At 43.5% G+C, this 143670-nt stretch overlaps 6 protein-coding genes across 16 annotated transcripts; 1 reads left to right on the forward strand and 5 right to left on the reverse strand.

Annotated features, from left to right (window-relative positions):
* Positions 1-2015: 2015 nt before the first annotated feature.
* arcn1b (archain 1b) lies at positions 2016-18426 on the reverse strand. The gene is made up of 10 exons (XM_041995675.1): positions 18262-18426; positions 17175-17438; positions 13501-13680; positions 10374-10564; positions 10128-10289; positions 9672-9837; positions 9214-9361; positions 4838-4946; positions 4531-4735; positions 2016-3203 (listed from the first exon to the last, which is right to left on the reverse strand). The coding sequence occupies exons 1-10, from the start codon at positions 18262-18264 to the stop codon at positions 3114-3116; spliced, it is 1518 nt and encodes a 505-aa protein (XP_041851609.1). The 5' UTR covers positions 18265-18426; the 3' UTR covers positions 2016-3113.
* An 8396-nt stretch (positions 18427-26822) lies between these two features.
* Positions 26823-35709, forward strand: LOC121646595 (porphobilinogen deaminase-like). Of its 5 annotated transcripts, none has more exons than XM_041995685.1 (15): positions 26823-27019; positions 27860-28210; positions 28305-28358; positions 28479-28551; positions 28747-28796; positions 28923-28978; positions 29186-29263; positions 30841-30918; positions 30993-31068; positions 32233-32346; positions 32433-32471; positions 32547-32666; positions 32739-32792; positions 34635-34721; positions 34787-35709. In XM_041995685.1, the coding sequence occupies exons 2-15, from the start codon at positions 28181-28183 to the stop codon at positions 34961-34963; spliced, it is 1086 nt and encodes a 361-aa protein (XP_041851619.1). In that variant the 5' UTR covers positions 26823-27019; positions 27860-28180; the 3' UTR covers positions 34964-35709. The 5 variants fall into 5 exon arrangements, with proteins under 5 accessions (XP_041851619.1, XP_041851622.1, XP_041851621.1 ...); XM_041995687.1 differs by lacking the exon at positions 26823-27019 and adding an exon at positions 27171-27404 and having other exon boundaries at positions 34790-35709; XM_041995686.1 differs by lacking the exon at positions 26823-27019 and adding an exon at positions 27175-27437.
* A 12482-nt stretch (positions 35710-48191) lies between these two features.
* On the reverse strand, positions 48192-55761 carry LOC121646592. Of its 4 annotated transcripts, none has more exons than XM_041995678.1 (5): positions 55695-55761; positions 51322-51867; positions 51108-51235; positions 50962-51021; positions 48192-49926 (listed from the first exon to the last, which is right to left on the reverse strand). In XM_041995678.1, exons 2-5 carry the CDS (start codon positions 51831-51833, stop codon positions 49190-49192), a joined length of 1437 nt encoding a protein of 478 aa, XP_041851612.1. In that variant the 5' UTR covers positions 51834-51867; positions 55695-55761; the 3' UTR covers positions 48192-49189. The 4 variants fall into 4 exon arrangements, with proteins under 4 accessions (XP_041851612.1, XP_041851611.1, XP_041851613.1 ...); XM_041995677.1 differs by lacking the exon at positions 55695-55761 and adding an exon at positions 52773-52800 and having other exon boundaries at positions 51322-51893; XM_041995679.1 differs by lacking the exon at positions 55695-55761 and adding an exon at positions 52773-52792.
* A 14324-nt stretch (positions 55762-70085) lies between these two features.
* Positions 70086-103054, reverse strand: LOC121646587 (glucuronokinase with putative uridyl pyrophosphorylase). 4 transcript variants are annotated; one of them, XR_006011662.1, is made up of 23 exons: positions 102868-103054; positions 100511-100617; positions 100386-100430; positions 100157-100310; positions 99996-100067; positions 93724-93812; positions 93498-93654; positions 93337-93414; positions 91944-92035; positions 91749-91854; positions 91585-91664; positions 91441-91509; positions 86618-86678; positions 86504-86520; positions 86363-86420; positions 84087-84179; positions 83939-83999; positions 82123-82236; positions 72798-72855; positions 72637-72723; positions 71850-71909; positions 71695-71766; positions 70086-70372 (listed from the first exon to the last, which is right to left on the reverse strand). XR_006011662.1 is itself a non-coding variant. In XM_041995669.1 (23 exons), the coding sequence occupies exons 1-23, from the start codon at positions 102922-102924 to the stop codon at positions 70277-70279; spliced, it is 1869 nt and encodes a 622-aa protein (XP_041851603.1). In that variant the 5' UTR covers positions 102925-103053; the 3' UTR covers positions 70086-70276. The 4 variants fall into 4 exon arrangements, 3 of the variants coding, with proteins under 3 accessions (XP_041851603.1, XP_041851602.1, XP_041851604.1); XM_041995669.1 differs by having other exon boundaries at positions 71846-71909; positions 72637-72705; positions 102868-103053; XM_041995668.1 differs by having other exon boundaries at positions 71846-71909; positions 102868-103053.
* On the reverse strand, positions 97851-99873 carry LOC121646596 (extensin-like). The gene is made up of 2 exons (XM_041995689.1): positions 99612-99873; positions 97851-99506 (listed from the first exon to the last, which is right to left on the reverse strand). The coding sequence occupies exon 2, from the start codon at positions 99489-99491 to the stop codon at positions 98574-98576; it is 918 nt and encodes a 305-aa protein (XP_041851623.1). The 5' UTR covers positions 99492-99506; positions 99612-99873; the 3' UTR covers positions 97851-98573.
* An 82-nt stretch (positions 103055-103136) lies between the features above and the next one.
* Positions 103137-116874, reverse strand: usf1 (upstream transcription factor 1). Its single transcript, XM_041995692.1, has 11 exons — positions 116819-116874; positions 116141-116193; positions 115988-116037; positions 115712-115824; positions 110057-110170; positions 106210-106363; positions 105982-106069; positions 105847-105905; positions 105681-105775; positions 105474-105602; positions 103137-103799 (listed from the first exon to the last, which is right to left on the reverse strand). The coding sequence occupies exons 2-11, from the start codon at positions 116146-116148 to the stop codon at positions 103710-103712; spliced, it is 900 nt and encodes a 299-aa protein (XP_041851626.1). The 5' UTR covers positions 116149-116193; positions 116819-116874; the 3' UTR covers positions 103137-103709.
* Between the last annotated feature and the right edge of the window lie 26796 nt (positions 116875-143670).

Genomic DNA, 143670 nt, shown 5'->3' on the forward strand with positions numbered 1-143670 from the left:
TGCAGGGATGCATGCAAAACCTGCAGAATTGTGGCTCTCGAGGACCATTGTTGGCCACCCCTGGTTTAGGTGCTGCATCGCAAAGGCCCGGTCCCCTCTGAGCTTCCGGCTGGTCCTGGGCCCAATCACGACCTGCTGGTCAGCCGACCCGAGGGCCTGAGGAGGTACATGGGGATGGAGGAGAGAACGGGGCTGCACCCCGAGGTGTCCCCTTACGTCATCCTCGTGTCCATGGGATTCCCCCCTCTCCACTCTCCCCATAATAAAGTACAGGCTTCACTGTTATAATCACTGACACTTATTGTGGGTTTCACATGAAATTCTTCCGACTGACCTGAAATCCTCAACAGTGGCCTGTTTTCAGGAGAAACAACAGAAGGATTAAGTATTTAAACTGTGACTTTGAGCCAAACAACAATGAAAAAGTTGAGAACAACAGAGCCTCGGACTGTGCTTTTTCTTTTTTTTTTTACTGTCGGTGTTACCGGTAGGTTTTACTCAGGACACTGTTGTCAACGCCGCGTCTTAGGGAAGACACGCCAGAGAGGAGGATCAGCTCATTTATTCCTTTGTTTTCATGAGGAAAATGAACATGTACAGATACATCTGAGATATTTACATTTCTTTCTAGTTCCTGGTGCTCCAACTGGGTGGGTGGTGCTGCAGCTGTGATTGGACAGGGCGAGGCCAGACTCCTGCAGGTGCAGAGGGACACCATCACATGATATTAACCAGGTGGACAAGGAGCTGCAGGAGATAAAGACCATCTGGAGGGAAACTGGGACACCATTAAAAAGCTTTGTGGAAAAATAAAAACTCCCCTCCGTGTTTCCTAAGCGTTGCATCACTTCTAGACCTCCAGCCTCCAGTCTGGTCCCGCTCTGCTGGGTCTTAGAAGGACTGCGGTGAAACCAGTTTTAGGGTGGATAGTGCAGTCAAAATAATCGCGTCGACGGCGGTAACTAATCTATGTAATTATTTGCCTTATTTTTAACACAATTCATGCACGGCATAACAAGCCCTCTACATCCATCATTTCTATGTTATGATGAGAATTTACGTTTTATAAAAATCTGCTCATTTGTTGATTGTCCCTAACTCAGGCCTGGTAGCTCCAGCGTGAATATCTGTTAAATATCCACCCTAAAACTGGTTTCACCGGGGTCCTACAACGAATGAATCATGGTGGACTCAGACCAGCCGGTGGCCAGAAAACCCACTTAGCACCTGCAGAAGGACTGGCATGCCCTGGTTCCTCCCGACATGTTCTGGTTCCTCCTGGTACGACCTGGTTCTTCCCGATATGACCCAGTTCCTCCCAGCCCGGTCTGGTTCCTCCTGGTGGTCTCTGTAACGCCGGGCCCAAACCATCGCAGAGGTCTGGGACCATCACAGCACATGGCAGTCGGAACTCGTTCCTGATCCAGGCATTAAGTCTTGCTGGTCTCTGAAAACCTGCTCCCTCCGGAGCCTGGCTCCATGTGGTCCAGCAGAGTCAGATCAGCTGTTGTAGGTCTTTACGCTCTGGGGAGCCGTTTAATATCCCACCATCCATGTTCTGAACAGCTACAGGAGGAAACACCTGATTGTAGCCTGACTGAAGACCACGTTTCCATGGTGACCATGTTATTGTAGTAGTAATAGCAAATGTCTCACATCATCTCTGGTTTTATTCTGGACTGCTGGTGTGGCAGCTTCCCGTTTCTCCAGATGTGTGTACGACAGGTCAAAGTAGCCGTGGAGGGAGGGACGTTCTCCTGCAGAGTTTGGGTTGTATAAATCCCAGAAGGTGACTAGAACTGGCCTATGCCGGTTTCTGTTCCTATGCCAGCTTTAGAAATGAGGCCCCTGGACTGGTGGTAACTAAAAAGGGTCTCAGCCAATCATGTGGAACCTGGTGGAGCCAGCATGCAACATGCAGCCTCATGATTGGCTCAGCAGCAAGTAAAATCACCACAGCATGAGAAACTAGATGGAATAACTGCAGCTACATGGAAACAAAGCCACAGAACTCTGTTTCAATAATACACTTTATTCCATTACAGTCTTCTAGTTGTACACTGGAATGTTAAGATTCCCCTTCAGCCGGTAAAAATGCTCCAACTAGCTTCAACCCACATCCACACAATCACTGCTCACCTGAAATCTGGGGAGTACAAACGAAAAAAAAAGATAAATGTTACGTAGAACAATGCTGACGGACTGAGATTGTAAGTAAAGGAGGACTGGGTGAGTGAGGGCTCCGGGGCGCCCCCTGCTGGCGGTAACAGAGCCTGGCAGCCTGGTTCCTGCCTGGTGACATCCTCACTTCTGGACCCCGTTCAGTCGTTTCTGCTATCAGGACTCATCTCTGGATAGAAATGGACCAGAGTGAGACACGGCGTCCCTTTTTAAATAAAACAAGGCCAGAGTGGTTTATCGTGGTGTTCCAAGACCATGAAAGCCTGAACAGATGTTAATAGTGGACTGGTTTTACTGGTGGGAGGGTTTACCCTGCAGCCAGAAACCCCCACAGTCTCCTGACATGCAGATGAGTGGTAAACGATAATTATACAGATAAAAATAAAACGTGATAACTGCAGGCGCTTTGCTGAGCACAGATCCACAAACAGAAGTCTACGAAGTCTCAAAAACCCAGAAAAACTTCACAAAACAAAAAAAAGTTAGATATCGATCAAATGAGAGAAATAAACGATTACTGAATGATTGACAGCTACAGACCTGAAAAGAAAAAAGTCCCATTCATTAAGCTGAACAGAGGGGGGGGGCTCAGGTCCTGGTCTTCCAATGAGGCCGCTCCTTCATCTCAACGGTCATCCTCTACGTAGTCCTCGTTACAGTCCTGCTCGCCACAGCATCAGTCTTGGTTGTTTTTCCTGTTCAGTTAACTCTATATATAGATGAGCCTCTGTCATACAAACATATAAATACACCAGTGCTGCTCCATCGGGGGGTGGTGGGAGGGCTTCGCCACGTGGCTGACGGAGTCCATGTACAGTCTAATAGTTTATGGGGCGGCAGACAGAAATCTTTCTCTGTAGCATAGATTTGGACTTTTTCTTGGTGATTTTTTTTTTCTCTCTTTAAATTTACTGATTTTCTTCAAATAATCTTTACTCGATTACGTATTTGTCAACAACAAAGGAGGTTTCTGAAGAGAATCTAACGGAGCCGTCGCCGTCTACATGAGTCACTTTGGTAACCTGGAGAGAAAGAAAGAGAAGCTTTTGTTACTTATAAATGTGTTAACTTAAATCTACAAGACCAGTATTACCCTCCCTTTCCATTGGGTGCATGTGCGCCACGTTATGGCTGCGCCACAGTTTTGTTCCGACCTGCGTGGCGCAGCGTTTTATACCGGAAGGGTGTCAGGTGTGGAGCGCGGTCCACCTAGCAGGAGCCGCGAGATCATGAAATGACAGGAGAAGTGGAGACTCTTGTGATTCACTACTTCTGGGATAAACGTCTCATCGTCTGCGATGACAAAAAAACAAAAAAAAAAAAACAAAACAAAAAAAAAACACTGAGGCCCCCTGACTGGTTAAACACGTGCTTTCATGGTTCAGCAGTGCACAGCTGCACTGGGGCTTTTATTTTGAAAAATTCCGGAAGCTTTTACTCTGCTCGTGTCTAATTCCCTGTCTGCTCCTATCTGAACTGCAGAAATTAATGCAATCTTGCATTAATGGCTAGCATAGGAGCCCACAAGCTGTAGCATTAGCTGCTAGCATAGGAGCCCACGGTTATAGCATTAGCGGCTAGCATAGGAGCCCACGGTTATAGCATTAGCAGCTAGCATAGGAGCCCACGGTTATAGCATTAGCGGCTAGCATAGGAGCTCACGGTTGAAGCATTAGCTGCTAACGTAGGACCCCACGGTTGTAGCATTAGGGGCTAACGCAGGAGCCCACGGTTGTAGCGTTAGCTGCTAACGTAGGAGCCCACGGTTGAAGCGTTAGCTGCTAACGTAGGAGCCCACGGTTGTAGCGTTAGCTGCTAACGTAGGAGCCCACGGTTGAAGCGTTAGCTGCTAACGTAGGAGCCCACGGTTGAAGCGTTAGCTGCTAACGTAGGAGCCCACGGTTGTAGCGTTAGCTGCTAACGTAGAAGCCCACGGTTGTAGCGTTAGCTGCTTACGTAGGAGCCCACGGTTGTAGCGTTAGCTGCTAACATAGGAGCCCACGGTTGAAGCGTTAGCTGCTAACGTAGGAGCCCACGGTTGAAGCGTTAGCTGCTTACGTAGGAGCCCACGGTTGTAGCGTTAGCTGCTTACGTAGGAGCCCACGGTTGTAGCGTTAGCTGCTTACGTAGGAGCCCACGGTTGTAGCGTTAGCTGCTTACGTAGGAGCCCACGGTTGTAGCGTTAGCTGCTAACGTAGGAGCCCACGGTTGTAGCGTTAGCTGCTTATGTAGGAGCCCACGGTTGTAGTGTTAGCTGCTAACGTAGGAGCTTACGGTTGTAGCGTTAGCTGCTAATGTATGAGCCCAGTGGTTTTCTACCTGCAGGGCATCGGATTCTCCGTGACCTACCTGAATGTCACAGTAGTTGCGCTTGGACACAAAGGACACACTGATGGGGAAGAAATCATTCGGCTGCCCGGCGATGCTGAACTCCAGGCTGCCGCTCTTGTTGTTGGCATCGATGACAGGTAGGCACCACTCCAAGATGTTCCTCTTGCTGTCGTGTTTGTACTCTCCATCCAGATCACCAATCACTGGAGCTCCCACACCAGACCTGAACAGGTTAGAACAGATAAATGGGAAACATGGCAGGAATGTTAAGGAGTTTCTGGGTTTCGTGTCTCAGACTGGGTGCAGCGAGCATGTGCGTACGTACGGTACGGGGATGCTGATGACCACGTCGTTCAGCTCCAGGCTCTCCTCTTGCAGCTCGTACTCGATGTTGACGTCGCAGCCGGCGCCGCTGTCTGAAGGCCAGCAGTTAACTGAGGACAGAACATCTGGCTGAGTCAGTTCTGGTTCTACCGTTACAGAAGTACACAGCGGAGGGCTGCTTCTAAACATCATCTGGTTTTAATTGATCTATTCTGGATCCTTTCCATTGATCTATCAGCTATTTTTTCTAGAATAGATTAAACATTTGGTTAATTTACCAATAAATAAAATAATCTTTATCGTTTACTTCAGTGGCTTCCAATATAAATACTTAAAATTAGAAGCAAACACGAACAAACAAAAACATACATTACATGTAAATTCAAAAATAAAAAAATCTAAATGATTTAATGAATAAAAGTAGACAATTAAAAAAAATAAAACATGAATAGAAAGAAATAAAAACAAAATTAAATTAAATTATATATATATATATATATATATATATATATATATATATATATATATATATATATATATATATATATATATATATATATATATGTGTGTGTGTTAGTGCTGGGCACGTTATTGTATTAATCGCGCATGAAGAAAAAGAAGGACCGACGTTTCTCTTTGTCTAAACTCATACAGATTGGCAGAACATTGTGATTTTTGGACGGGAAACAGCTCCCAAAAGACAATGAGAAACTTTTTATTTATTTATTTATTTATTAGTATTTTTTCATAAATACGGTTTATGCCAGACAGCAAAGGTAAGACATGTTTTCTGACTTTTACAAATGTAAAGCATAAATCGGGTCTTCTTCTGCCTCTGGTTCGGTGAATCTTGGTCATATTGTTCGTGTTCATCTGTGTTTACATACTTTGTGTACCAGAGGGGTATTGCACGAAACCAGAATAAAGAAATCCAGGATAATTAAGCAAGCCCAGCTTGACCTAGCTTGCGTGGCCTATCCTGGCTTAATTGGTTGCACGTTTGCTGAGCCAGGATGAGAAGGTGCGGCTAGGTTAAGCCAGGTGAAGATAGTTGGGATAAGTGCGTGTGCACGGCATACTGAAGCAGACCTCGCGATCGCTCACAGAATCACCGATGGGGAAATGGATAAAAGTCGCGCGTCCTACGTCACGGCCGCTGAACAACAGCTCCTGACGGAGTTCTCTGACGAAGTTAAGGATATTATAAGGAAAAAAGGCAATACCAATGCCATAAGTAAAGAACGCGAGAGAGCCTGGCAGACAATAGCCGACCGGCTCAATGCGTAAGTAGTCAAAAACTGTACAATTAATAAACAGTGCTCCACTGGAACTGTCATAATTAGGCTACAATTAAAGGATTACTTTTCAAATCCACTAACTGTTGTATACTTTAAGAGTGACAAGCAGGTGCATGTTACTCAGGAAATGTAGAGCAAACAATTATCCACAATGTGTCATTTAATCTATTTTCCTCATGTTACGTTTTTATCTATTTTATCTTTCTGTCCTTCATAAAGGACAAACCTGTCTGGCCATAAAAGGACCTGGCAGCAAGAAAAAATTAAATATAAGAACATTTTGCAGGCTGGCAAGTGACTCCCAAGTAGATAACCGTGAACAAATGAGGTGAATAGATGAGGTGTCTGCTGACATGTTCAATGTCTGTATGATTGTAGCAGTTAAAAAAAGGCCTATAGAACTGGCACAGGGGGCGTCCCACCAAGCCAGGATGTGACTCCAGCAGAGGAACTGGCCTCCATTTAAATAAAGGGAGGCCAGTGATGGAGGGGATCCAGGGAGGGACAATAACTGACTCTGTCCCAGCCACAGAAACTGTCCGCTTCATACAAGGTTCATCACGTACTGCAATTCTACTGCACATGGAACACAATCAAATATAATATAGTGTCTGACTTTGGATAACCTTGCAGTGTCTGGAACACAATTACACTTTTGGAGCCACCAGAAGATGATCTGGTTAGTACAGTGTCTCGAAATCACAGGCTTAGTATGTTCTGTGAAATCTTAATCCGAGTCCTCTCGCTGCATGTATACGGCAGGGGGAAGGCACATCTGCAGCTGCAGAATGCACGTCTGCAGATGAGGAGACTGTGTCAGTGGAGTCCAGAAGGCTTGAGACATGTCAGTTTTATGGGATTGGCCTGCTTATTTATTCCATGAAGGATATGAAGTCAGTGATGTGGTGCTAATAGAAAATGTGTAGCAGGACCCGGATGCTGCACAGTCTCCTAAGCGGCCTGGTAACATTGTGAGTATTGGCTAAAGTACATCTACATTATGCACAAATCCTGCTGTGCTAACTGACATTTCCTTTACAGACTTCACAAACTGTCAGAACGCTTTATTCAGGGCACCTGGAGAGAGAGATAGAGCTGGCAGATGTTAAAAGCTGACTCAAAAAGAGCAAGCTCCAAGGAATGGAGCTGGACCTTGAGATTAAACGCCGGACACTCAGAAAACTGGACCTGGAAATCCAGTAACCGAAAATCTGTATCTCTCAATGACATAGTCATCTCCAAAGGCCAGGGGATGTGAGCTGTCCCTGAAGACTCGTTCACGTCTGAATGCTCTTCTGAGGATGCGGGCTTCCTCGTCCAGCACATCCTCCAAAAAAGGGCAAGCCATTATGAAGAGGGAACAGGTGAAGGGGAGTTGGACCTGAATATTCTACATTGTCTTCGTCACGGATTTCTTTGAATACACCTTTGTAACCTCATCCGCTGTGTTTTGTAATCTCAATTAATGCAATAAAACACATATTTATAAAACCTCTGACAGCAATTTGACGAGCAGTCTTCATTAGCATAGCAATATAACACTTGGCCTGAGTAATACTGCAACTCGAATCCATATAAAAAGGCTGTTGCGATTACGAACAGATTTGGATTAAATGTACAGTAACTGTATATGTACTATTTTAATACTGGATGATTAAAATGACGCGCCATACTTAGGAAGACCATGGACATGCTGTAAAACACATTCATTCCTCACAGAATTGACGTTGGACATGCAGGTGACTCGCTAGGATTAATCTTCCGGCAGTTAGCCTGGTCTGGAGCAGGCTAGCTGCAGCGGATAAATCACCACAGTAACTTGGCCGGGTTTAGTTTGAGCTGCTTTCATGCAACCGACTTAGGGCTAAATTCAGCCAAGATAACCAACATATCCCGGCTTAATCCCTTATCTTGGTTTCGTGCAATACCCTTCTGGTCTTGTAATTATTGTTGTCTTAACTGTGTTTGTTGGTGATAGAAATGGTTTTACTGAGCTGGTAGCTGAGATTCTGGACTTTCTGTGGATACCACACATGTTCATAGTTACATCTACAGACCTGATGCTACACCCGGAAACCAGATGTTAACCCTTAACTCCCGGTAGTGGAGGCTGCAGGTGCAGAGGTGAAGCTAAACAGTCAAGCTAAGAATGAAAGTTTAGAGAATTTATATCCAGAAATGTGGATAATGAAGCAGTGAAGGTGCATGGATGGAAGTTATTGTGCATATTGTGAATATTTCTCTCTCCTCACCATCTAGAAGCTGTGAGATTCTCATCCTGCTTTCTGTCTGTTCACCTGATGCTGATATTCATCACATATTGTTCCTTCTGTGTTTAGAAGGAAGCAGCTTCACAGCTTTAAATTCATCCTGCTGACTTTTTACCTTTTAGTTAGTAAATCCTGAACATTTCATCCTTCTTTCTCATGAATATTTGATTTTATATATGAAGAAATATTTTAACTGTTGGTGTTTAAAGAGAAAACTGCTGCTAAACCTGTTTATGTGTTTAGTGCAGGGGTCTGCAGCCTTTCCAATCCAAAGAGCCATTTTTCCCTCAGCCAGCTAAATAAAACTCCTTTAGAGACGCAGATGTTACCAGACTTTTCAAAAAGGAAACTTAACATATATTTTAATGAAGAGCCACCGTAGGATGTTTGTTATTTTTGAAGAACCACATTTTTATTTGTTTTTGGGTTTTAAAATAAAGAAAAACATAAAACTTTTATAAAAAGAGGATAAACAGACTTTCTTCTAAGGAATGTAGATATTTGTGGAAAATGATGTAAAGTAAAAAAAAAAAAAAAGTCCCTGGTAACCTAATAACAAGAAAGATTTAAAAAATATTTTAGCCACGTATTTAGAGACATTGTGGAAGGTCCAGAGCCGCGGGTTGGACACCCCTGATGTCGTGTTTATAAACCAAAAGTTACTGATTTTACGAAAGCAAACAGGAAGCATTATGTTTCACATCCAGTAGCAGACTGGAGGAAATCTAACATGCTGGGTGTCTTGGTGGCCTACCAGTATAAATAAAGGTGTAAGAAAGAAAGACTAGGCGGAGTCTGTGTGGACGTACTGGTTAGAGGGATGAGGGACTCGTCTGTGGTCTGCAGCCTCCACTTCAGCACTCCCACGTCGTTATTGAGCGGGAAGGACTTCTCCGGGTTCTTCAGGCCGATCACCGACTCTGTGGTGAATAACTTCTTGTCCACGTTAGGATGCGTCTGACAACAAAAACACACAGTTACCAACAACCCGAAACAACTTGACTCCAACACGTTCTACTGGTTTTCCTCTCTTCAGCGGGTCCGCGCCGGTTTCCTGTTTAACATAACTGAGCAGAGCTTCACCTCCAACACGCAGAGCACCGACAGCCGGCTGCTTACAGAAATAACCTGGAACTATCAGGAAAGTTTGCATCAGGAGTCTCAGCGCCTCCCCGACTCCACCGAAACGGCTTCAAAACGCTGAGAATTAAATCGTTTCACTTGGACGTCAGATTTCTTAACTGAACTCTCCGTGAGGCCGACGTACCTGCAGCTGCAAACCTTTATTGTCATTGTTGTTGATGATGAGGCGGATGCGTCCGCTCTTCTCATCGGAGACTCGGAGCGTCACCATGCCCAGCACCTCCATGTTCTGTAGGCCGCCGTCACGGCCGCAGGCCAGCGAGATCTTCTCCTCCACACGCAGATGTACGCTGAAACACACCCACAAACTCGGTAAATACTCCAAGACTGGCTCCTTACAGCTCGTCACACAGCTTCCAACATGTCAAACCTAGAGAGAATATGTGTGTGTGTGTGTGTGTGTATATATATATATATAGTCGTATCGTCGATGTATCTCCATCCTTCTGGGACTGTTGACAGTCTGAATAACTGGCTAAGAGATCTCTTCCTTCCAGAGAAAAACTGATGAGAAGTGGAAGCAGGAAGTGAGCGCTCCATAAAGCAGACTTAAAAACGTCACGTTCTTTTAAACGTGTACCTCTCCACGTTGACGGGTGGTGGCAGAACTTTAGAAACATCGGAGCCTCTCTTCCCTGTGGTGGGAACGATGGTTTCTCCCTCAGACTTGAGCTGGTCGACAAAGTTGTCTGCCTCCTTCCCTTTAGCACCGAGTTTCAGAGCTCTACTTGGTCCACTGGACCTGCACCGAAGAAAAAGACAGAGTTCAGTTCAGAAATCACTCCGTCTGGAAGAGATATGAGCCAGAGGTTTCTGGGCTCTGTACCGGACTGGAACTGGTGTGGTTTTGGGTTTCTCTGGCTCCACGATGGTGTCTGTGATGATGGACCCCGAGGACATGCTACCGAAACCACCGAAAGCTGGCACCTTCTTCCCAGAGCGCTCGGCATCCCTCCTCGCCTGCTGCAGCTCCTTGGCCTTCCTCCTCATCTCTGCTTTGGCCTCACGTTCCTGAGTCTGTTGGAAAAACAACCAGATTTAGCCCATTTGAATTATTGTTCTTTTATTAAATATCAGGGTCATTGGTGGTGATTAGAGTCAAAGATTAGCAGTGAATTGGCTTGATTGTATTTTTTATGTAGTATCAGATTCTCCCTCTGTGGATCTTCACGTCCCAAAACGTCCCACTGACTTCCTTTTAGGGCTGCCACGATTATTCGACGTAATCGACGACGTCGACGCTAAAAATTCGTCGACATTAATATTTGTAATCGACGCGTCATTTAATTTTATTTTACTGTGCTTTCTTAATAAACGCTTTGACTAAGGCCACAGCTGTTTCCCTCCGCACCACTAGTACGCGCAACTCGTGTGACGACAGCTTCACTCAGCCCCGGTCAAAGCTTCTCATCTCATTCAGTTTTCAAACTCATGGCGGCTAGAGGAGATGAGTCGTGTTCTGCATCAAACGAGTGCGCTAGTAAATGTTTTCAAAGACCGAAGAGTTCTAAAGTGTGGCAGTATTTCAGGTTAGGTGATGATAAAAAAAGTGGTTTGCACTCTCTGTAAGGTGTCGCTAGCATACCACAGCAGTACAACCGCAATGCTCGAGCACCTGAAGAGGAGACACACGGGAGCTACCCTGGATGATGAGCCGCCTGAAAAAGCAAAGTCAACGTAAGTGTTTTGACTCACCTTTACTAGTTAAATCCGCTATCCTTTAGGCGGCAAGAAGCTGTTCTGTCTGCTGGCTTTTCAAGTGAATACATGTAGAAAACATTTAGGCTAGAATCTATGATCACGTTAGATTGACGTTGTAGCTGTGTGTTACTGCATAGGATTGACGAGCCCAGTGTCTCTGGTTATGTTACTTCTGCCTGTTCTAAAGACATTTCATTATGTTAATAACAGCATAAATAGCACAAGGAATAACATTTAAATAATCGAAATTCATATTGCATACAATTAACAAATTCATGTATACTATGAAAAGAGTCGATTTTTGAATGGTTGATTGAATAATAATAATTAAAACAATTTTTAAAAATTACATGTTAAGTAATTTTTTTTTCCTCTTTCTCTCAGTTTTAGGCAAAGCCATGTAACAACCTTCCTCCAACAAAAGTACTGCTCACCACAGTTGGCTACAGTGCTAACTGATAGTGTCCTGAAGATGATCATAAAAGACATGAGGCCGCTTTCAATAGTAGAAGACGAGGGCTTCGGTGCTATGGTTAACATTCCAACCTGGCTACATTCTCCCTAAAAGAACATGCTTCACCAGCATGATGGAGAAGAGGTATGGTGATGAATTATGTGATTTGGAGCATGAGTTGGACACTGTTGTCCTTTGCACTCTAAATATGTTGCACTGTTGTGCACTTTTTCCTCATGCTGAAGTTTCTTTAAATCTGTTTACACATTTCTAAGAGAACTTGCACTTGAATACTTGATTCCAATGCACTCCAAAGTGTTGCAATTGTTTAATGTGAAAACCCATTTGTTCCAGTTTTAACATTTAACATGTGTTAAATAAAATGAACAAAATTAAATGTCTTGTTTTTTTGTGTGGAAAATTAATCGTTTAGATTAGTTGATTAATCGATAAATTAGTTGATAGATTAATCGATTTAAAAATAATCGTTAGTGGCAGCCCTACTTCCTTTAAACTACATATTTTAATCTCCCAGTCATTCCAGTTAAAATCCATTTATTCCTTAATGGCAGGATCTTGTTTGGAAGTTGTAAATTTGATGGATTCCACCAGATTCAGCTGGTTTTCCCATCGCAGGCGGGTGCGGAACAACTACCGAAGACCAATCCCTTTAATATTTATTACATAAAAATAATTCATGTTTTATGTGTGTGTGCTGTAAAAACATCCATTCTCAGACACTTTCTGAACTATTCTGAAATTCAGTATCTACGGGTGTCAATACCTAAAGGCCATTTTGGCATCTGCTGCTTCACAGAAGGACCAGCTGTTTCTACCCCTTTAAACAGGCACTGCAGCGGGCAGCCCCGCCCCTACAGTATCTCCCTGAAGGACCCACTGCTTACTGTGTTGCTAACTTAGCAACTTGTCACTATAATTAGCGAGTTTTAAACCTCTCTAGCGATGTTTTTTCCTTTTCTTATGCAACTATCAGCAAATTTAGAGCCTCTTTCTGGCGGACTGGAGACTTTGAGGCTGACATGAAAAAGTCTCGTTTACTTGTCTAATTGCGTCGTGGATGCTATCCGTCCAGAAGTGGTAATAGGGGGCTCGTGGTGCAGAAGGAGCCCAGCTCGGAGGAGGCGGAGTGGCTAAAGCTGCAACTGGCTGGCCCCGCTCTGGCTTCCAGGCAGATTTTAACGCCTTTTAATGTCAACGGTAGACAAAAACATGTAAAAAGCTCATCTGTGTGAATGAATCTAGTTTTAAAAGTAGATATTAACTAGTTTGTTCTATTGTTTTCTTGATCTCGTATCATGTATGCTGAAGAAAAGGAAACTTATGTAAATACGTACAGGACTGGTTGAAGGTTTTGGTACTTGTTGCACCACAGTGAGCAAACAGAGTGCGAACACGGTACGAGACTGTATCTGTACCAACTAACAGCTGGAAAGTTATTGTCAGTTATTGTCTTTTCTTATAGTTATTAATATATTTTTGCAGCATTGTTTGGATGGTGTTGTTATTTTTGTCTTGTTCTGGCTCTAAGTGTTAGGCAGTGGACACCACGATGTTTTCGGACACGAGTTTTCTCTAACGCTTGGATCTGTGACCAGCACTTCACCGAAGACTGCTGGACGAATGAGGGCCGCTAACATGCCCAGGACGGCTACTATGGTTAACATACGCCAAAACTTTTAATGGTGTAAACTTAATTAAAATGGACATGTAACTCACATTTCCACTGATTTCATAACATTTTCCCTTTTCACCCACCCTCCCACCCGAGCGACCTTACCTCTCTGACAGCTCGGAAAACCTTCTCCTCGTGGGAGTCCATCTCTGTGAAGGTACGGATCTGAGCCAAGTTGACGTTCTCTCTGTAGCCGAGCGCCACGATCTCGTCGAAGGCAAAGATAAGGTCGAAACAGTGCTCTGAAATTTCGCTCTCCTCCAGCACGCGGCAGTATTCTGGGATCTGCAACAGTTCAGCAAAGAGATTCATTGCAGACGATGAAAATGAAGCTGATCTTTTCAGATGCCCCCTGAGGAAGGCCTGTAAAAAAGCTTAAAAAATAAACCACACTGACCCTGAAACATACTGACATCATTTAAAGGAACAATTCCAACTCCCGTCTACAAGAACCACTGTCCTGCAGACTTCCCATTAGAGCTGCTCGATTATGGGAAACATGATAATCACCATTATTGTGACTGAAATAGATTATTTAACACAATTAGAGACAGAGAGATGGGGGCAGCCAGTGTGTCGGTGGTAATCCAGACCAGCATCTTTCCTCCAGGTCCCAGTAGCTCTAGTTTGTCTCAGACCAGCAGCTTTGTTCTGCCCGGTGTAATCTGGAAAAAATGAGTCTGGAGACATTTCGTTTTCAGCTTGAAATCTGCGTCATATCCGGCTCTATGGTGCGGCTTGACCACAGGTCCGTAGCGGTGGCGAAACGTTGTACTGTAGCCACGTCCTTCATCCAGGACAGGGAGACACTCCAGCAACATGGAGACCAGACGGCAGTGATACGTTTGTCCAGAGTGGTGATGAGGTTCCCAAATCCGGCTCGTTCACTGTGTTAACTGAGCGCTGGTCTTCAGAGAGAAAAACTTCTGTTTGTTTATTATGTTTGTCTCCCTGTGTCTCTGGGAGCTGCTGGATTATTTAGTCACAACTCACAAAAATGGAACATTTTTCTATTTTCTTGTGTCGCTTCACAAGCCCTCGTGTGCACGTCGTCAAGAACGAGCGCAACATTTCACATGCATGGATGTCGCTTGGCTGGAGGAGCAACGACGTTTCCGTGTGTCCGGTGTAACTTGAGGTGTTTGCAACTTGAGTTGAATCAGAGTAAAGCAGGTGGGGAGGTGGGAGGAGTCTACGGCAGAGCGCTGCGGGCTGTGGGAGGAGTTTACGACAGAGCGCTGCGGGTTGTGGGAGGAGTTTACGGCAGAGCGCTGCGGGCTGTGGGAGGAGTTTACGGCAGAGCGCTGCGGGCTGTGGGAGGAGTTTACGGCAGAGCGCTGCGGGCTGTGGGAGGAGTTTACGGCAGAGCGCTGCGGGCTGTGGGAGGAGTTTACGGCAGAGCGCTGCAGGCTGTGGGAGGAGTTTACGGCAGAGCGCTGCGGGTTGTGGGAGGAGTTTACGGCAGAGAGCTGCGGGTTGTGGGAGGAGTTCACGGCAGAGCGCTGCGGGCTGTGGGAGGAGTTCACGGCAGAGCGCTGCGGGCTGTGGGAGGAGTTCACGGCAGAGCGCTGCGGGCTGTGGGAGGAGTTTACGGCAGAGCGCTGCGGGTTGTGGGAGGAGTTTACGGCAGAGAGCTGCGGGTTGTGGGAGGAGTTTACGGCAGAGCGCTGCGGGTTGTGGGAGGAGTTTACGGCAGAGCGCTGCGGGCTGTGGGAGGAGTTTACGGCAGTTGTGCCCACTGCGGGGTGTGGCATCCTCTGTGGAGGTGCGGCGTCCACCAGGGAGGCGTCCTATCTACTAGGGCTGCAACTATTGACTATTCTGATGGTCGATTAGTCACCGACTATTAAAACGGCTAGTCGACCAATCGGATTATGTATCTCATAATTATTAAATGGATCTTATTTCTCTTTAAATGTTTGAGCGTTCAGACGTACTTCTGTGGTACACAAGGTCCGCTTTACAAACCTCATGTATGTATTTTATTTTGTAAGTTTAACATGAAGGTATTCCAGACTTTTGACGTCCTCTGCCACCGTTTTGTTCGCTGCCATATTTTTCCCCTGACTGCGCATGTGCAACTCTCAGCAGAGATAGGAAAAGAAGACGATGTCTCACTCTGTACGTTTTTTTTTTTTTTTTTTTTACTGACAATAGAATTCGTTGTCGAGTATTTTTATTGTTGACAACATCGACTAATCGTTGAAGCCCTTTTGTCTACCAGGGAGATGCAGCTCATCAAGCTGAATCTACGTCATTGTAGGAATTTCTGACTCGTTTACGGGTTTAAATGGATCCAATATTCTTTGTAGGTTTTATTACCATCAACATGTTATCTGAGATGTGGACTTTAATATTTACTCCACTCAGTAAAACCGGCTCATCGACACATTTGAAAAGCTGGGCTTTTTGTGTCACAGTATTTCGGTCATTTATAGAAAGTTGGTCCGTGATGAGGTTTGAAGATGCTTTATCATGTGTCATATTCCCCCTGAGATGCTGTAAGAAGCAGGTTACCTGTTACAGGTCGTGAACATATGGTTCAGCAGAGCTGATTATAAACTTGATTTACATGCAGGTTATTAAACCTGTTCGTTTCACATTAAAGCAACACTGAGGGAAAAATCAAAGATGCTGTTGTTTGGCCGTGCTGCCCAGCCCCAGAAGATGGGCCGATAATGTAAAGAAGACTCAGTGTCATGTTTTATAATAGTTTAAAGGGAGAGGACTTGTTTTTGTATTTTAAACCTGACTCTGCAAAAAGCAAAAATGTGTGAATTTCTTACTAAATTCTAGTAAAATGGCTGTAAAAAAATGTGTATATTTCTTTCTAAAACAGCGTGTAATGAAATTTGCAATAATAGGGTTAAAATGACTTGAATATTTACATTTTTGGGAAAAGTGTAAGAACGTGAAAGGCTTTTCTAGCAGAGTTTGGGAGGACTACTTTTCCTCTGATGACATGAAAGGGTAAAAACTCGCTTCAGAGATTCCCCAACAAACATGAAATATTTGGATTCAAGCAGAAATATAAAATACACATAAATGTCATTTTCTGTGTTACACCTGTAAGTGAGGCTGGGAAATAAATTATAAACGATGTTCAGAACCAGTGATCGATGTAATCTTGCTCATGTAAATAATTTAAATGATCTCCTAAATATATTTAAACATATTAAATGACCACATTTAGTTAAACCAGTATCTGCTCTTCTACTGTGAAGATATCTGCAACTAAAACTTTCAGTTAGCTAAGAGTTGTAGAAACAAAACGACACTAAAATCACTGCTTATTAATCGTAATCGCGGTAACGTGTTCAGTTAATAGTGATACTGATCTGAGGCCATATGGCCCAGCCCTACCTCTGTTTACTCGGCAGGTTTGGCTGCTGATCAGATTAAATGTTCATTCCTACGAGACCCCGCTTAGCAAACTAAAAAATGACTTGTAAAAGGTAAGTTTATTGTGTTTAGCTGGTTTTAAGCTGTACACACACTGTCTTCAGCTTTAACATTTACCACTGATACACTGAAATTCCACTGATATGAACGGTTATGATAAGACTTTCCTTGAGTTATGTTCTACAAAGTCTCCGTGTAAGCTGGAATATTAAACAAAAGTACACGTCTTCATCTTTACCAGTGTAAGAGGCAAACCAAGAGATTACAGGGCTGGAAGCTGAAGTTCCTCTGCAGTCCCTCCAATAAACACGTCATTTATTCGTCACAAACTTTGGTACGATTCAGTTTAACTAGCGAGGGCTCCGGGTTGTCCTTACCACGCGGGAGAAAAGTCTGAGCGTCTCCAGGTCCTCCAGGATGTTGCTGTTCTTGGTGGTGATGAGGACCATGTAGAGTTTCTCTAGCGGCTGGTACACATAGCGAACACTGTCTGTTTCCACAAAGGTATGCTGCTTGCCCGTGTTCATCAGTTTAGGAAAGGCAGCCAGCAGCCCCTCGATCCGTGTCCGGGTCATTTCCACAAACTGCCGTGAAACGATGGCCTTGCCGGCCTTGGTGCACACCGCCGCTGCCAACAGCACCTGCAGGGGGACGAGACAACAGGACGGATATGATGACCTCAAAATCAAAATTTCACCAGTAAATCAGTACCTAAAACGTCCAAAAATGGCCGTGTGTTTGAGGACGGGCAGTATTACCTGCATTCATCCACAAATGGTTTATTATCCGCTGCTTCAGTAAAAACAGGATGTTTCACTAAATACCATCACACCTACCCCACGTTTATACCCCACGGTACAATGACAGGTTTATATTTATATTAGCGTCATATGAAAACGTGACAGAAATTAATTTTTTATCATTTGGTGAATTCATCAAAGGAGCTACATCCATTCCACGTTGACATCTTAAGTCACGACCGCTACTATTCCACATTAAATAACAGCTGTGCTTAACAAATCCGGAACTACAAGTTAAACGAAATAATCCACATATATAACTACGATAGAAATTTACGTGAACGCTGCATAAGTGTTCCCTGGGTGAGGACAACCTGTCACCAGGTACGGTTAGCACAGATCCGGCTAGTGACAGGAGACAACTAGCGCTAGCATGTTAAGCTAAGTAACGTCAGCAGTGTCTCCGCGCTCAATGTCCCGAATTTATGTTCATTTCCACCTTATAAAGCAGGTTTGTGGTCCATTCACGTTATATGTGCAGTTGAACAGCGTGTTAACAATCAATATCCAGTGAAAAGCAATGTCTGGTTTTCGTCTTATTTCAGTCTTGGAGAAGTGAAGCTAATTTTAGCTGCTTAGTAGTTAGCCAGTGTTATGATTATAACCACGCTCGCTAAAAAATAAAAAAGCAGGAAAAATATCTTGATTTCCTTCTGTCGCTCACCATTTCTTTCTTTGCTGTACGACGGTCTTCGGCCTCTCGTGTTTCTCGCTTTTGGGAATTTCTTGTCACGCTGGAATGGCTAGATGAGTCCAGCTGACTCTAAGTTGAGTGATTGTTAGCTAGCTAGCGTCAATATGGCAGCGGCAGAGAGCCACGTATCCACCGGAAGTGCAGCGCGGGACCAACCCACCGCGGAAACCTGTGACGTGGGCCCCAAAATGTTGGCAGAAAGTTTGGCTGCATTAACAGAGTTAACAGGATGGGACTACTTTCACTTCCACAGGCATTTTTTTCTCCAAAATATTTCCGAAAGTATTTAACGTGGCAGCTTTCAACTGTTTACACTTAATCTTTGGTTCCTTCTTTAATTCCCGCAGCAGCTGCGCTTTTTAACCCTCAGCAACTTCTGTTCATTTTAAGCTCATTGTAAATAATTATGTTAAACAAAAGTTTTACTTCTACGCTCAGAATAACATTCTACAAAATGTTCTTAAGAAGTTGGAAGCTGTGGAAAATATAAATGCGAACAAAATACAATGATTTATAAATCTCATCAGACCATATGTAATTCCCAGTAGAAGATGAACAACATATCAGATAATTTTACTGTGTGATGGAAAATAGGAGCTGATATGAGCCCTACTTACTTGGGATTGTATTATAAATCTGACCAACTCTGCTGTACATGCAATATGTCGAGGTTTGGCCGTTAGAGACAACACACACTAACTCAAAATATTATATAAACATGATTTCAGATATTATTCACATATTTCAACTTCTAGATATGTCCAGTATGAACTTTACAGTTGTGAATAAAGCAAAGCTCAAAATAAATAAAGGAAGCATAAATGTCTTGTTTAACATTTCATGAAAGGAAACCACCTGGAAAAGGTTCCAGTGTGAGGAAATGAATAAGTTCATTCAGGGAGTTAATTTAAATAAAAACGTAGCACACTATATTGTTCTGTAACACACTGGCACATAAAACCAACACTGATATTAAACGGTTTTATTCCTAATGTTACTTTTTGTCATGATGAAGTTCTAGATATGTGAACATGTTTATATCCTGTACAAACTCACCCTGTCACACCAGATACTGGACATATTATTACTTGTGTGTGTGTTCCTGTTTACACCACCTGTGTGCTTCTGCTTCCTACACCTGTACTGATGCAACAAAGCAGGTTCCCCACTGAGGGACTAATAAAGGTTTTAATTCTTATTGTTCTTAAATTTTTGCACATAAAGTGTCAACATATAACAAGCTAAATGAAGCCAACAGTCTTCATTTTTAGAATGGACCTTTATGTGACAGATGCATGTCCAAAGAAATTCTGTTTACCGTTTCACTTCTTTGTATTTGGGAAATGTCTATTTTTCTACAGAGCATGTCCTGGATGTTCCGTTTGCCTGGAACATCCAGGACATGCTCTGATCTAGAGACAGAAGCCAGCTGATGACGTCTCATGTGAGACGGACTTGGAGTCAAATAAAAAAATATGCTGGTTTTCTACACCACGTTGTCTCCGTGGTATCTGTGTGCTTAGACTTCTGTCAGCAGAGCAGAAACATGACATGGTGTCAGTTACAGATGGCGCTGCAGCGACCCAGCGATGGACGATGGAGAAGACAGGCGTGCCGGTACCGTGGATGGATTCCTCCAGCTTTCCTGACACGTGGAGAAGATTCAGCACATAGAGCTGATGTTTTCCGGCCTGCTGCGAACTAAGTGGCAGGACTTGCAGTTATCCTGTGGATCAGGGACTCACAGCAGATAAAAGGTAGTACAAACCCACTTTGACAAGTTTGAGGAAAATGTCTAAAGCAAACCCAGTCTTTGCACGCTATAAATTCTAAGAGAAAAATACAGGGAGACAGTGAAAGTTTTGATCAGTTCCTGACCGAGTTGAGGCTCCTAGTTAAAGACTATCCCAACAGCAAGGAGGTGATCAGGGGGAAAAGTCAGAGCCCTGACCTGACACTGGAAAAAGTCATGGACATTGTGAGATCACACGAGCTATCACAGCAGCAGTTAAAGGTAATGGCTTGCCCCACTCAGTCTTCATGCAATAAGCAAAAGATCCTCCAGGCCAGCCTCATCTCACCGTGGAAGTAACTTTACCAGCCACAACGGTGACACCAGCACTACTCCGGACAAAGGATGTGGACCATGTGGGAGACAGCACGGCCACATGGAGGACTGTCCAGCAAAGCGACGGCAGTGCAACAAGTTTACTCAGATGCGTAACACACTGATGCAACATAAACAGGTCAAATACAAAGCCAGAAAAGGGCATGTGGTCATGGACACTGACATGCAGCAGTCAGAGGACCTGTTAATTAATTCCGTTGCTGAATGCAGGAACAAGCAGAAGAAAATCCCACTGGATTTTAATATAATCAGAGCAAAGCCCCCTGTTCTGGGTAAGCATGCATGTCTGGACCTTGTCATAGTACGACTACATGTCAGTGCTCAGCCCAAAAGACACATCAACATTCTGGAAGAGTTTGCTGATGCATTTGAGGACTTTGGTCTACTTTCAGGAGAGGAATACACTGAAAACACCAGTTTCATTTATATATATATATATTATATATATTTTTTTGTATATCCCTTTCCCATGTGGGAAACCAGATTTTGGATCCCACAGGGGACGAATCTTAACACATTCCAGTTGAGTCTTTAGGCAAGCCCATTGGAAGTCACCTTGGATAAAAGCGTCTGCAAAAGCGATAGTAAAATATCTTTAGAGGAGATTTGTTTTGTTTTGTTTTGGAAAGATAATATAGGGTCATCAAATATCTTTCTAATAGTTTTGTTTGGAATTTTAATACTTTCAAAGTCACAGCTTCCAACAAGTAGACATGGAAAATTAAGAGTGATGTGAGTGGAACTTGTAGCAAACCCAAGGAGGATGAGGGATGGATTTTATTATGGATACAAAGGAATTACAACTGACATCTCGATCATATTTAAAGTAAAGCTGTCATAAGTCATCGCTCGCCCCTCATCATCCACCGAGGGAATTATCGACCAGATAGTTTGATCCATCCAGCCTGTTATACGACTTCGTTTTAGCTGGGATGTATTGATTGTTCCACACTGGCGTGTTGTGCAAAGTGAAATTATGATTGTACAAAAGGTTCCAGTGTCAAAGGACTCACTGGTGAAACCCAGATAATTTAACAGGAAGTCTGAATATTGAAATCCCATCTTAACAAAAGCTCAATCCCTGCCATTTTTGTATCCCCCGGTCGTCTCTGTTCTTTTAATATAGTGCATCCTTTTCTTCCAGATATAATGTAAATTGATTTGGTTGACCGTGTTCTGGCCCTGTTAGGGACGGCCAAAGAAAACGCTGGATAGATCGATCTAAGGCCTTTCAATAACCAGGAGTTTAGTTTAGTTTGACATTCAGCTATCATTCAGCTATCACCCCCCCCTATATTTTCTCTTCCAGCTAGGTTTTTAGTTAAATGTATTCCTAACTATTTAACAAGGGATTTTACAGGAATGTTATATGCTTCTGTTAATTCACTGTGATGAACTGGCATTAACTCACATTTAAGCTGAGTTTCAGCCCTGAATCATTAGAAAATGTCTTAATGTTGTGTTAGCTTGGGTACCTCGGTTAGGTGCTTCATAAAAATGGTTGTGTCGTCTGCTAGCCTTCATGATTCCTGGTTTATTTTCCTTGGTTTACTGTCATGTTGTTTCATGTTCTTGGTTTATGTTCTGGGTTTTTGGTGTACTTCCTGCTTCCGTTCCTTGCTGATGCTGTGCTGCTTCGCTCTCTCCTCTGCTTGTATTTTTCTGCCAATATTCTTATTTTTCTGCCTGAAGTCTCACTGAGCGGAAATGGCGGAAAAATAAACTTCAAATTCACGCTGAGCTGTACAAACAAAGCCTGTGTAACTATAACAATGAGCTGTGAAGGCCAGAGAGCTGCATTTATCTAGAATGATTAACAGGAACGTCAATAATTCTCTCTCTCTGTTTGCTATGATTGAAAAACTTACAAATCCTCCTATACAGATAAGCCCAGAGCTCCTTTCCACTGAGAAATGCAACCAATTTGCAAAATTTTTTAACCAAAGAATTAAAACCATTAGAAAGAATATTAATTCCACACAGTCAAACAAGAAAACTAGTCTGTGTCTAAAACCCGGAAATAATTCTGATGTTATGTCGCAATTTAAAATGGTGAATTTAAAAGTCTTACAAGAAACAGTTTGACATTTGAAATCAGCAACATGCACTTTGGACATGATTCCATCCGACTTTTAAAACCAGTTTTTACCTCAGTAGAAACTGGTCTCCTACTGATAGTTAACAGCTCACTGGCATCAGGCTCTAAAGATGGCTGCCATTAGGCCCCTCCCCTAGACGCCTCTAACATGAACACCTATAGACCGTCTCTGACCTCCTTCACATCCAGACTACTGAGAAAGTTGTATTTCACCAGTTTCATGACTTTTTAAATGAACGTGGAAATCTGGAAAAATTTCAGTCCAACTTCCAACCTCATCACAGCCCTGAAACAGCTCTGGTCACAGTGGTAAAAGACTGGTTCTGGTCTAGAATCAGTCCTGGTTCTGGTCTGGTATCAGTCCTGGTTCTGGTCTAGTATCAGTCCTGATTCTGGTCTGGTATCAGTCCTGGTTCTGGTCTAGTATCAGTCCTGGTTTTGGTCTGGTATCAGTCCTGGTTTTGGTCTAGTATCAGTCCTGGTTCTGGTCTACTGTCAGTCCTAGTTCTGGTCTACTGTCAGTCCTGGTTCTGGTCTAGTGTCAGTCCTGGTTCTGGTCTGATATCAGTCCTGGTTCTGGTCTAGTATTAGTCCTGGTTCTGGTCTAGCATCAGTCCTGGTTCTGGTCTGGTATTAGTCCTGGTTTTGGTCTGGTATCAGTCCTGGTTCTGGTCTAGTATCAGTCCTGGTTCTGGTCTGGTATAAGTCCTGGTTCTGGTCTGGTATCAGTCCTGGTTTTTCTGGTTCTCAGTGCTGCGTTTGATACTGTAGATCACAGAATCCTTTTTTCAGGCTGGAAAACTGGGTTGGACTTTCTGTAGCGGTTCTTTACTGGTCCAGGTCCTGTTTAGAAGGCCGGAGTTATTTTGTTACAATCGGCAGCTATGAATCCGAGCGAGTGGCCATGACTTGTGGAGTCCCCCTGGGGTCAGTCCTTGGACTTCTTCTGTTCAACTTGTATATGCTCCCTTTGGCTGGAATATGACAGAACTATAGCATTAATTATCAAGTTATGCAGATGATACACAACTTTATGTGTCTATGTCTCCAGATGACTGCAGTCCAGCAGACTTATTGTGTCAGTGTCTGGAGCAAATAAACACCTGGATGAGAAACTGAGATTATTCTGTTTGGTAGAAAGAGAAGAGGGTCAGCATTGGTAAACACCTGGAGACTCAGGCTAAGAGATCTGAACACATCACACCAGTTTTAAAATTTTTACACTGGTTTCCAGTCAGTCCCAGAACAGATTTAATCCCTTCTGATGGTTTACATCCCAGAACGGTTCAGGACCAGAATCCATCTGTGATTCGTTCAAAGAATAAACCTGGCAGAGCTCTGAGGTCCAGAGACTCTGGTCAACTAGTCCAGACCAGAGTCCAGGCCAGAATCCAGACCAGAGTCCAGACCAGAGTCCAGACCAGGGTCAAGACCATGGTCCAGAGTAAACCTGGAGCAGCAGCATGTAGGTGGAGATCCAGGTGAAACGTTTCTGTTCTCATCGTCTCTGCAGGAATCTGCTGCTGACGTTTAACTTTTAATCATTTAATGTAGTTCATGCTTTTATTGTGATTTCTGCTCTTTGTTGCTGTTTTACTGCTTCTGAATGCTTTATTTGCACCATCTGTGATGCTGTCAATGTTTTTTGTGAAGCACTTTGAACCGTCCTGGACATGAAATGTGATGTAGAAATAAACTGTCTAGCCTTATATTAGGCTTCTTCAGCCTGCTGCCATCAGGAAGGAGACTGTGGAGCCTGCGGGCCAGGACCAGGACTAGGACTAGCAGAGTGAGGGACAGCTTAGTCCACCAGACTGTCAGGATGCTGAAATCTCTCCCCCCTTCCACACACCCTGGACTTTGATGCCCCCCATCAACACCTGAACTTTTTACCCCCTCAGAAACAAGAACAACCATTTTAACCAGTTTAACCAGCTCAGACTGTTGTTGCTCTATAACCATAAAGAGATACTACACTGACTGTAACTACCATCCATTCATTCTCTGTACCGCTTAGTCCATTACGGGTCGTGGGTAAGCTCAAGCTTATCCCAGTATTTAGCAGGTGAGAGGCAGGTACACCTGCACAGGTAGCCATCCATTGCAGGGTCAACACAGAGACAAACAACCACTCACACTCACTCCTAGGAAGGATTAAGAGAGACCAGGTAACCCAACATCATGTCTTTGGATGGTGGGAGGAAGCCGGAGAACCCGGAGAGAACCCACGCATACATGGGGAGAACATGCAGACTCCACACAGAAAGACCCCGCCCCCCCAGCCAAGGATCGAACCAGCAACCAAACTGCCACACCACCAGGTTAGGGTGTCAGGATTAGGTATAAAATCAGCATCTTTCCCAGCAAGGTTGGGTTGTGGCTTATCACTTTGAACCAAACTCATCCAGAAAATAGGAGATAGTTTAAAAACTATATTTGTCAAAACAAAAACAAGAAACTTGTGTGTGTTGTGTAAAGGGTTACCTGCTGTGTTCCACAGGAACCAATGAGAAGGCTTGTTATTGAGATGTGCCGAGAGTTGTTGCTGTCTGCATACAGAAGTGAAGAACCCAGTTAAATGGTCTTCTCTGCGTGGTTGTTGCCTTAACAACGTCACATTATGCGTCGGCATCTACAGAGAAGAATGCTGTGGAAAGGTCCAGGACGGAGAGCTTCCAGGCCTCAGGCAGCACTGCAGGGGAAGAAGTCAGCCGTGATCAAATAGTGTCCATATGTGTGAAGGTGCCATTGATCCAGAGGTGGATGCTGGAATTTGGTGACATATGCTAGCCATCAGGAGGAAATCTTTTCCCAGGACATATGTGTTAGTTTCAGCAGGATTTTATCAGACTCGTTCTACAAGCCTTTCAACAAAAATGTGAATATTTACCACCAAAAATCTGCATAAGCAATTTTAGTTTCACATTTCTGAAATAAAGTCACCACAGCTGCTATAAGCCAAAAGGAATCTGGGCTATAATCTACCAGCTAATGGTGCTGGAGCAGAATTAAATACAACAAACTGTTCACCAATAAATTTACTTTAATGTTTCCACAGCACAGTCTTCCCCTTACCAGCTCCGTAACTTTATGACCTTAAACTCTGCATTCCGGGCTGGTTTGATGCACAGTGACGTCTGTTCTGTGCATCTCTGAAGCAGCGTCCCAGAAACCACACTATGCAGCCTTTTCACCCAGGACGCTGCGTGACGTTGCAGCTTCGTGTCACAAACCAACTGTTTTGAACGCACACCATGGCTGATTCAGCAAAGAAATGTTAGAAAACATTACTGAAAGAAGAGAGGAAACAAGAGCCAGAGCAACAGAAGACATTTTTTACTGTCTGGAGAGATCTGATAGTGCAGGTAGGATGAAGATGGATTAGCGGTCGACAGCGGGCGCACCACTGAAACGTTTAGTGCACCTTTAAAGCTGCAGCATGGAACAAGATCAAAGATCAATGACAGAAGAACTTAATATATCATTAAAAACGGTGTTTCTATTGGTCTCTAATGACTTTACTAAACCAACTGTTATGTTTTTATTCTCTTAAAATCCATGTACATGCAGTTGCCGCCCTTTTTACTACGGTGTCCCTGAATGGAAAAACACGCTTTAAAACAGCAGCAGCAGATTTGGTAGGAGCTAGAGCTGCCTTAAAAAACCTTAAAGCACCACAGAAGAAGACAGGACACCTGTAGTTACCTGTAGTTCAGTCATCGCTGCAACTGAGGCCCCTGGATCCACTCGTCTTTATGTCTGGAAGAAGTTTGGCTGCTGACAGCCACCATACATTCATTGTGTGCTCTACCCATCTTTACCACTGGGCAGTAAATCTCTCACCCTGGAGCTTTAAGGTCAGGAAACATTATAACTCAATAAATTTGACCAAAAGTCAAATGAATGACGTAAAAAGAGTGATATAGTGACTGTAAGATATATTCTTTCACACTGAACCTGTGTTAGACTTTTGAATAGTGACTTGGGTGGGATAATGGCTTAGAGACCTGGGGTTGTAACGGAGGAGAAAAGCTCTGATGATCTGATTTTCTTGTGAACAAATTGATTCTGTAGGATAAACATGTGACACAAATTGTTAATATTTATAAATCAAGCTCAGATGCACACCAAAAGTTGGAAAAATAATTCAAGATACTCATTTCTTTGACTAAACTAAAATTATGGATCCTCAGTGTTTGATTACCCCACAAATGTTTCATGTCTGATTTATTTATGTTTGTAGCTGCTTTAATAGACTGTTTGGGACGTGAATAGACACGTAGCTGACAGACGGAAGACGGAAATGACCTTTCGCCGGTCCAATGACATCAGAGGATCACGTACATACACGTGGGAGGTTGAAAGACCGGACTGCTCTTGAGTCCTTCCAGGATTTCATGGACTCTAATGGACTCTGTGTTCAGTAACATAGACGCGTTGACTTTTACAACGTAGACAGAGAAGAACCGATCAACGACATGTCGGAAGAAAATAGCTCTGCGGTAAGTTTTGATCAAACGTCTCGATGGCTTCCTGTCATTTATACACAGAGGTTCAGCCGGAGTTCCGCATACGTCATAATTCTGTGGGCGGTGATTGGCTGATGTTTCTATCGGTCTCTGGGCTCTGCTCCTCATTGGACAAGAGAAAGGAGCGAAACGGTCTGTCAAAGCTGAGCCTGAAGAAGCTAAGGCTAAGCTAGTTCATGAACTTAACACGGAGAGCCAGTTTTCTGGCTAATGATAAAGTTTCTAAGTATAAATGGTCTGAAGTGTGGAGGGTGTTAGACACACCAGCAGCGCGTGTCCTTGTCCTTTCTGTTTAAGGTCACATGTTTATTCCGCTTGTCTCTGCTGATGTACCACCTGAAACATTTCATTTATTCAGGTTTAAAGTTTACTTCTGTCCAAGCTCAACCTTGTAATAACAGTAGAAACCAAAAGTCTAATTCTACTATAAACATGTAATCAGTTTTCTATAATTACTAAGATTTTCACTTTATCCCTGAAAGATTCATGTAAGATATTAAATCAGGGAAAATTATAAGTTTTATGATGGTTTATAGCACATGTTAGTGTTTTACTGTTTTTAATCGTCACTTTTTAAAATTATACTTATGTGATTAATATTTTCTTGAATATTTAATTTATTTAAACTCTGTTAAGAAAACATAATTGAAATAATTAAATACATTCATTATTTATTTATTAATCTGTATTTTTGGATTAATTTATTGATTATTATCAACGTTTTAAATAAACAGTACAATTACTATAATATTGTTTTCATTAGTTTTTTTTTTAATCATGGATCTTAATGTATTTATTTTAAACATGTGTCAGGTAAAATCAGAGGGACCTTAATTAAATAGATTTCTGAACATGTACACCGTGGCCACACCTCATAGCCGGACCCTCCCTAGTCGCCCATCCCTGCCCTAGTAACGGACTCAGTGAGCTGGCACGCTTATCTCTGGCCCCAGAGACACGTTGGGGTGGAGGGTAGGCGGTGCGCTTCAGTTAGAAACAGCTCCGTCTGTGCTGCAGAGGCTGTAGGACCTCAGTCAGCTTGGCTTCTTACACCAGGCAGCAGCCAGTCCCAGACACAGCAGCGTTAGCAGTTAGCCTCCACAGAGCAGCATCTCAGGCCAGGGAGTCGGGATCATGGAGGAAGGACCTTACAAATGCATCAGGGTGAGGCCGAAGAGAACGTCCTTGTGTTGGATGAGTCGGGCGTATTTGGCAGATTCATATTCACGAGGCTGCTTTGGTCTTCTTTGTCCTGCAGGATGGAAGCGGTAGAGTCAGCCGGGTCATCAGGATCGGGACCCGGAAGAGCCAGGTACAGTACGTTGTTCTGTAGGTCTGGCAGGCAGTCTGGAGCTCCTGCTGGCAGAGACAACGCCGTCTCGCAGCCTCCATTTTCTCACTGTTTCAGTAAAACTCCGTCAATCTGTTGCAGCTGGCTCGCATCCAGACGGACAGCGTGGCCGACAAGCTGAGACAACTCTACCCGGACGTCCACTTAGACATCGGTGAGAAGCATCAGGCTTTATTCCTGAGAACTTCAAGCAGACGTGTCCCTGGAGACACGACCTTCCTGATTACTTCGCTCATATTAGATACGATGTGTTTTGCTCACTGATGTCGATAATCTAAAGCTTTACATAATGTCAAGAGCAAGTGATTATTTCCTAAATGATTATTCAGCCTAATTTCTCTGTTTTCAGTTGCCATGTCAACAACAGGAGATAAAATCCTCGACACGGCTTTATCCAAGGTGACGTTTCTCATACTGTCAAGTTATCCATCCGTCTACTTGTTATTAAATCATTTAAATGAGGATTAAAGCGGAAACATCCAGGATCTAAAAGATGGAGAGAAAATCTCTTTTATTTTAATGCAGATTGGTGAGAAGAGTTTGTTCACCAAAGAGCTGGAGAACGCTCTGGAGAGGAACGAGTGAGTGTTGGAGCACCATCACATTTCCACCTTCATCCGTCAGCGTTGTTTACTGTGAATGATCAGGCTGTTGATGTGAGGATGAGGAGGAACCGCCTGAGCGATGAAGATCTGTGTGTTGATGTGAAAAGGCTGCAGAGAAAGCTTTGATTTCCTGCAGCTGAATGGTGGCTTTATCCCAGTCACCTCCTTCTGTGTGACCCACAGGGTCGACCTGGTGGTCCACTCGCTCAAAGACCTTCCCACCACCCTGCCTCCCGGATTCACCATCGGAGCCGTGCTGAAGTGAGTCCTCACAAACTCTGTAGCCTCTAAAGGCTCCTCCTGTGGAGATCAAACACACTGAGGTTAAAACGTGGAGGAAATGTCAGTTTTCATTCTTTTTACTCCACTTGGAGCAGGATAGCTCACAGCTGTGGTCATCTACTGGAGCCTGGAAGATGCTGCATGATGCTTCCTGCAGGGTCCACCAGAGCCCATTACAGCATTCCTAGAGCTGCAACCGGCAGCAAAACCTGAAGCTAAAAGCTTTCATTTCTACTTCTAAAGATCTTCTTACCTGCAGTTGTGTTCTATTAAATCTGAGGACATCACGTTTTCCTGGTACCATGTTAAGTCCTTTCCATCACACGAGCTCTGCTCACCTTCGCTTGTAAAGAGCTTTAATGCAACACGTTAAAACAAAGTTCTGAACACGAAACAAATTTAAATTTACAACATTTCCATCATTTGATGCAGCAGAACAAAATAATAAGAACCAGTAAATGCATGCGTGCAGCTGATCTATCAGAAACTTTAAAAGATAGATGGATTAATGCAGAAAAAATACCCATTAGTGAGGTCAGAACCAAATCGGGCTAAAACCGACCGCAGCAAGCGGCACCAAAGTTTTTATTCATCCCATAAAATATCTGAACCATCTCGATGAGAGATTCATGTTTTGTCACAGCGGGTAACCAAATCCACTTTCCTAACCCAAAATCCACTTTCCTAAACCCAAAAACCACTTTCCTAACCCAAAAACCACTTTCCTAAACCCAAAAACCACTTTCCTAACCCAAAAACCACTTTCCTAAACCCAAAAACCACTTTTCTAACCCTAAAACCACTTTCCTAAACCCAAAACCCACTTTCTTAACCCAAAAACCACTTTCCTTAACCCAAAATCCACTTTCCTAAACCCAAAATCCACTTTCCTAAACCCAGAACCACTTTCCTAACCCAAAAACCACTTTCCCTAAACCCAAAAACCACTTTCCTAACCCTAAAACCACTTTCCTAAACCCAAAACCCACTTTCCTAAACCTAAAATCCACTTTCCTAAACCCAGAACCACTTTCCTAACCCTAAAACCACTTTCCTAAACCCAGAACCACTTTCCTAACCCAAAATCCACTTTCCTAAACCCAGAACCACTTTCCTAACCCAAAAACCACTTTCCCTAAACCCAGAACCACTTTCCTAACCCAAAAACCACTTTCCCTAAACCCAAAAACCACTTTCCTAACCCTAAAGCCACTTTCCTAAACCCAAAACCCACTTTCCTAAACCCAAAACCACCTTATATTCCTTAATTCTGAAGTTTCTGACCGTTTTCCAGCCTTACATATAGAGGATACTTCAGGATGACCCATGTGTGTGTGTGTGTGTGTGTAGATAAATATGTAGATATGAACCTGTTTTGGTTGATTATAGAGCCACTCGGACACGGATGACCTGGTTTTAGTTTCAGCCTGGTGAGACCACATCGGCAGGTTTTTATTGAAGCTGCTGTGGCAGGTGGAGGACCAGGATTCTTTCCTCTCCAGTCTGACTGCAGCTGGCGTCTGATTGGCTGTTAACACTCGACTCCTTGGTTTCAGGAGGGACAGCCCCTACGACGCTGTGGTCCTACATCCCAGCAACGCAGGGAAAACTCTGGACACTCTGCCAGAAAACAGGTACGGGTTTGTTTTTCCGCCCGTCCCACATGATGGACGCCGCCGCTTCAGAGTGTGTTTGTGTGTGTCGGCAGTGTGATTGGCACCAGTTCGCTTCGTCGCGCTGCCCAGCTGAAGAAGAGGTTCCCCCACCTGGACTTCAAAGATATCGTATCCTTTCAGCTTTTAACACATTAACACAAACCTCCACAGGTGTAAGTCTGCAGGTAAAGAGAGTTTGATGGCTGCAACCAGAGAGAATTTACACATCCGTCCGGAGATGCTCCGTCAGCCGCCTCCAACATTCAGAGCCAGAGCAAACAAACTGGGAAGGTTGGGAAAGGAAAACGTGGCGGTGGACTGAGGAAAAACTCCACGCAGCATGACGGAGAACAGCAAATGTCCCGGAAAAGACACGAAGGACAGAAACAGGAGTCGATGTGAGTGAGTGGTCAGAAACCAGAAGAAGCAGCTTCCAGTGAAGCTGAAGAGGCTTGTGATGATGGGGATGATGATGATGATGATGATGATGCAGCTCTCCACAGAGCAAAGAGAAGTCCGACTTCAAAAGAAACAAGTCAGACAGAAAACCATCTGAGTTTGGATTTATGGAGGAAGCACAGAGGAGATCATTTCATTTGGTTTCATTTATTTAATTAGATTTAATTTAGTTTAATTTGCAGTCGTTTGATTTGGTTTTATTTAATTTTATATGGTTTATTTTACTTTAATTACATTTGGTTTAATTTTATTTAATTAAGTTTAATTACATTTGATATAATTTACTCTTATTTGGTTTAATTTAATTACATTTTTTCCGTCCATCCAGTTTCCATTTGGTTGCAGGGAAGCTGGAGTCCATCCTAGCAACAACAGGTGAGAGGCAGGTACACCTGGACAGGTAGCCAGTCCATCGCAGGGCCAACACAGAGACACAAACAACCACTTACACTCACTCCTAGGGAGGATTTAGAGAGACCAGGTAACCTAACGCCATGTCTTTGGACGGTGAGAGGAAGGCGGAGAACCCGGAGAGAACATGCAAACTCCACACAGAAAGACCACAGGTGTGAGCAAGAATGGTTGTATTACTCTCTGTTGGTCCTGTGATGGACAGGTGGGCCTGTCCAGGTGCCTCTCACCTGTTGTTGCTGGGATGGACTCCAGCTCCCCTGAACTGGACCCAGTGGGTCCAGAAGATGGATAGATCTGTGGATAAAGGGACGGCTGATGCTTGTGAGGATGAGTGAAATGTGCTGGAACGAGGCGTCTGAGCTCGAAGCTTCTCTAACTCATCCAGACGAGCTTTGCTTTTTCCTCAACGTCCTTCTTCAGCGCGGAAACCTGAACACGCGGCTGAAAAAGCTGGATGAGAAGGACGACTTTGCTGCCATCATCCTGGCTGCTGCTGGGCTCAGCAGGATGGGTTGGGAGAACCGGATCAGCACGGTGAGAGCATTTGTTCACCACACCTTCAGCCCAGCTCTACTTTATCCTGCTGCTCATCTAATAGTCTGATCCTGTCCCGCTGCTAGATCCTGGAGCCTGAGGACTGCATGTACGCTGTCGGACAGGTAGGTAGGAAACCAGGAAACTAAACGTGTATGTGATGCTAACGGGGAAATGATTGACTGTGTGTGTGTTTTCAGGGGGCGTTGGCAGTGGAGGTTCGAGCCAGAGATGCAGACATCCTGGAGATGGTGTCCGTCCTCCATGACCCCGACACGGTGCTGCGCTGCATCGCTGAGAGAGCCTTCCTCAAACAGCTGGTACATAACACACTCTGTACGTCATCTCACAGGCTGGAGTCCGTGCTTATCCAGGTTATCTTTCCTCTGCAGGAGGGTGGCTGCAGCGTTCCGGTGGCCGTGCACACCCAGGTGAAAGATTCCCAGGTAAGGACGAAGTCTGACTCACCTGTACTATCAGGGCAGCAGATTTCAGACGCTGAAACAGTGTCAGACTTTTTCAGGCCACAAGTACACAGAGTGCAGGCCGTTTCCCCAGGACACCACCTAGGCATACATTTCCCACAATGCTGGGAACGTCTGGCAGAGTTCCTGTCAGAACGAGTTTCAACTCCCATCTCTGGCAGAGCTTCAACCATGTCCCAGGCGAGGCGGAGGACATTGAGTCTGTGTTCGTTCCTCCACTGTTGAGGCGGCCAGCCGCAGCTGCAGCCGTTAGGTCGTCGGTGCCTGTCGTGGCGGTAAACTCGTTGGTGGACACCAGCAGTGAGGGATGCCGTCAGGCTGAAGAAGGAGTCCTGTCAGGTTTTTGGCCTGTGGGACTCCAGAGGCAGCTGACGGGTACTGGCAGGTGGTTGCTTTGGTGGTCACTGAGGCAAAAACTCGGGCATGGGAGGAGTTTGGAGAGGCCATGGAGAATGACTTCCAGATGGCTTCAAGGGTGGTGTGGATGGCATCTGGGTTCCTTAGACTAATTTCAAGTTCAGGCTCATTTATTCTAATATGTGAGTCCACAAGGGCAGGAATCAATCCAGCATTTTCCACAAAGCCCTTTATTTATTTATGGATCCTCTCGGTAGGCCCTCAGATCGGCCTCTGCTAGAAACAAGCAGAACGAGACTCTTCTGACCTGAGCCCCGCCCCCGATGCAGGCTCCTCTGATTGGCCAACTGCCGGAAGTAGCTGTCGGAAGCACGCACTGTTATCGTCATAAAAACGCCGGCAAAAGACGTCCAGCTCGGAGGCTGAAGCTGCTATTGGCTGGTCCCGCCCTGGCATCAACGGTAGACAAAAACATGTAAAAAGCTCATCTGTGTGAATGAATCTAGTTTTAAAAGTAGATATTAACTAGTTTGTTCTATTGTTTTCTTGATCTCGTATCATGTATGCTGAAGAAAAGGACACTTATGTAAATACGTACAGGACTGGTTGAAGGTTTTGGTACTTGTTGCACCACAGTGAGCAAACAGAGTGCGAACACGGTACGAGACTGTATCTGTACCAACTAACAGCTGGAAAGTTATTGTCAGTTATTGTCTTTTCTTATAGTTATTAATATATTTTGTAGTATTGTTTGGATTGTGTTGTTATTTTTGTCTTGTCCTGGCTTTAATTAAAAGAATAATAAAAAAAATTCCCTCTTTGGTATCAAAAATAGTATTGAGTATCATCCTTAGTATCCGTGGCAACCCTAGTGTGTATCTTTGTTAGAGGGAATCTATTATGCTAAAAGTTCTGGACAGAATTTCTAGGAGCAGCCGAGGTGTTGAGGGGATCTGGTTCGGTGGCCTCAGGATTGGGTCTCTGCTCTTTGTGGATGATGTGGTTCTGTTGGCTTCATCGGGCCGTGATCTTCAGCTCTTTCTGCATCGGTCTGTCATGGTGAAGAAGGAGCTGAGCCAAACGGCAAAGCTCTCGATTTACCGGTCGATCTACGTTCCCACCCTCACCTATGGTCATGAGCTGTGGGTAGTGACCGAAAGAACAAGATCGCGAATACAAGCAGCTGAAATGAGGATGGCCAGGCTCTCCCTTAGAGATAGGGTGAGAAGCTCGGTGATCGGGGAGGGGCTCAGAGTAGAGTCGCTGCTCCTCCACATCGAGAGGGGCCAGATGAGGTGGCTCGGGCATCTGGTTAGGATGCCTCCTGGACGCCTCCCTGGTGAGGGGACGGTCCTCCACCTCCTGGTGGTTTACTGGAAATGTAACCAGACGCTGTAACTGTGAACATGTTTGGTGTGAAAGCTGAAGATGAAACTGTTTTGGCAGCTCTACCTGACCGGGGCTGTGTACAGTCTGGATGGCTCAGACAGTCTGAAGGAGACCATGCAGACCAGCATCGCTGCTGGAGACCAGGTGAGTGCACACAGATGATTTCCTTAGCTAATGTTTCTGATGGATGCTAACACGTTGATGTGCAGCAGAGCTCGGAGCCGGTGGACGAGCAGGTGCAGCGAGTGGGAGTCACAGCCTGCAGTATCCCAGGAGATTCCCAGGACCGAGCTGAGCGGCTGGGCGTGGACCTGGCCAACTTACTGCTGAGCAAGGGAGCCAAGAACATCCTGACGGTGGCCAGGCAGCTCAACGATGCCAGATAATCCTGCTCGGGACGAGCGGTCACACACAACCTTGATTCAAGAAGAAACACGAACTCCGTCTTCCTGATGCTGATGGTGTCCTTGTGCAGCATCGGGGAGGGTTTCAGACACTCCTTGAACCAAAGCTGTGCTCAGATGTGACTACTCCTGTGACTCAGTCTTGGTTCCAGCCTTTTCTTAAACTCAGTACCTCAAGTAGCCACCTGAGCCACAGAAAAGCCCGACTGGCCCATTAAACAGCCTTCAGATGTGCTCAGAACGAGAAGCTGAACTTAGTTAACTTAAAGAGAAGGAAAGTGGATTTAGTCTGTGCTCTGGAATCTGTTTAAGCTCAAACAGCAGAAAAATGTTCACGTAAAAAGTGGAGTCATTCGAGTCGTAATGAGTTTGTGTTTTCCTGCCAGCTGCAGGAGGTGTGTGTGGGTGGCTTCTTAGCTGCCCGCCTGCTCGTGGTGCATGTTGAGCTTCGTTCTCATGCTTCATACGTGGCGCTACGGGCAGGCGTGACGCTCGTCTGCTGCGTCTCATCCTGTTGCTTTCCACACTTCTAACTTCCATCTCTGCAAATGCCGGAATAATCGGCAGCTTCCTGCCTTTAACCTTAATGTTTCTCATTCAGCTTTAATTTCTGTATGAACTGAAGTTGTTTACGTTCACTTGTCATAATATGTTCATCACAAACATGTACATGTTTATTTTCTACATATGTGAGCATCATACGTCAGTAAAGTTCAGTTAAATGTTCAGTTTGTGTTATTTTTTGTCTTCAGACACTGAATGAAAAACATTGTTTTGTCTTTTTTTGGGAAATATGAAAATTTTAATCAATATTTAGGAGTAATTATTGTAGTTAAAGAATGCAGCGACCACCGGGCAGGGCGGTAGTAAGAAAATGCAAAGAAATCTCAGATATTACACTAAATTAATTATTTAAACAGCTGAACTTTCTAGCTTTACCACCATCAGCTAATAATTAAGGCATCAAAAAGGGCCAAAAAGTCTGACAAGGCACACAGATCTTGAGAAATTATTATTATGCCCCATGTCTTGTCTTATTATCCTTCTTTTTTGTAGTTGGGTTGGTTCCTGTTTTAATTTGAAGTTTCTGTTGGTACTTTGAAGACCCATTTATATACTTTTTTAAAATATTTTGTTACTCCTAAGTGCTGTATTTTATGTTTAAACCGTGTATGGTTGGATCCACCAAATCTCACTCCAAGAATTATTAAAAAGTTGGCAGGCAAGCAATATCAACCAGTGGAACCCGATATTAACAGATTTTATTGATTCTAATCATTCCAATGATATATGGAGAGAGAAAACCCCTGGAAGCACTCCATTTTTTGGGATCAAACCAAATGGAAATACTAGGTCCAGATTAGATCTGTGGTTAGGTTCAGCTGTGTTTAACATGTTTTAATCTCCACCGCTCCTTTAACAGATCACAGTGTTATAATTCTAAACTTAACCCTGAAAATAATACAAAAATGTCTAAAGCTGATTGGACAAAAGTGTTATCATTATCCTTCGGTTAATGAAAGAAAAACTCACAATGGTCACAGAAATAACTTGAATCTGACAAAAGTAATAATAAATAAAAATTCTATTAAATTTAACCAGTGAAAGTCAGACGTTGCTTTTCAACCATGTTTCTACAGAATTATTAAAAAAATAAACTCTTGAAACAGGCCTGGACAAACATGATGGTTCCCCTAGAAAAGACTGAAAATAATGTGACCAAAGGGACGTGTTAATCCAAGGTGTGTCCACTAATTAGCATCACAGGTGTTTACAAGCTTGTAACCAGTCAGTGGGTCTATATATAGGCTACAGGTGGTCACTGTGCTGTTTGGTGACATGGTGTGTACCACACTCAACATGGACCAGAGGAAGCAAAGGAAAGAGTTGTCTCAGGAGATTAGAAAGAAAATTATAGACCAGCATGTTAAAGGTAAAGGCTATAAGACCATCTCCAAGCAGCTTGATGTTCCTGTGTCTACAGCTGCTCATATTATTCAGAAATGTAAGATCCATGGGACTGTAGCCAACCTCCCTGGACGTGGCCGCAGGAGGAAAACTGATGACAAACCAAAGAGACGGATAATACGAACGGTAACAAAAGAGCCCAGAAAAACTTCTAAAGAGATTAAAGGTGAACTTCAAGCTGAAGGAACATCAGTGTCAGATCACACCATCCGTCCTTGTTTGAGCCAAAGTGGACTTAATGGGAGACGACCAAGAAGGAACCATTGTTAAAAACAAACCATAAAAAAACCAAACTACATGCTGACAAACCACAAAGCTTCTGGGAGAATGTCCTATGGACAGATGAGACACAAATGGAACTTTTTACCATCAGCTCTGTGTTTCCAGATGGAAAAATGAAGCATATGAAGAAAAGAACACCGTCCCTACTGTGGAACATGGAGGTTCTGTTATGTTCTGGGCTGCTTTGCTGCATCTGGTACAGGGTGTCTTGAATCTGTGCAGGTACAAGAGAGAAATGTGCTGCCAGTGTCAGAAAGCTTGGTCTCAGTTGCAGGTCATGGGTCTTACAACAGGACAAAGACCCAAAACACAGCTAAAAACACCAAGAATGGCTAAGAGGAAAACATGGACTATTCTAAAGTGGCTTCTATGAGCCCTGACCTAAATCCTATTGAGCATCTTTGGAAGGAGCTGAAACATGGCGTCTGGAAAAGGCTCCTTCAAAGCTGAGACAACTGGAGCAGTTTGCTTATGAGAAGTGGATCAAAATACCTGCTGAGAGGTGCAGAAGTCTCATCGACAGTTACAGGAATCGTTGGATTGCAGTGGTTTCCTCAAAAGGTTGTTCAGCAAAATATTAAGTTAAGGGAACCATCATTTTTATCCAGGCCTGTTTCATGAGTTTATTTTTTAAATAATTCTGTAGAAACATGGTTGAAAAGCAACGTCTGACTTTCATTGGTTAAATTTCATAGAATTTTTATTTATTATTATTTTTGTCAGATTCAAGTTATTTCTGTGAACATTGTGAGTTTTTCTTTCATTAACCGAAGGGAACCGACACTTTTATCCATGTGTATTATTATTAAAGACAAAGAGATGGAAACGGAATAATAAGCAGAAGAAGAAGAGCACCGCTTTGGCTGCATGTGGGTCCAGGGCATGTTACTGCTGTTGCTAGGCAACACCAATCAGGTCTACAATTCTATGGTGATATCATGTAGAGGGCGGAGCCAAAGTTCCTGCTTTGATGCGTTGATGTCCTTGTGACATCATCATGACAAATCTGTTCTTAAATACCCAGTCAATATTTTTCAGACTTCAGAGCTAGAGAAACGATCTCAGTGTTCAGTCCCCTCATTAGAGAGCGCAGCACGAATCAGTCGTAACGTCAGAGTAACACACATTGGAAACCAAGAGTAGAAATACATCTTTTCACAATGGCAAGAAGATCTCAGACTTACAGCACACTCACTAAGAAAGGCAAATATTCATCTTTTTGGCCTACATTTGAAGAACCAATGGACCAAGATCACAATGATTTCCAGGATTATATTTCATCGGAACAAGATCACGATGATTTCCAGGATTATATTCCATTGGACCAAGATGATTTCTTCGATAATAGTCCAGCGGACCAAGATCACTATGATAATTTCTTGGATTATGATGAGTGTGTCTCTAGCTATTTGTTCAGAGATAAGGATTATCCTGAACACGATGAAAACCAAACTATGGAGAAGGTGAGACCGACTTTTCCAGTCACAGCTGAAATTCCAGCAGCTCAAATTGAGAAACTGCCTTGTTTGAAAGTCATGGCACTTCCACGTTTTGAACCTAGCTGGAGGATTCAACGTGAGACTGTGAAGAAAACGGAACAAGAACACGCTGGAGAGCCTGCACCAGCCCCTTCACAGCTGACAGTAAGTTTCTGCAACGTAATGTCAGATCAGCTTCCTGCTAAATCTGCGATCCCGGACACCTCAGATGAGCCTTCATCTGAACCTGCTGCAGAAATTTCTGTGGAAACCCAGAAAATAGAACCTGTAACATCTTCATCTCAGCCTGATACTGGGTGTGAAATGTCGGCTAAAATTTCAGCAGTCAAGCCACAAATTCAGAGACGACGTCGTATGAAAGCCAAGAAGCTTTCATGTATGGAGCCTAGCTGGAAGATTCCCCATGAATCAAAGGATGAGAAAGAACCAGCGAATCCAGAGACACAATCTCCGAGAGTAGAAACCCTTGTTGGACTCCCTGTTGAACCTGTGGTTCCTGCCTCTACAACAGATGAAGAAACATCAAAGACCTCCAACAATCCTGAACTCCAATCAGATAAGAATTTATCTGAAGATACGGCAGAAAGGTCTGCAGAAAGCCAGGAAGCAGAGATGGAAACATCCCCTTTTCAGCAGAGTATGGAGGTATGTGAGAAACGTAAGATGGTAAAACCGACGTTTAGAGTCACAAAGACAGGGTCTTCTTGGGCTATCCAGCGCTTCGTCAAACTTGAAGACACCTCAGCTGAGGATTTATCCGAAGATACGGGAGAAAGTTCTGCAGAAAGCCAGAAAATAGAGGCTGCAGATTCCCCGTCTCACCCTGATCCTGGATGTGACATGCCCGATGAAATTACAGCAGCCGAGGCTCAAATTGAGAAACTGCCTTGTTTGAAAGTGATGAAACTTTCACGTTTTGAACCTAGCTGGAGGCCTCAGTGTGAATCTGTGAAGAAAACGGAACAAGAACATGTTGGAGAGCCTGCACCAGCCCCTTCACAGCCGAGAGCTGCATCTGTAATGTCAGATCAGCTTCCTGCTAAATCTGCGATCCCGGACACCTCAGATGAGTCTTCATCTAAACGTGCTGCAGAAATTTCTGTGGAAACCCAGAAAATAGAGGCTGTAACATCTTCATCTCAGCCTGATACTGGGTGTGAAATGTCGGCTCAAATTCCGTCAGAATCTGTAATTCCAGACATGGAGAAAATATCAGAGAGTCCGGTGATCTCAAGACCATCAACTCCACGGACAGAAACATCAGTCGGGCTCCTTGTTGGACCTGTGGTTCCTGCTACAACAGCAGATGTAGAGCCACCAGAGGCCACCAACAATCTTAAAGACACATCTGTAGATTTATATGAAAATGCTGCCAAACTTTCATCTGAAATCCAGAAAGCAAAGCCTGCAGCAGCCCCGCTATCTGCCATGCTGGCTCCACTCCCTCCACTGAGGAAACATGAACATGCCCCACATGAACAGTATGCTGCAGTCCCACATCCAGATCTGAAAACTCTGCTCTTCAAATCAGCTACAGAGCAGTCTGCTGACCCAATCAGAGTTAACCCCACCCAGAATTTACTCATCATCCCAGAGAAGCAGTTCCATCAAACTTTGGATTCTCAGGACCAGCAGATCTCAGCACTTGAACATCAGAATAAGGAGCTACTGATTCAGATGAAGAGGCTGTCTGGTCTGGTTGACCTGAACAGAATCAAGCAATTAGTGGCTTCCAAGAAGAGGCAAAACCTAAAAAAAGCCACTGTAGAAGAGCAGATAAGAAGAGACGTAGCTGAGAGTTCCTTAGCTCAGCTACAGGAGGAAGCAGCCCAGGTCCAGACGAAGCTGACTCAAGCTCGAGTTCAGCTTCAAGACTCACAAAGAGACACTAACAGTGCTCTGCTGACGGAGCTGGAGAATCTGAGAGAGCAGATGAGCCTCCAAAAATCTGCATCTGAGAAGGACACGGCTGTTCTGTATGCCGAAATACGGAAACAAAACCAGCAACACGCAGACGTCTCTGGTAGAGTCAGTCAGCTGGAAGCAGCTCTCAGAGAAGAGAGGACCACGGCAACCAGAGCTGAGGCCTGCTTGGCCCAGCAAGTGGAAGAAACAGCAGAGCTAAAAGCTTCACTACAGAGAGTCCAGCAGGACATTAAAGACCAGCAGCAGCGGTGGAAGCAGGAGGAATGTGATCTCCTCGCTGAGCAGAACGAAGCTAAATCCATCATGAAAACAGCTGTGATGGAGAAACAAGGACATCTTGAGAAGCAGAGGCAGAAGTGGGAAAAGGAGAAGTCCTCCCTTCTGGAAACGATATCCACGCTGACAGAGACGCTCGCAGAGGAAGAAGCAGAAGAAGAACGTTTTAAAGACATCCTGATGGACAGGATAGCAAATCTGGAGAAGTTCCTAAAGAAAAAACAAACACAACAGACCTCTTCCAGAAAAACACTCCTCGAGGTAGGTAGAAGATCTGAAAAGACTCCACCTAAATCCATCCACCTAACCTCTGAGAACTAAAACTCAGTGTGAGATTTTCTCACTGAAATTTCCTTCACCCTTCATAAAAAAAAAAAAAATATATATATATATATATATATATATATAATATAATAATATAATAATATAATAATATAATAGTATAATAATTATAATTATAATAATAATAATAATAATAATAATAATAATAATAATAAATAAACAATAAAAATAATCAATAAAAATGAAAAATATCTGTTTAATGTCATCATTTTAATTGCAAATTTCTTATATAGATTAAAGTGTAACTCCACCCCCACTTTTGCATAACTCCACCCTCTGCCACATTTTAAAGAAGGTCAGAAACTGCAAAGGTTGGTGTGGGAGGTGTGGAGGGATCAGGGGGCGGAGAGTGGGCGGGTCGGGATGCACAGGCAGAAATGATTGACGGTAGCAGCTGAGTTCACTGGTGTACGTCAATTTAACGGGTTACCTATCAAGGGATTACTCAGGTGTGCTACTTATTTCATTTATATTTTACTCTATTATCCATATTAAATATCTATAAGCTCATGTACTTACTAACAGTGTGTTGTGAAAGCTTGTGAAACAATGAGATTCTTCATACGAGGCAAGTGAGAAGAACATGTGAGGAGGTTGAATAATTGTGTCTGCCAGTAAACAACTTGTGGGATGTTACACTTAAGGGAAATAAATAAATGGGAACGGGCCTACGATATCATCTAAGTATCTGAGAAGAATAAATGGTACTGATGTGCGGCTCAATAGTGAACTATCTGTTCATCCTATACCAGCATTTATATAACTGAACTTGCAGGATAGGTAGGAACTACATCTTCTTCTGCCTTTAGGCATTGTGTGGAAAAGATGCAGCGTTGCGTCGCAGCAGTGGTTCATCTGCTGCTCAGCGATCAGTCCGACACACAGCAATGAGTGGAGATATTTCAGCTCCACAAACAGCAACGATGCAGTTTGATGTGTGAAGCCAACAAACATTAAACATCAGAGAATCTGCCATAACACACAAGCAGAGGTGATGAGGCGAACTAGAGAGGAGGACAGGTGCTGCTAGGGTGGAGACAGGCGGTGCTCCTTTAGCTGCAGGCGGGTACTATCAGGTAGGGCTGAGCGATTTATTGAATTTTAATCTCAATTACAATCTGGGTTTTCAACGATCATAAAAATGAAATGATCCGATTCTTTGCTCAGCTGAAAATTGAGCACCACTGGCATCGCAGCACTCTGCTGCAGACTCCTCCTACTGCTGAAGACTCCTCCTACTGCTGTAGACTCCTCCCACTGCTGCAGACTCCTCCTACTGCTGAAGACTCCTCCCACTGCTGCAGACTCCTCCTACTGCTGCAGACTCCTCCCACTGCTGCAGACTCCTCCTACTGCTGAAGACTCCTCCTACTGCTGAAGACTCCTCCCACTGCTGCAGACTCCTACTGCTGTAGACTCCTCCCACTGCTGCAGACTCCTCCTACTGCTGTAGACTCCTCCCACTGCTGCAGACTCCTCCTACTGCTGCAGACTCCTCCCACTGCTGCAGACTCCTCCTACTGCTGAAGACTCCTCCTACTGCTGAAGACTCCTCCCACTGCTGCAGACTCCTACTGCTGTAGACTCCTCCCACTGCTGCAGACTCCTCCTACTGCTGAAGACTCCTCCCACTGCTGCAGACTCCTCCCACTGCTGCAGACTCCTCTTACTGCTGAAGACTCCTCCCACTGCTGCAGACTCCTCCTACTGCTGCAGACTCCTCCCACTGCTGCAGACTCCTACTGCTGCAGACTCCTCCTACTGCTGCAGACTCCTCCCACTGCTGCAGACTCCTACTGCTGCAGACTCCTCCTACTGCTGCAGACTCCTCCCACTGCTGCAGACTCCTCCCATTGCTGCACAGTCCTCCCACAGCCCCACCCACTTTGGTTTTCATTAGCACGAGCTGCCAAAACACCTCGCAAATGTTAGACCGAAGCATCTCCACTAAATAATCCACCAGCTCCCAGAGATACGAAGAGATAACAAACATTATAAACAAACAAACATTCTCGCTAAAGACCAGCGCTCAATGAACACAGTAAACAATCCGGGATTTAAGAAACTCATCAACACTTTGGACAAACAGCATCACTGCCATGACGTCCAGCGTTTCCTCACCACTATGGACCTGTGGTCAAGCTGCACCGTAGAGCCGAATATAAATCTCACGCTACATTTCATTGACGTAGATTTCAACATGAAAACGAAATGTCTCCAGACTAATTTCTTCCAGATCCAGATAGCTACGTGGGACCTGAGTGGAAAGAAACTAGTCTGGATTTCCACATACCATACTTCAAATGTCACACTGGATCTCTGTCTCTCTCTTTATATATATATATATATATATATTTATATATATGTATATAGCTAACGGGGTTAATTAATATTTAAGGAAAAGCTAGTTGAGTTGTTTCTTGTTTTATTTTGAAGTTTCTGTTTGTACTTTTAATAAACTATTTGTAAAACTTTTTGACATGTTGTTCCTCCTGAGAGCTGTATTCATGATTAAACCTGCACACAATGAGATTAAATGAGTCTCATTTCTTGCTGCCATGTAGGCGGTGAAATCTCGGTGGGTTCCAGCCAATCTCACTCCGAGGATTAGTGAAAAGTTGATAGCCCTGGACAAAGGCTGCTTTTCGACACCTGGTGGACGAGTCAGTCAAAACTATCACCCGACAACAAACTGCTACACCTGTATTGCTACACCTATAGTGAAGTCAATTTCTATAATGGTGGGAAGTCAGTTAACACTGTCACTGGTTCATCTCACAATATAAAACGAAGAATTTTTATATTGCTTTTACTCTTGCTATCAGGCAACGTACAACCAAATCCAGGCCCTGCTTTAAATAACATTAGTACTCCTGATGAATTCAGAGCCAGGACAGGCCTAGGATTACTTCATTTAAACATTAGGAGCTTGCTCCCCAAACTAGATGCCGTCAAGATCTGGATTCAAATAACTAATGCAGATATCCTTATTTTATCAGAAACGTGGCTAAGTAAAGCTGTCTCTGACTGGGATATTGCTATCAGTGGGTATATTGTCTTCCGGTGTGATTGCCCACGAAAAGGTGGAGGGGTGGCTATATACATAAAAAATAAATTTCACGTTACCTTGCTATCTTCTCTCTCCATCACCAAACATTTTGAACTCCTTGCCCTGAGGCTTGAATTCTCCCATGGCCAAGCTCTCACAATTATAGGTTGTTACAGACCTCCTTCTGCCTCCCCTGAAGCCCTCGACTCTCTTGCATCTTGCGTGACTGGGCTCAATCCCAGTGAGCTTCTTTTGATGGGTGATTTAAATCTTGACTGGTTCACTGCCTCGTCTGATAATCTTAAAGCTTTTTGTGACTCACTAAATTTAACTCAATTGATCAATGCCTCAACTAGGCCCAATATTAAAAACCCATCAAAATCTTCCTTACTTGACCTTATCTTAACAAATGCTCCCCATAAATACACGGATACAGCTGTATTTGCAAATGACCTGAGTGATCATTGTACCATTGCAGCTATAAGAAATTCTAAGCTTCCAAGGTCTAAACCCAATATTATATGTAAAAGAGATGTCAAAAACTTTTGCATCTTGGCTTTTATGCACGACATAGCTGCCTTTGAGTGGAGTAGAGTTTCTCTTTTTGACGATGTAGAGTCGGCTCTGAAATACTTTTATGACGAATTCCAACGAATAGTCAATAAACATGCTCCTTTTAGAAAATTTAGGGTGAAGGGACGAAATAATCCATGGTTTTCCTCTGAAATTGGAAACTTCCTCAAAGAGAGAGACATTGCTTGGGCCAGGGCCCGGAAAACAAAGTTGGAAGTAGACTGGCTCAGCTTTCACCAGCTTAGAAATAAACGTACTTCGCTTATTAAACGTGCTAAGTCTGATTTTTATCTGAATGAATCCATAAGGAATATAAATGACCCTAAAAAGTTTTGGAAAGTCATAAAATCTTCTATAAATCATGTGACAACTAATGACTTGCCAAGTTTTTTAATTACTCAATCTGGTACACTGACCGACAAGACAGCTATTCTTAATTGTTTTAATGATCATTTTATTTCTGCGGGGTCTTTGTTCGAGTCACTACACCCTGAATTGAAAAATACTGGTCTACCCAATGTAAATACACCCTTGACTCCACATGCAGTGAGTGGTCCCATCACTTGTCCTTTCGAGTTCATGTCTATATCTGCCTCTGAGGTAAAAAATGCACTAAAGAGGCTGGATACAAATAAAGCAGCGGGGCCTGATAAAATTGAATCCCTTTACTTAAAGTTGGCTGCTGATTTTATTGCTGAGCCTCTCTCACATATTTTTAACCTGAGTCTTGTGAGCAATAAAATTCCGAAAATTTGGAAGTCAGCCTTCGTTCTCCCCCTGCTGAAAGGGGGCGAACCTACAAATGTAAACAACTACAGACCAATATCCAAATTATGTATTTTAGCCAAATTGTTTGAGAGGATAATCAGTGACCAGTTAAAAGAATTTTTAGAATCGCATAATATTTTATCTCCATTCCAATCTGGTTTTAGAAAACAGCACAGCACTGTTACAGCTACTCTGAAGGTCCTAAATGACTTAACTGAGGCTCTGGACAGCAAAAAATATTGTATAGCTCTTTTTATTGATTTATCAAAAGCATTTGATACAGTCGACCACAGATTGTTGGTACAAGCATTACATCACACTGGCTTATCTACACATGCAGCTGCCTGGCTTGCCAACTACCTATCAAATAGAACACAATGTGTTCAGGTGGCGGGAACCACCTCTTCTTTTCTGGACATTACCAAAGGGGTACCTCAAGGCTCAGTGCTGGGACCCATTTTATTTTCAATCTATATAAACAATCTCTGTAATAACTTATCAAATGCAATGTACCATTTTTATGCAGACGATACCATTATTTATTGCTGTTCTACCTCTCTCACTCAGGCTTTTGAGTTTTTACAATCTGCTTTTAACATTGTCCAGTCTCGTTTACATGATCTTAAATTGGTTTTAAATACAGACAAAACCAAGCTCATGGTCTTCCATCATTCAAAGATACTACAGCAGAATATTCCAAATATCACAACATCAAATGGAAAACCTATAGAGCAGGTCTCACATTACAAGTACTTGGGTTTTATCATAGATCAACAGCTCTCCTTTAAAACTCATATAAATAATCTGGTCTCTAAACTTAGGGCGAAGCTTGGTTTCCTTTTCAGAAATAGAACCTGCTTCTCTCTCAGGGTCAGAAAGAAATTAGTGACAGCGACCTTCTTGCCCATTCTCGACTATGGGGACGTGCTTTATTTGAGTGCTTCGTCCAAATGTCTCCAGTCCTTGGACACTGTATTTCATGCGGCACTGAGATTTGTCACAGGCTGCAGTTATCTCACCCATCACTGTGAACTATATGCAAAATCAACCTTGCCTTCTCTGAGTGCCCGTAGGTATGCACACTGGCTGACCCTAATTTATAAGGCTCTCTTAAGCTTGAGTCCTTATTTGTCCACTTTACTGCAGAAAACAAGCAGCTGCTATGCTTTGCGATCTTGTTCTACACTTGTTTTATCTGTTCCACGAGTAAGGTCTGAATTTGGAAAAAGAGCATTTAGCTTTGCTGCCCCCACAGCATGGAACACTCTACAGGCCAAACTGAAACTTCTTGAAATTATTCCTCTTGGAGCTTTCCGCTCTATATTAAAGGACAGACAGATTGAGACTATTGGACAGTGTCTGTGTTATAAATCTTAATTTGTTGTCTGTTGTAAAATTGCTTGGATAGTACACGCACTCTATGTTGAAAATGCTATTGCTCTGGTGATATTGTATGTTTAATTTTGTTTTGTTTCTTTGTTTTGGTTCCCATACTGTTTTGTTTGTCTGTTGACGTGCTGCAGACCTCTTGGCCAGGTCATCCTTGTGAAAGAGATCATGATCTCAATGGGATTTTTATCTGGTTAAATAAAGGTTTAAAAAAGAAAAAAAAAAACACCTGAACATGAACACACCAGCAAATTTCCTACAACTTTTACTGAAAAACAGAGCTGCTAGTTATTAAGAGTTTTTAATTAATAACCAAATCAAAAAGACATATCACAACAACAACCAGATACTAACTCACAGGATAAAAAAAGAGAGAAGAATTATCTCTTAGTATAAAAACCCACTGGACAACTCAGTGACTGTCAGCATGCAGAGCATGAGGAAGAGGAGTAATCAGTGATGAAGAGTGGTGAGTGAGATCGTGCAAATGAGACCACGCCTCCACGGAGGTCAGAGACAGACCAGGGCCCTCAACGCCAACCCAAGCTACCCCACCCCGAAGACGACCCAGCCCCACCCAGAGGGTGGCAGAGGAGAACCCCAGCCAGAGCCCCCCCGCGGTCTTGGGGCACAGGTCCCAGTGGGCCAAGATCAGCAGCCGCCGGCCTAAGGGCCCAGGGCCCCAGGAGCAAAGAGTGTGTGTGTGTGTGTGTGTGTGTGAGAGAGAGAGAGAGAGAGAGCAGGAAAGAAGAGGGTTCTGTGGATGTGAGTCCAGAGGAAAGTCCTGTGTTGTGGTGTCCTGTAAATAAAGAAACTTTCCCTAACGTTTGGCCATGCAAGCACAACTCTTATGTTACAAACTGGGGGGTGAACACACACTACAATTCTTTATGGTTTTTAAAAGAGTTAAAGTCCTGGAAGCTGAGGAAACACTAATGCTTGTTGTATGAACTCCACCTTCCCCTGGTGTCCACATCCTCCTCTTTTCCTCGGTATAACAGACCAGGTAGAAACGTGAATACAGAGAATTGCTGTATAATGAATGAATGAAACTTTATTGTCATTGCAAAATTTTTTTCCAGTACAAACCCGTCCAAGAGTAGACAAGAACATATTAACATAAACAGGATCAGGCAGACTCAGCATTCATTCATTCATAAAGACCATTTACCGTTTGTTTGTGTGATGTTTATATTGACTAGTTTTTTGTGCTGTGAAACAGGTAAACAGGACTCTGATGCAGAGCTGCTGGAACACCTGGAGAGGAGGACGAGGAGAAAGTTTCCCTCTCACTGGCTGCCAAGCCTGAAAACACATGAGGACAGCAGCAGAACAATGATGGAGACATGGTGTCCATAATGGAGACTAGAAAAAAAGGATATTTTTTCTAGTAAAGCCTTTTAAATACTCCCCTGGTTTGGAAGGACCAGAGCAGGACAGTAAACTCTATGTTAATCTTTGCCTGAGCGCCTCCTTCCTTCTCCTCAAGGCGGCGTTTTAGATGATGCAGCACCGACTTGGCTCCATCTGTGGAAAACCGATCAGGTTGGCTGGAAGCTCCAGCTCTAGACCAGCTGGTGGAAAAGGGGCTGCCCTAACCCAAAATAAAAATTTAACCAGTCATCAGGACCTACAGCAGGATCTGGATCCACAATCACAAAGAGACTGACTCCTGAGCTCCCAGATCTTCAAAAGGGGCGGGCACACCAGACAGCCAATCAAAAGTGAGGAAAGACAAGGCCCTGTCTTCTGAGGACAACTTAGAGGACAGAGACAGATGGCGAGCTGGAAAAAGGAAAAATAAGAGACTCTAAAGAGATTTAATGTTAATTTAATGTTCCTCTGATAAACGATTTATCATTCAGACTTTGTCTTTTATCTATTTGACTTGTTTTCTGTGGTTCAGGTTCCGTCACACATTTAAAGGTTTGATTAGAATATTAAAGCTAAACTAGAAGCTCCGAGTGAAGCTGAATGAATAGGGCTGTCCTGCTTTATATGATGTATATTAACAGAAATGCTATAAAACAAATAAAGATAGAGGATTATCTTTTTATTACAGCAATGTTTGGAAACCCAACATGTTGTCCAGAAAAAGCTCCAGACTGACTGGGAGGAAGAACATCAGCTTCCTGTTTATCTACAGTTCGGTTTTCTGGTGATTCTCAGCCTCTTTTCCTCCTCAGATCCTCTCATCCACTCAGACTCCAGCCGTCCATGGCCAGTCTTCCCTTGGAGTTGGGAGGTGAAGAAGCTGAGCTGAGGGTCCATGGGGATTATATGATGGGAGTAAGGTGGAGCCGGCTCCGTGGGGTCTGTCATCCGCATGCTTTGGACCACCCTCTGATGAGCTGCTGCTGAGCCAGGCTGGAGTTGCTCGATGCGTCCTGGAGCTCGTTTTGCACCAGAAGATTTCAACGAATGCTCTGCAGCAAACGCCTGAGCTGCCTGCTGAGACCGGAAACCGTGCTGAGCGATGAGTTGGTACAGGTTCTTCCTCCACTCAGGCATCAGGACGTTATCTGGTATCTGAGGAGGCTCGTGTCCACTCAGCCCTCCTGAGTCCGCCTCAGCTGTGGACCAGGAGCAACTAAGTCCACCTCTCAGACGCAACCACAGGATGTCAGTGTGAACGGAGGAGTGTGGAAGGTTTCCCCTCTGCGACGACTTCTTTTTGAAAACTTTTAATTTCTTATAGAGGTCCATGACTTTTAGATTAAGGGCCAGCGGTGTTTTTTCCTGGATGTTGTCATATTTGTCAGAGGTCAGGAGGAACAGCTGATCTCTGATCAAAGAGTGTTCAAGTTCAGGTTGAAGAGCCTCTGGACTTGGGGGAGGAGCCTTGAGGGGAGGCGGTCCTTCAACGTCAGAATCTGTAAGTACGCAATTTGTTAAACCTCCTGAAGTTAAGATATTCACGATATAAAACCAGCAAGTCACAGCCTGTTTCTCTGAGAACACGTCATTAAAACCAGTAAACCGTCCACTTTATCAGCTCCACCTGTTCACCTGCACATTAACACAGACATCCAACCAGCCAATCACAGGGCAGCATGCAGTCATGTAGACGTGGTGAAGACGACCTGCTGAAGTTCAAGCTGAGCATCAGAATGAGGAAGAAAGAGGATTTAAGAGTCTTTCATCCACAACCATCTCCAGGGTTTCCAGAGATGGTCTGAAGAAGAGAAAACATCCAGAGCAGCAGTTGTCTGGACCAGGATGCAGCAGAAGACACACCGGGTGCCTCCTGCCAGCTAAGAACAGGAAAGTGAGGCTACAATTCACACACACTCACCAACACTGGACAATAGAAGATGGAGAAACGTTGCTGGTCTGATGAGAATCTGCTGGAAACATCATGAAAACATGGATCCATCCTGCCTTGGATCAACGCTTCAGGCTGCTGCTGGTGTAATGGTGGGGGGAGATTTTCTTGGTCCACTTTGGGCCCCTTAGTACCAACATGGCCTGGTTTAACCAGCACAGCCTACCTGAGTATTGTTGCTGACCATGTCCATCCCTTTATGACCACAGTGGAGCATCTTCTGATGCTACTTCCAGCAGGATAATGCACCATGTCACAAAGCTCAGATCATCTCCACCTGCTTTCTAGAACATGACGATGAGTTCACTGGACTCCAACGGCCTCCACAGCCACCAGATCTCAGTCCAGTAGAGCAGCTTTGGGATGTGGTGGAACGGGAGATTCTCATCATGGATGCAGCCGACAAACCTGCAGCAACTGTGTGATGCTTCATGTTAATATGGAGAAAACCTCTGAGGAAGGTTTCCACCACCTGCTTCATCTATCACACCAGGATTAAAAAGGCCTGACCAGATACGGACCTGATAGAGTGGACTAATAAGCTGAAATAAAGCATGACTAGAACTGATCTGAGGACACGGACCTGTCTTTGAGACAATATCTGCAGAAACCACCTGACGTTTGGCTGGAAGCTTCAGCATCTCTGGAGAAACGGGTGAAAACAAATTGTAAATATCTCTTTGTGAAAGCAATAATAAGAATGTCAGCATATTAACATCATTTTCATACCTCTGTTGGGTATCGTATGTTTTATGGGTGTGGAAAGATATTGAAGAGGAGGTGTGATTGTATCAGAAGGCTCCATATTGTCCTCCAGGTCTCTCAGGGGTTTATGTCCATGCTCGTCTTCAGCTGGTCTACAATGTTTTAATCCACATAAAGTTTTTACTTATACAACGGTATAAAATCTCCGACCAGGAAATGATTTGGTTTGAAGACTTACAGGAAGCTTCTGGTGTTCAAACTGCCTGTTGAGTGGAGCTCTGTGTCGGGAGGCAGAGCGTTGAGTCCACCAGAGGTTTCCAGATGTTTCCTCAGCCTTTCTGTCTGGAAAACGATGCTCTCCTTCCTCTCCTCCGCCTGCTGCTCGCTTCCTGCTTTAAGTACCCTCATCTTTTCCTTACTGTCATCTTCATTCGCTTTCCTTTCATACTCTCTTTTATTTGCTTTATCCACCTTTTCGTCATTTTTTTCATCTTCCCTTTTACTCTTCTTTGAGTTCACCACGTCCATCTCTTCTTCCTTCTCCTCATCATCAGCGAACCAGAAAGCCCTTGTGCTGTCATCTCCTTCATCATTTCTGGTGCATCCATGTAGCGGATGAAGGCAGCTGCCTGGCTGGTGAAGCTGTTTTTCTTTCTGCATCAAGCTCCTGATCACAGAGTTGGGGATGTATCCGTCCGGAGCGATGGGCCATGTCCGAGGCTCTGCGACCAGCCTGGCCACGTGGGACATGATTCAGACCTCTGTCAGCTTCGCCTCAGGTTCTCTACACATGGACATCAGAAAGGAATGCTGCATATTTTATGAAAAAAAACAATTAATTATTTCACAATTCCTGCCTAATTATTGTTGTTTATACTGGCTGTTTATACTAATGCTAACTAAGCTAAGCTAACTAGCTGCTGGATTAGCTTTGGCTCCAGTTCCACCACTTATTTTTACCAGTTTTACCAAATCACATACCACTGATATAAAAACGAAATATTAGACATTTTGTAAAAAATGTTAATTATCTTTGCTGTTGAAATGAAACTATTTCAGGATTAGTTAGCTCCTCTTAATATAGTATAGAAAGACTTTTCAAGAAAGGCTAACAAAATTAGCTAATGAGATCTATTTGAAATGATATCTCATTTGTTTAATTTTGTCAAAGCTTGTAAACATAATAAATAAATACTTTCCAACAATGTCGTGTTGTGCATTAACTCAGGTCAGGAGCTTGATGATTTCAGTTTTGTTTGTCTATGAGCTAAGGCTAACTAAGCTAAGCTAGCTAGCCAGTGGATCAGCTTAGACTTCACCAGATGTGACTTGATTGTGATATCAAACAGGAAACAAACAGAATGAGACTCTTCGCTCTGAGCCCGCCTCCCCCTGAAGCGACCTCTGATTGAAACACCAGCAGCTATTAGAACTGAGGGAGGTGATCGCTGTTTTTCTGGTCTCCATGTGTTGTTCCACGTGGCTAACCAGCGGGGTGTTTTTAGCCTGGTTGCTACGTTCGTAGCATTTCCATCTGCAGTGCTGACTGCTAACTTTCTGCAAATCATTACAGGTGTGCTACCTGCTGGTAGAGATCAGGTAAAGTAAGTGTGGGTAATTCCTTTAGTCTGACCCTTGCTCACACACAACTATCCAAACAAAACAGACAACTTATTCGGTTTAACTTACAGCTCATGGCTCCGGATCGGAAATGTGGTCCTTGACTGTAGGAACAAACCATCCTTTCAGCTAAAGCCTGGTAGCAGGTGTTACGACCCCCTCTGTAACTAGGGGTGACGGGGTCGGTAACAAAACGAACCGGACAAATCAACTGATATACGATAAGGTTTATTATGCAAACCCGGGTTCAACAAAACTCAAAATCATTAACAAATGGTGTCCTTATTTCAGGTGATATTCCAAATCCGGTTTTAACTAACAAAAGGTGTCCTTAAGTCGGTACAATACTACAATTAACCTTACAGCCGAAATCAATATAACCCAAATTATCCTTAATGCTTCAACAATCAAACAAAACCATACCATGTAAACCAAAAGTCCCAAAATCCAAACACAAGACCACTACTCGAAAGTGAGAGTGTCTCTTCTTTTAGTTTAATCAAAAATGTGTACAAAATAGGGATTCTAAGGTTTACAAACCACAAGGGATCAAGTACTGCCAGCGTCTCTAAACAATCCTCACTAGAGATGTGACGTTCAAGAATGAATCGATTCTTTTGAACGGCTCTTTTAAATGAACGATGAGAATCGATTCACAGCTGTGAGCCGTCCATTTGCGAGCCATTCTTTATATATACAAATTTTTGACACTGCCTTCATCAAATCAAATCAAACTTTATTTATTAAGCGCTTTCATGCCATAGGCAACACAAAGTACTTTACATGATTAAAAACATAAGAATAAAAACACTCAGTGAAATCTTTCACACAGTCACACGCACACACGTATACACACACACACGCCAAGCCCAATCCCCGCCCCCCTTCCAGCTAAGACTGACTGAATGAATAAATAAATAAATAAATAAATAAGTAAATAAGAAGTAGCACAGTTGAGTCAAATGAAAATAAAATAAATAACATGTGACATAATAGAAGTCTGATGTCCAACACGCTCCATTCATGTGAAGCATCTATGGGCTGAGAGAATTGTTTGGAAACAAATACTGTGAGTTCTATCCAAAACATTTACTAGAATTTGCACTGACTGCTCAGGTTTATCCTTTTTTATCTATATTTTTCCTATAATTATTTACACTGGTATAGTAGATTTTTTATAGGTACATATTTTCATTGTTTGTCATTCTTATATATTGTGAAATTTTGTAAGATATTGTGAGAACGAGCCAGTCTTTTAAATGGCTCTTTAAAAGGAACGGCTCCTCAAGATCAGGCTCCCTTCAAAGAGCCATAAATCCCATCTCTAAATTCCTCACAATGGCAAACTGTGCGCCAAAGGAACACAGCTGCCCCGAGTGATGACAAATGCTCCCTTAAAAGGACAGGGAATCCCGTGGATTGGTCCTCGCTTGAAAGGGATAGCCTCCAATCACGGCGACAGGGTGGTGGGATGGTCCTGCTGTGGGCGGATCTGTCATGGTGTTGACCAATCCATGAGACGAGTGAAGTAGGCAGTCCCCACCCCGTCTCAGGGTGCGTCCGTGCAGCAGCAAGAAAGAAAACACATTCTCAGGCAAAGTCGGGGATGTGACAGCAGGTCCCTGGTTGTACAGGTGTTCTGTCAGATCAGCATACGCATACTGCACCTAACCCTAACTTTAACCCGCATGCACATTAACGTAATCTATGCTCCTCTGACGCGTATGCTAAACTGACAGAACACCAGCCCTTGTTCATCCAGCATCTACGATGAAGCGCCGGTCACAGATAGAAACGCTGGAGCAACTCTGCGTCTGGTTCCCACAAACAAACCACTGCCGTCTGACCGTTGTTTCCTTTAGGAACAAATGCAGCTTTCCCTCAGAGCCGGAGAAGCATTTCTGGTGGGACCTGTTGACCCTGAAAACGGTGGGGTGTCCACCGCCGTGTCTTCCGCCTACACCGAGCAGTGAAGGTGGACGGGTCTTTCTTCTCGTGAACGTGGACAACCATCTGCCTCCGTCTCCTCCCTGCAGTGATGGTGATCCACGTAGCCGGGACTCCTTGCTGTCCCCCGGATCTTGTGTGTGAGAAACTCGGCTGTAACACTCTGCTTGGAAACTCCTAACCTTAGGAGATCCCGCTGGCTGTAGATGTAGTTCTCCAAACAGAAGGTGCACAGGACGAGTGGAACACGTCACCATCCAAATCACCGACTAGAGAAGCACTGAGCTGCGGCCGCCATCTCCGCTATTCCCCAGGGATTCATTAACTCGGTCCAGGTGCTGAAGGATTTCTCTTGGGCAGTTTTTCTGTGATTTAATCAAACCATGCTAGTTAAATGCCTATATCAGTGGTTCCCGACCTGTTTTCCTTGAGGACCATGCTGGTTTTATGCTTTCAAAAGTGAGATTCTCACCATAAATGAAGTCTTCTGGTTGAGTCCTGTCCTTCCATAAAGCCAGTGTTTAATTAACAACAGAAACTTACTTTCTTTTCCTTAAAATAGGGACAATGTGTGGACATTATTCACGATGGCTCTGAATGTCAACACAGCAACTTCCCCACTGAGGGACTAATAAAGGTTTTTATTATTAATTTTATTCTCAAGAAAGCCAGCTAGCAGTTAGCTTAGCTTAAAACTGGAAAGAATGAGTCTATCCATGAATAACAAGGCAAACTAACAGGTAAAAATAGCAGCAATCTTATTTTTAATGTTTTTTTTTATCTTTCAGCTTGTAAAAAGTTGAAAAAACAAAATAAAAGTGACATTTAATGGTTTCTTAAACATTTTGTTGTGATTGGATCAAGGTAAGCTAACTGTCAGGCTTTGGGCTAAGACTAACTAAGCTAATCTAACTAGCAGCTGGATCCAGCTTCATATGGACTGTGTTGCTAATCTTCTCCTGCAACACTTCTACTAAAATTAACGTATTTATGAAATGCAGTTTTCCTTATGACATGTTTAAATTTAATTTAAATCTAACTTACCCACAGCTCTTTATCGTGTGGATTGTTTAGCGACCATCCTGCTTTGTGATCTGCTGTCAGCCTTTTGTTGAAGTCTTTACTTTGTATTTTAAATGTAAACAATGAAGTTGGAATTTTCATTAAATGGAGCTCACAACAGATTTCCCATTTAAAAAATCCCTAAAAAGGTGAAGGTGCCATACAGGATATGTTATGTTTACCCAAAGTTTAACAACCTCTGACGATTATTACTTCAATTTTTAGTCCAACAGAAATATGTTTTAAATCAAATTTAAAGTGATTCATTGGTTTTTGCCTGAAAAATGCTATTTTTAATCCTCTCACACATAATCTGGAGGAAGCATTTATTCAGGAAACACAAAAACAAACAGGAAGTAGAATTTAAATTTAGCACAGACAAACCTGCTGTTTGATGATATTATTGCTAAGGAGAAAAATACCTGCAGATCAATCAAATCAATTTTTTTATTTTTTTTTTTGCAAAAGTGAAATTACAGTGTGTACATTGTGTGCATATACAGTGTATATTGGGTAATATAATCAGTGTATAAAATATAATCAAATAATCATTAATGAAATCATGCCCCAACTAGTTAACATGTTGTAAATGTGTGCATGTAAATATGTGTACACTGATATTGTTTGGATGGGAATGTGTGAATGTGTGTTGCATCAGCTCCAATCCACAGCCTTTACCTCCCACAGAGGTCTGAATATGAAAACATGGAAGCTGATGGAAAAAACACATCTTTCTCTCTGTATAATTTAACACTCAACAAAAAAGACATCAGTTTAAAGCTAAAATATATTTCAGTTAAAGGTCACACAATATTAAATTACAAGTCAGCACATATGTGTTATGATTTAAACATAAATTAATTCTTGTACATATGTGGTGACATGTTCTTATAATAAAAAAAAAACAAGAATAAACATGGCTTTTCCTCAGTTTTCCTTCACATGACTCTTTTTTCCAGATGTTTTAAGCTCATACAGAACTGTCTCAGTATGAAGTGTATGAAAAATCCCATTAACTCTTTAAGAACTGTCACAAGCACCAGGCCAGAAAACCTGTTACCAGTTTCCACCACTAGATGGCAGACATACGACTCTTCAATGTAACCCTACTGGTTGAGAGGGGATGTTATATTTTATATATAAATATATATATATATATATATATATATATTTATATATATTTATATAGATAGATAGATAGATAGATCTATTGGATCTTATATAGATCTTATTGGTGCGGCAGGTTTTCCTGCTTGTGCAGCAGGTAGGACATTTAATGTCACATAAAACTGATTTTTTTTTTTTGATTGATTGATTGATTGAAAGTTGTTATTTGAACATAATGACAAATATAAAAACAGAAATAAAATAAAATGCATGACAAAAAAAAAAGAAAAAAACAAGTTGAAAAGGAGTGGATGGAAGCATCAGTTTATATTATCCCCCTACAGCAAATTACAACTGTCTTCAGATATAACACTGACACCACTATCAGCCACTAGTTGTTAGTAACAATTTTTGGTCAATACAATCATTATCTCTGTATAGAATATGTTTTCATCATGAAACTAATAACAATCATCAATACAATACAGTAATGATAATAATAGTGATACCTATATAGTAATATTATCCTTATTATGTTATGTAATCTATGAGCTTAAATAATCAATTACAATGATGGAGTTATGCAGTAATAATAATATTAACATTAATAATAATAGTAACAATAATAACAACGATGACAACAGCAACAGTTATAACGATAAAAAGAACAGAAATACTCCGTCTATATAATACTCTATATAATATAGGTATCTATATAATACCATTCGACTACTTCCATCTCCAATCTAGTCCTTCAAGCCAGACAAACGTCGAAACCATGGCAACAACCAGAAAACACAACACACAGCATGGAAGAGGACATACAGGACGAGGGAATGACGGAGGTTTTGGGACTATTGTTAACAGAAAAAGCCAGAAGTGAAAAAATAACAGACTGGAGACGGCGTGAACACGGACTTTATTTACTTCCTCGTTCCCCAGCCAGCTCGCTCTCTGATTGGCTACATTCTGTTCCACGTCACCACCCACGCAGTCACAAAGCACAAGTCGTCGGCGTTCCTCAGAAATCGGCTCTGAAATATTAAACATGTTCAATATTCCTGATTGTCGGCTACGACCCGTTTCGGAGCAGATTGTTGGGACAAATCGGTTCGTAACCACAGACCTCATGATGACTGGACATGGAAATCTCACGATGATCGGAAAAAAACAGCCCAAAAATCGTTGTGTGTACCAGGCTTTAGATTATTTCATATTTCCCAGATGCCTTTTACATCGTTCTTCGTCTCCTTCAGCTTTTTTCTGAAATATCATGTTTTACTGGTTCTTATTAGGTCAGTTAACTTGTTTTTATGTCTTTCACATCTCTTTTCAGATTCTTCAGTTCTTAATCTGATAAAGTTTCTATAAAGATCATTTTTCTTTTTACAAGCATTTTGTGGTCTCAGGTTAGCCATGGCAAATATTTATATCTGTAACTTTTAATAATGATGAAGTGGGCCATTACCATCATATAACGATTTAAATATAGAAATGAATTTGTTGTGGGACTCCCGGTGAGGCACGCTGTGAAATTATCTTGTCACACTGAGCGCTTTTTGGCAGAATATGAACCGGATTACAGCCACTGCAACAGCTGATAAGCAGCTATGGAAGTCTGACACCGGCTTGTTTAAGAATAATGGGTGACATTTCTATATTATCCTTCAATGGGTTGAATCTCCCTCTCAAACATAATTCTATTCTTGATTTCTTGCACAGGCACAAAATTGATGTGGCATTATTACAGGAGACGCAGCTCAGACCAGCAGATGTAGTAATAAGATTATAAACCCGTGGTGGCCTCAGGTGATGGATCCAAGACCAAAGGGGTTGTGGTATTGATGAAGCGCTCTATCAATTTGATAAGTGAAAGAGTTAACTCAGATATATCAGGTAGATCAGCATTTTGCTGTACCACCATACACGGGGTTAAGATGGCTTTTGTATCGGTATATGCTCCAACCATTTATGAGGCAACCTTCTTTTCAGTTTTGACAAAAGAACTAATTTCTTTGAACGACTATGCTTTAGTTATTGGATCAGACATGAACACCTTTTTGACCAATACCTGGACAGATCACACCCCACAATATCTCAAACTCAAGCAACCTCTTCCAAGGCCTTAGGCCACTTCTCTCAAAGCTTGGGCTTAGTTGATGTTTGGAGGATAATGAACCCAACAGCTAAGGCTTTCACTTACTTCTCAACTTCTCACAAAATGTCCTCTAGGACTATATTCTGACATCAGGTAGAGTGGTACCCTGTGTTAAATCATTTAATATCCTTCCACGCTACTTATCTGATCATAATCCTATCATCACGTTACTGGATCTCTTCCCTATGCAAAACAGGCCAACAAGATGGCGGTTCAACAACTCACTCTTACAAAAAGAAGGTTTTATAAAACAGTTAGAGCCAAAACTGAAAGAGTTTATTAATATTAATGTAAACAGTGTTGCCAGTCCAATGTTTGTTGGGCCGCGGTGAAAGGTTTCATAAGGAACAACTCTATTTGGTTCTGTACGTACAGCAAAAGAGCTAAAGCAAACAAAATAAAAGGACTGGAAATGGAAAGTCAAACTCTAGAGAGGGACCTGAATATTAACCACTCACAGGAGAGAGGATGCCAGCTCAAGCTTAAACAGCTGGAACTAAATGACTTAGCTATTTGGAGGAGCTCCACCTGGCTCTTAAGCTTACTAATAGGGGTCGCTCACCAGGTATGGATGGGCTCCCAGCTGAATTATACTTGATGCTATGGGAGACTCTGGGACCACTATGGCTTGATGCACTTAATTGTGCTATTGAAAATAATGGCCTCCTTACCGACTTGAATACTGCCTTGATAACAGTATTACCAAAACCAAATAAGGACCCGCTGGAATGCGGCAACTATCGTCCCATTTCTTTGATAAACACAGGTGTAAAACTGTATGTATAAGAACAAAGTACTTGTCCTACGACTTGAAAGAGTGATGGGTAAACTAATTAACCATGATCAAACATGATTTATGAAGAGTAGGCTTGCTTCAGATAATATAAGGCGGCTTCTCCACATTATTGAAGAATCAACTAAATCTAAATCCCAATTTGGTTTGTTTTTCTTCAACACACAAAATGCATTTGACCCAGTGGAGTGGAAAGATTTATAGAGAGTCACACAAGAATTCAATTTCATTCCCAAATTAATGATCTGGTTAAAAGGAATTGATGACACTGTAAATATTACTCTGTACAAACTCAACGTCTTGTTACTCTCGTCTAAACTGTTAATAAAAATTGACTTATAAAAAAAATAAATTAATTTGTCTACTTCTTTTTCCCTATAAACATCACCCCAGGCTTGTAGCATCAAGTCATCTTTTAGTGCAATGACAGCATCCTCAGTACGTGATGCTTGTAGATGAAGGTTTTACCTGCTTTTTTATGCTCTTATCCTCTTTAGTCCCATAATTAATGTTGAAAAAAAGAAACAGGTAAGTGGTGGCTGATGTCGCTCATCAGTTTACCGCTGACCGTACTGTGTTCGGTTACGTTTGTAAAGATGTCGTCTATCAGTGTTGCACAATGTGCTGGTGTTCTTCTGATTTTGGGAAAGAGGTTAAACTAAACATTGTATTTAGGAATTTATCTGTCGGTTCATGTAGTTTTGACTTTGTGAGGTCTGTTAAAGTTTCCACTGACAAAGACGTCCTGTTGACCAGTTCTTGCGAACATCTTAAACACAGTTTCTACATGTTTCTAAGTCTTTTCCTGCAGCTCTATGTATACAACTTTGTAGCACGTGTTCTCCAGCACTATATGTAATAGCTAAGTGCAGTGATAGGGTTAGCACATACAATGTTGGGCATATATATATATATATATATATATATATATATATATATATATATATATATATATATATATATATATGTATATATATATTTATTTATATATATATATATAGGAAAAGGAAAAGAAAGCAAAAGAAATCAAAGTGACACTTGTTACAGTGTAGTGTACAGTAAAATTACTGTTTCATAAAAAGAAAATAAAAAGTTAACCACAGTGTTCCTTGCTAACCAGTGAACTGTGCTTTTTTCCTTAGTGCACACGTATCTGAATCTGCAATAGCTTTCAATTTCCAAGGCTGGATCCAGGCTGTTACAACCATAACCATGTCTGTACCTTTCAAGCCTTGACAATCTTAATAAATCAATAACACAAATCTTAAGCAGGATCACCTTATAAGCTGAGGACAGATAATTTCAGCCCTTCCACAGGCACAGGCAAAATGGCTGCTCGTGTTTTAGGATTTATTGTATTGTGAGCATTATCATCATTAAATCAGATACAATTACTGTCCTTACTCAGAGTTTTTCACCAAGAGCCCATCGTGGAGCTTTCTCCCTGGAAAACCACTTATCAAGTCCTGAAGTCCAGCTTTCTATTCTATCAGCTGTTCTATTATATAGTATCTCCAACGATGTAATGTCATGTGTAACAGCATCACAATCCTTATTTCTGGTGGCCTCCCACTATTAGTTTTATTTAAAGGTGCTTTCAGGGATTTCACCAACAATGTGAAGGGAAACTGATCTGACTACCAATCCTCCACGTAATCGTCTCCCTCATGTGGCAACACATGAAGTCTAATTTATCTCCATATCTGTAGACTCACAGGTGAAGCTTTGGATTAGTGGGGGAACATATATGATGCTGGTTGTTGCTAGTTAATCTTCTAGAAAATGTAAATATTTCTCTGGTTAGATTGAAAGCTGTCACCCAGTCTGCTGCACTAGAAATGTTCCTACTGGAAAGCAGGATGAGACCCAAACTACTGACCTGACCTACGTTACAGAGACAACTGAGAACAAATCAGTCTAAAATAAATACAAACTATTTTTATTTACTATTAATAATTCAGAACCATTTTTTCTATAATATAACGTTTTTTTTTCCACAACAATCAATTAATTCAACACTCAGCTGCTCACCTCCTTCCTCAGGACCACCTGGACGTGTTCAGGAGGGGAGGGGGGACATGTTCAGGTGGGGCAGGGAGGGGGACGTGTTCAGGTGGGGAGGGGAGGGGGACATGTTCAGGTGGGGCGGGGAGTGGAGGAGAGGGGGGACATGTTCAGGTGGGGCAGGGAGGGGGACGTGTTCAGGTGGGGCAGGGAGGGGGGATATGTTCAGGTGGGGAGGGGGGACATGTATAGGTGGGGAAGGGGGACATGTACAGGGGGGGGGGGGGGGGGGGGGGGGGGGGGGGGGGGGGGGGGGGGGGGGGTGTTCATAAATGTTTCCAAAACAAAGAAACTTAGTGATACCAATGCATTGTAACTAAAATGTTTGTGTGATTGTAAGTTTTTCATTGAGTATTAGATCATGTTGTTAGTATTACAACTGTATTGAGGGTCCTGTCAATCATGGGCAGCAGAATCCCCCCCCCTTTTGGGCGCCCCAGACTTTGACTAACAGCTTCTTCTTCACTATTTCTCGGTGTCTGTCATGTTCGTCGCTGTTGTACAGGTTTGTGCAAGAGGTAGCAAGAGGTCATGAAGCAACGTCCGAACGGGACCCTGTTTATTCTCAGGTTGCACCGTATAAACTGGAAAGTTTCTCATACGCTGGAGCACAATGTGGACATCTGCCTCCCACTTATCTGCCAGTTTATGCTTACCTCGTAGTCGTACACTTCAAGAGTGGAATCAGTCACCTTTTTGTCAAATCTGATCTTATTTCCTTCAGTCACTTTCTGGGCGTTCCAAGAGGCTAATTTATAGCTCTCTTCAAGCCAGGATCTGAGATTTTGAACATACTGAGAATGTGACTTTTGTTGACCTCCCCTCAGAGGCAATCCATAAGCAAGATCAACTGGTAGCCTTGGACTACACCCAAACATTACCTCATAAGGAGTGAACCCTGTTACTTGATTGTGAGTACAGTTGTATGCATGTACTAAAGATCCTACATACTCTCTCTAATACGGTTTGTTTTTGTTCTCCAATGTACTCTACATGCTTAACAACAGTTAAATCTTTCTACAGGGTTACCTCGAGGTCCTGATTTTCTGAACACCTGAAACCTCACACAGCTCTTTAATGAGTCTGGATGACAAAGTTAACAATAAAGTTGTTCCACAGACATTTGGCAACAGGCTTTGCTTTTTAGTTGCATGTGGGAACAGCAATGGCAAACTTAGCAAAATGATCAGTTAACCCATAAGAGCTTGACGTGACATTTTTGTCACATACAGTTTCTGAGACATTTTGCTTCAGTTTATGGTATAAACTTTGCCTAAAATCCTGTTGAGCACAATCTGATACTTGTCTTCTGTCCCCTAATAGATACCCAGAAGCAGAAAATCACATTATAATATTTTTAATAAATCACATGGTAAAAAAATGCTAGATCAACCCCCCCCCCCCTCAAAAAAAGTTAATTTTTTTAACATTATGTTAAAAGAGCCAAATAAAGACCTCATATTTTGAAAAATTGGACTTTTCTTACCAATTTTTCATGGGTCGGAACTTAACAGGATAACACAAGGATGTCTTTTGTGTTACTGTGCTCAAGTTCAAGTGTAAGAAAATCCATACACACCAACTCTAATGTCCGTGTGGACTTGATATTTACCAAAGGAGCTGCTTTTTCAGGGAGACTTTTTCTGCACACACAGTGGTCACAAGTCTTCACCTTACGCTCTATGTCAACAGACATTCGAGGCCAATAGAACCTTGTTCTGACAAGATCTAAAGTCATATCGATCCCCATGTGTCCCATATCATTGTGCAAACTTTGCAACACTGAAGATCTTCAGGTAGAACTAACTGGTAAGTGAACTGGTTGGCATCCTGTATCCTCCTGTATAATATCTCATCATGCAGCTTCAACCTATTGCACTCCCTCAACAGCAGAGGGAGCTCAGGGAGTTCTTTTCTCACTGTGGACGGTGGTTTTTCTCTTGGCTCCATCTGTGCGATCACTTCTCTGATGGAAGGATCAGCTCTCTGTTTCTGTTTCAGCTCAGAGTGAGAAAGAGCAGAGATGACTGGCAAGCCCTGCAGGTCTGGAATTACATCCGCAGAGACTGTAAGAGACTCAGCTAGAGATATACTACAGTCACTAGAAAAGGGGTCATCAGGGACCTTAATAAGGTGGGTTTGACTAATTGCATGGACAGCATCTTTGTCCACCACTTCCTCAGTGTCATCATCCTCCAGGCATCGTCTCACAAATCAGTTTATAGGCTCTTCCTCTTTCTTTGCCAGAGCATCATCAACAAGTTCGGCATGGGGTCGCCTGGAAAGGCCATCAGCATCCAGATTTTGCTAGCCTGCGAATGACAAGTTAGATAGAGCTGCAAGCCACCTATAACCAGTAGCATCTAACTTTGCAGAGGTGAGAATATAGGTCAGAGGGTTACTGTCTTTGACAACAGTAAAGTGACTGCCATGAAGGTAATCATGAAACTTCTCTGTCACTGACCATTTCAGTGCAAGAAACTCCAGTTTGTGGGCTGGATACCGAGACTTGCTGCGTGACAGCCCTTGACTCTGAATCTCCCCTCCTGTTCTTGGTATAATGCTGCTTCCAGGCCACTTGTACTGGCATCTGTGTGCAGGATATAAGGCTGCTGTGGATCTGCAAAACCAAGACCAGGTACGGTTGTGAGTTTCTCAATAACTGTCTCAAATGCATTCTGACACTCAGGTGTCCATTGGCTCTCAAAAGGTTGCCTAGGATCATGATACTGCTTTTATTTCCCAAAAGCCACTGATCCTTTGTGATGTGGTGGGTAGTCACGGGTCAGATTATTGAAAGGTCTAACAACGGCTGCGTAATCCTTAATAAAGCGCTGATAGTAACCTGAAAACCCAGAAAGGCTCTCAGGTCTTTCAGGGTCTTGGGAATTGGCCAGGTCTTTAAAACCTCGGTTTTTTCAGGGTCTGTCTGAACACCACTTTCAGACACTATGTGGCCAAGGTAGCGCACAGCTGTCTGAAAAAACTTACACTTTTCAGGAAACAACTTTTTTTTTTTTTTAACTTGTCCTGTCCAGCATCATAGCTGCAAAGTGATAATCTGGTTGCTGTATCGTGCTGAACAAATTTGCTCTGCCAAGGGGAGGCCTATGGGTAAGGCTCCTCTTGATATCTGATTCATTTATTTATTTATTTACTTTGAATCATGGAATCTATGTAATCTTGCTGGACCTGACCGGAGGGGACAGAAAAAGATGGAAAATAGCAAAAAGAGCAAAAGGGAAAGAAGAAAGGAGACAAAAAGATCACAGACAGAAGGAAACGACCCTTCAATCCACACCATCACCAGACAACAAACTGTTACACCTGTACATGAACACACCAGAAAATTTCCTACAACTTTTACAAAAGCAGAAACACACACACACAGTAAAAAAAACAAAAAAAAAAAAAAACAGGGCTGCCAGTCATTAAGAGTTTTTAAATAATAACCAAATCAAAAAGACATAACAGCGACCAGATACTAACTCACAGGAAAAATACAAAAAAAAAAAATTAATAATTATCGCTTATATTAAAAACCCACTAGACAACTCAGTGACTGTGTCAGCATGCAGAGCATGAGGAAGAGGAGTGATCAGTGATGAAGAGTGGTGAGTGAGATCATGCAAATGCAACCACGCCTCCACGGAGGCCAGAGGCAGACCAGGGCCTGGGCCAGGCCCTCAGCAGCAGACCCGGAGCACCAACCCAAGCCACCCCACCACAAAGACGACTCCAGCCCCACCCGAAGGGCGGCAGAGGAGAGCCCCAGCAAGAGCCCCCCACAGTCCCGGGGCACAGGCCCCAGTGGGCCAAGATCAGCAGCCGCAGGCCCCGCCAGGGACCGGCCACCCAGGGCAGCCCAAGCGAAGGGCCCAGGGCCCCAGGAGCCCAGAGGCGGCCGCCCCACCCCCCAAAGGCAGAGGGCCCGCAACATGCCTAGGAGGACCAGGCCCCCCCAGACAGCCACCCGGCGTAGGCCAGCACACACCCTGATGTTCCAGCCGCACACCCCGGGAACCAGGGTGCTATCGGCCCCCTCCCCCCACTCCCCATCTACTTCAATCTACAAAAACGATCTCTTAGTGTAATGAGTGGTGGAGGTGGTGAGGAGCCAAATGCAGGCAGTCGAGGACCAGAGGCAGAGCAGTGCAGTTGACCAAGGTTTATTTCCTTACTTTCAGGACAGGGAACCACACGCGACAGGGATAAATCATACAAGGATCTGACAAAGAACAAACTGAAAACCATGGGGTATATATGCACAGAGGGAGTAACAAGGAACAGCTGAAGTGAATGAGTGATTAGACCAGGTGAACTAACGAGCCAGAAACAGAAACCACAGGAACACAAGAGGGAAAACAGAACTAAACATGACAAAACACAAACCATGATTCTAACAGGAATCAAACATGACAAAAACGAGAACTATAAACCAAGATCAAAACAGAACTAAACATGACAAACCAAAACCCTAAACCATGATCTAACACAAACCAAACACTCCAAAAGCCAGGAACCATGACATCTTAGTGTATAAACCCACTGGACACTCAGTGATTGTGTCAGCATGCAGAGGATGAGGAAGAGGAGTGATCAGTGATGAAGAGTGGTGAGTGAGATCATGCAAATGCGACCACGCCTCTACGGAGGTCAGAAGCAGACCAGGACAGCCCAGAGACCCGGGCCCTCAGCAGCAGTCCCGGAGCACTAACCCAAGCTACCCCACCACGAAGACGACTCCTGCCCCACCCGGATGGTGGCAGATGAAAGTTCCAGCAAGAGCCCCCCGCGGTCTTGGGGCACAGGTCCCAGTGGGCCAAGATCGGCAGCTGCCGGCTCCACCAGGGACTGGCCATCCTGGCTGGTCCGAGCGAAGGGCCCAAGGCCCCAGGCCTCCCCAGAAGGCCCCCCAGGGCAAGACAGGCCAGGGGCAGCCACCCCCCATGACCGGGCCATGCAGCGGCTGCAGTCAATGAGCCGCCACCGACCCCAGAAGGCACCCACCCCCCACACACCCAGGGGGGAAGGAGAGGAGAAGAAGGAGAATAGCGGGAGAGCCCAGATGCATGGCGCACCACCCCCAAGTCCACCCAGGCCTCCTCCACAGGGTCATGTCATTCCTCCCCACGCCACCTACTCACCTGTTATCTTGCACACTCCCACTCATCCTAGTACATACATACACATACACACACACATACACCCACACCCATACACACATCATCCACAGCATAAACACACACAACATACAAACATCCCTGTCTCACACCCCAGCACCTTCCCCTACAATCCCCCGGACCCCACTCAGCCCCCCTTCAAACCCCTATACACCTCCTGCCCCCAGGCCATACCCTACCGCCTACCGACCCGGGCACCACCAGTGGCCTTACCCCCCGCCACGAGGCGACACCATCTGCTGGCCCCCACAGCCCTCAACAGGGCTGGACCCAGAAGCCCCCCGCCGTTTTACTACTGATGTGGTCTACTAAGAGATTCCTAAACTGCTGAATACACAGATTATTTTTGGTTTTCCAGTTTACAAGGATAGTTTTCTTTGCGATGCACAATGCTGTGCGTATCATGTGTGCAGAGTTAATTACCATATTAATGTCACCCAAGTCACCTAGTAGACACAATGTGGGGTTTACAGGAATATTACATTTAAGCCACGCTGACATGTCTTCACAAACCTGGAACCAGAACCTGCAGACAGGTGTGCAGGACCACAAGGCATGGAGATAGTTGTCAGTCATGTTTTCTTTGCAGTGTGGGCAGATGTTTGATTGTGACAGACCCATCCTGAACATCCTTTGTCCTGTATAATGAGTTCTATGCAGAATTTTGAATTGTGTTAGTTGCATATTTGAATTCTTAGTCATTTTAAAGGTGTGTAAACAACAAACAAAGGTGTTTGTCTTTCCTATCTATGTCACCATTGCTGGAGATGATATTCATCCACCAGACGAGGACATCTTGGGGTACCTGGCTTGTCTGTAACATTGGTTAATCCACTGGCCTATGCTCACCTTTATTCCCCACAGGACCAACATAACCTCTCCAGGCAAAAACGTCTCTGGACGGCAACTAGAATAATAAAAAGAAGTTTATTACAAAAGTTTAGGCATCAATACAGATTTCTGCAGAAAAATCTGGAGGTACAAAACCACAACAAAGACCTGACCGGTATCTGTGGGCTGTGTCTCATATACTCTTTAGACAAAAACATTCCAGAATGTTACATCCTCCAATCACATCCAGACCATCTGATTACATAAAAGATGTACCTGTGCTCAGGACATTTGTTCGTGTGTGAATCCAGTCTCTAGAACAGGGAACCTTATATGGTAAAACTTGTTTCATGAAATGCTATGCTTAGATTCCTCAGTAGATAAAACCATTTGAAAAGAGAACATGGGCGACCAGGTGGGGCTGCAGAGAGCACATGGCAGGAGTAACCAGCAGAAGGAAGCAGCTAGGACCTGGAGGAGGCGACGTGCCGCGGGACCTCCAGAGGAGTGGCGGGCGGAACGTGTGGAGGAGCACAGCAGCTGACCTGTGACCCATGGTGCAGGTACTCAGTCCCGGGCTGCTGGAACTCCGTGTCGGCTAAGAAAAAGCGTAACTTAAATCTTCCTGTCAGTGATAGTGGCTCGAAGTAAGATGCCGGTCAGTGATGGGCTAGGCCCTATGATGGAGAGAAGGCGTGTGGACACTAAAGAGGAAGTGTTGGCAAGATCCCTGATCTAAGAGAATCTCCGGTGGCGGTACCCTTATTGGGGCCACCCGCCATCCGGGGCAGTGGAACCACCACGTGATTACAGGGTTCGGTGTAGAACCTGTCAAAGGGGGTTCTGGGTAGAACCTTCTACTCATGGTTCTGGGTGTAACCCTTTATGAAAGGTTGTAGTCAGAACCCTCTGAAAAGGTTTCAGTTACAACCCTTACAAAAGGCTCTAACAGGCACCAATAAGGGTTCTTCTATTAGGACAAGCCGAAGAACCTTAAATGGTTATAGGCAGCCCTGTTTTCTAAGAATGTAGCATTCCAGAAATCACTGAACAGGATAGCTTATAGGTTTGTTTGGCCTGGCATGAACACCCAGTTAAAGGAATTTTGTACTCCATGTGAAAGTTAGCATCACCATGGAGAGTAATGCTAACCCTAAGGCCCAACGCCATCCTTTACCTCTCATTGAGACACCTTTTGACAGAATAGGAATAAGCATGGATATAGTGGAGCTTCTCGAGAGAAGCTCATCAGGCCATGGATACATTTAGGTTATTTGTAATTATGCCACTTGTTATACTGTGCCCTTTCCACTTAGATCAGTTAAAGCAAGACAAATGGCAAACTGTCTTATTCAGTTGTTCTCAAGAGTGGGTATACCCAGAGAGATTCTTAAAGACTGTGGTACTAACTTCCTTTCTAAACCGTTACAGTGAGTGTATAGTTTGCTAGGGGTTAAGGGTATTAAGATCACCCCATATCACCCTCAGATGGTTGGTTGAGATTTAATAAAACTCTGAAAAGCATGCTGCGAAAGTTTGCATCCAGACAGGCACTGACTGGGACCAATGGCTGCCATATCTTCTGTTCGCATACGAGGAGGTCCCACAAGCATCAAAATGTTTTTCACCATTTGAGCTTCTTTATGGTTGGCAGGTTAGAGGGCCGTTTGATCGCCTCAAAGACCACTGGGAAAGGTCGACAATGGACCAAGATAACGTGGTGACCTATGTCCTAAAGATGAGAGACTGACTTGAGACTATGAGTGCTTTAGCACAGGAGCACAAGATGATGGCACAAGCCCACCAGAAGACGTGGTACGATAAGAGGGTCTGAGACAGGACTTTTTCCATTGGAAAAGTCCTACCAGAGACAGTAAGCTGTTGAACACAATAATACACCGCTTTATACCACAGTCACAAAACACGATAATATACCGCTAGCTCCATAATTTAAAAAATCATTCAGTGTTTTTTATTAATCTGAAAGGCTTTATTATCTTTACAAAGGGTGATATAATTAAAATTGATCAAGATTACAAACATAAGCTAGAAAACATTCAGAGTACAAAATTACTATCATACATATATTTATATTTATCACCATGTCTATGAAATGAATGCATCATGTGTGGAAAACTGTCCTAGAATCTTTGTTGTTGATCATTTCCAACATTAAAAGTCTTCATTTAAACTTTCTGTAGTCACTGTGTTCCACTTATTTAAGGGCAATAATAAACCACTCCCAGCATTAAATGGGTTACTATAAAATTAAAAAAGACCTGTGGTAACGGTGATTTGTTTTTTTTTTGTAATTTAAATGTTTCTTCTCTGCTCATTGCCATGATGGATCCAATCAAATGATGGTCTGAACTGACATCAGACACATGAAGGGCCATAGAGTCATGATCGAGTGGCGAGAAGTTTGAGGTTAGCGTTGACCTCCCACAGCCATGGCAGTTGGGTTGTATGGTGCAAGGATGCAGAACACACAGCCTGCCTCCTGGAAAGCTTCCCTCATCTCCACCTGGTGAGCCAAACATAGACGAGATCAGTCACATACCCACAATCAGACCTGACATCACATCCACCGGCAGGCTTGATATTCTCCATCAGTCTGTTCCTAAAGGGTAAATATGTATTTATATACATATATACATATATGTATATACTTATATAGCACTTTTCAGGCACATTGGGAGGCAATGTGGGTCAAGTGTCTTGCCCAAGGACACTTCAGCACTTAGCCCGTGGAAGCCTGGAATCGATCCACCGACCTTCCCTTCCGGTTGGAAGACGACTGTTCTTCCTGCTGAGCTACAACCGTCCCAACACACACTCACCATCCACCTCACCAGCTCCACCTGCTCTACTTCCTGTTACCACTAATATCCAACCAGCCAATCACATGGCAGTCACGGTGAAGACAACTAGCTGAACTTCCAACTGAGCCTCAGAATGAAGAAAACACACCGGGTGCCTCCTGCCAGCTAAGATCAGGAAAGTGAGGCTACAATTCACACACACTCACCAACACTGGACAATAGAAGATGGAGAAACGTTGCTGGTCTGATGAGAATCTGCTGGAAACATCATGAAAACATGGATCCATCCTGCCTTGGATCAACGCTTCAGGCTGCTGCTGGTGTAATGGTGTAGGGGAGATTTTCTTGGCCCACTTTGGGTCCCTTAGTACCAACGTGTCCTGGTTTAACCAGCACAGCCTACCTGAGTATTGTTGCTGACCATGTCCATCCCTTTATGACCACAGTGGAGCATCTTCTGATGCTACTTCCAGCAGGATAATGCACCATGTCACAAAGCTCAGATCATCTCCACCTGCTTTCTAGAAACCAATAATTAAGGCAGTTCTTCAGGAATAAGAGAGTCCAAGCTAGAAGGTGGACCTTATGAAGAGGATGGTGGGTGTATAACAGAGCCATGAGCCATTCATTCAGACGTTGGTACAGCATTGCTCGTTAACTCCGAAGACCTCTCCCCAAAATGTTTAGACATGAGAACTACATTTACTCGCTGTCATGCTGCCGTTTTCCAGCCATGAATCTTCCAGCCTCATGCACACATCTGCCATTTTAACCTCATATGCACATACTGATTTTCACAATATCTTATTTAATTCAAATTTTATTGTTTGAGTACTTGTGTGCTGACGTTTTTTGTAACTGCACTGAAACATTTTCCTTCATGTGTCAACTTATTTAGCAAGAAAATCACAAAATGCGTCCATAAAGATGAAATATTTTTCATTTCAGTTGTAAAACTTTTTTCAAGTCAAACCGAACCAGCAGCAACATCTTCCTCCATGAGTTGACAGGTTCCCAGTCTTACCAGTCTGGCCTGGTCCAGACACAGACCCACCACCGCGCCCCCGCTGCCAGGTAGCTTCACCGCTGAGCCGAACTGCAACAACCAGCAGAAACTTTATCAACACACAGCTGGAGCTACAGAACGGAGTCAGTTAACAGCTGTCAGCCCCCACCTGCTTCGCCAGCTGGACCATGCGAAGGTTTCCGGGACCCAGACTCTCATCGGTGTAGACGGACCTGAGGACACCATCAGGTTGCTGTAAGTGTTTTTAATTATCTGGAGCAGCCAAAATCTCTACTTACATTAACTGAACATGTAAAAAGTCCCGGCTGATGCTTTTTTATTTAGAAAGTTTAAAAGTGACACAGCAATAATGACATTGCTACTACCACCTGGATAATAACGGTTGTTCTTATTTAGCCGCTTCTACTTTTATTTCTAATCCACTGGACATGCTGCTCTATGATTTCATTCATTTTTAAAAGGTTTTTGATTTGAGTTTTTATGTGATTTTAATTTTATCTGCTGTGTTAAAAAAGAGCCTCAAAATCTCCTCCTCCTCCTCTTTCTCCGTCTCCTTCTCCTCCTTCTTCTCCTTGTGGGCTGAGCTGAGGAGGAGAAAACGAGCAGCTTCGGTCTCGTCTTTGTGTTTGGGAGATTTTGATGAGGTCATTTAAAGCATCACTGTCTGTTTATAGGTAACATGAGCAGAATGAAGCTGCTTTTAAAATCACACTCCAAGATTCCTTTTTAGTGGCAGAAATTCAGCTTTTAAAGCTTTCACCTGCTAATAAAAAGCTTCAACTAATCTTAAAGGTAACACATACTTCTATCTTTCATTTGATTTTAATTAAAATTCATCTACTTTTATTTTTTACAAAGGCAAGTTGAGGTTTGAACCCATTTCCTGGTGACCCTGCTTTTCCATCATTATAATGCTGGTTGATCAAACAATCTGATTACCTTCGCAGCTCAAAGTTGTGGTCCATTAGTTGAGCCAGACGGTTCCAGTCTCTGTCCTGGATGGCCGACCTGAGGAGAGAAAGGTTTCTAACACAACTGCAGCAGATACGCCGTTAGCGTGTGATGTTTTATGGAGCCGACAACGTTAGATCAATCCCTACCTCGCCTGATCGGTCAGTTCCGCAAAAGATCTCATGGCCTCCAAAACCACCGGCTCCCCTAAAGAAACAACATCAAACAAAACCCTCTTTATGGGAGTCTTTGTGTTCCAGCCTTAGTGGAGGAGAAGCATGCATTTACAGCCGTTACAGCTTCCAATCAAATCAATCTTTATTCATATAGCACTTCACATACCAAGAGGTACCCAAAGTTCAGCACAGGTAAAATAACAATACATCAAAACATCACTAAAATAAAGAATAAAGGAGAAAAGATGGTACAAAGCCTGGCCTGATGATGGCGCTCTCTGGATGTAAAAAGATGAGTTTTTAAAAGAGATTTAAATCCATTCGAGGTTCTGGCAGACCTCACACAAAGAGGGAGACCGTTCCAGAGTTCAGGGCTGCTGAGGAAAAAGCTCCGTCTTCCCGAGTCCTGAGTCCAGTCCTGGGAGCTACTAACCACATAAGATCTTCAGACCTCAGAGCTCTACAAGGACGGTGATGGTGCAGAAGCTCAGACAGATCGGGAGCAGCCAGACCATTTACACATTTAAAGTAAACTCAAAGAGAAGCAGCCAGTGAAGGGAGCACAGAACTGGAGTAATGTCCTCCCACAGTCTGGTTCCTGTTAACAGGCGGGCAGCTGAGTTCTGGATCAGCTGTAGCCGGCGGAGGAGAGACTCTCAATCCAGAATAAAGGGAGGTGCAGTAGTCCAGTCTAGAAAAGATAAAAGTGTGAACGAGCCTTTCTAGAGCATCAGGAGGAAGATAAGGCTTGATTTTACTAACAAGCCTCAAATGATAAAAACTGGACTGGACTACTGCACTGACCTGCCTGTCAAATTTAAGGTTAAAATCAAAGACAACCCCAAAAGGACGGGTACAAGAGTCCAGAGAGCCGACAGCACTGCTGCATCCTGCCATTTTTTTTTAAATGGACCCAGAGGAGGTAAATATAGTGAAAATTAAATAGGATGGAGCCTTTTAGATTTTTTAAGAAGAGGTTGCACAGCAGCATGTTTAACAGCAGCTGTAACACAAGCCAGGAGAAGAGAAGCATTAACAAAACTAACTACCAGCACTAAATACCTCCTTCAGGAGTCTGGGAGGAGTACTGTCACCTGGAGCTATGAAGGCCTCAGATGTTGAACTAGTTCAGAAATCTGAGACATTCACAGGTTCAACATGTTCTAAGATGACAGAAGATACAGGTGAAACAGCAGGATCAGGGGGCAACATGAGGGTAAAAACCTGACAGCACTCACTTTATCAATAAAAGATTTTACAAACCTTTCACACAGAAAAACAGAAAGAGTCAGAGGAGAGGAATCATATGGCTTCAAAAGAGAGTCCCAACAATTTAAAAGAAATCGAGGCTTGCTAATATTTGCAGACACTAACTGGGACTTGGCATTTTTACAGCAGCCTGATATTTAGTGAAAGCATTTTTTAACATCTCCAGACACACAAAGCCTGTCCTTCTTCCATTTTCTCTCAGTGCGCCGACCGATGCGTCTCAGACCCGAGTGTGTTGGTGGAGCCACGGCTCTGCAGCTGATTTACAGCGTTTAGTCCTGACAGGGCATGAGCCTCTACGACATCCAGACCCATTGTTAAAGTCCTGCAGGAGCTGGTCAACATTTCCATGCTGCTGGAACTCCACAGAGGGAAGTCTGCGGCTTGAACTGATCGAGGCGGGCGAACCAGACCAGACTTTAAAAGATCAAACTTAAATAAAACAGGCAGATGACTGGAGACACCGGCATCAGAGCTCCTGAACCTCTCCATGCAGCCCAGGAGTGAGAATCAGGTCCAGGATGAGTCCCTTTTCATACGCTGGCTCCTTCACTAACTGATGCAAGTTAAAGAAGCGGATCAAGCTCATGAAGTCATGAATGTTAAAATCTCCAACAATCAAAATCTGATCGTAATTAAAAAAAATCGATGAGAGTAGGTTCACAAAATCCTTAAGAAAGTTATTAAATCTGGGCGGTGGGTAGATCATTACACACAGCAGCAGGGATGCACATTTCATCTCCACAAGCTGAACCTCAAAGCTGGAAAAACTGCCGACACGATAACGGGATCGGAACACGACAGTGACTCCTCCACCTTTACCTGCAGCTCGAGGGGCGCTGAAGAATCCAGTCAGGAGGAAGAAGTACTGAGAAAGGAGTGAACACACCAGCTCGAAGCCAAGTCTCAGTCAGAAACATGAAATCCAACTCTTCTGGAGTAAAAAAAATCATTCAGAATGAAAGTTTTGTTTGCTAGCAATCTAGCATTCATGACAGCTGAGAGGACAGTTGCCTCATCCATGGTTGGAGACGAGGCCCGACCCAGTGAACGAAGACTGCTCAGCTCCACGCCTCGCTTGAGCCGCCGGGACCGGTGGAAAGGAGGAGCTGCCACCAACAGGTGAGCCTGGTCCACCACTGCCCCCGGAAACACGGGCTGGATCCAGCACAAGGAACAGAAACGTCTCATCAGAAATTGATGATTTCCTTTACACGACCTCTATAGAGCCTTAATTCTCACTAGCATGCCACCTCGCTTTCCCTGTTTCCGTGAACGCTTCTTCCGTGGAAGGCCGAACGATGTGGGTCGAGGTCAGCCGGAGTGTCAGCGAGGAACGGTGTAAAGTGCCATTAGAATTCCAGTTCAGATTTGATTATTATTATGACTAATGTGTAACAGGGCTTGTCGATCAGCAGAAAAGCAGTCATGTTCTGCCGGCTAAAAAACAGTAGAAAAGTCCCAAACAGACCGAGCAGACGGCGAGCTGCACACGCTGGCGCCATCTTGCCCCAAAATTGCTTGTACTCAGCTAATCAGAACAAGCAATTTTATTGACTTCAACATCTGCCAGTTAAAATATCTGATTCATTACTTTTATAAATATGGAGATACCACTGTTAATATTATATTATATTATATTATTTATATTATATTCCTCCTCCCCTGAGCCGCCACCTTATCATGGTGGAGGAGTTTGCGCGTCCTGATGATCCTAGCGGCTATGTTGTCGGGGGCTCATGCTCCTGGTAGGGTCACCCATGGCAAACAGGTGTCTAGGGGAGGGACCAGACGAAGTGTGGCTCAAATCACCCCTATGATGATGACAAAGCAAGGACCAGGGTTTCCCTTGCCTGGACGTGGGTCACCGGGGCCCCCCTCTGGAGGTGGGGCACGGAGGCAAGCGCTTGGTGGCCGGGCCTTTGCCCATGGGGCTCGGTCGGGCTCAGCCCGAAAGGGTGACATGTGCCTCCCCACCCGTGGGCTCAGCACCTGCAGGAGGTGTCAAAAAGGGTCGGGTGCAGTGTGAGCTGGGCGGCTGCCAGAGGCGGGGACCCTGATGGTCTGATCCTCGGCTGCAAAAGCTAGCTCTAGGGACGTGGAATGTCACCTCTCTGGCGGGGAAGGAGCCTGAGCTGGTGAGCGAGGTTGAGCGGTTCCGGCTAGATATAGTTGGACTCACCTCGACGCACGGCTTGTGCTCTGGAACCACTGTCCATGAGAGGGGATGGACCCTCTTCCAATCTGGAGTTGCTCCCGGTGAGAAGCGTCGAGCAGGTGTGGGCATGCTCATTGCCCCCTGACTTGGCACCTGTACATTGGGGTTTACCCTGGTGGATGAAAGGGTAGCCTCCCTCCGCCTTCGGGTGGGGGGACGGGTCCTGACTGTTGTTTGTGCTTATGCACCAAGCAGCAGTTCAGAGTACCCACTCTTTTTGGAGTCCTTGGAGGGGGTGTTGGAGAGCACTCCTTCCGGGGACTCCCTCGTTCGGCTGGGGACTTCAATGCTCACATGGGCAATGACAGTGAGACTTGGAAGGGCGTGATTGGGAGGAATGGATCTGAATCTGAGTGGTGTTTTGTTGTTGGACACTTTCAGAGTTTTAACTCCCATCTCCGGCAGAGCTTCAACCATGTCCCATGTCAACCATGTGTGTTCCGTGCCTCTATTGTCGAGGCGGCCAGCCGCAGCTGTGGCCGTGAGTTTGTCGGTGCCTGTCGTGGCGGTAATCCCCAAACTCATTGGTGGACACCAGCAGTGAGGGATGCCGTCAAACTGAAGGAGTCCTTTTTGGCCTGTGGGACTCCAGAGGCAGCTGATGGGTATCAGCGGGCTAAGCGGAGGTCAGCTTCGGCTGTCACTAAGGCCAAAACTCGGGCATGGGAGGAGTTTGGAGAGGCCATGGAACGACTTCCGGATGGCTTCGAGGAGATTCTGGTCCACCATCCGGCGGCTCAGGAGGGGAAAGTGGTGCTCCGTCAACACTGTGTACATTCGGGATGGGTGGCTACTGACCTCGACTTGGGACTTTGTGAGGCGGTGGAGGGAATACTTCGAAGACCTTCTCAATCCCACCAACACATCTTCCGATGAGGAAGCAGAGTCTGGGGTAGCTGGTGCTGGCTCTCCCATCTCTGGGGCTGAGGTGGTTAAAAAGCTCCTCGTTGGCAAGGCCCCGGGGGTGGATGAGGTCCACCCAGAGTTCCTTAAGGCTCTGGATGTTGTAGGGCTGTCTTGGCTGACACGCCTCTGCAGCTTCGCGTGGACATCGAGGACAGTTCCCCTGGACTGACAGACTGGGGTGGTGGTCCCCCTTTTCAAAAAGGGGACTTGAGGGTGTGCTCCAACTACAGTGGGATACACACTCCTCAGCCTCCCTGGTAAGGTCTAGTCAGGGGTGCTGGAGAGGAGGGTCTGTCGGATAGTTGAACCTCAGATTGAGGAAGAGCAGTTTGGTTTTCGTCCAGTCATGGCACAGTGGACCAGCTCTACAGCCTTTTCAGGGGCTTGGAGGGGGCATGGGAGTTTGCTCAACCAGTCTACATGTGCTTTATGGACTTGGAGAAGGCATTCGACCATGTCCCCCGGGGACTCCTGTGGGGGGTACTCTGGGAGTATGGAGTGCCGGACTTGCTTGTACGATCTGTCCGGTCCCTGTACGACCGGTGTTAGAGCTCGGTCCACATTGCCTGCAGTCAATCAGAATCATTTCTGGTGAGGGTTGGACCCCGCCAAGGCTGCCCTTTGTCACCGATTCTGTTCATAACTTTATGGACAGAATTTCTAGGTGCAGCCGAGATGTTGAGGGGATCCGGTGTGGTGGCCTCAGGATTGGGTCTCTGCTCTTTGTGGATAATATGGTTCTGTTGCCTTCATCGGGCCGTGATCTTCAGCTCTCACTGGAGCGATTCGCAGCCGAGTGTGAAGCGGCTGGGATGAGAATCAGCAACTCCAAATCTGAGACCATGGTCCTCAGCCAGAAAAGGGTGGAGTGCCTTCTTGGGGTCAGCAATAAGGTCCTGCCCCAAGTGGAGGAGTTCACGTATCTTGGGGTCTTGTTCAGGAGTGAGGAAAGGATGGAGCGGGAGATGGACAGGCCGATCGGTGTGGCGTCTGCAGTGATGCGGACTCTGCATCGGTCTGTCGTGGTGAAGAAGGAGCTGAGCCACGGCGGATCGGTGCGGCGTCTGCAGTGATGCGGACTCTGCATCGGCCTGTCGTGGTGAAGAAGGAGCTGAGCCAAAAGGCAAAGTTCTCGATTTACCGGTCGATCTATGTTCCTACCCTCACCTATGATCACGAGCTGTGGGCAGTGATCGAAAGAACAAGATCCCAAATACAAGTGGGCGAAATAGGTTTTCTCCGCAGGGTGGCCGGGTTCTCCCTTAGAGATAGGGTTCACCTGAAGCTCCCAGAGGGAAGACCAGGCACTCTGTCCAACTCTAGTAATCTTAGTAATCTAGTAATCTTAGAACAGGTTTTAACTATGGAGAGCAGGCTGCTCTAGTTGTTCCGTTACACCACTGAACCAACAGATAAAGGAAAATGCTTTCAACCGTAGAATCATGGTACAGAATTCTAGGAGATGGGCCAGTATACCAGGAGACGGGCTGGTAGACCAGGAGACAAGCCAGTAAACCAGGAGATGGCCGGCAGTGGCTCAGGCGGTAGAGCAGGTCGTCCAATGATTGGAAGGTCGGCAGTTCGATTCCCACTCCCGCAGTCATCTTTTGTTGTGTCCTTGGGCAAGACACTTAACCCTCCTTGCCTCCAGTGTTGGCATCGCTGGTGTATGAATGTGTGGATGAATGTTCGGTGATGGTCGGAGAGGCCGTAGGCGCAGACTGGCAGCCACGTTTCCGTCAGCTTGCCCCAGGGCAGCTGTGGCTACACACGTAGCTTACCATCACCAGGTATGAGTGAGGAGTGGATGAATAATGGATTCACAATGTAAAGCGCTTTGGGTGCCTTGAAAAGCGCTATATAAATCTAATCCATTATTATTATGGGCCAGCAAACCAGGAGAGGAGCCGGTAAACCAGGAGAATGGCCAGTGTACCAGGAGACAAGCTGGTAAACCAGGAGACGGGCTGGTAAATCAGGAGACAAGCCAGTAAACCAGGAGACGGGCCAGCAAACCAGGAGACGAGCCGGTAAACCTGGAGACTGGCTAACAAACCAGGAGATAGACCAGTATATTAGAAGAATGGCAGGTATACCAGGAGAAGGGTCGGTAAACCAGGAAACGGGCCAGTATACCAGGAGATGGTACCGGTAAACCAGGAGACGGGTCGGTATACCAGGAGACGGGCCAGTAAACCAGGAGACGGGCCAGTAAACCGGGAGTAGGGCCAGTATACCAGGAGACGGACCAGTAAACCGGGAGATGGGCCAGTACACCAGGAGAAGGGCAAGTAAACCACTTGACGGGTCAGTATACCAAGAGACGGGCCAGTAAACCGGAATTATGGTCCACTTTACAAGGAGACGGCCAGTAAACCAGTTGACGGCCAGGAAACCGGTAGACGGGCCAGTATACCAGGAGACGGGCCAGTAAACTGGGAGACGGGCCAGTATACCAGGAGGTGAGCCAGTAAAACGGGAGATGCGCCAGTAAACTAGGAGACGGGCCAGTATATGGGCTGATGTCATTGGGCATAAAAAATTCCTCTGCAATAAAACAGAACCATACCAAGTTATAACTGTATAAGTCTAGTTATTTTAGAAAAAAGTATCCAAGTTTTAGTCTGGTAATATCCTGCAATAACACTCCTTTATATGGTTGATGAGTTAAATTTCCAAAAATTTTAACGAGTGCCCGACAAGAGTTAAGTAATTGATACTTAATATTTTCTTTGTGGTGAACAAGTAAATGGAGGCAGGACTGTAACACAGAGCTGCTTGAGTACCCGAAGAGGTCTGAGAACAAACTGCATTAGGACGGCGAGAGAAATGAGCAGTTTGCTTTGCTGAAAAGCCTGCAAAAAATGGAGGCCAATGGCAGTGCAATGATTGGACTGATGGTGCGCATGCTGTCCGTAATGGAGGGACTCTCCCAAAAATAATCGCGTCCTCTGTTTACTCTAGTTTTATATGTGTTCTATTTTCACTATAAAACCTTTCTTAATTCGAACTGTTTTATTTTTCATATTTATCAGTATTGAATAGTGGCATACTTATAACAAATGCAAACTAAAGTCGGTAAACAGTCAAATCGGCTCTTTATTAATAAATTTACACCATTTGATAGAATGCAATGATGTGTGAACAATAGATGATATGCTAGACTCTTATTGCTCCTCAAGGATAAAATACTCAATTAAAGCTGGCCTGATGTCAGACCCTTCAACATGGTCAGGTGTTGCTTGTACTGGAGGCTGACGGTGATCCGGTAAGTCTGGTAGCTCAAAGTTGTCACCATGCTCCTCACAAATATTTCGGAGAATACAGTAGGTCATGGCCATTTTCCTGCTGAGCTCCAGAGTGCAGTCATTTGTTTTCAGAAACGACCTCCAGTGTCCTTTTAACCTCCCAAAAGCCATTTCCAAAAGTGACCGTGCATGGCTTTCATCAGCCACTTCTGCATGGGGTAAGCAGAATCTCCAATCGGGTAATGTCCAACTTAACAGCCTGATATTGTGAGCTTGTTATGCTCCAGTAACCGACCACTGCTGACTAGTCCCCACAAATCAGACTGACGCAGGACTCTAGCATCATGCACACTCCCTGGAAAGCCAACACACACATCCCAAAAGAGTCCGTTTCCATCCACTGCTGCTTGCAGAACAAGTGAATGCCATTCTTTGCGTCTGTAGTAGTCCTCGGGATAATTTCCTGGTGCAATGATTAGAATATGGCTGCCATCTACCCACACACTGGAGAGGCTCTCCAGCAGCTTTTAAAATATATGGCCATCTCCAGTAACTTTAAGGCATCAGGAGTCACGATATGCACTGGAAGAAGCACCTTAATGGCAGTATTGCAAAATTCCTGGACACAGCTGAACACTGTGCTCTGACCTACGCCAAAAACATGGCTGATAGCCCTGTATTCACCACCGGTAGACAGCTTCCAGATGGCAGCTGCTACCTGCTTTTGGACCGGGATACTTCAGAAAGAAGGTTTTGGTCTGATCACAGACGTACTGGAAAGATTCCCGCGAAACACAGAAGTTTTGCACAAACTGCTGCACGGTAAAATCTGGAACAATTGAGTCCTGACCGCGGATGTGCCCAGATAACAGGAGACCTTCGAATCCCAGTTCGTCTTAATAACACAGAAGAAAATGGACAACGGCTAGAACAATATCGTAAAATGACTTTGATTAATTACCTTTCTCCCTAAACGTAGTTGTCGTTCTCTGCGCTTGGTTATTAAACGTTGATAAACAGCCATTAACAGATGACTCCTCAATCAGCCAGGTGCAAACTCCTCCAGTTGGCAAGGCATCCATCTTCCATGCCGGAGACCAGAGTTCGAATCCCCCCCAGGGGATGAATTAACACCTCCCAGCTGGGTCCTTAGGCAAGACCCTTAACACTACTGCCGAACTACCGTAACTATCGCTTTGGACAAAAGCGTCTGCTGTAATGTCTGTAATGTAGTCAGGCTGATTAGATGACGTAATGATGCAGCACTGCCTTGGCGCCGTCTTTGGAAGCTCTAGCACCCTAACCGGTTCATCTTTAGTGGAAAATCACCCAGAGGAATTTCCACAAAAGCTGTGTCAGACTGGGATCTCATTCCAGACCTCTTCACGGTTCACATTTCCATTCATCATTCTGATGTTATTTAGTTCTCAACACATTCCCCTATTTCAGGAAAAATCTTCATCTAGAATATTTTATCCATCAGGAGTCACATAGCATCATTTTAAAGAAATGTAAACCATCTCACATTAATTTCTAGTGTGTTATAATTTAAAAATATTTTCATCTCACTATTCAGAGAAAACTTGCGGCTGCAGAGTCACCAACATCAGTGTCTCTAAAAACCAGGACTGTACCAGATTCCAGTGTTTCAGCGTACCAGCGAGCCAGCGTTGTCTGATGTTGCTGTGGATGCGCCCAGAGTCACTCGGATCACTCAGGTAGGCCAGCCAAAACAGTGGAAGGTCGCTCATGTCCAGGGAAACATAGTCACCTGACAGAGAACAACACAGAATAAGGCCATGCAGCATCTGATTCCTCCCAGATCGACAGAAGAACAGTCCTGAACCAGATGGTACGGCCTTACAGAGCCTTCAGATAAACATTATGAAGTCAGTCTGGGATTACATGAGAAACCAGAGAACATGGAGGCAGCCTGAATCTACAGGAGATCTGCAAACAGGTCCTCAAACATGCATCAAACAACCTATCTGCTAAAGGCTTGTCACTAAAATGGAGCCACTTCAAGTGTGATCAATACAACCCAGATTCCAACAAAGTTGGGATTTTGTGTAAATTGTAAATAAAATCAAAATGTAATGTTTTACAAATCAACTCATGTTTTTTTCCCAGTAGAAGATAAAAACATGTCAGAGGATGAAACTGAGACGTTTCACCATGGGATGAAAATATGAGCTGATAGTGAATCTGATGGAAAAATGTTGGAACAGGAGCAACAAAAGGCTGGAAAAGTACCTGGTACAAACCAGAACACCTGGAGGAGCATTGGACAACTAATCAGGTTACCTGGCAACAGGTCAGTAACATGACTGGTATAAAAGGAGCATTTCAGAGAGGCAGAGTCTCTCAGATGGAAAGATGGACAGAGCTTCACCAATCTGAGACAAACTGGATCTAAAACTGTGGAACAATTTAAAAAAAATGTTCCTCAGACTTTGAAGATCTTCCATCTACAGTGTAGAATATCATCAGAAGATTCAGAGAATCAGGAGGAATCTCTGTGTGCATGGGACAAGGCTGGATGCTGGTGATCATTGGGCCCTCAGGCAGCACTGCCATAATGGGACAACATTCCTCTCCTAAAACTCCAGCAACTGGTCTCCTCACTTCCCCGACGTTTCCAGACATGTTAGAAGAAGAGATGCTAAACCGAGCTGAACATCACCCTGGAACTACTTTTTCCACCGTGCTGAACATCACCCTGAAACTACTTTTTACACCGTGCTGAACATCACTCTGGAACTACTTTTTACACCGTGCTGAACATCACTCTGGAACTACTTTTTACACCATGCTGAACATCACCCTGGAACTACTTTTTACACCGTGCTCAACATCACCCTGGAACTACTTTTTACACCGTGCTCAACATCACCCTGGAACTACTTTTTACACCGTGCTGAACATCACCCTGGAACTACTTTTTACACCATGCTGAACATCACCCTGGAACTACTTTTTCCACCGTGCTGAACATCACCCTGAAACTACTTTTTACACCGTGCTGAACATCACTCTGGAACTACTTTTTACACCGTGCTGAACATCACCCTGGAACTACTTTTTACACCATGCTGAACATCACCCTGGAACTACTTTTCACACCATGCTGAACATCACCCTGGAACTACTTTTTACACCGTGCTGAACATCACCCTGGAACTACTTTTTCCACCGTGCCGAACATCACCCTGGAACTACTTTTTCCAGACGTGTTGCTGCATCAGATTCACTATCAGCTCATATTTTCCATCACCTGGTGAAATGTCTCAGTTTCGTCATCTGACATGTTGTTTATCTTCTACTGGGAAGAAAATATGACCTGATGGGATTTTAAAATCATTACATTGTGTTTTTATTTATATTATACAACATTTTAAGAACTGGGATTGTATTTACTCATTTACATTTACTATAATGGACTTTGAATAGATCTTTTCAGCCATCATCAGTACCGTATCCCTGCTCTTCCATGAGCTTCCTGCTGAAATCCATGTAGATTAATCCTTCATAGACCTGCAAACACAGGAACAAACAGTTTCTGTTTGTCTGAGCTGCTGTTTAGTCCTGACAGAAGCAGGTTGCTTAGTGTTGAAGACTGACCTGCACCACTCTGTCCTGCAGCCCTGCGGTGATGAAAAGCTCATCGGTCTCCACGTTCAGGATGAAGTTCGCTCGGATTGGTTTAGGTAGATCCTTCGGTACCAGAATGAAGCAGAGGAAGAGCAGAACCAATGAAAGAAACCTTTGACCACAAAACCCTGCGTAAGGCTAGAACAGATGATTATTGATCATTGATGTCATTGAGAGGTATTCCTTTACCTCTCAGCTTCAATGACTTCATGACTTTCTTCATAAACAAAACAGTTTCTATTAGAGTGAAACACACGATTTCCTTCCCTCTATTAATGACTCTAGACTTCTGCAGAAACTAATTTCTGATTGGACGATTTCTGTCCCGTCCAGCTGTCCGAGCCAACCAGAATTCCAGCTTCATCTAAACCTTCCCCCATCCCAACCAAACTTTAAGAAAGTTTTCCCTTAGTTAACATATCTGTACTGAACCTGGTCAACAGAAGAGCTCCCTCCATCTTTCAAGACTGCCGGAGTCAAACCTTTACCTAAAAACTGACTCTCAACCCAGGAGTGTTAGCTAATTGTAGACCTTTATCCATCCCCCCTTCATGTATAAAATTCTTGATAAAATAGTTTCAGCTCAACTATGTGCCCATTTGAGCAGAAATAATCTGTTTGAGGAATTTCAGTCAGGACTTAGATCTCATCATAGCCCAGAAACAGACCTGGTGGAGGATACCAATGATCTCCTCATGGTCTCAGATAAAGGACTCAGGTCTGGACTGTTAATGGGAACTGCATTAGGCTGGTTTAAGTCATGTTTATCTGATAAATTTAAAATTTTTAATGTAAATGATGAGTTTTCGTCACACACCAAAGTCATGGAAGTTCTCAGGGTTTTGTATTGTGTCCATGTGAACTTTCTACATGCTTTCCTGAGGTACTGTCATTAGACAGCATGATATAAACTTCACTGCTATGCAGATGATACTCGGATTTACTTCTCCATGAAGCCTGGTGAAACCAATCAGTGTGTTAGCTTACAAAGCTGTCATAAAGACATAAAGACCTGGATGACTCAGGATTTTCTCCTTCTAAACTCAGACAGACTGAGGTTGTTGTCTTTGGACCTGAAAAAATCAGGACAAAAAGTCCAGCTATGTAATTAATCTGGATGGCATTAATTTGGCTTCCAGTGCTACAGGGAAGAACCTTGGAGTTATTCTGGACCAGGATCTGTCCTTGAGCTCGCATATAAAACATGTTTCTAGAACCGCCTTCTTCCACCTACGTTATACTGCTAGAATCAGGGACATCCTGTCTCAGAGTGATGAGGAAAAACTAGTCCATGCTTTCGTTACTTCCAGACTGGACTACTGCAGTTCCTTATTATTGTCCTGTCCCAGATATGTCCTGAAGAGTCTCCAGCTGATCCAGAATGCTGCAGCGAGGGTTCTGATGAGAACTGGCAAGAGAGATCATTTTTCTCCAGTTTTAGCTTCTCTTCATCGGCTCCCTGCTAAATCCAGAATAGAATTTAAAATTCTTCTCCTCACATATAAAGCTCTCCATGACCAGGTGCCATTGTAGATCAGGGACCTCAGAATTCCAGATATTCCCCACAGAGCACTTAGCTCCCAGATTGCAGGTCTACTAAGAGTCCAATGGGAGGCGGAACCTTCAGGTATCAGGCTCCTTTCTAATGGAAGCAGCTCCCAGTTTGGGTTCGGGAGGCAGACGGCCTCTCTAACTTTAAGATCAGATTTAAAACCTTCCTTCTGATAGATCTGGTAGCTAGGGGGGTCTAGCCATCCCTTAGTTGTGCTGCCATAGCTTTAGACTGCTGAGGGATGTCCCATGATGCACTGGGCTCTTCCTCTTCATCTCTCTGCTCCTTCCATGTAGAAACGTGACAGTACCTGCATCATTAACGTGTTTCTCCTCTCAGCAGGTCTTCCTGGATACAAGCTGCAGGGTCTGCTGGTCTCTCTTTCCTGGCCTCTCCACCCCAGCCGGTCCAGGCAGATGGCCGCCCTCCCTGAGCCGGGTTCTGGTTCTGGTTCTGCTTGGTTTTTCCTTTCCACTGTGGCCTCTTGCAGCTCAGGATGGAAGATTGGATTAAAGCCAGGTTTCGACGCAGTCTGTTGGTCTTCCTTAACGAGGCTGTTATTGATTATGAATTGGTTGGAATTGATTGTCTGTGAAACCCTGAGATGACGATGTTGTCAAGTGACGCTATAAAAATAAAGCTGAACTAAATTAAATTGATAAGAGTTAAAAGAAATGGTACATCAAACACTTACATTGTCTGTGATGTTGTAGAATTTCATGAGACACTTCAGAGTAGCGGAAACGATGGCACTGCAACAAAAGATTAAAATATTGGATTATTGAATTCAAGGTCAGAAAAAGTGTCTTTTTAAGAGGAGGCTGGAGCTCTTTACCTGCTTCCAGCAAGACCCTTTATTCAAAAACAGAAAGAATTACATCAGTGTTTCATAACGTGTCTTTTCTCTTTTCTTACAGGTTAATTTCTGAAATTCTGGGCAGATTCTCACCACTTGCCGAGGAATGTTGGTGTCATACTTCAGTGTGAAGTTCTGCTTTGTCAAAGCGATGCTGCAGAAAACACAGCAGATGTTACATCAGGGTCATAGTCTCAGGATAAGGTATGTCAAAGAGAAAGAAGAGTGATCCTAAGGCTAAAAGCTAAAATAAGGAGAAAAGACTCCTGCTGTTACCGTGGCACAGAATGTCGTTTTAATCCAACTGCGAGGCAGTCCTGACCACCTCAATGATCTCAGTCACTAACTAAAGCTTGTTAGCACTGGTTGTGGCTGGAAAGCAGATCCACTGGTAAATTGGTCAGGTTTTTCTCCAATACAAGAGACCAATACATCAAATCAAATCAAACTTTATTTATAAAGCGCTTTTCCTGCTGAAGGACACACAAAGTGCTTTACACAATAAAAAAGCAATTCATGTACATTAAAATAAAACAAGCCTTAACACACATCAAAATAGATTACATAACAATGAATAAAATACACTCAAAGTCTTTCACACAGTCGCACGCACACACACGTATACACACACACAAAGCAGCCCCCCCCCCCCCCCATTCTGCACAACAATGACTCCCTAGTTTCTGTCTCTAAACTGAATGTAGGTATAAAATACTAAAAGTTATAAACATCTGGCCTGATGCTGTTGTGAGGAAACAATTTCATGGGGATCCGTCTACAACAATCCGTTGCCGCCATGGCAACCATCCTGAACAGGGCAGGCTGGGGTCCACACCATCGCCATAAGGCTGCAGTGCAGGGCCCCAGTCACCCAGACAAGGACGATCACCATGGCAACAACTTCCAGACCGAGCAGGTAAAACCCCCACCCTGGAGGATCCCCATGAGGAAAACACTGGAGTTAAAACAAAGATTAAATAACCTTAAGAAGCAATAAGAACAACTAAGAAAATATTAATGAATAAATAAAAAAATACAGTTGAGTAAAATGAAAATAACGTGAATTAAAATTATATAAAATAAATTATGACCAAATAAAATTTAGTTAAAAGCTAAGGTAAAAAGGTCTTAAGCCTCTTTTTAAAAACATCAATAATCACTGCAGCCCTGAGGTTCTCTGGCAGACTGTTCCACAGACAAGGGATGTAACAATGGAAAGAGGCATCGCCGTAGGTTTTGGTCCTCACCCTTGGAACAACTAAAAGGCTGGTACCAGAGGACCTCAGGGTCCATGAGAGTTCATAATTTAAAAGCAGGTCAAATAAATAAGAGGGCCATTAACACATTTGTAAACCGCTAAAAGATGCTTAAAATCAATCCTGAAACGTATGGGGAGCCAATGCAGTGCTTTTAAAACCGGTGTGATGTCATCCCGCCCTCTGGTCCTCATCAGAACTCTGCTGCTGAGTTCTGAAGTAGCGGTAGGTTAGAAATAGACTTTTGGGGAAAACCAGAGAGCAGGGCATTACAGTAATCTAATTTACTAGAAATAAAAGAATCAGCACCTCTGTGCTGGCAAGAAAGAGAAATGGACGTCTCTGGTGATGCTTTTAAGATGATAAAATCCAGTTTTGTTAGGTTTCTAATATGTGAAATAAAATCCAGCTCAGAGTCGAAAAGAACACCCAGATCTCTCCCACACTGAGAAGGATTAAAATGATGTAATTCTGGTAAAATGGTCTCTCTCTTGTCTTCAGGACGATAATTAAGACTTCAGTTTTGTCCTGGTTGAGCTGTAAGAAGTTCTCTGCCATCCATGACTTTATGTCTAAAATCCAGTTTAAAAGGACGTTAAGTGGCTCCAGGTCTTCAGGAGACACGGAGATGTAAAGCTGCGTATCATCAGCATAGCTGTGGAAATCAATGCTGTGTCTCCTGATGACATCCCAAAATCCCAAAGAGGCAACATGTACAGATTTTAAAAAAGTCGGCCTAGAATTGGTCCTTGGGGAACCCCACTTTGGATTTTATGGGTCTTTGATAAACTGTCGATCTGTCAGAGTAAAGCCATTTAAGAACAGTACCTGAGAGGCCTACCAGACTTCTGAGTCTGTCTAGTAAAATCTGGTGATCTACTGTATCTGGCTTTTTAACAACACTGAGCAGCTCCTTCAGTGACAGGCTGCTTCACCCACGGTGTGAAGGAGATACCGCAGGTCCTTCCTTCCTGCTGCTGTTACTCTACAATCTGCACTGCTTCCGGTAGCCACACAGCCACAATGCAACTAATAATGTACACAGACGTGCAATATCATCACTATAATACTGTAAACTCATTCTGTATATATGCTTTTATATAGACCTATAAAGATTTTTATATACTTTTTATATACTTTTTGCTCTGTACAGTGTTTTTGTTCTCATCTGTAATGCTGTTTTTTACACTGGTTTTATACCATCACCTTTGCTGCTGTAGCACCAAAATTTCCCCAAAATAAAGGATTCTTATCTTTTCTTTTCTGTCATTTTGCTTAAAAACAGTAAGGTGGATACAGGTTGGTAGTTATCAAGAATGCTTGGATCTTAATGACTCTTCTTCAGAAGGGTCCTCACACCGCCGTTTTAAAGGCAGAGGGGAAGACAAGAGAGTAATTTACAACATTTATAAGTTCAGGCTCAAAGAAACCATAAAATGTTCTTAAGAGTGATGTGGGAATGGGGACTAAAAGGCAGGTTGTTGGGTTTATTTGGGAGAAAACTAAACCAAGCATCTTTGCATCAACCAGGACAAACTCTCCAGTGTTTCCTCAGGTAAAAACAAGGCCTTAGATCTGCTAAAATCAGCTTTTGTTAGATAAAAGACTGGATCTAATAACACTGCTTTTGCTTTAATTGGAGCTGCTGAGTCAATGGCTGATATTAGTTTGTTATTAAATGATCTACAATAAATACTATAAAGAGATAACTGAGGCACTCAAAAAGATAAGGAATAAAAAGCCTTTTTTATTAAATATTAAATCATGGCTACTCTAATTAAAAAATATACATGCCTACGCGTTTCAGCCAACAGGGTCTTCGTCAGGGCAAGTGACAAAATGTTCATATATATATATATTTTTGATGACTGTCCTGTTTGGGATCTTTCCAGCTAGCTTGTACAGAAGCTGCAATAGAGTCAATAAATTCTTCATTCACACGAATGTCTTGCAGTGTTTCAATCCTCTTCTCCAGCTGTGTTATCCTCAAAGAAAGTTGCTCACACTCAGTGCAGCTCACTGGTACTGCAGGGTTAGGAGACATTATTCCACTAGTTCTCTGATGGCAATCAACTAAATTTATCATAAAATATATTCGTTCCAGTGACCAGAAATCCCTGTTTTTACATTTCTTGCTGGTAAAGATAAGAAAAAAGAAGGAAAATTAAGCAGAAGGGAAAGCAAAGCAGGAAGCATCCACATGGCAGCAAAGCAGGAAGCAGGAAAACCAGGACACTTAGACATTCCCAGATCCCCCTTTCCACCATATTTCACTAGAACCAAATCACAGAAACATCATGACATGTTATATCCTTAAAGCCAGCTTTTGTAGCTGAGGACCAGACCACCCAGGTCCTTGCTTTCTGCCATCATCCAGCCCTAACCGGACCTTACTTCCTTGGCCCCTCCCACAGGTAGTGGGCCCACTAACCAGCCACCGGACACTCGATGTCTAACCTGGCTCCAGAGGGTCGTCCCAGAGACGGGCATCTTGTACATCATAGGAGGTCTTTTTGAGCAACTCTAGGGTCTGGTCCCTCCCTAGGACCTGTTTGCCTTGGGCTCCTGGGGCTTCATGTCTAAACCTGAGCAAAGCACACTACAGGTGGCATATGTAGGAAAACAAGAAATGTGGCGCACAAAAACTTCAAGATTTATAAAAGAATGTGCACGCACGTCCCATCTCTGTTTTGGTTTAGAAATCAGAACCAACTCTAAAGTTGGTGCACGTGAGGGAACGCCTTGCCCCGCCCACATGGTGGCTATAAAAGGTCAGGTGGACGCCTGTAATACATCACATCATTTCCATGATGGCTCAGGAGGAAAAAGAGGGAAGAAGATGATTTCTCTGGAATGTAAGACGGAGATCCTGATGGACCACGTTGGAAAACTTGACCAGGTTTCATCACCAGGTCAGAAAGGTGGAGGAGGGCAGCAGGTGGAGATGCTGTCAACGCCATGTCAGAGGAAGACGCCAGAGAGGAGGATCAGCTCATTTATTCCCTTGTTTTCATCTAGAAAACGAACGTGTACAGATACACCTGAGACTGGTAGCAGTTTATTTAGTGTAAATAAAATTTCTTTCTGGTTCCTGGTGCTCCAGCCGGGTGTTGGGACCCAGACACCAGAACGTAGAACAGTTCCGGTACCTCCATTAACCGCCTGAAGCCTCTATGCCAACAACAGATCCTGCAGCAGTCGCCTCAGTTAGTGGACTCAGGCCGATGAGCCACATGTTGAACCACACCTGATGTGGACGTTTACAGAATGAAAATACTTTGGTTAATGTCAGCAGATTGACTTCCAGTTTCCCTCTGGGATTAATATTATTTCATCTCTCCTGGCTCTTCCTGCAGCTTTATGGATGGAAATATGATTTATATATTATAGGTTTCGAGTGGGTGGGATTTATTGCGGATCATCTTTTGAGAGTAAACATCCAGATGTTTCAGGTAGCAGATGTCTGCCCATCCAGTCAGAAGAAGGCAGTGGTGCTAAGTTTGTCTGGGGGACCCAACGGAGACAACATGATAAAATCTGACTTCTGGCCATGATGATGGAGTAGTGAAGCTGATACTGTGACAGCCTTTGTAGAAAACTCTTATTTCAGAAACAAGCCTGGCTTTGGTGGAAATGATACAGAAGTCATGCTGGCCTTACCCTTGCTTGGAGCAGAACTGGTAGAACTTCTTACACGTGGCCTGCAGCAGTCGCAGACCTCCCAGATACCTGCAACCAGTAACGAAATCAGATGTAAACACGCTGAACATGAGCGCCTGCTGTGTTTCAGCTCATCCTACTCACCCCTCCTTCCTGCTGATGCAGAACAAATCCTGCAGACTGCCAAACTCTGTGGGGTCGTTGAGTGGATGAGGGACTAAAACCTAAAAAAGCCCAGAAATTCAGAGTTTTAGCTGCATGGGACCCTGATGGAGGCGTTTCAGCTTCTGTGCAAACACAGCCATTACCAAAGTCTGGCTCTCCACCAGAGTGACCTCGGCCCAGAAGTTAGAGATGCTCATGGCGATGGTTTTCCCATTGAAGCCATCTGAGGGATTTCCCATCAATCCCACCCTGTGAGTCAAACAAAGATATGGAAATCAGAACTGGTGAATCCAGCGCAACTGGAGCTGAAAACGACAGCAGAGTCTGTGTTTTCTCACCTAGCATAAGAACGGCACGTGATTGGTTTAGCAGGGTTGTCCTGCTTCTTGGTGGAATAGTGAGTGAGCCACTTGGTGTAGTCCGACAGGCCCTGATGTGGAAATGCAATCAAATAAATGATTTCTGAGGGTGGAAGTTCCTGAACATAGGGGCGGAGCTACAGAGAGAGAGAGGATGTGTGTATGTGTGTGTGGGGGGTGTGGACGGTCCACCTCAAGTGATTGACAGGTCCCTGGGGATAACAGAAACATCTTTCCAGACCTGCATGGATCACCAGTATCACTACACCAGTATCACATCACCAGTATCACTACACCAGTATCACTACACCAGTATCACATCACCAGTATCACTACACCAGTATCACATCACCAGTATCACATCACCAGTATCACGGCACCAGTTTGAAGTAAAGTATAAAGTAGTTTTTAATTATTCATCCTATAAAAATGTTGCCATGTGGCTGCACGTTTCTAGAAGAGATATAGTTCCTGTGAGTATATGAAGGTATGTAAGGCTAATAACCTGATGTTAGCATGAGGCTACGCAGCAGTGCTATCCAGTTCTATGCTTAGTTTTAAGCTAACGTGGGGAAACCCATCAGCAGCGACTCAATACAAGGCACATGGGCTCTGCCCCCAACCAAGAAAGCTACCTCCTTTAAACATCAACCACATCACCACCACCAGACAGTAGACCAGAACCGACCCCCCTACTACCGCACCAGGATGCAGATGTTTTATGTGTCGTGTCTCTCTGGTGTGAGAGGACCACAACCATTTCCTGACCCCCTGATAAGGTCTGGTGTGGAAGTAATTTTAATGCATATGGTAATCGATCATATTTACTCATATAACAATCACAAGTGGAATCATTCTTGTATTCATATGATACATTTATTCCTTTATTACCCTCAATTACATTTTATAATGTGTATTTTCCTTTATATAGACCATTGAAGTTATTATTCTCCTGGTGGGTTCTTGTGTGAGGTCAGGCTGACCACTTCTCTTCCAGACTTGTGATATGGGGAAAGGTTGAGACTGACGGGGCAGCGGCTTGATACGAACAGTTGTTTAGAAAATAGCAGCCTGTTTGGGTGAGACAGTAAGGGAACGGCGCCTCACAGTCTCTCCTTCCTTTAATCAGTCCAGAGACTGGCCTTCAGCTTGGATCAGGTTGAATAAAACTGATTTTTAAATGGAACAAATCAGAGTCCTCTTGTTTGCAGCCGGAGTTAACAAGACAGTTCTCGCTAATTTGCAACTTTGGTCTGTATTTTTCTTATCCTGTAATAAACCTCATATACTTTTACTCTTACTCTTTACTCTTGGTAATTTTCATACAACACTGGCCACTTATTCAACGGTTGTCTGATACACGGATACAAACCACTTGTCCAATGAGCTGGAAGCCGGTAGGAAGCTTCATACCAAACACATCCAGCTGCTTCTCATTGATGAGCCACTCCTGAAGATGACAAGCAGAGTTCATGACACATTTCTCAAGTTATTCTTTGTTTTGTTTCCTTCAGCACGAGCGAAGCTACGAACCCAGAATTGTCCGAATGTTCGGTCTCTGGCTTCCGGCTTATGGCTGAGGAAGTCTGACATGTGGGTCAGCGTCTCCTTCTGGATGCAGTAGAACACCACGCTGGCCAGCCGGGACTCTGTTAGCCCAGCCTGAGGTTTCTCCAAGAAGCCAGTTATCCTGGAACAGAAAGCGGGTTAAAACAGATCCATGAGCTGGAATCTCTGTGCAGGTCAGGAGTAGCCTCACCTGTTGGTGTCTGGGCAGACCTCCACGATGCCCCTGGAGCTGCTGCTCTCACCTTCCTCTAGCTCATAGTAAATCATCAGCTCTCCAGGCTGCAGGATCAACAACACCATCAGCTTTAAGGCTACACACAGTGCTTAAAAAAAGACTGTTTCTTCTACTGTAGACAAATTATCTCAGGTCATTAGAAGAAAGGTACTCCTGTTCATGGTTAAGTACCTTGACTCATTTTAAGACTGCATGGGAGTGTCACCTGAATATGAAAAGAATATATCAGTGATGGCAAACAGCCTTAAATTAGGCCCAACCTTCCTCCATAAGTGCCCTTCCTGATTTAATCCAGTGCAAAGACACACACACAGAATCCATCACCAAATGTTAGATATACCATAATGTCAAGATTAAAAGCCCATTCGTGCTGGAGCCAAGACGACCATGAGGATGGACAGTTTCGGTCTGGTCCATTTTCAGGGAACTTATGCAGCCCACAGCAGAAAAGTTGCTTAAGTGGATAAACAGAGATGAGGACTATTTATTGTTATCATTCCATGTCATTGGTTAACATGGTAAAGTGGACAACAAAAAGATAGAGATGTAAATATTTAAAGTTAAAATGGAAAATAAGGAAAAAACTGTGTATTGCCTGATGTGAAGCACAACCAAGGTTCCGCCTAGCCAATATACCTTCCACTTCCGGTTTGGTTGCGCTGCTGAAGGTTAGATGCCACGTCCTGGCGAGGGGAAAATGAGTGACGTTTCAAACAGAAAGGTCAGCTAGCTATGCTAGCTTGTACCATTGTAAATCACATAAACCTATGCTAAACGTAGCATCGGGTGCACTAGCTACATAGCGAAGCTTCGGTTTCTTTTTCCACATTAAAACGTCATTGCACTTTGTTACTTTGATATTGTTGTGCATTGGATAACTTTGCAATTTTTTATATTAATATGTGGGTAACTGTATGCAATATTATTTTCTTTTTTCCTTTTCTTCAAATGTGCAGTGTTGGGAGTAACGTGTTACTCAAAGTAACACGTTACAAAGTAACACGTTACAGTAACGATATTACTTTTTTGGGTAACGAAGTAGTGTGTTACACTTAAAATATTGGTAATGAAACCACTTTACTGGACTACAGTAACATGTTTTTCTGTGTTACTCGAGCCGTGTTTTCTATGTGTAAAGTTCTGATCTGTTTTAAGTAGTACACGCATGCTGCTGCCTGTGTGTGTGCTTGCCTGGACACGTTGCCATAGAGATCGATTTGCGTGCGTGACGTAGCTGATTGTGCGCCAACTAAAGAGACAGAAAAATGCAGCTGGAGAGTCACAGATAAGGACTTTTGGTCAGTGGCGATATTCACATTATTTTCAGTCCAGTTTCAGTCCAAACTTGTGGAGAAAGATCCTGCTCGCCAGTCAGTGGAAGGAGTCCTTCAGCAGCCGACCCACCCAAACATGCAGCCGACCCGCCTAACAAGCAGCCGACCCACCTAAACATGCAGCCGACCCACCCAAACATGCAGCCGACCCACCCAAACATGCAGCCGATCCACCCAAACATGCAGCCGACCCGCCTAAACAAGCAGCCGCCCCCCGAACAAGCAGCCGACCCACCTAAACATGCAGCCGACCCGCTTAAACAAGCAGCTGACCGCCTGAACATGCAGCCGACCCACCTAAACATGCAGCCGACCCACCTAAACAAGCAGCCCCCCCCGAACAAGCAGCCGCCCCGCCTAAACACGCAGCCGACCCGCCTTAACAAGCTGAGCTTTTTTCAACATTTCCTGGAGCGCAGCAGCCGGTAAGACAGAAATTAACAAGCTGGTTGCAGGTTTGATTGTAGGAGACATGCTCCCCTTGTCAACTATTGAATGGCCCAGGTTTAGAAAAATACTATATAAAATGATGATGAAACAAGTGTGTCCATTTCTTCCCACAGACAGGGACGCTGTTCTTGTGGTTTTAAAGCCATTTTGTTTACAATAGACAGTAAACACTCTGCAGACAGGCAGCAATGTTTGTCCATGTCTACACGGTGAATTAAGAAATGGTAAAGTCATAAGTAGTGATGTTACTTTTCAAATGCAGTAACAAGTAATTTCATTGCAATTCACAGAAGTAATGAGTAACTAGTAACTAATTACTTTTTAGAGTAACTACCCCAACACTGCAAACGGGTATTCTTTTTGTTAGCCTTTGAGACTAGTTTAGTTTCACGATATTTGGCAAAAGCTTAGAGGGATGAATGTGAAATATGTTGTACAGCTAAATTAGGAATGGTGAAAGAGAATTATTACAACTGTTTCTTCTCTAATCAGCAACGTTTATGTATGAAAAACAAGAGTAATTCATTTTTACCTTATCTATAGTAGGGCTGCACGATATTGAGAAAACTTGCGATTTGCGAGAACACTGTTTAGAGTTGCAAAGACAATATTTTTCATGATAAATAAAATACTAGGATATGCAATGTCTTTCAGCGTTAGGTGTTGTGCAAACAGACTCCAGGTAGTTGGTACTCGATAGTCTATTGAGATAACAGAAAAAACACAACAAATAGATTTCCAATAAAATTTTATTATGTAAGAATTGCACCTGAATACAGCTGCTGTATGAATAAAACATCTTAGATGCATATTACATAATGGGTAGGAAATAGCTTGTGAAACATGTTCGGCCATTCCTTAAACATTCTCATGTGTCTTGGTACAATAGTTTAAATAAATGCAAACAGAAATCCAACTGCAGTGTCTCTCGTATTAAATGTTTTCATCTTTTCTTTGTGTAGTTGAGGATTAATGCTGCCCCGGCATGAAACCGTGCTGGCTGCCAAACCAAGTTTAGTGAGTTCTTGGACAAAAACACAACAAATAAAGGGACAGAACAGAGCTAAACGCAAGTAGAAGTGTTAAAAAACACACCCTGTGCTTTTACAGACGACGCTACATCACACAGGAAGCTGCACTGAGTGTGTGTGTGTTCACATGTAACAGTATTTTCTGATGTACTAAAAAGTCTACTGCCTAACCTGCCATGAACCTCACCGTCAGGTATGCAGCAAGGAAAAGTTCCTGTTTCAGTTTGAGGGTTAAACTGTGGCCCAGATGAAGGCGACACTCAGGGAACGTCCACACAGAAACCAGCTCCACTAAATACAGAAATTATTTTACAGGGTTCACTGTTTATTTATTTATTACTAATATATTTTGGTTTAAACTTCAGTTATGCGTTAGAACGATCAAGAAAAATAATTGTATACATAACTGTATAAACAGAAGCTGTGTTTTTTTTACCTTTTATTATTTGTTTCTGTCCATTACTGTATTATTTATTTATTTGTTTGTTTGTTTGCTTCTTACACGTTCAAAATAAATGATCTAAACTTAAAACTAAAAAAGTAGGACCTGATGCCATCCTCCTCCATCTCCATCCATCCTTCTTCCATCCTCCTCCATCTTCCTCCATCCTCCTTCCATCCTCCTCCATCTCCATCCATCCTTCTTCCATCCTCCTCCATCTTCCTCCATCCTCCTTCCATCCTCCTCCATCTTCCTCCATCCTCCTTCCATCCTCCTCCATCTCCATCCATCCATCCTTCTTCCATCCTCCTCCATCTTCCTCCATCCTCCTTCCATCCTCCTCCACAATCCTCCTTCCATCCTCCTCCATCTCCATCCATCCATCCTTCTTCCATCCATCCTCCACTATCTTCATCCATCCTCCTTCCATCCTCCTCCATCTTCCTTCCATCCTCCTCCATCTTCCATCCATCCTCCACTATCTTCATCCATCCTCCTTCCATCCTCCTCAATCTTCCTTCCATCCTCCTCCATCTTCCATCCATCCTCCTCCATCTTCATTCCATCTTCCTCCATCTTCTTCCATCCTCCTCCATCTTCATTCCATCTTCCTCCATCTTCTTCCATCCTCCTCCATCTTCATTCCATCTTCTTCCATCCTCCTCCATCTTCATTCCATCTTCCTCCATCTTCTTCCATCCTCCTCCATCTTCATTCCATCTTCTTCCATCCTCCTCCATCTTCATTCCATCTTCCTCCATCTTCCTCCATCTTCATTCCATCTTCTTCCATCCTCCTCCATCTTCATTCCATCTTCCTCCATCTTCTTCCATCCTCCTCCATCTTCCTCCATCTTCTTCCATCCTCCTCCATCTTCATTCCATCTTCTTCCATCCTCCTCCATCTTCCATCCAGGTAAATCCAGGTCTGAGTGGAACCGTCTGTCTGACTGATTTTATTTGTGGGATGCAGGCCGGACCCGCTCTGATGGATGGGACTTGATTTTATAGTTAATGCACCAAATGAATGAATGAAAGCAGAATTATAGAACAGCTTTTTAACACTAGAATCACCAGGATTTTCAGCTTCTCCTGCAGTCCTCTCCCTCTGCCATAGTTAATCACCCACTTACTGAGATGCTGTTTTTCTAATGACATGGTCTGCATGCTGCTCTCCACCCACATTACAAGGGCAAGATGCAGCTACCCTTCCTTCAGTTCAGATCCGCAGATGATAGAACCTGTTTTCTGTTTACATTAGATACATTTTTTATACAATACAATGTAGGTTTGTACCATTATTCCAACATGCCTTTTAGTTTTTTATTTATGCAGCTGCTGCACGCTTGAATTTTCCCCTGGATTAATAAAGTATATATCTGTTTACTTTTAATCCCACTGTTACAATAACTGTAAAGATCCCGTGTAAAGAGACGTTACTGTGCCATTTTTTATTTATTTTATATATTTTTCTTCACAATGCACCAAAACAAATCTGAATAAAACACTGAGTAAATCCTTTTTTTTTTTGAGTTTAGACACAAAGTGCTCAAACCAGAGAGGATGAGCTCTTGCTTGAGTCCAGGTGATTGGCTGTGTGGTTCCTAGGTGAAGCGATGTAGTTTCTAGGTTCGGCTGTGTGGTTCCTAGGTGAAGCAGTATGGTTCCTAGGTGAAGCTGTGTGGTTCCTAGGCACGGCTGTGTGGTTCCTAGGTGAAGCGGTGTGGTTCCTAGGTACGGCTGTGTGGTTCCTAGGTGAAGCAGTATGGTTCCTAGGTGAAGCTGTGTGGTTCCTAGGCACGGCTGTGTGGTTCCTAGGTGAAGCGGTGTGGTTCCTAGGTACGGCTGTGTAGTTCCTAGGTGAAGCTCTGTGGTTCCTAGTTGAAGCTGTGTGGTTCCTAGGTGAAGCGGTGTGGTTCCTAGGTTCGGTTGTGTAGTTCCTAGGTGAACCTGTGTGGTTCCTAGGTGAAGGGGTGTGGTTCCTAGGTGAAGGGGTGTGGTTCCTAGGTTCGGCTGTGTGGTTCCTAGGCGAAGCGGTGTGGTTCCTAGGTACGGCTGTGTAGTTCCTAGTTGAAGCTGTGTGGTTCCTAGGTGAAGCCGTGTGGTTCCTAGTTGAAGCGGTGTGGTTCCTAGTTGAAGTAGTGTGGTTCCTAGGTTCGGCTGTGTAGTTCCTAGTTGAAGCTGTGTGGTTCCTATGTGAAGGGGTGTGGTTCCTAGGTTCGGCTGTGTGGTTCCTAGGTGAAGCGGTGTGGTTCCTAGTTGAAGCAGTGTGGTTCCTAGGTACGGCTGTGTAGTTCCTAGTTGAAGCTGTGTGCTTCCTAGGTGAAGCGGTGTGGTTCCTAGTTGAAGCGGTGTGGTTCCTAGGTGAAGCGATGTAGTTTCTAGGTTCGGCTGTGTAGTTCCTAGTTGAAGCTGTGTGGTTCCTAGGTGAAGCGGTTGAGTCAGCGCCAGTCAGGGAATTTAGCATGTAATCATGTGTTTACTGAAATGAAATCAAGTTGGAAGATAAGTCTAAACAAATATCAGGTTTTCTATTTGACTTATTTTTTTAATTAACCTGAACTTGGAGTGAAGAAAATGCTCCTACATCATAAATGAGGAAGATTAGGTAGTCCACCCCACCCCCGAGAACTTTCCTCCTGGACTTCAGATTTTTTCAGTTCCAGCTGTGGGGCTTTGCCAATGTTTGCCACATTCATGTAGCAGGTCTAGTGGTTTATATCTTCTCTGGCGGAAATATTGGTTGTGACGTGCTCATGTCGCCACAGCGTGGCTAAATGGAGATTTCATAATAAATTATGGCTTTCAAGTTGGAATCATCTCCTCTTCGGTTCCATTTGACCAGTTTTAACTCTAAAAAACGATGGCAGACCATTGGTTTGGATAAGGAGACATGTTAAAACTTGGGAAAGCCTGAAGGTTGTCTTCAGCTGATCAAACTCGAAGTGGTGCAAACGTTGGAGAATCTCACCTTTGACCTGAAGAAGCGAATGACTTGAGCTATGTCGAAGTTCTGGTCTGCACACAGCATGTCTCCAGCAATCTGCTCACACACGGGAAATGCTTTGCTTACAACATGCGACTGAATTATAAAACATGAATAAATTAAAACCCTCTAAAAACCACACATACCACCATGATGTCATCCTGCAGTTTGCGGCTTCGTATGGCGAGCTCCAGGTCCGCCACGGCCCCCAGCCGGTCCTCCAACGTAGTGCTGCCATCATTCACCACGTTTTCCACTGGGAAGTCATTAGCTGTGGCCCAGCGCTCGTAGTGCTTGTACCTGGCGGAAGGAAGAACGAAGCAGCTTTAAGCCGTGGGGAAAGCTCTGCATCAACACGCTTGTGATGAAACTCACTTATCTGCATTAGTGACCAGGTACACCTCGGTGAACAGCTGTCGCCTGGACAAGACCAGAACCCCTGAGTTATAGGAGACAATAAAGATCTGCAGATAGAAAGGCAGACATGATCTCCAGCTTACATGTTCACAGCTTCCCACCAAAAGTCAAGGATCTTCTTCCCTCCAATGCCAGGAAGTAACGCCTTTGGTATCCCAGTCAGGTGGCTGTACAAGCCCGTCTCATCGTTCTGAGGAAAAACCATTAAATACACCAAAAACATTGGTTAATTCATTCTCACTTCACACAGAACCATTCATGGACTGTCAGGAATCTCAAATAGAGCTCGACCGATTGATCAGCCAGCTGGTTAATCGGACGATTTCAGCCATACCCAGCCGGAGTCTTGCCGATTAAACGGTGATCTATTTTAATTTCTCATAAAACAGTAAAAGTTGTCGAGAGTCAGAGTTGTGCAGAATGATTTCATTGCACCGTTTGTCCACTAGATGGAGCGCTGACTCCATTCAGTCAGCAGCCAGGCAGCGCTACGGGGTGGGCGGAGCTTGAAAACAGGTACGTTCATAATGACTTTGTGAAAATGACGTGGCATATCTCCAGTTTAACTCTGTATACCATGTGTCATGATAGCAACCTGTGCTTCGTTGCGTCAGCCATGCTTTTCACTTATGTTGCGTTGTAAAACTTGTGCTAACCTAACTTTAGTTACTACCGGTCTATGTTAGCGATAAAATCGCTGTATTTATGCCAACCTAGCATAGCCTTAGCTAAAAGCTTAAAGCCAGTAAGTAACTGCACACATAATGTCCATCCGGCCATTTTCAGCCGCTTCTCCGGAGTCGGTCACATACACATATGTTTATATATATATATATATATATATATATATATATATATATATATATATATATATATATATATATATACACAGCAATGACATTGGAATGTCATTCGGACTTGAGAAGTGTGGGCGGATGGTGACAAAGAGAGGGAAGGTATCCATACAGAAGGGCCCTCACTCCCAGACGGCAGAATAGCAGACATTGAGGACAACTACAAGTACCTTGGAATCCCACAAACAAATGGCGACCTCGAACCGGCCACAAGAAAAGCAGCCACAGCCAAATACCTCCAACGAGTAAGGCAAGTACTAAGGAGTCAGCTCAATGGCAAGAACAAGGTCCGGGCAGTTAACAGCTATGCCCTGCCGGTCATCAGATACCCTGCAGGAATAATAAGCTGGCCAAAGGAAGAGATTCAGACCACAGATGTGTATATATATATATATATATGCAGAGTGCAGGGCGAACCATACCGTGGGCTTAGGGGGAGCCGCTTTTTTGCATTTCCTATCTTTTTTCGGCAAGTAAGAACATGATGCCAGCTGATATTACAGCTTGCCCCACAGAACATAAGCGTACCAATACATAATGGTTAACAACTCTTATGCAACAATAATAAATAACAGGTGCAAATGTCCCTTGCAAAAAAAATTTTTACCACTCTTTTTACGAAGATCAACTTACATAGTTAATATTACCCACATATCACACACGTACACAGCAATGCTTGCCATACACAATATAATGAGCAATGATAGTTTCCCATATTGTAAATAGTTAAAGCAGGTCTTACCTTACCTTTTACGCGTTTACTTCTTTTATTTTGTATTTAACGTAGATCTACAGGAAGTTTAACTTGGAGCGCCGCCACAATAATTATAGCATCCATAGTCATACTTTAGGCTACAGTGAATTTGTGAGCAATCAGCATACATTTTATTGTCAGTATTATATAGCTCCCCCTACATTTCATAAATCCTGTTTCTAGGGGAGCTCATGTTTCATTAAGGGGAGCTATAGCTCCCCCAGCTCCCCTGTGGTTCGCACCCTGTATATATGTATGTATGTATGTGTGTGTGTGTGTGTGTGTGTGTGTGTGCATAATTTAATCAGCCGATTGCCGATGAAGGCATCGGCCTAAACAGATCCATGTCGGTAGGGCTCTAATCTCAACAAGCTCTGTTTTGCTACAAATGTTACAATCCAACCAAACTCCATAGCAGAAGTTGGCCATTTTAGATTTACTTTATTTTTGTAAAGACATCAACTTATCACAATGCTTAAATATGTCCTGAAATGTTATATTTCTACTAATAATTCGGCAAAGATAATAAGAGATCAATTTTTCATTTAGTCCTAAATTAAACTTTCTAGTTTAATACCGCCGCGACGCTCCGAAGGGGTCCGACCCGAGTTTTACATATTAAGTTTCGTTTTAATAAACCTACACAATAATTATTATATCACATGTAAGCCGATTTACCTACCTCATGGTGAAGATGGGGAAATTATTGTAAATGGCCAGCTAAAAGGCAAAACGCAGAGCAAACGCTAAATTATTCCAGGTAGTTCTGTCACCGCTTGGTAACGGACATGAACTTTGCACCGTTTCAAGTTGTGCGGCAAAAGAAACTTACCTTAATTTGCGCCTCTAAAACGGCGCCGTGCCCGGCTACCAGCAAAATACAGATCATCGGGGAAACCTGACCGTCCTGATCTGGCCTTTAAATGTAAAAAGACGAATAAATAAAAGAAAAAGCGTCCTTTCAGCGTCTGGCTCACCTGAACGCGAACGCCCGAGAACGGATCTACTTCCGGTAAGACCCTCCAAAGTAAAATACCTGAGAACACGAAGATGTTACCAGTCTACGACTTTTATAAACACAACTGAGAATGCCTTGAGACATAGAGTTAATCATTTTTATTATAAAGACATCCAGTCTACACAACGTCAAGCTTACAACCCATTTACCTCATTACTTACATTGCTGCAACGACATTTTTGTCCCCTTCATGAAACACAAAAAAAGACCCCAAACTATCATTTAAATGACAAACTTGGTACGAGCAGGTCAAAGTGACACTTAATAAAAGATATGCATACGTTTGGAGGCGTTAAAAAGAGTGCATTTGATACGAAGCACAGTACTGCAGAGCTGAAGCAGACAGACTGCGGGCGTCCATGGTCGTGTTGTAGAGCTTACTGTACTGGAGGCTGACAATCGTGTTTGTGGAGGAAGTCATGAGGGCTTCTCTCACGTTATGATTGTAGGTATGAGGTGAAGGGTTTAAAATGCTCTGAAATGTTTCAGAAACAATCCTAATCAGAGTTCAGAGAAGGTGAATTTGAATATTCAGGACAAAATTCCCCCTCCATCACACATTTCATGCATGCTTGATGACAAGAATCTCAAAGCATTTCAAGTCTTTTGGCCCATATGCGGTTGTCCTTGGATACTCCTGGCCAACAGCTGGCCTCTCACTGAGGGTCTGTGCTGGATGATCCCACGATGCCATGCTGACGCAGAAGGTTCCTCAAGATCTGGTTCTTGGACTTCCAGTCTTCCACCTGTGCAACAAGCAAACAGGGAAGATGTAAAATCAGAAGAAGTTAAAGGTCTGAGGGCACACGCAACTTTCTCTACATTTCCAATTTTATTTCCAGATTCTGTTTAATTTTTTTCCCCCAAATTTCCATTTTTCCCTGAATTGTGTTTTATGATGCCACCTCATTTTTCCCAGCGTAAACACACGAACTAAATGGACACGTGTTTGTCAAAGAACGGTTGCTAAATGAACCTGGTGCAGCCTGTTGTCGGTTATCTCGACTGATTTTAACCATTTTATCTGAACATCCACATGGATAACATGATGGATGGGAATGTGAAGGAATTTTCTTCCATACCGGACGTTTCCATGGCTACATGTAAAAGAACCGACCCACATTCAAGGCCACATTCTGGACCTGGTTCTCTCTAAAGGTGTTGATATTTCCTCTGCTGTGGTCACTGACGGCCTTGTCTGAGCATTTTTGTATTTTGTTTGATTTACTGATCACTCAGAATGTCCAACCAGCTGCTCCTCGGTCAGGAAGAGGAACATTAATGAAAGAACAAGAGCTCAGTGTGTGGAGGCCATAGCTATGTTACCAACAACCAGAGCAGAGTCAGCTGATGGACTCCTGCATCATCTTGAATGTAATGGATGCTGCTGCACCGATAAGAACCAGGAGCACCTTGAGTAAACAGAAACCAGTATGGAGAAACACCACTGTGGTCACCAGTCTACAGAGAGAAAGCAGGAAAACTGAGTGGAAATGGTGGAAAATGAACGTCAGACTGACTCTGAGCTGTAGAAACAAAGCCTGCGTAGCTATAACACTGAGCTGTACAAGGCCAGAGAGCTGCATTTATCTAGAATGATCCACAAGAACATCAACAATTCTCTGTTTGCTACGATGGAAAACTTCCAGTTCAGCCCAGAGCTCCTCCCTGCTGACAAATAAAACCAACTCTTTTAGCCAAAACATTAAAACCATTAGAAAGCATATTAATTCCACACAGTCAAACAAGAAAACTAGTCTGTGTCTAAAACCCGGAAATATTTCTGATGTTATGTCGCAATTTAAAATGGTGAATTTAAAAGTCTTACAAGAAACAGTTTGACATTTGAAATCAGCAACATGCACTTTGGACATGATTCCATCCGACTTTTAAAACCAGTTTTTACCTCAGTAGAAACTGGTCTCCTACTGATAGTTAACAGCTCACTGGCATCAGGCTCTAAAGATGGCTGCCATTAGGCCCCTCCCCTAGACGCCTCTTTAATGAACACCTATAGACCGTCTCTGACCTCCTTCACATCCAGACTACTGAGAAAGTTGTATTTCACCAGCTTCATGACTTTTTAAATGAAAGTGGAAATCTGGAAAAATTTCAGTCCGACTTCCGACCTCATCACAGCCCTGAAACAGCTCTGGTTTTGGTCTGGTATCAGTCCTGGTTCTGGTCTAGTATCAGTCCTGGATGTGTGACAGAACCTGATCTCATCTGAACTTGGAGTTTCATCCAGATGTAAAAGCCTGCAGCCGGATGCCTTTCTACCTGATTCTCAGGTGTACCACCTCACCTGTCCTCTCCTGGACCAGTTTGGGCCCCAGTGTAAAAGAAGTCCTGGTCTACATGATGACTTTAATAATGGGTTAACTCCATTCTCCCAGATCTGTGGTGTGCATGTGACCCACCTCCTGTCTGAGCAGCTGGTTGTCGACCCGCAGACGATCCAGAACACCGACATCCTCCCCCAGCTTCAGGTTTTTCTGTCGGAGCTCCTTGATGTACTCGCAGGCTTTTGATAAGATCCCCCCTTTACTCTGAGACAACACACAAGGTCTGAAACATACGGAGGATGCAAGCTGTGTTTGTGGGTTTAAGAACAAGCTTCACCTCACCTGGCCTGTCTTGGTGTAGTCCACGTTGCAGTCTGGGATGGCCTTTGAAAGCTGGACGATCCAGTTGTTGATCTTGTCTCTGCGCCTGCGCTCAACTGTTGGAACAACGTTGGGATTTAACACCTGTATTCCAGCCTCATTTTTCATGCTATGATTAAAGGCTAACCTTCGTTGTGCTGGGCTCGCCGCTTCTCATCCCTGGAGCCCCGAGGAGCCTCCTGCTTCCTGGAAGTCACATCACATGGAATTTATTCCACTTGCTAATTGGCTAGTTGATTACTTTAAATCATAATGTAATTACGCGATGTATGGCTGGGTTCGAGGTGCGATTGTCCTTTGATTGGATCCCGTCAAAACTTCCTGGGGTGACATCATCACATAAACCTGGCCTGTAAAAGAAAAACTCACCTTCAGCTGCAGAGAACAAGACACCAACTCATCCTCATGAGGAAGAGCATCAGAGGAAACAGGTTTGTATCCATGTCTTGCCACAGTGATGTAGTAGAGGTTACAGGTGTACACAAGTTACCTGTGGGTGTGGTCTGTCCCAGCAGAGTGTCAGACGCCTGCACTGTGGTCACCATGGTGCCGGTAGTAGCATCTGCAATGGTGGCTGGGTAATAAGTGTACTGTGTCTCAGCGCTGCCATCCCCCTCCATCGCCTCTGACTGAGAAAAGACGGCCTGAAAACAGCAGAGACGTGAACATTAAAGGTCCTTCCATGTCATGCAGACACGGTTAAACCAACGCGCTGAAGTTCAAAGCAAGCCTCAGAACGAAGAAGACACACCGGGTGCCTCCTGCCAGCTAAGAACAGGAAACTGAGGCTACAATTCACACACACTCACCAACACTGGACAATAGAAGATGGAGAAACGTTGCTGGTCTGATGAGTCTCCATTTCAGCTCCACATTCAGATGCTAGGCTCAGAATCTGATGGAAACATCATGAAAACATGGATCCATCCTGCCTTGGATCAACGCTTCAGGCTGCTGCTGGTGTAATGGTGGGGGGAGATTTTCTTGGTCCACTTTGGGCCCCTTAGTACCAACGTGGCCTGGTTTAACCAGCACAGCCTACCTGAGTATTGTTGCTGACCATGTCCACAGCAGCAACGATCTAGAGGAGACGTCTCTACTTCCTTTGCTGTTTAACTATCTCTAGATTTCTGACCCTGATCTATCTGCATAGATCTTCATGGCTGGATGATGGCTGGTAGATTTACAGCTGTGTCACTTAAACCACATTAATACTGAACAGTTACAGCAGATAAAGGAAAACTATAACTGAAAAAGGCTGCTGTCAGCATGTTTCATCCTTCAGCTTCAGCGACAGGAACATGGATCTGATGGACAATCAATTTCACATGCCGTTACGCAAATGGAACAAACAGGTGGAAATTATAGACAAAGACACCCCAATAAAGGAGGTTCTGCAGGTGGTGACCACAGACCACGTCTCAGTCCTGCTTTCTGGATGATGTTTTGGTGACTTTTGAAAGCTGGCGGTGCTTTCACTCTAGTGGTAGCATGAGACGGAGTCTACACCCACACAAGTGGCTCAGGTAGTGCAGCTCATCCAGGATGGCTCATCAATGCGAGCTGTGGCCAGAAGGTTTGCTGTGTCTGTCAGCGTCGTGTCCAGAGCATGGAGGCGCCACCAGGAGACAGGCCAGTACATCAGGAGACGTGGAGGAGGCCGTAGGAGGCAACAACCCAGCAGCAGGACGCTACCTCCACCTTTGTACAAGGAGGAACAGGAGGAGCACTGCCAGAGCCCTGCAACATGACCTCCAGCAGGACACAGATGTGCATGTGTAGCTCAAACGGTCAGAAACAGACTCCATGAGGGAGGTATGAGGACCCGACGTCCACAGGTGGGGGTTGTGTTTACAGCCCAACACCCTGCAGGACGTTTGGTGTTTACCAGAGAAAACACCAAGATGGGTAACTTCACCACTGGCCCCTGTGTTCTTCACAGATGAAAGCAGGTTCACACTGAGCACATGAGACAGACATGATGGAGTCTGGAGACGACGTGGAGAACGTTCTGCTGCCTGCAACGTCCTCCAGCATGACCGGTTTGGCAGTGGGTCAGTAATGGTGGGGGGTGGCATATCTTTGGGGGGGCTGCACAGCCCTCCATGTGCCAGAAGCAGCCTGACTGCCATTAGGTACCGAGATGAGATCCTCAGACCCCTTGTGAGACCACATGCTGGTGCGGTTGGTCCTGGGTTCCTCCTAATGCAAGACCATGCTAGACCTCATGTGGCTGGAGTGTGTCAGCAGTTCCTGCCAGACGAAGCATCGATGCTATGGACTGGCCGCCCGTTCCCCAGACCTGAATCCAGCTGAGCACATCTGGGACATCATGTCTCCATCCACCAACGCCACGTTGACCACAGACTGTCCAGGAGGTGACGGATACTTTAGTCCAGGTCTGGGAGGAGATCCCTCAGGAGACCATCCACCACCTCATCAGAAGCATGCCCAGGTGTTGTAGGGAGGTCCTACAGGCACGTGGAGGCCACACACACACTACTGAGCCTCATTCTGACTTGTTTTAAAGACATTGCATCAAAGTTGGATCAGCCTGTAGTGTGTTTTTCCACTTTAATTTTAAGTTTAATTCATAACTTTTATGGACAGAATTTCTAGGTGCAGCCGAGGTGTTGAGGGGATCCGGTTTGGTGGCCTCAAGATTGGGTCTCTGCTCTTTGCGGATGATGTGGTTCTGTTGGCTTCATCGGGCCATGATCTTCAGCTCTTACTTGAATGATTAGCAACCAAGTGTGAAGCGACTGGGATGAGAATCAGCACGTCCAAGTCTGAGACCATGGTCCTCAGCCGGAAAAGGGTGAAGTGCTCTCTCCAGGTCTACAATACGGTCCTGCCCCAAGTGGAGGAGTTTACGTTTCTTGGGGTCTTGTTCACGAGTGAGGGAAGGATGGAGCAGGAGATGGACAGGCGGATTGGTGTGGCGTCTGCAGTGATGCGGACTCTGTGTCGGTCTGTCGTGGTGAAAAAGGAGCTGAGCCAAAAGGAAAAGCTCTCGATTTACCGGTTGATCTACGTTACTACCCTCACCTATGGTCACGAGCTGTGGGTAGTGACCGAAAGAACAAGGTCGCAAATACAAGCGTCCGAAATGAGTTTTCTCCGCAGGGTGGCCGGGCTCTCCCTTAGAGATAGGGTGAGAAGCTTGGTGATCCGGGAGGGGCTCAGAGTAGAGCCGCTGCTCCTCCACATCGAGAGGAGCCAGATGAGGTGGCTCGGGCATCTGGTCAGGATGCCTCCTGGACGCCACCCTGGTGAGGTGTTCCGGGCACGCCCCACTGGAAAGAGGCCCCGGGGAAGACCCAGGACACGCTGGACGGACTACATCTCTCGGCTGGCCTGGAAACGCCTTGGGATCCCTCCGGATGAGCTGGTGAATGTGGCCGGGGAGAGGGAAGTCTGGGTTTCCCTGCTTAGGCAGCTGCCCCAGCGACCCAACTCCGGATAAGCGGCAGAAAATGGATGGATGGATGTTGTCGCTGTGGTTCGTTGTGCTTTTCCTTTAAGGCAACAACCTCCTCGTGCTCTTTCCCGTGATGCCGACTCAGACGCTTAGAAAGTCGCTGCTGGTAAACCTGCCAGCATTGGTTCTGCCTCTGGAAACTTCAGCCCTGCATATGAGGCATGTTGCTGTTTTACTAGCGGGGTTACCGCTAATGCTAAATGTTAGCACAACAGTGACACATGCAGCTGCTTTTTCGCCTACCAACTCACAACAACGATCACACAAGACTGCGTAACTTCCTGGTCTGTGTGTGGTTGTGTTGGGCAGGAAACAAAGAATTCTAAGTTTCTGTGGTAACGAATGGTGTTTAGACAGAAATACTTGCTGATACCGACCATCACAAATCCAGCTCCAAGGAAGGAAACTCTGCTGTCTGATACTTTGGAATACTGTTATTTAAATATCCAAGATAGGACATGGTTATTTAATACCTATATTTAAAGATAAAAATACTATTCTCACCCGCCATCGGCTGCACCTGGTATATTTAGATCATATATATGCAGACCGCCTGCACTAACCGAGCTTGTTACAGGGTTCTGGCTGTGAGTCCGCGTCCAGCCTCAGTTCATTTTTGCCAAAATACCTGCATTTTTTTAGTTCTATTTACTAAACTTTGTTGTTTTTGCTCCAGTGGTAGGCAACCTGAGCCAATACAGCTTGTAATTTATTTGTTTAAACTTGTATTTACTGGTTTATTTGACTGTTCTCTGTAATTTTCTCTCATGTATTTTTGTCAGCCTGTTGTAGAGACATTTTGTCTCCACACTGGCTCCATTGGAAAATATGGGCAACCAATCAGTGCTGTTCTCACCTGCGTGACAGCCTGGGTAGTTGCAGGGAAACCGGCGACGAGGCTGACGGCAGCACCTCCATCAGTCTGACCCTCCAACTGGCCATCTGACACCTGGATCACTCTGTAGGTCACCTGCACCCCAAAAACAGAACACCAAGTGGTTGCTATCTGATTACATCACACACACATTATCTTTATCTCCTTCATCCTTTACATCTCTACGAAAAATCTCTCTCCATCTGGTACATTCATCCAAACATTTCCCGTCACAAACAAGCCACAAAATTCAAAGACTCCGTACATAAAGAACGATGGTTGTCAATATGTGACCGACTTGAATCCGTTTTTTTTAAACTCCACCAGCCAATCATGTTATTTTCAGATATGTTTTAGGCTTTTTTATGCATACAAACATGCATATACTGAAAAACATACTGTAACATACACCTTCCCATGCAGTCTGTACACACGTGCACATATAAAACAGTAAAAGTAAGCAGAATAAATACATAGAAATAAACACGTAGTGCTCCCAAACGCCTCCCTTTCTGCCTGATTGTAAGCGGCTGCTTCGTCTCCACGGTGAACCTGTTCCTCGTCTCACCGCTGACGGGAACACTGAAACCTTTCCCGGCTGTACAGATTAAGGAAATATTAAAGTTCACTTTCCTTTTCCTAGATTATAACTCCCCTCATGAATGGTGAATCATTTCTGTACATTTATTAGTAGATTGTTTTTAGCTTTGAACATTATTTGACCTTCCAGTGGCTGTAAATGTGAGTAACTTTGAAGGAATAATGAGTGTGTTCCCGATAGCAGCGTTGTGGATGGTCTGTACGGACCGTAGGGGTGTTTGGTAGCCGTTCCCCAAACCTCAGACAGTGATTTTGGTGAGAAGAGGGAACAGTTAGGAGGGATTTCTGATCCTGAACCTCTTTGCTTATTATTGCAACACCTCTGGAGACTTTAGTTTGTACATGTTTTATATGTGATTTCCAGTTAAGTTTCTCATCTATAGTTTAACATTTTATTTTTATGAACTCTTTGTATTTCCACACATATATTTTTATTTTTAACTGTGTATTAATTGCAGGGGTGCTGCTAGTGATGTTGGGCCCCATGAAAAGAAACTGAAGTGCCCCCCCCACCCCCCCCCCCTGAAAATGTTGATATTGTAATACATAAAATGAGCTATTTTAATGATACTTTGACCATCATACCTATATTTGTTAAAAGAAAAACATGACAGTTAGGCTACTGGTACCTCAACATCAGCTTGATTTTCCATGTCCTCAAACTCTGTCATGTTTGAAGTCTCTTTGTGGTCTTATTTAGTCCATCTCCCTCATCTGAATCACTTTCAACATCTTCAGCTTGATTTCAATGTTCTCCCGCTCTGCTGTCTCTCTGAGTCTTCCTACACTCTCTCGTGGTGTATCCTCATCATCTGAATCTGGACCCTCTTCCATGTCTTCCTCCATTTCCACTCTCCTCTCTGACAAACTTGAAGATGATGCTGGACCTGCTCTGTAGTGTACATGGCATACAAAATTATATAGTATCTCCAATCATGTAATGTCATGTGTAGCAGCATCACAATCATTATTTCTGGTGGCCTCCCACTATTTAGTTTTAAAGGTGCTTTCAGTGGTTTCACCAACAATGTGAAGGGAAATTGATTTGACTACCAATCCTCCACGTCATCGTCTCCTCATGGAGCAACATGAAGTCTAATTTATCTCCACATCTGTAGACTCACCGGTGAAGCTTTAGATTAGTGGGAACATATATGATCTATATGGTTGTTGCTGGTTAATCTTCTGATATGTAGAAAATGTAAATATTTCTCTGGTTGGATTGAAACAGTCACCCAGTCTGCTGCACTAGAAATGTCTCTGTTCCTGCTGCAAAGCAGGAGGATGAGTCCAAACTACTGACCTGACCTAATATTACAGAGATAGCTGAGCATTTTCTAAACCATTCAAATCGGTCTAAAAAAATATTATTATTAATTCTGAACTATTTTTCTATTATACGTTTTTTTTCTTAACAATAATGAATGAATTCAACACTCAGCTGCTCACCTCCTTCCTCAGGGCCACCTGGACATGTTCAGGTGGGGAGGGGTGGGGAGCGTGTTCAGGTGGGGAGGGGTGGGGGGCGTGTTCAGGTGTGTGTGTGTGGGGGGGGGGGGGGGGCGTGTTCAGGTGGGGTGGGGAGGGAATGTCTGGCAGCATCTGCTTCAGCTGCTCTCGTTTCTGTTCGGAACATGCGTGATTTCATTTTTTTATTTTTTCTAGCAGAGATGCTTGCTAATTGTTTGTCTGCATTAATTATTTGACTAAAATTGTGAAATGAATAAAATCCAGAGTTTTATCCAGAAATATGAGCTAATATGGAGCAAAGTGAGCTAGCTTATATGAACAAAGTTTAGAAGAGACAACAAGCTGATGTTCCACAACTTTCCATCAGCCGAGCTGACCGACCACCTCGCCTCTGGAAGAAGTGGGTGACGTACTGTCCACCCCTCTGTTCTCTCTCCAGCTTTTTTCTTTTCGTTTTTAACTTCCTGACTTTGAGGCATGTTGCCGTCTTCGCATCCACTCGCTGTTTGTCTGTTGCTGCTTCGCAGCTGAAGGAGCAGGTGGACTGAACCATTTAAGGGAAATATAGAGGGGGGTGGGTGTTCAGAAATGTTTCCAAAACAAAAAAACTTAGTGAGACCGTTGCATTGTGACTAAATTGTTTGCATGATTGTAAGTTTATCATTAGGTATCAGATAATTTTGTCAGTATTACAGTTGCATTGAGGGCCCTTCTGGGCCCCCTGTCACTCATGGGCCCCATGAATCCTTCCCCTTTACCCCCCCTTTTCGGCGCCCCAGATTAATTGTACAGTTAACAAACAAAATTCCTTTGGCTTTGGTTTTAATGATAAGCTGTTTCAGTCAAACCATTTTAGGTTGTTTGTTTCTATCCTGATGTCCTGTAATTTTTCTAAAGAACAGAAAATATTTGTGCCATCAGCAAACAACACAAAATGCAATACCTTAGTAATTTTATATCTATAATTAATGTACAGAATGAAAAGCTTTGTGCTGGGCGATTAATAGCTAAAATCGATAAATCAAATTTTACATTTCTGGAGATTTATTTTTATGAAAATCTGGATTTTTTCCATAGCAGACTTAGCCCTCCCTCCACACCAGAACAGTGTTTGACAGATTTTCAGTGAAGTGGTCCTTCACTCATATCTGGGATTTAGCTGTACGTATAACTGCAGTGAGAAATGCTGCTCTCTACGAGATGCAGAAGTCAACTTAACCCACAAACACTAGTTAAGAGACAACCTTCATCAGGGGAATTACTCCTGCAGTGGATCCTGTATGATAAGATCCAGATGGAAAGAGATCACGGATGCATTGTGTCGCATATTTCTATGTAAGATATGAAGTCGTTTATATGGTGGAAAAGTTATGACATTATATGCTTTATTTTGCTGGCATTCATCTATATAAACAAATGTTTTTAATAAGTTTATTTATGTTTTGTAAAAGAAAAGAAAAGAAATTGATTAAAATTGGAAATCGGATTTGGTTATAAAACACCAGAGAATTTATGTTTAGGCCATATCACCCAGCTCTACTTTGGGCCCAACACTGAGCCATGGGGGACCCAAGCAAGGTCCAAAAACGATGAAGCAGCCACGCAGGTTCACAAACTGCTTTGTACCCAGTCCAGTCCCCTGGTACCATATCTTCCCAGTTTCTTGATGAATAATTCATGGCTGATTGTAGAGCTGCTCGATTATGGGAAACATGATAATCACCATTATTGTGACTGAAATAGATTATTTAACACAATTAGAGACAGAGAGATGGGGGCAGCCAGTGTGTCGGTGGTAATCCAGACCAGCATCTTTCCTCCAGGTCCCAGTAGCTCTAGTTTGTCTCAGACCAGCAGCTTTGTTCTGCCCGGTGTAATCTGGAAAAAATGAGTCTGGAGACATTTCGTTTTCAGCTTGAAATCTGCGTCATATCCGGCTCTATGGTGCGGCTTGACCACAGGTCCGTAGCGGTGGCGAAACGTTGGACTGTAGCCACGTCCTTCATCCAGGACAGGGAGACACTCCAGCAACATGGAGACCAGACGGCAGTGATACGTTTGTCCAGAGTGGTGATGAGGTTCCCAAATCCGGCTCGTTCACTGTGTTAACTGAGCGCTGGTCTTCAGAGAGAAAAACTTCTGTTTGTTTATTATGTTTGTCTCCCTGTGTCTCTGGGAGCTGCTGGATTATTTAGTCACAACTCACAAAAATGGAACATTTTTCTATTTTCTTGTGTCGCTTTGCAAGCCCCAGTAACACCTTCCAGTTGGGGCCTTAAGCAAGACGCTGCAGCCCACAGTAAATCGTTCTGGAGAAAAGCGGGTGAGCGTAGCTGCAGCTTCAGCACAACTGTAACTTTTGGGAATTAAAAACTTAATAAAGAGGGACCAGTATAAGACCAACAAAACACAACGTCTATGGCTGCATCCACCATATCCACAGTCATCCACCTCGAAACACACCTGGAGAGGTTAGTCACTGTAATATGAAGCTAATGTTAGCATCTATGCTAACAAAGAGCTGAGAGCCACAGCAGCATAAACGTTAGCTTGTTACTGCTTTTGTACTAAAATATTGTTTACTTGTCAGATTGGCTCCACTCCACTGTTCAGAACAACAACGAGACATTTACTAAACAGTTTCTAAAAACGGCTGACTTGGTCATGATGACGTTAAACTTTAGCTACGCCGTACTGACCAGCATCCGCTACGATGTAATCGACCAGCATCCGCTACGATGTAATCGACCAGCATCCGCTACGATGTAATCGACCAGCATCAGCTACGATGTAATCGACCAGCATCAGCTACGATGTAATCGACCAGCATCAGCTACGATGTAATCGACCAGCATCCGCTACGATGTAATCGACCAGCATCCGCTACGATGTAATCGACCAGCATCAGCTACGATGTAATCGACCAGCATCAGCTACGATGTAATCGACCAGCATCAGCTACGATGTAATCGACCAGCATCAGCTACGCAAGACTGGGCATGAGGGTTTTTACTGGCCAGTGTAGCAGAACGTGTATTTAGTTCCAGATGTGTGGTCCAGGTTCTTTATTTCCAATGTTCCAGGATTATTTATGTCAAACAGCAGCTGGAAGTCAGAGGTAGCTGGATGTTTTCCTGCTTTCTAAAGAGAAGTTAAAAACCATGGTTATAATGTAGATACCAGGAAGAAACAGTAGAGGTCCTGTAATCTGTTTTCTCTAAATTATTTTATAGGATTTATTTATTCTCCATACAGCACAGCAGATTTAAGCTGACTTTACTTTGTCTATTATTTTGTTTTGCTGGCATGAAAAGGTAATCAAACTTAAAGACCTAGAAGGAGGGTTGATTTGGTTTTACTCATTTACATTGTTTGCAAATTAATCAACACACAATGATTGTGACATTGTGATTATCTCCCTGACCGATAAAACTAATTGTCCCAGTTAATCTCTGTGTGGAGATGTAGTGCGTGAAGCCATGATGCTCGAAAACTCGCTTAAACCTTTCAGCATTGATGGACCCATCATTAATGAGAGATTAAAGTAAAAAAAAGACTCCATCCTACCTGGCCCCCAGCTCCTTCCGTCTTGAACAGGTATTTGATGGGTTGGTCAGTGAACGTTGCAGCGGACTGGATGGTGGCGATGGCTGCAGGATCCTCTGCAGTGGCAACAGACCCTGAAACAGCCCACAAAACCATTACACTAACTGCATCATGGGCAAATCTGGCCACACTCAGAATCAGGTAAAGTCTGTACACTGAAGTCTTACAGCAAATGTAATTACAACACAATTATAACACAAAAATGTCAAAATTGGGTTTAACTACTGAAAAAAGCACCTTCCTCGCTGACGGTAACAGCTCCGTCTGGTTCTGGGCTTTTCTGTTGGCTGCAACCAGAAAAATACAAGAAAGAAGACATGTTTGGACTGAATTAACACTGCTATGTGTTAACATTATTTTATTGTTATCAAGAAACAATGGCGCGCGCACCTCTTCATTTCTGGCGAAGCGCTTGTAGAGGAGACCGCCGTCACTCGCCCAGACTGCGGAGAAAATTCATGAGTTTGATCAAAAACACAAGAGAACTTTTCTTAAATCTAATCACTGCTGTGTGGCTAAATGGTTGTTTACAACACTGGTACAGGTGTGGAGGGATAAAGCTGAAACAGTGTTGGAAGACGGTTAGCTAGCTGTACCCGAGGGCGAGCCGCAGCTAACGTTACCATGGGTGATACCGGAAACTCACCAAAGAGCCCTTCAAAATTACAGCATAAACCTGAAGCGTTTTAAAGAAACAACGCCTGGATTTGCCACAACACCGCTGAACAACACGATTTAACAGTCTTTTATTTGAGTTTTAATTAATTTACAGATCAATGTTTTGTATTTAGCCAGTGAAATCTAAACGTTTAAAAACTGTTTTGAAAATTTGGAATTCGACCGGAAGTCTATCACATAAATATGGTGAATTGATGAATATCCTACCCTACCAGTCGGCCCCAGCGGGTTGGTTTACAGTTGTTTAACAAAGCAGTACAGTTTATATTATCTTTGTTGGGATAGCTTTCGTTATAACTTATAAACACGTGGTTTTACAATAAGACAAAATTATTTACACGTCGCTAAATTATTGCTAATTTATTCCAGCATGAACAAAGATGTACTTACGCTGCTGTGGTCACTCCTCCATTTGTCAACACACCAGTTTAGTCGTCGGAAGTACGCATGCGCAACAGGATATTAAGTCACTAGGATCCAGATCAGACGATAAATATTAAGGATTATATGAACCGAGAGAAAACAAATATTCAACCTGTCTTCAGGTTCAGCAACTCATTAATTGTTGGCTTCAAAGGAATATTTCAATTTTTGGAAGAATTTTGTTAACGAAGATGGTAGGAATTTCAAGATGAATCTATCCAACATACTCTTCACATATATGGTACAGAACTATAAAGAGGATTAACCAAATCACCACAATTTCATTTGGAACCACAAACCTCTGATCAGAAAGAGTGATGTGGTGAAAGCAGCAGCAGAGGGAGGGATGTTATGAACGCTGTGATAAAGTTAAAATGGCTGCAAATGTCTATTAAAGATGAAAATAGTTTAGTTTCTTTGCACATCTATTTGAAAGAGTTGGAGGTATTAAATTTCTGTTGTAATATGATTCCAGTCCCATAAAACTGCCTTTTAAACCAGATTACCACATGCAAGTATTAATATATTGGATAATGTTATATAAACACAATTTCACCCACATAATAGGACAATCTGGAATAACAGATACTTTCTACACAAGAGGAAATCCTTAAAGAGACTGGGAGGAAAAGGAGTCTGGAGCAGAGAAATGGTGACTTTCTAGCTTCAAAATTTAGCTCCAGAGTTCAAAAACAAATTTAAATTCAACTGTCCACACACACAGTTTGTGTGAGTAGTTAAAGCCATTCCCGTGGTCCTGTTAAACGTGGTTAAAGGAATGTTACGTTACTCTGCTATAACACCTGTTTTTCCAGCTCTCTATATTGATGAATACAACTTTTTGGATAATAACTGTAACAAAAAAAAATGTTTAAGAAAACAAATGAACAGCCGTATTTTCCTCTCCCTGTTAAAAGATCATTTAGGACTTTTCTGAAAAGAAATATAACTAAAATAAGATCCAGTTTTTTTCATTTATTAGCAAAATTGAAAGAAGTTCATTTTAAAACACTGAATGATATTTACCCCTGTGCAGAATTTGTAAGGTGAAGGTTTCATGTGGACGTTTTGTCATAAAAACAGAGACTCTACAGCTGCTAGGTGGTTAAATCTCTTTGGGATTAGATTTACGATTGGTCTCCAAAGAATGTGCTGCCTGCTTTTGTCTATAAGGATGTTTTATTTGGGCTTTTTCATCCAAACAAAGATGTTGAATTTTTGTGCAAGAGTATTTTGATTATAATAAATATTACCTATTGAAATGCAGATTTTTCAAGGTTTTTCCAAATTTCCACACACTACTGAGCCTCATTCTTGTTTTAAGGACATTACATCAAAGCTGGATCAGCCTGTAGTTGTTTTTCCACTTTAATTTTGAGTGTGACTCCAAATCCAGACCTCCATGGGTTAATAAATTTGATTTCCATTGATCATTTTTGTGTGATTTTGTTGTCAGCACATTCAACTATGTAAAGAACAAAGTGTTTAATAAGAACATTTCATTCATTCATGTTATTTTAATGTTCCCTTTATTTTTTGAGCAGTGTACTAAGCATAAATAATACAAATATAACCAAATGCCTCATAACAAAAGTAAGTCCTAACCCTTCCTGGCTGTAACACGTAGTTAAACGACTTAATAAAAACAGTAATGAATCACCACCAGCGGGACCACCAGCGGGACCACCAGTGGGACCACAAACGGGACCACCAGTGGGACCACAAACGGGACCACCAGTGGGACCACAAACGGGACCACCAGCAGGACCACCAGCGGGACCACCAGTGGGACCACAAACGGGACCACCAGCGGGACCACAAACAGGGTTTACAGCTACACCATCAGCAGGTTCCTCAAGAACAACGACCACAGTGACAAAGGCGACCAGCAGTGCGGTTCGGTGACTATTTCTTATGACTCGGAGTCACATTTAAGGGAGGGAGGAGTGTGACAAGTGTTGCTGGAGGTAGAGAGGGCAGTGTGTGAGAAGTGGGCGTGACGACCTGTCTTGATTACCTGAGTGAAATCACCTATGATGGAGATGAGCCGAGGCTGTGTGAGTGTGGGTGAAGTTCCTGGGGAGTAGAGCTCTGAAGCCCCACCAGGCAGAGTGGTCCTGCTTTACTGTTGGTGTTGTATTGCTGCTGGTACCCAAATTTCCCTGAGGACTCGCCAAAGGGATTAATAAAGTATTTCTATTCTATTCTATTCTAATCGGTGACCGCTCCACCCCAGGATCTGACCACAAGACAGCAACCATTGTGGTTCAGAGAAATCCTGGAGGTAAAGGATATCCCACGGTGCTGTGCTTTGCTGAAGGGCATAATATATGCTCTGAATTTGAGCTATCGCAAGGAACTTAAATAAACATTTGAAGTTTTTCAGAAGCTGTTCCTTGAATTGATGGACTGAAAGCCAGTGCAAAAGTAATGAGTCTCAAGAATGGTATTTTCTGAAGATTTCCCGTGTTTCACAGCACTATCAGATTATGTTGTTTTGGAGTTTGAAGTCCACTGAGGAAGCTTTAAAACTGATGGTGTGACAGAAAATTGATGAATGTTATGGGCTAACTATGTATAACAACTTAGGAGAGTTTCAGCACAAGCGTCTTGGCTTTGGATGTTACCTCACTGGAGACTCAGGTTTTGAGCAGGTCACAATTGTTTAAGATGTATTTAGCTGTCCAAGATGTAGTATAGAAGATTCCAAAATCTTCTATACTACCCTTAGGACAGCTTTTTATAGTACACCATCATTTCATCCTCAAAGCGGTGAACTGATAGATGACCAAGAATTCTGTTTCTTGTTTCAAAGAGTTTTTTTTTTTAATGGACCTTTAGAAGATTGGTGGCCATTGAGAGTTAATGTTTAAGGAGCACTTGCTCAGAACTTTACTGTATTATTACAAAATGTTTAAATATGTTTCACAGTATGCTTTTAAATTGAACAGATTTACATGTTAGGCACTGATTTGCTGTGATAGCATAACTGAGTGTGCTTACTGCTTAATTTCTCAAAGCAATAAGGACAGTTTTGTTTAACTATAATTTGTGGGGCACTTTAAATCTGTGCTGTTGTTTTTTTTTTCAAGATATAAATATTGTGTGTTCAAAAACACAGCTACAGTTTAAAATAAAAAAAGTTAATTGTCCAACAATTTTCCTGTTGAACCAATTATTTTCTTGCAAACTAATGCATGAACAAAAACATGAAACAGTTTAAATTTACTGAGGAAAAAAATTGGAACAACTTAAATTTTTAATGGTAATCAACTTAAAAACCTGTGTTCAATTTAGTTCAAAACTCTTAAAAATTCCTTTTAAATAATGTGGAAAAACTAGTTGGAAAAACAAATTTTTTTTAGCATTCAACTTAAAAACATGTGTTTGTGCTACTAATTATTGAGTGAGTGGTAATTAAAAATACCTTTGATTATAGAGGAAACGGTAATTTATCTAACTTAATATAGTACGTTGGTTGAAAATTATTTCATAAGAAGTTGTCAACTCAAAAAGACTAATGCAAACTGTTGCGTTAATTTTTTTGTTGATCCAAAACATTTCTTTTTAGAGAGTGGTTAAAACTCCAGCGGCAGCATCTGGATGAGCTGCAGATGTTTAATACTCTTTTTAGGAAGTCCTGTTAAAGACCAGTACAGTAATCCAGCCTACTGGAGATGGATGCATGGAAGAGTTTCTCCTGGTCTCCTGGGGCCATTTGTTCAAACGTAATCCTAGCGGATTTCGTTAATCGGATAGGATCAAATCTTGAGAATGCGTTGTTCAAAACAGAAATCCGGATTCCGAAATCCACTTGGATCACATAATCCAATCCTGGTTGTTATCCGGATAAAACCCTCAGTTTGGGTTGTTCAAAACTTTTGAGTAGAATCCAGATAACGTTGATCTAAAAAAACAGGATTATCCTGATCCAACAGAGGGCAGGATTACAAGGCGGATTTTCAGAAAGAAACGGCGGTACAGCCTAACAGCTGATCAAATAATAGAACTCTTTATTCGGTTAATATGCTTATATATTTGTATTTTACACCTGACTTAACCACTACAGTGATAAGGTAATTAACATAGGAACAGGCTCCAATTAAGTCTTTCAGTGTAGTAAAATAAACCGGTAAAAAAGCACAATGTAAAAATAAAAACATGACATTATCATGTCCCCACGAAATAAATGACCAAACAGATCCAGTAACAAATACTAATATTCCATTTTTCTGTTATTCATCACTGCATAATCAGAGGAGAACCTGTCAAAAAAATGAAATTTCTAACGACTGCATCCCTCACGACACATCCCGCCCGTCCCTCATTCTGACAGAGGTTGGTCCGGTACTTCCACCCGGTGCGTCATTAACATGCACAGAGAGGGAGATTCTGCCTGGTCGTGATGTTATGCAGACAATACATGCATGTAATATGTTACATGCTCCTGGTGGTTCTACTCGCAAAGCATGCAAACCGTGTCTTCTACCTGCTGTTTTTCACATGGCCGGCAGCAAACACTAATCTACAAGCTGGAAATCTGGATTATGTGATCCTGAAAACAGGATTTTTGATCAGGGTGATCCAATCCTGTTTTGTTTTGAACAACCGGGATAAAAGTAAGCCAGATTACGTGATCCGCTGTCCTGAAAAAATGGATTACGAAGTTAAATTTTTAAAAAAAAATTTAACAACCGCCCCCTGGAGACTAAACTTTTGATCCTGTTGATGTTTTTGAGCTGGTAAAAAGCTTCTTAGTGACATCTTTGATGTGGCTTCTGAAAGTCAGATCTGAGTCTATCAACACTCAAAATTCTCCCTCATCCAGGTGTTTATTTGCTCCAGACCAAAAACAATGTTTCACTATAGTAAACAGGGACACGTCCAGCACTAGGATCAAGCGGAAAATGGCTGCTCAAGCCGAAGCCTGTTTGTCTTAGTTTAGACCACCCACAAGCTCCTCCATTGGATCTGCAGTGTGATTGGTTGTCTCCGCTCCACCTTGCTTGTGCACCAGTAAGCTCGTCTGCGGTCAGGAGTCCTTGTTAATTTGTGACAGGAAGCTGGGAGTTTGCTGGAAGGATTGTAAAATCAGAAGTTATATTCAAGATTCACGATTCAAGAAGCTTTATTGTCATTGTACCAAAATACAACGAAATTCCGTTTAGCATCCTCTCTGTTGTTGCTTTACAAAGTTAAAAATTAATAAAACTATGAGCAATAAATACTAAATACAGTTAAAATGTTACACATAAAAGAATATTTAAAAGAATACTTGCTGCAGGTGATTACTGGCTGGAAGGTAGTAGCAGATGTATGCATGTGGGAGGGATCATGGTCCCTGCAGCAGTCTCTTTACAGCCATAGGAAAGAAGCTGTGTTTGAGTCTTTTGGTGGGGGCTCGCATGACTCTGAGTCTTCCAGCTGAACAGGGTATGTCCTGGGTGGGTGAGATCATTCCATATATTTGTGGCCCGTCTGAGGAGTTGGTTCGAGTAAATCTAGACATGGGAGTGGGGAGCCGATGATCCGCTGAGCAGTCTTTATGGAGTTGTTTTTTCTCATGTGCAGTGCAGGTGGCGTACCACACTGTACATCCATAATTCAGGACACTCTCTATTGTGCACAGATAAAAGTTTTGTAGCAGAAGTGGAGGGAGTTTGTTCCTCCCTTCAGTGTTCTTAGAAAAAAAGAGACGCTGCTGAGCCTTTTTAACGGTGTGGGTGGTGTTTACCGTCCAGTCCAGGTTCTCTGAGATGTACAGTCCAAGAAACTGGAAGTTTGTGACCCGTTCCACTTCCTCCCTGTTGATACATATGCCTGAGTGTGGTGTGGTCCTCGTCTTCTTGAAGTCAATGATGATTTCTTTTGTTTTCTTTGTGTTGAGGTTGAGGTAGTTGTCGCTGCACCAGGTGGCCAGTGTTTGGACCTCCTCTCTGTGTGGTGTCTCATCATTGTTGCTAATCAGCCCAACAATGGTTGTATCATCTGCAAATTTGATAAGTGTGTTAGAATCATGGGTGTCAACACAGTCATATGTGTACAGCGTGTACAAGACTGGACTCCGAACACAGCCCTAAAGGACACCAGTGTTGAGGATGATGGTGGAGGTGCCCATCCTGGCGTGCTGGGGTCTGTTAGTCAGGAAGTCCTTGATCCACAGACAGAGGGAGGTTTCAAGTCGCAGTGTCTGCAATTTGTTGATCAGTTGACTGGGACTGATGGAATTAAATGCTGAACTGAAATCAACAAAGAGAATCCTAACATATGTTTGAGGGCTTTCAATGTGACTGAGAGCAGTGTGGAGGGCGATAGAGATGGCATCATCTGTAGATCTATTAGACCTGTAGGCAAACTGATGTTGGTTGATGCCGGGTGGAATATGGGCCTTTAACCGCTGTAACACCAGTCTCTCCATGCATTTCATGATTACCGGTGTCAGGGCCACAGGCCGGTAATCATTTAGTCCTGTAATGGCAGAGGATGTAGGCACAGGGATTATGGTAGCAGTTTTCAGGCAGATGGGTACTTTAGCTTGCTGCAGTGAGTGATTAAAGATATTGGTAAATACTGCAGCATTACCGATTCACATATTCACATTAACGTTTGAATCTGTGTCCATGTGTCCATGTGTGTGTGTGTGTGTGTGTGTTTAGTAATTAGGCGCAGCCAGATGTCTAAAAAAGAAAAGTGGACATAAGAGATTTCTTTAAAAGTCAAAGTGTAAGTTACTCAAAGAAATGCATTAGACCCATCCTGCAACACCTTCACTGGCTCCATGAAGCAGCAGATCCACTTTAAGATCCTCCTCATCGTTTACAAAGCTCACAGTAATCTTGTAAAGTGTATTCTTTTATTGGTAGTGCTGATAAATAAATTTTTTTTTGTTAATAATAATAATAATAATAATAATAATTATTATTATTTTTATTTTTATTTTTATTATTAAAAACGGGAAAATTACCATATAAATGTGATTTTAATACATCCAAGCTAATGATAATTGTGAAACTAAGTTTTTCCTCTATAACTGTATCATCAAAACTGATGACTGTTGCACACCAAATTTCCCCACTGTTCATGTCAACAACAATATATTTTTGTCAGGTGACGAATAGTAGAGATGCAGAAGGAGATGCAGGAGGAAACGCTGGAGGAGGGAGAGTGGGAGAAGCTGGAGGAGATGGAGGAGAAGAGGCTGGAGGCTCAGAGGTGAGGTTGAAAGAATAAACATATGTTAATCATGACATTAAGCTTTGTGACAAATGTTATGTGATGATAATCTGTGTCAGAGCTTTAAAAGTTCAAACACTAGACAGCCTGAGAGGCATGCTGCCTGAAGTCAGAAGTCATTTTGATCGGGAGGTCTTTGTTGATCGGGTGGAGGTCTTTTTAACCAGGTGGAGGTGCTTGTTGATCGGGTGGAGGTCTTTTTAACCAGGTGGAGGTGCTTATTGATAGGGTGGAGGTCTTTTTAACCAGGTGGAGGTCCTTGTTAACCAGGTGGAGGTCGTTGTGAGGCTGTTGTTGAAGCTGAGAGGAGCTCCAGCACTGAGGAGGCTAAAGACCTGCTTCACACCTGCATGAGACAGAAACACTTTAATGTGGCCGTTTGTCACCTACATGAAAAAAGAGTTGACTCCTTGAACATGAAGAAACTCTGCCAGGAATTTATTTATGTGTTTGGAAACTTTGATTGAGTTCATTAAATTGACCCTTCTGGGATCTTGCTGTTCAGTTTTCATTTACAAAAAAAAAAAAAAAAAAAAATCAATGGTTCTGTGTTGCACTTATTTAAATAAAAATTTATACTTTGACTACTTACACTGAATAATGGCATTTTATCAGTTCCTTCCCACCTGTGATGCCAGTTTGATCTACCCACCATTGGGTGGTGCTCTGTAAATGATGATATTCCATAAGTAAGTAAAATTGGTGGTACTAGTTAGTGTGACGTTGACTTATGCTGGGCTCACACCAACGATTTTTCACGTTGCAGACTGAAAACGGAAGTCTTTAGGAAATCTTAGGAGTTTTGCTGGAGTCACAGCGCTCCCGTCATCTTGGTCGTTAGGTGTGAGCTGGTAATCTGGCTGTTTAACGTCAGTCTTTCACTAGTCTTGGATCTGTGACAATATCAAACGTGTTTGATATTATCACAAGTCGCAGTGACGAAACACGATCAACAACCAATAGATGAGCTCTGACAAAAGCAGAAACAGGAATCCTGACAGTCAGAACACCGACAAAAACGGACAAAAAAAAAGCTGAGACGAACAAGGAGCGGCGATGAAACGTCGGTGGAGCGTCCAGAAAGAGGAGCAGATGTCATTAAGAAGTAAACGTCTGCTGTGGATCATTTGTGCCTTACAGTATAATGATCTAACTAATGAGAGAAGAATAGAAACTCATTCATCCCTCCAGATTCAGATGAGTCGGTGTAACACGGGTGGAGATGCAAAGCCACACTTAATGAAGTAATAATGATGTGTAATTCCTTATTGATCCTGGAGGGAAACTCTCCCCTTGTTTGCTTTACTGTGTGCAGATCAGCCCTGTTCCATATCAACTGTCCAACATGTCACAAAAAATGCTAAAAGAATCTAGTTGTAGTAAATAGTGATTCATTCTCTGTACCGCTTTGTCCAATATGGGTCGTGGGTTAGCTGGGGCCTATGCCAGCATAACAGGTGAGAGGCAGGTACACCCTGGACCAGTCCATCACAGGGCCAACACACAGGGACAAACAACCATTCACACACACAACACACTACTCCTAGGGAGAATTCAGAGTCATCAGTTAATCTAACATCATGTCTTTGGACGGTGGGAGGAAGCCAGAGAACCCGGAAAGAACCCACGCATACATGGGGAGAACATGCAAACTCCACACAGAAAGGCCCCCCAGCCGAGATTCGAACCAGCAACTTTCTTGCTGTGAGGCTGCAGTGCTAACCACCACACCACCGTGCAGCCCTTAGTGATTCACAGTCTTTGTCAAATCTCAGTCTGAGACTGGCTGAGATTAAAACTCAGATGTGTCTTCAGATGTGAGTGGGGTGTGAGCTGGTAGTTTTCTAGAGTCTTTTAAAAGTCTTCTGGTGTAAGCCCAGCATAACAAGGTGGAACAGAATTTGGTGATAATGTTTTACTACATGCTTTACAACCATTTAAACTAAAAAAGGAAACAGTAAGCTTAAAAGTGGCAACAGAAAACTAGAAGAACTACTAGAAAACACAGTGAGCTGTAAGGATTAGTTTATATAAAATGCTTCTGTCCCCCCACCTCTGAAATCAAAATTTGTCCCTGAGTCTGAGGACTGACCCCGTGGGGGACTCCACACGTCATTGGCCACTCGAGAGGATTCATAGCTGCCCGATCGGAACTAAACGTGAATTTTTCCGCCCAACTTCCGCTCACTTTTCCTGCGTTCGTCTTTGTAGGCTGGTAACCACACAGTGGTGGTTTCTCTATGCTGGTTTCTGTTTGCTCAAAGGTGCTCCTGGTTCTGATCGGGTGCAAACAGGCATCCATTACATTCAAGATGATGCCAGGGAGTCCACCCAGCTGGACTCTGCACTGACGTTGTTGGTAACATATCTATGGCCTCCACACACTGAGCACTTGTTCTTTCATTAATGTTCCTCTTCCTGACTGAGGAGCAGGTTGGTTGGACATTCTGAGTGATCAGAATTCAGAATTTGATTCGTTATTTTACTAACTAACACAGGAATCCTACTGGGTCCAGGCTTGATCTCAGAACAGCTGTCAGTAGTAGCAAAGCTACAGCAAGGACCCTGAACGCATCATGGCATGTTATCTTTGTTGTGAATTCTGCTGCTGCTCTGTGAACCTCCTGCACATCCTCAGTGCCCTGCTCTGCCAGGACCTATGGTCTAAGAGGAGGATGAGGAGGGGGAGTCCTGTGGTTCTTGGTAGATGGTGGTCGCCGGGGTGCGGTCCGGGATAGAGACATCCTTTGAAGACCTTGGGTGATGTGGAGAAGAGGGTCTGGTGAGGGAGGAGAGCTGGGAGTTGACCGCCTCTCTGCTGTGTCCTTCGCTCTTATCTGTACATCATATTTAGGTTTGCCGTCCCAATAGGTGTGCAGCAGGTAATTTGGATCCAGTTAGACCTGGATGCAGCCCATCAGGTCTGAATCGCTCCTTACAGTTCCAAAAGATATTGAAGTTATCCATGAACTTTATCCCATGGGTGATACATGCGTTTGATAACCATGTGTTCAGGCCAAGAAGACTGAAAAGTTCAATTCCTTTACCCACAGTGGGAATGGGTCCTGAGAAGACCTGGTGCTCCAAACTGACACAGTCTCTCTAACAGCAGAGAAAAGTCTTTTTCAGGATCTCTGAGCCTGTTTTCCTTCTCAGAACATCCAAAGACCCCGTGTGGAAAATAAACTACATAATTATGCAGTGAGACTTCAGGTGGTGGAGTGAGTGCTGGAGCTTTAAATTCTCTAGTCCTCCTGTTTGAGGAATTCTGGCCTCTCCTCCTGTTTTGGTTAGCCCTGGGCTGGGTTTTAGGGCTATTTCTTGAGCTTTTATTAATCTTCGCATTTTAGAGGACCTGAACATGCTCGAAAACTCACCAAATTTTCCTACCCCCCCAAGAGAATGCACAAATTTACGTATTTGGTGGTGCTCGGGACTGTTTGGGCAAAATTGAATGAGAGCGCCACCTATTTACGATGCCCCGCCACTGCACGTCATCAATCTTTATGAAAATTCGCTACACATATTCTAAATTCTCGGCTGAACAAAAAATCCTCTTGGAGCAACAGCCTAAAACCAACAGGAAGTCGGCCATTTTGGGTCAAAGTCGCCATTTTGGCGTTTTACTGACATTTTCAAAATCTATCTCCTCCTAGAGATTTTATCGTACCGCTACCAAAATAGCTCAGGATGTCCAGAAGGCATGTGTCTTTAAAAGTTATTGAAAGTTTTCTAATAGGAGAAAGGGCATGGAGGGGGTGGGGCCTCAAATTTTGATGTGTCGCCGTGAAGAACGAAAGTGATATAGCTTCCACATAAAACAATGTATCTGAACCAAAATGGCCATGTATGATGCCAGTCCCATCCTGAACACATCTACATGTCAATATTTGGGTTATGAATTGGCCACGCCCCCTGGCGACAGTAAGTCATGGTTTTTACTTGGAGACCCTCTTATCTGACGTTTTGAACACAACCAGGTCCAAACTGGGTCAGACAGCAGAAAACAAGTTGGTGATGATAACCAGTGAAAACTGTTGCTCTATGCTGCAGGGCGAGACCGTGGCGCCATGGCGAACTTTGATAAGACGCCATGACATCATAAATCACTATAAATCCCTCAATTCTGATCCAATCCCCATCAGACTTGCAGGGATTAATCAGGGTCCGGCCCTGAACAGATTCATATCACCAATTCCGGTCTAGCCCTAAGCCCCGCCCACTTCCAACAGGAAGTGCTTTTTTTCAGACGCAGGGGTCCATCTCCTCAGGAATAAAACGTGCACACTTGAAAGTACTTCACAACAGGTCAAACCCTTTCATGATACCACAATAAAAATCTCAAGCTCCTTCGCCAAACGTAACCATGGCGAATAGCGGTCCGACGCCATCAAACAGGAAGTACTTGTAACTGACCCATTGTACTGCTGATCTACACCAAACCTGGCAGGGAGGAGCGCGGACCAGCCGAGAACTCAGCCACATTGACATATGTTGGAAAAATTGCAATATGGCTCTATAGCGCCACCTACAAATATTTAATTGATCATATCTGCCCACTACATTGACTGATATGGCTGAAATCCAGTATATTGATAGAACTTGGAAGGATGTACAAAAAAGCCTCTTGGACCTATATGATAACTTCAACAGGAAGTCAGGCCATTTTGAAAAAAGTGTCATTTTTGGGGTCATTTTTGCATGTTTCTTTGCCTTGCATTTGAACGAACTCCTCCTACAGATTTTATCGTATTTACCTCAAACTCAGTCTGAACACTCCAGAGGCATGTGTGGTCAAAAGTTATTGAAAATTTTCTAATAGGAGGTGGCGTTCAGCGGCGGCGCCTCATCAAGTTTTGATGTTTCGCCATACAAGCACGGAATCCATTATTTCTGAAATACAACACTCATTCTGTACCAAACTGCACATGTTTCACTTCAGTTCCATGCCGACCACATCTACATGTCCAGATGTTGTCATCTGGACATTGCTCAACGCTGCATGGCGAGACCGTGGCGCCATGACAAGGTTGGATAAGACGCCATGACATCATTATTGAGTATAAATCCCTCAATTTTCATCCAATCAGCATCACACTTACAGTGATTAATCAGGGTCTGCTCCTGAACAGATACATCTCAGTAGTTCTGGTCTTGGCCTAAGCCCCGCCCACTTGAAACAGGAAGTGCCTTTTTCAGGAATGAACCTCACACACTCTAAAGTGCTTCAGATCAGGTCAAACCCTTTCATGATACTACAGAAAATAAACCTCAAGTTCCTTTGTCAAGCAAAACCATGGCGAATGGCGTCCAGGACAGTGGTCAGGCCTGGAACTGAATCAAATAGACTTATGCTGGTAATTTGGATCTGTAGCGCCCCCTATAAATATTTAATCTATCAGTCCCAACTACTGCTTTAACTGACTTTGATGAAATGTGACATATTTATATAACATGTCAGGAAAAACCAAAAGGCCTCTTCATGTCCTGATGTTGTCAACCTGATGTTGTCAACCTGACTCCTGGGAACAGGAAGTCCCACCATTTTAACCCTTTAATACCTGTAAAACCAATTAAAACTCATTAATATCATCCTTCATGAACTCATGGTTGAAAATATGACTTCTTGTAGCATCATGATTAAAATGGCTTCCTGCGATGGTTATATCATTCGCCGTGAAACAGGAAGTGGCTCTAACCCTGCCGTCAGTTGAGTGTGTGTATGTGGCCAGTTGCAGAGTCGAACCTGTTTTAGAAGCACTTGAACTCAACTGCCATGTCCACACTTTAGCAGGTGCAACACTTCACTTCTCCTCATAGCCAGTAATGGCTGTCATACTCCTCCATACTTTCTGGGTGTTATTGTTCTGAAATTTCCTCTTCAGTCTTAATGTGTAATCCCTCCTGGTGCGCCTCAAAGGCCTCTTCAGGTTATGTTGTATGATCCTTGCCCCATTCCTATCACCAGTGTTAAACATCTGCTGTTTTTAAGTTCAAAATATGCATAATGTTGTTTTTGATCTATGGCTTGTTTGCAAAGCAGTGGACAGTTCTCAGGGGCATCACCACATTTTTGCAGAATTTAATATAATTTGGGACACATTCCACAACCTCATCACTGTCACTGTTGCCTCCCCCTGAGTCCACAAGTATATTCCAATCTGTAGATTCAAAGGAGCCCCTCAGTGTGTTGATTGTCTCTGGGGTCCACTACCTAAATGATCTACTGATCATTAGTAGTCTCATCAAACCCTGCTGTCTGTTGACCAATGGAGGTGATATTCTCCTGTTTTCATTAAAGTTCCAACCTGAACATGGTCTTGCATGAAAAACAACTATAACGCCACCCAGTAGCCACGTGGAATTTTCCTCTTGATAAAATCATGCTCCGGTTTGTGAGACTTCAACACAGTTTGTAAGAAACAAGGTCATGAACGCTACAGATGTCATCAGTGGTCAGACTGTGGTGAAAGTTGATCCTCTCATGAGGAAAAGCACCCCTTAATGAAGACCACCTCCTGAGGAATGGGCATATGGCTGCAGCGAGAGCAGCCGCGCTGTAGGAGGGAAAATAAGTTTTAGAACGTCTGTATTAGCTGATAGTCCAATATTTGTCAACTAAATCTATTAAAAAATATTAGTCCAGTGATTTATAAAGAACCAGGAATCCCTTGTTTTAAATTTCTTGCCATAAAGATAAAAAAGAAGAAACATTAACCAGGCACGGGAGAGCAAATCAGGATGCAGGAAACTCTATCTCGATTTAGAGGGTTTTTTTTTGTGTGTGTGTGTGTGTGTGTGTGTGTATCTGAAAAGACTCACATTTTTACTGGTAAAGTGAGACAGCATTAACATACAGATTGTGCATTAATATAGAATAACTGCATATATAGTTACACCAAGCCATTACAACAGCAACAAAACAAAACAAGTTTATTTACCAGCATATTGATCATGTGACATGAATATAACATTGGCTTATAGTCAAACTTAAAATCAGAAGCACATTATGTGTATTACAAACTATAAGTAAGTACATGAGAAAATAAACAATAAAATAGTAAAAAGAATTGTTTTGGTGAGGCTTCTGCAGCTGAAACACCTCATGTAGTCTGACTGTCTGCAACGAGGACTGTCCACAGAGACAGAATCACCACAGGACACAGCAGGGTTGGAGTTTGGCCTGTGGTGGCAGAACAGGGCTTTAAACGATCTGGAGAGAAAGACAAACAGAGACCAGACTCAATCTCCACATTACACTGCTCAATGAAACAGCAGAAACATGATCCTGCATTACATTAAGAAAGTATGGGAATATATGGATAAATAAACCTGCCTTTATTCAACACTGAACAAATGTCAGAGTTACAGTATATGGGGTGCCAGTTGCAATTTTTTGGCCTCCACCAGGTCGCCTCTCAGTGAGACGTATCGAGAACACCTCACCAGGGAGGCGTCCAGGAGGCATCCTGACCAGAAGCCACCTCATCTGGTTCCTCTCGATGCTGGAGGAAGCAACGGACTGCTACTCTGAGCCCCTCCCAGATCACCACGCTTCTCACCCTAATCCCTTACTCTAGGGAGAGCCCGGCCACCCTGCGGAAGAAAACTCATTTCGGCCGCTTGTATTTTGGATTATTGTTACTTTCAGTCACTACCGGACAGCTCATGGCCATGAGGTGAGGGTGGGAACGGTAGATCGACCGGTAAAATCGAGAGCTTTGCCTTGTGGCTTCAGCTCCTTCTTCACCACAATAGACAGAATGCAGGTTTCGCATCACTGCAGACGCCGCCACTTGATCCTCTGTCGGATTCTTCCGCTCCATCCTCCCTCCTTATCGTGAACAAGACCCGAGGATACCCTTGAACACCGACTCCTTGGGGCAGGACCCCATTCCCAACCTCGGAGGAAACATTCCACCCATTTTCCAGCTGAGGGATCTGTTTACAAACCCCTAGGCTGCTAGGGAAAAGGGGTTTTAAACATTAAACCCAAAGCAAATTCTTACTTAAAAGTATGTATTCACACAGTCAGTTCAACATGTCCAAAGGCCATGGGCCGTAACAAGGACCATGGTCTCGGATTTGGAGGTGCTGATTCTCATCCCAGCTGCTTCAGACGAATCGCTCCAGTCAGAGCTGAAGATCACGGCCCAACGAAGCCAACAGAACCACATCATCCGCAAAGAGCAGAGACCCAATCCTGAGGCCACCAAACTGGATCCCCTCAACACCTTGGCTGCGCCTAGAAATTCTGTCCATAAACGTTATGAACACATCGGTGACAAAGGGCAGCCTTGGCGGAGTCCAACTCTTACTGGAAATTAATCCCACTTACTGCCGACAATGTGGACCAAGTTCTGGCACTGGTCGTACAGGGACCAAAAAGTGCTTATCAGAGGGTCTAAAATCCCATATTCCCTTCACTCTCCAAGTCCACAAAGCGGATGTTTGGAAAACAGCGTGGTCCACGGTGGGATGAAAACCACTTTGCTCCTCTTCAGTCTGAAGATTGACTATATCATCCAGGATGCCTAAATAGACCTTACCAGGGAGGCTGAGGAGTTTGATCCCCCTGTAGTTGGAGAACACCCACTGGTCCCCCTTCTTGAAGAGGGGACCTGGTCTGCAGAAATGTGAAGCAACCCTGTCCTTCAGCTCTGATGTTTATTTATTTTAGATATAATGCATCATGGTACAAAACTTTCAACCATCTTTAATTGGATTTTCTGCTGATTTAAATTATATTAAGATGAAAAATGCACAACTCATCCTGCCCAGATGTTGCTGATTGAAGTTACATCACTGGGAGTCTAAAGGTTGAGAACATAGACCATTGTACAGTGGGCTTTTTGATCTTGTACTTCTGTAACGCATTACTGTAATACAACGCACTTTTTTCTTTCAGGTTTCTGTAGTTGATGGAGATTTTCTTCACTTCCTTTCTCTTTTTTCTTGTCAGTATGCATGTGAAGTTTTCGGACATCTGAGATTTTATGATGGAATATTCACACTTCTTGTCAGACGCTTTGTACAGTAGAGTTCCGTTCGATGCCATGAACTCACAGTCGTAGGATGGGGAGTCTGGACAGTCAGCATAATAGCAGTTCAACCTTCCAAAGAATCAGATGACATAGTTAATACAAGGTACTTTTCTTTTAAAGTTGCAGGATATGTATTGCATAATAGAGTTAATAATGATGTTTGAACCTGATGCTGTCGTTCTTGGTGCAGACAGTAAAAAAGCCAAAATCCCCTTGTTTATTGGCAGAGAATGAACCTGCAATCAGATGGAAAAAGGAAAACTTTATGGCTGTTTCCCCCCCACTGTGGAATGACAGAGTGGGGCACAAAAAGTAAGGAAATATGAGGTAAAAAGACATATTAAACGAATCCAGAAAACAAAGAAAAATTCATTGAATGAATGAACTTTATTGTCACTGGAACAGGTGCAACCTGTTCGACAAGTCGGCAACAACAACATATAAACATAAACAGGATCAGGCAGACTGAGGCAGCAACCGCTGAGAAGCGCCATTTTCACCGATGGAAAAAATAACATGAGGGAGAATGGGTGAGGGGAAAAAAAATCTGCCCAATCGGGTACAGGGGTGGGTACAGACAGCTGTCCAATCATCAAAGTGAGATCACACAGTCAGTTCACTGGCTTCCAGTCGCAGCGCATCAGATTCAAAGCTCTGCTTCTGGCTTACAAAACAATAACCCAAACAGCTCCGGTCTACCTCCACTCCTTAATCCAGAGCTACACTCCCTCTCCACAGTTACGTTCTGCCAGTGAAAGACGCCTAGTGCTCCCACCACAAGGTGGCGCCACATCAGTAGCTAGACTCTTCTCCTCTGTTGTTCCCCGGTGGTGGAACGATCTACCAAACTCCGTCCGATCCGCAGAGTCCTTATCCACTTTTAAGAGCAAGCTAAAGACTCAGTTGTTTAAGGAGCATTTCCACATTTAGCTTAACTCTTCTACTCAGAATGAGTTAGAAAGATTTGTCCAGCTCTTTGGCTCAACTCAGTACTGAATAAGCTGCGTGCACTTATGCCCAAGAAGATCTTGGGTAATGAAATAGTGCACTTATGCCCAAGTTGATATTATTTGACGAAAAAAAAAATTATGCACTTCCTCTAGCACTACATGACAACACCTGGGTCCAACTGGACTCAAAGCAGTCTGACTATCACTTAATGATGACGTCCCATCTTGTCTGAATTCTTGCTGGTGTTGTTCTTCCTCTCAAATGTAAGTCGCTTTGGATAAATGACTGCTAAATGACTGTAGAATAGAATAGAATAGAATAGAATAGAATAGAATAGAATAGAATAGAACAGAGACGCTTCTCCTCTGCTTCTGGCTCCTGTTCCCAAGGGGGTCCCGGGTTGAGATGCTCCACCACCTCCTGTTGTTCCTGCCTTCGAGGCAGTCCCGGCTTGAGATGCTCCTCCTTAGCCTCCCGAGGTTCCTGTTTCCGTGGGGTCCCGGGTCTGGATGCTCATCCTCCTCCTCTGGCACTTGTCACTGAGGGGGTCCCAGGTCGAGACGCTTCTCCTCCTCCTGTTATTCTTGCTTCCAAGGTGCTCGCACCTCCTCCGCCTCCTGTACTTCCTACTTGCGAGGAGGTTGTGCCTCCTGTGGTTTCTGCCTCCGAAGAGGTCGCGCCTCCTCCACCTCCTCTGGTTCCTACCTCTGAGGAGATCACGCCTCCTCCGCCTTTAATGTCAGATCCGGTCATACTGGCATTATACCGAAAACCTGTAAATGAAGCTTTTGCTTGGCTCCAGAACTGCTTTAATTTGGCTCTTACACTTGTCAAAGTAACCAGTCAACTGATTTAACCATCTAAACTGATCTTAACAAGCTAAAACATCGCCATATATTAAAAACTTTGCACCACCAATAGACAGGCTAATGCTAATGATAGCTCCCAGGCTACGTTAACACAGTAATGTGAAGTTCGCCTCTGACCAAGCCTCAATTATACAAGCCATATGTGATTTTAGAGATGAATTGATCACCAAGATCAACCAGAGGGCAGAAGCACAGAGTACAGCACTGCACACTCAAATTGAGGTCTTTCAGAGTGAGTTTAAGAGGACTAATGAGCTAGTCGAGGCTCACGTGCAGCAATAGAGAGGCGTGGTGCTCATCTCGAAATGGCGGCCAGTGAACAGTCTGACACAATTACCGCACTGGAACAGGAGGTGGCTCAGATGATGAAGGAGATCACGACACTGAAAGATAAAACCGAGGATTTAGAAGCAAGGTCACGGCGATGCAACATCCGTGTGGTCAGAATGTGGGTCGGAGAGTGGAAAATGGTCGGTCCAGTTCATTGCTGACATGCTCTGGGAGTTACTACAGCTGGAGAAGTCACTGGTTTTAGACTGGGCTCATTGCGCTTTGAGAAGCCAGCCAACACAAGACAAGCAGCCACCAAGGGCTTTCATTGTGAGACGCCATTATTTTCAAGAGAAGGAAAAGATTTTAAAGAAGGTTGTGACAATGGCAACTAAAAACGAGTGATGGGGCCACTGTTTGTGTTCTGCCAAATCCCAACTTTCGTAACATGGCATCTACTTCTTTACAAGTTCAGTATGTATGACACAAATTTATATATACTAAATGTGCAAACAACCTCTATCAGTTTCATTTGGACTTATTTTACATGAATATAAAATGGTACAGCATTTTTTTTAATGTTGACATCTGACTTAGTGTATTTCAGGAAGTTCTTTCTAAGAGCTACTATAACTTCATAATTAGCTCTGGTCATAGCTCTGACTGACATGGTAAGCAAGTTAGTAAAGTGTAGTTTGGAAGTTTTGCTCACACAGACTGGAGCATTTTTGAGCAGCAGGACCTTGACTCCTATACAGAGACAGTGCTCGTTTATATCAGGAGCTGTGTTGTTTCCTTCACAGTAAACAAACACATCTGGGTTTTTCCAAATCAAAAAACTTGGATGATGGGTGAGGTCCAGGCTCTGATCAAAGCCCAGAACTTTGCCTATAGAGATGGAGACAACTCAACATACAGCACTGCAAGAGCCAACCTGAGGAGAGGCATAAAAGTCGCCAAGGATGCATACAGGAAGAAGATTGAGGGCTACCTCTCTGACAACAACCCCCAGCAGATGTGGAAGGGCATCCAGGCCATCACCAACTTCAGAGGGTGCAGTCCTGCTACTCCCAATGGAAACAGCATACTGACAGAGGAGCTGAACAGCTTCTTTGGTTGCTTTGAATCCAAACACCACCACCCACTGCCTCCTGTTATCTCCAACTCCAGCACCCTCCACTGTCTTCAGGAACATGGTGTGAGAAGGGTGCTGAGAGCAGTGAACCCGAGAAGGCTGCAGGACCAAACTTCAGCTTTAATACAATCATCCACTTTTTAACAAACTGTCTGATCTCCAGCTTCCCCTTCCTGTCTGTCGCTGGATAAAGTGCTTCCTCTCAGACCGCCCACAGTAGTCCGCCTTGGCCCCCACCTATCCTCCACCCTCAGTCTCAGCATGGGCAACCCACAGGGCTAAAAAAAAATATATAAAATAAAATCAAATAAAATAAAATAAAATAAAGAAATGATCTATCTATCTATGTATCTATCTATGTATCTATCTATCTATCTATCTATCTATCTATCTATCTATCTATCTATCTATCTATCTATCTATCTATCTATCTATCTACAGTGCATCCGGAAAGTATTCACAGCGCTTCACTTTTTCCACATTTTATTATGTTACAGCTTCATTCCAAATTATATTAAATTAAGCTCTTACCTCAAAATTCTACAAAAAAGTTTTTTTTTTAAGTTTTTGAATTTATAAAAAATGGAAAACGAAGAAATCACATTTACATAAGTATTCACAGCCTTTGCTTAATACTTTGTTGATCCACCTTTGGCAGCAATTACAGCCTCAAGTCTTTTTGGACATGATGCTACAAGCTTAGCACACCTATCTTTAGGCAGTTTCGCCCATTCTTCTTTGCAGTACTTCTCAAGCTCCTTCAGGTTGGATGGGAGACGTCTATGCACAGCCATTTTCAGATCTCTCCAGAGATGTTCAATCGGATTCAAGTCTGGACTCTGGCTGGGCCACTCCAGGACATTCACAGAGTGGTTCTGAAGCCACTCCTTTGAGATCTTGGCTGTGTGCTTTGGGTCATTGTCCTGCTGAAAAATAAACCGTCGTCCCAGTCTGAGATCTCGAGCGCTCTGGAACAGGTTTTCATCCAGGATGTCTCTGTATATTTCTGCAGTCATCTTTCCTTCTATCCTGACTAGTCTGCCAGTTCCTGCTGTTGAAAAACATCCCCATAGCATGATGCTGCCACCACCGTGCTTCACAGTAGGGATGGTATTGGCCTGGTGATGAGCGGTGCCTGGTTTCCTCCAAACATGGCGCCTGGCATTCACACCAAAGAGTTCAAGCTTTGTCTCATCAGACCAGAGAATTTTGTTTCTCATGGTCTGAGAGTCATTCAGGTGCCTTTTGGCAAACTCAAGACGGGCTGCCATGTGCCTTTTACTAAGGAGTGGCTTTCGTCTTGCCACTCTACCATACAGTCCTGATTGGTGGATTGCTGCAGAGATGGTGGTCCTTCTGGAAGGTTCTCCTCTCTCCACAGAGGAACGCTGGAGCTCTGCCAGAGTGACCATTGGGTTCTTGGTCACCTCCCTGACTAAGGCCCTTCTCCCCCGATTGCTCAGTGTAGACGGCCAGTCAGTTCTAGGAAGAGTCCTGGTGGTTCCAAATGTCTTCCATTTACGAATGATGGAGGCCACTGTGCTCATTGGGACCTTCAAAGCAGCAGAAATTTTTCTGTATCCTTCCCCAGATTTGTGCCTCAAGACAATCCTGTCTTGGAGGTCTACAGACAATTCCTTCGACTTCATGCTTGGTGTTTGTGCTCTGACATGCATGGTCAACTGTGGGACCTTATATAGACAGGTGTGTGCTAGTGATGCGCGGGTCGAGTTTTTTTCCGACCCGCGGGTCCCGCTCTTTTAAAAAAATTGGACAACACCAAACCGCCCCGCACCTCCGCTTCTATTTTTTTAACCCGACCCGACCCGCCCCGCCCCATTAAAACACATGTTATGATATTGACGAATGCTTTTATTTAGTCTGAGAAAGGTGCATATGATCTCCTAAATTGGCACTGGAAACTGGCAACACAAAATGTATTTTCATTTGAACGTTAAGCCTATAAACATAAATAGGCAAATAAATAAAGTGTTTTAAAGCGTTTAAGTGTTATAAAGCACATAGCCAATGCTGCTGCTGTTGTCTGCACTGATTACCTCGTTGAACCTGTCCCAAACCTGTGATTTAGCCATTTGACCCTCTTTCTTCTTTTTAAGGACGTAAACTCCCGAACGAATGTTATTCAACACTTCTTCTTCCATCTTTTGTTGCTTATCTGCTTGGCGCTTTCTGCACGTAGCCAAATCATGTCCAATCAACTGAATTTACCACAGGTGGACTCCAATTAAGCTGTAGAAACATCTCAAGGCTTATCAGTGGGAACAGGATGCACCTGAGCTCAATTTTGAGCTCCATGACAAAGGTTGTGAATACTTATGTAAATGTGATTTCTTCGTTTTCCATTTTTAATAAATTCAAAAAATCTCAAAAAAAACTTTTTTCACCTTGTCATAATGAGGTATTGTGTGTAGAATTTTGAGGTAAGAGCTTAATTTAATATAATTTGGAATGAAGCTGTAACATAATAAAATGTGGAAAAAGTGAAGCGCTGTGAATACTTTCCGGATGCACTCTATCTATCTATCTATCTATCTATCTATCTATCTATCTATCTATCTATCTATCTATCTATCTATCTATCTATCTATCTATCTATCTATCTATCTATGTTTTGTTCTACACTTCTGTTTATTGCTGTTAATGTGAATTTATTGTTATTTATAGTATGTTTTTCTTTGTGTATACCCCTCCTTCTCCCCACCCTTTCCCCACCTTCCTCTGCAGATGTAACATGTGTCTATCATATATTGATCCCTGATGATCCTAAAACACAGCATTTATTTTTTGTTTCTGCCATCTACCATTAACGGAGAAGAGAGTGCCGTCACAAAGATGAGCAGCTGGAATGTCCGTGGTCTTATTAATTTAACAAAATACAACAAGGTTTTTGATCACTTGTCAACACTGAAAGCTGAAATAGCTTTCCAGCTTTCTTATTGTGGATGTACTTCTTTCCACTAAAATAAAGAGAGAAATGTGGAGTTTTCATTGTTATGCTGTTATTATTTTTCCACAACAAATACAGAAGCGGTACATCAAAAAGCAGGCAAAAGGAAAAAAAGATGGAAAATAGAAAGCAGAGAATGAATGTAAATACCTCCTAAAAATAACATTCAACTCTAACATATGGTTTTTAGGTAAATATTAAGTGTGTAGTTTAGTAGCGCTCCAGAGAAGATCGCCGACTGGCCTCCAAACACTGGAAGAACTACACAGTTCCCTTAGCCTTAAAAAGCACAAACTGTCATTAAGGACAATTCACACCCTGGACAATGACAATAGATATTCTATTCTATTCTATTATGTTCTGTTCTGTTCTATTCTATTCTATTCTATTCTGTTCTGTTCTATTCTATTCTATTCTATTCTATTCTATTCTATTCTATTCTAGTCTATTCTAGTCTAGTCTATTCTTCTCTGGTCTGGTTATGAGGCACCAGGGCTGAGCAAAGGGGCTCAGACTCAGATAAGGACATTATAATTGTGTCAGAGCGGAGAGTAACAGTGATGTAATCAAGTTGGAAATCTGGTTAGCTCTGGTTCTACTGATGGATGAGCATGTTACAGGAACAGCAGTAGCCAATAACATTCTGTTAGCGTCTTCCTGGAAGTCAGAGCTGGAAACTCAGCCTTGGAACTGGAAAACGGTACCCAGTTGCATTAGATTATTGGTCTCAATGAATGATTCTTGTGTTTTAACTTACCTATGAGGAGGAACAGAAGAGACGCAGATATAAGCATTTTCCTAGTCTGAAAGAAACACAAAACAGGAGACTACAGGGTAAAATATTCAATGGTACCAGATCCATATGCAGTAAGTAAAACAAAATATCACATTTCTGCAGTCTTCTACATAGATGTGGAAGCACTGGATAACTTGGACGTATTTATACTTAAGAGTTTAAAGAAGTAAAAAAAAATATAAAATAAATAAAAACATAAAATGAGAGCAAGTAAAAACTTGTAGATTTGGTGGAGTGGGCTGGGGACCATCAGCTGCTAAATGGAGGTAAAACCTGAGAGACAGAAACTAAGGTCCAGTCCCTCGTGTGTCCAGTGGAGGCGCTAGACTTTTATACATCCTGGTGTGGCTAGCTCCATGTTGGGAGTTGCGAGGCTGCTGATACTGGGTATGAGACCTGTCTAATGGTCCAAATATGCTCAGCGTCAGGGGTTCCCAACCTGGGGTCCTTGGACACCCAAGTGGATTCCTGAGGCTTTGACTGTTCAGATCCAGTGGGATTTAAATGAAGTCCATTTTACATAGAGATGAGTTGAGGTGGATTCCCTGAAATTAGGGATGTGCACGACTAGTCGACTAATTGACTAGTCAAAACAGCAAACAAAGTTGACAGCTTCTTTCTTTTAAAGTGGACGTTTTGTTTGCAGGAGTTATAACTCATTGTGCAGAGCTCGTTACAGCTTTGTTAGAAAAACAGTGTGGCCCCTTTAAGAGCTGGAGAGGAGGCGAGACACACAGCGCAGGGGAAGGGAGGGGGGAATGTCGGAGCAGAGGAAGTTGGCCATGAGAAACTTCCTGTTTAGCGGTGAATGTGTTGCTACCATGGATGTATTATAGGAACTGGATAACGGACTGAACAATGGCGGCACGCCGATTTTTCCCAGTGGCCACTCGTGGTACTGCAACAAAAAATCCCATGGGGCCCAAAAAGCATTTTTCCCATAGGCCACAATGGTAAAAGACACGGCTGTAAAACTGTTGACAGGACGTCTTCAGCTTTAAACACAGCTAATTACTAATCTTTCTATTCAATATTTTTAATTCATGGACATTTAATCCGTCAATTATTTTTCAAAAGGCCATAAAAGCCACAGAAAAGTCTCTATTTCTCCGGTGACGTCACGGCTGTGCACATGCACTGCCGAAGCGCGGTCATGCTGTGTCGGGAGCGAGGAGGACGGCTGTTGACTTCAATATGATGGGAAAGCTGTTCGTAAAAGTTAAGTTAAAGTTAAGTTTCTTTTTTCTGATATCGAGTAACTTAATACATTTGTATTCTTAATGTTTGATATTACATGCATGATAGTTCCTGTTTTTAAACGTATTGTGACCTAAATCCTAATTAGCTCTAGGTTGTAGTTACGACCACCTGTTTAAACCACCTGATAGTGCGTTTTACTGGTTTATTTTATGTAAAGAGAGATTCAGCCCATGAATAGATCGGGGAAAGTGAGGGTGGCTTTTTTTTTTTATTTGTTAATTTCTTATATTTTGGTTCACATTAGTTCACTTTTTGTTAAGTAGTTTAATCACACTGTTCACCCAGAGGGCAATAGAATTTTTTTTAATTAAAATATTTTGTCTTATGAGCTGCTATTCTATTTTCGTTAGTTCAAATAAAATATGAATAACAGTCTTGACGCATCGCTGTCAGTGATATTTTGTTATACATATACAGTTAAATATTTTGGGAGTGTTGAGCCATTTCATGACAGCGACACAATGTCGCCAAGTTAGGTAAAATAGCCTACAAAACCATTTTCAATCCCTAACGGAAATCACGATACATAAAATACATAACTACATAATAAATATAGAATGGTGATAACCCAAGTGGCCTAGTTTTCCTTAACATAGTCCTCAGTTTAAACAAAGTTTTTTTTTTCTTTGTCAATTAAAAAACTGCAGCATTTAACAAAGTGGAATCCGGCAAAACACAAGAAAGGAACATTTTAAGAGACGCAATTGATAATCTTGGTGTCATCCAGGGAATAGCAGAAAAATAAAGAGAATATGCATGGGTAGCACAATGAAATAATGCATTAACAAGGACTTCTAACATTTATTACAAAAGACGTGCCTGAAATTATTCATGAATAAAGGTAGGAATTGTAAGTCATCGTGAAAATTTGACACGGGATTATACAAATATACAATATAGACTGACTTATATTGGGCTATTACGAATCCCATATAGAAATTCATCAGATTAAAACAAACCATCATTTTAACAATTACTACACAACTTTTTCCACGTATATTATATCATTACTTTACATCGAGGTCCGATCGTGTGCCGTAGAAAATCATCATCTGAGTTTGTACAGCTCTCATACTGCAGATTAATGTCGTGACCGCGCGTCGCTGGATCAGGTCACTGGGCTGCGCATTGCTCGTTCACAGTGACGTGAAGCATGATGGGAGGTGACACTACTGCGCATGCTCTATGGGCCCAATATGCGGAAGTAACCCGGAAGCCTGAGAACTTTTTCGGCGTATGCGCTGGGTGAGCAACTTCCATAGAAATGAATGGGCCGCCATTTTCAGTCCGTTATCCAGTTCTTATAATACATCCATGGTTGCTACCAGCTTTAGCAATAAACACCACACAGCTCTGCTAGTTCCAACAGAGTCCCGTTTGATGATCTAGCATCATTAAACATTAATAATGCTTAGATAAAAGATTAATTTTAATAATCAATGTCAAATATGGGGCTGCACAGTGGTGTGGTGGTTAGCACCGCGGCCTCACAGCAAGGTCACTGATTCGAACCTTGGCTGGGGGTCACAAACAAATGACTAGTTAAATAAAGGTGAATATTTATTAATTAGACTAAACTGCATAATATCAAAAGGGAATATTTACAAGGGGTAAAGAGGAACATGAATCAAAAACATGGTAAATGCAAGTGTGATACTCAAAACAGACTCTTATAGTACAACACTGTAAGGTGTGGAGCAAACATGAAGACAGAAGTTAATTAGAATAGAATAGAATAGAAATACTTTATTAATCCCTTTGGAGAGTCCTCAGGGAAATTTGGGTACCAGCAGCAATACAACACCAACAGTAAAGCAGGATAAGCACTAATGGTAAATGGTCCGTATTTATATAGCGCTTTACTGTACCTGGGATGATACCCAAAGCGCTTTACATTATACATCACATTCACCCATTCACACACACATTCGCACAGTGATGGCGGAAGCTGCCATGCAAGGCGCTCGACCACGACCCATCAGGAGCAATTAGGGGTTTGGTGTCTTGCCCAAGGACACCTCGACATGAACCCGACTTGCCCAAGGACACCTCGACATGAACCCGACTTGGCCGAGGATCGAACCGGCAACCCTCGGGTTACAAGACGCTCTACCGCCCCAAGATATAATATATACAGGTATAAAGTAAAATAGAGGCAATAAGGTGCAAGAAAAGCACAAATAGAATGCAATAAATAACAATAAGATAAGTTAAATAAAACAATATAAACAAGCATTGCACACAGTACAGGTGGTACGGCTCGGGGGACAAAGGAGTCTAACCTGTGGCGTCA

The sequence above is a fragment of the Melanotaenia boesemani genome, chromosome 9 (genome assembly GCF_017639745.1).
Source record: "Melanotaenia boesemani isolate fMelBoe1 chromosome 9, fMelBoe1.pri, whole genome shotgun sequence".
Classification (NCBI taxonomy): domain Eukaryota; kingdom Metazoa; phylum Chordata; class Actinopteri; order Atheriniformes; family Melanotaeniidae; genus Melanotaenia; species Melanotaenia boesemani.

Bases quoted from the DNA above. Each gene is read 5' to 3' on its own strand.
- arcn1b (XM_041995675.1), bottom strand. The intron at 9,838-10,127 runs GTACACGTTTAA...GGTGTGTTTCAG, and splicing joins CCACCCGTCAACGTGGAGAG to CGTACATCTGCGTGTGGAGG. The intron at 4,947-9,213 runs GTACGTCCACAC...TTCTGTCCTCAG, and splicing joins GTCCCTCATCCCTCTAACCA to TTAACTGCTGGCCTTCAGAC.
- LOC121646595 (XM_041995685.1), top strand. From the start codon at position 28,181: ATGGAGGAAGGACCTTACAAATGCATCAGG. The intron at 32,347-32,432 runs GTGAGAGCATTT...TCCCGCTGCTAG, and splicing joins GGGAGAACCGGATCAGCACG to ATCCTGGAGCCTGAGGACTG. The intron at 32,667-32,738 runs GTACATAACACA...TTTCCTCTGCAG, and splicing joins GAGCCTTCCTCAAACAGCTG to GAGGGTGGCTGCAGCGTTCC.
- LOC121646596 (XM_041995689.1), bottom strand. From the start codon at position 99,491: ATGCTAAATTCCCTGACTGGCGCTGACTCAACCGCTTCACCTAGGAAC.
- LOC121646592 (XM_041995678.1), bottom strand. From the start codon at position 51,833: ATGTCCCACGTGGCCAGGCTGGTCGCAGAGCCTCGGACATGGCCCATC. The intron at 51,236-51,321 runs GTAAGTCTTCAA...AAAACATTGTAG, and splicing joins TTGAACACCAGAAGCTTCCT to ACCAGCTGAAGACGAGCATG. The intron at 49,927-50,961 runs GTCCGTGTCCTC...GCGTACTTACAG, and splicing joins AGATATTGTCTCAAAGACAG to ATTCTGACGTTGAAGGACCG.
- LOC121646587 (XM_041995668.1), bottom strand. From the start codon at position 102,924: ATGATCTGTATTTTGCTGGTAGCCGGGCACGGCGCCGTTTTAGAGGCG. The intron at 100,311-100,385 runs GTGAGTTTCATC...TCCTTCCGCCAG, and splicing joins CTGGTCACTAATGCAGATAA to GTACAAGCACTACGAGCGCT. The intron at 92,036-93,336 runs GTTTGTATCCGT...TTTCCACATCAG, and splicing joins TCCAGCTCATTGGACAAGTG to GGCCTGTCGGACTACACCAA.
- usf1 (XM_041995692.1), bottom strand. The intron at 115,825-115,987 runs GTGCTTTTTTCA...GGGCTGTTTCAG, and splicing joins TGTTACCGTCAGCGAGGAAG to GGTCTGTTGCCACTGCAGAG. The intron at 110,171-115,711 runs GTAGGATGGAGT...TTTGGGGTGCAG, and splicing joins CGGAAGGAGCTGGGGGCCAG to GTGACCTACAGAGTGATCCA.